The sequence below is a fragment of the Taudactylus pleione genome, unplaced genomic scaffold, assembly GCF_031769625.1.
Source record: "Taudactylus pleione unplaced genomic scaffold, aTauple2 ptg000251l, whole genome shotgun sequence".
Taxonomy (NCBI): Eukaryota; Metazoa; Chordata; class Amphibia; order Anura; family Myobatrachidae; genus Taudactylus; species Taudactylus pleione.
Genome location: NW_028284653.1, coordinates 2,991,577 through 3,135,755, shown reverse-complemented (window position 1 = coordinate 3,135,755; position 144,179 = coordinate 2,991,577). Strand labels below are relative to the sequence as shown.

Below are 144,179 nucleotides of genomic sequence, written 5' to 3'. Positions count from 1 at the left end.
AAGCCACGCACTTTTGAGACTCCGATTGGAATAGGAAACTAGCAATCAAAAATGTAATACTGTAGTTGGCGGAGTTACCTCTTATAGGAACACCACTTGGATACCACGTCAGGCTGACAGATGACCAAGCCACAGGTGGTGAAAGCACGTTCTGTATAGCAAACACCGACTGCCCGTTGCAGGGGGAAGCCGCTGACCGCAGGAAGGATCAGCAGAGAATCAGCACCCGATTCTTTTCATCAGGTATCTTCCTTCTAGTGTGCGGGTGCACCTCCCGGTGGCGCATTTGGCCCCTGCAATGCAGTAGTTATAGGGACCATCTACCGCTGCACACGGGACTGGACACCTTCACACCTCTCTTGCATCTTTTTCAACATTATCTCAGGCCCCCTCTCATTTACAGTCCGGTTTCTGAATACTGTATAAAGCAGAAGGGACCAGGACCACTTATGTTGTACTTTACTTATCTTATATGACCTTATTTGAGATGTTAGGAGTGTATATTGAGTATATTCAATAATCTCAGGCCTATTTATCTTACCTAAACATCTATCCAGGTGGCAATTTATTATTTATATGTTAGTATGTTTTGATATGTGTCAAGTTCTTCCGATTATTGTAATAAATGGCAATTAACTGACAACTGTGGCCAGCTGCTGTATGCTTTACCGCATGTGAACTGCACTGAAATCTACACTGGAAAGATTGTGGTTTCTTTTCACCCATCCAAGGTTGATTGAACGGCAAGTTTTATGTTAATACAGGCAGGTGCATTTTCCAATTTGCACTTTTGAGCATATATACAGTGTGGATATATATACTTGTATATGATAGAGAAGATATATCCTGAGATTTGTTACTCATGTTGAGGTGAGTCTCTATTTATATTGTCACTATATATAAGTTTTTAGTGTGAATATATATGAAAAACGATGAACTGGTCCTCCCTGCCTTTTTTATTCTAAAGAGAGTCTATAACTTGATTCCCGCCATGAAACATTTTGTATCTGCTAATTTTCTACTAACTACATTAAAGTTTTATTAGGGGTTGACTATAATTTATATCTGTATACAAGAGAGTCATGACTCCCCAATTTTAGGGGTGACTATACCATTTATTTATATACTTTTTAGTCCTGATACCCCATTGTTTTTAAGAAAAACTGCATTAACAGTTATGTTTTTATTAAATTATCATTTACCATGATACTATGCAAAATTGTGTCTCAAAAGGAATCATCGGCTTGTTTTTAGCCTAGGCTAAATAAAATAAAACAATTCTGAATACTTTGTATCTGATTCCAGGAAGCACTTCCAGCGGGTTGGGTACTGGATGCCGATGCTCGGGATCCTGGCAGTCAGAATCCCGATGCCAACATCCCGACTAGGTTAGAATCCCGACAAGGAGAGGTGAGTATGATAACCTTACCCCTAACTCTCCCTCCCCAGTGCCTGAACCTAACACCCCCCCCAGTGTCTAATCTTAACCTCCCCCTCCCCGGTGCCTAAACCTAACCCTCCCCCCTTAGTGCCTAACCCTCCCACTAACCCCTCTACTTATCTTCGGGTCCTGGCGCTTGTATTCTGATGTGTCAGGATTCCGTTGTCGTCATTGTGAACTCCGGTATTCTGGCTGTCTGGATCCTGAACGTATCCCCATCCAGCTACCAGTGCGGGCTGGGCCGAGGGGCAGGGTGCCATGTGCCCCCCAGGCCGCAGCGGCCTGCGGGCAGTCTGTGTGACACAGCTGCACCGCGCATGTAGCGCTGACCGGACGGAGTTCGGTCAGCGCTACACAGCCGCCTGCTGCGGCAGCTGTGTGTTTGTTTTGAGTGGCAGCCAATGAGAGTCTGTCAGACTCTCACTGACTGCTGCTGCGCCCACTGCAGGAGCCGCTCCATCTTCCGGCTCCTGCAGTGGGTAATGGGAGAGACGTCATGACGTCTCCCATAATACAGAGCAGCCTGGCCCGTGAGGACATATGGAGGAGCGGATGGCGGGAGTGGGGATTCAGGTAAGTGTTTTTTTTATTATTTATTACGTGTGTGTGTGTGTGTGTGTGTGTGTGTGTGTGTACACTGTGGGAGGGGGGGGACGACTACTACTGGGGACACTCCAAGGGGGGGGACTACTACTGGGGACACTACAAGGGGGAGAACACTACTGGGGGCACTACAAGGGGGGGACTACTACTGGGGACACTACAAGGGGGAGAGCACTACTGGGGGCACTACAAGGGGGATTACTACTGGGGGCACTACAAGGGGAGGATTACTGGGGGCACTACAAGGGAGATTTCTACTGGGGGCACAACAAGGGGGGGCTACTACTGGGGGGTACTACAAGGGGGGGCACTACAAGGGAGATTTCTACTGGGGGCACAACAAGGGGGGGCTACTACTGGGGGCATTACAAGGGGGGGATTACTACTGGGGACATTAAAAGGGGGGAGAGCACTACTGGGGGGACGCTACTAGGGGAACTACAAGGGGGGAGGCTACTACTGGGGGCATTACTACTGGGGACATTACAAGGGGGGACTACTACTGGAGACACTACAAGGGGGAGAACACTACTGGGGGCACTACAAGGGGGAGAGCACTACTGGGGGCACTACAAGGGGGGGGACTACTACTGGGGGGATTACTACTGGGGGCATTACTACTGGGGCACTACAAGGGGGGGGCACTACAAGGGAGATTTCTACTGGGGGCACTACAAGGGAGATTTCTACTGGGGACATTACAAGAGGGAGAGCACTACTGGGGGCACTACAAGGGGGAGGCTGCTACTGGGGGAACTACAAGGGGGGACACTACTACTGGGGGCCCTACAAGGGGGGAGAACACTACTACTGGGGGCCCTACAAGGGGGAGAACACTACTACTGGGGGCCCTACAAGGGGAGAACACTACTACTGGGGGCCCTACAAGGGGGAGAACACTACTACTGGGGGCCCTACAAGGGGGAGAACACTACTACTGGGGGCCCTACGAGGGGGAGAACACTACTACTGGGGGCCCTACGAGGGGGAGAACACTACTACTGGGGGCCCTACAAGGGGGAGAACACTACTACTGGGGGCCCTACGAGGGGGAGAACACTACTACTGGGGGCCCTACGAGGGGGAGAACACTACTACTGGGGGCCCTACGAGGGGGAGAACACTACTACTGGGGGCCCTACGAGGGGGAGAACACTACTACTGGGGGCCCTACGAGGGGGAGAACACTACTACTGGGGGCCCTACGAGGGGGAGAACACTACTACTGGGGGCCCTACGAGGGGGAGAACACTACTACTGGGGGCATTACAAAGGGGGGACTACTACTGGGGACACAACAAGGGGGGTTACTACTGGGGGCATTACAAAGGGGGGACTACTACTGGGGGCACTACAAGGGGGAGAACACTACTACTGGGGCACTACAAGGGGGAGAGCACTACTGGGGGCACTACAAGGGGGAGAGCACTACTGGGGGCACTACAAGGAAGAGAGCACTACTGGGGACACAAGGGGGGCTACTACTGGGGGGATTACTACTGGGGACACAAGGGGGGCTACTACTGGGGGCATTACAAAGGGGGGACTACTACTGGGGACACAACAAGGGGGGCTACTACTGGGGCATTACAAAGGGGGGACTACTACTGGGGGCACTACAAGGAGGAGAGCACTACTGGGGGCACTACAAGGGGGAGACTACTGGGGGCACTACAAGGGGGGAATACTAATGGGGGCACTACAAGGGGGGAATACTACTGGGGACACTGCAAGGGGGGAATACTAATGGGGGCACTACAAGGGGGGAATACTAATGGGGGCACTACAAGGGGGGAATACTACTGGGGGCACTGCAAGGGGGGAATACTACTGGGGGCACTGCAAGGGGGGATTACTACTGGGGGCATTACAAGGGGGGGATTCTGATGGGGCATTACAAGGGGGGGGATTCTGATGGGGCACTACAAGGGGGGGATTCTGATGGGGCACTACAAGGGGGGGATTCTAATGGGGCACTACAAGGGGGAGAGCACTACTGGGGGTTCTACAAGGGGGATTACTACTGGGGACACAACACGGGGGGCTACTACTGGGGGGATTACTACTGGGGACACAACACGGGGGGCTACTACTGGGGGGATTACTACTGGGGACACAAGGGGGGCTACTACTGGGGGCATTACAAAGGGGGGACTACTACTGGGGGCACTACAAGGAGGAGAGCACTACTGGGGGCACTACAAAGGGGGACTACTACTTGGGGCACTACATAGGGGGTACCACTACTGGGGGCACAACGGGCACTGCACAGGGGGGACCACTACTGGGGACACTATATAAGAAGCTTACGACTGGGGGCACAAGGGGTACTGCATTGGGGGGACCACTACTGGGGGCACTATATAAGGGGCACTGCCTAGGAGGATCACTACTGGTGGCCTGTATAAGGGGGTCCTCTCCTGGGACACTGCATATGGGCACCACTACAGGGTGCTGCCCCATATCTTTATTTTTACTTTACATTAATTCCATATGGACCTGCCTCCTCCCTGGAGCACTTGAGGGGGGGGGGGCCCTAAGCACGCACTTGCTCCGGGCACCCTGGCTACACGCTACTCCTCTGCCAGGGCCACCTGCATGCATTTGCCCCCCAGGCTAAAAGTTGCCAGCTAGCCCCTGCCAGCTGCTGTTCTCAACTGCATATAATATTAAAACTTACTAGATTTATACACTGGTTTAGAACTATCCAATACTTGATTGTATTCCTGCATGGGATAGCACACCTGGCTCTTTGAAGTAGTAGCTAATATGAGTTGCTGTTATTTTTAATTATACGGTATATTAATAATCAATTCATGTTAAGTTAATGTGACAAGTCCACTTTAAATTGTAATATTCCCTGCAAGACTTTATTTGCAGTTAACAATACTGTGAGTTATAAATAATTTAGAAAGATAAACACATGCCATCTAGAAGCCAAAAGTGATATTTAGACAAAACATTGCTACATGATTAAGCACAAAATAGTTTGAAGTAAATTTAAGAATGAAGATCAGGAATAGTTACTGCTGCCCACTAATTACCAAGGGCAGGGGTTAAAGTGGGCAGGAAATGGGTGGAACTGAGTTCCGTCACCTCTAATGGTAGGCGGAACTAGTTCCACCTCTTCATGTCCCTGCATAGAAGTCCCACAGACAGAGAGCCACTCTGTCTGGCAGCAGGTGTTTTCAACTCCTCAGTTTCCAGCTCCTTATTCCACCTCCTGCCCCTCCTGTCACTCACTTTGTGGGCCTGCGTCTTGACGGGCTCCTTTTGCGGCACAGCATATGTGACGTTATGCCATCGCCGCCGCTGCATAGAGCACTGAGGATCTGCAAAGATGAGCAAGGACCATGGCAGGCATGAAAGTGAGCTGCTGCTAGAGGGACACAGTGGGGATAAGCGGCAGGTGGGAGAGGAGACACAGGGGCAGGGAACTGCTGCTAAAGGTACACTAGGGGGATAAGCTGGTGAGAGAGGAGATGCGCAGGGAGCTGATGGTGAGGGACACAGGCAGGGAGCTGCTGGAAGGACACAAGGGGATAAGCTGGAGAGTTACGGGGGTGGTGTGGGAGTGAAGACATGGGAATGACTCTGGTGAGGTGCAGGGGGGTCTGATGCTTATGAAACACAGGAAGATGGTGCTGAAGAGATGGTGGGGAGGATTGGATTTTGAGAGACGCAGAGGAGATAAAGCTGGTTAGATGCAAGGTGGATGAAGCTGGTGAGATGCAGGGGAGATGGTGCTGATGAGTAGCAAGGGGGATGGCACTGTAGAGCTGCAGGGGGATGACGCTGGAGAGACGTAGGAGGATGCGGTCTCCAGTGTAAGAGTTACACTGATGATCTAGAACAGTGATTTTCAACCTTTTTTAACTCGCGGCACACTACACAAGATTTTAAAATTGCCAAGGCACACTATCCGGCGATGCGGTGTGCGCGGACTATGAAAAAACACTACATTAGTTCCCACAGGAACAAAACACACTACATTGGCCCCCACAAGAATAAAACAATCCCATTGGCTGGCCTAACAGAAAAAAAAAAACACATTGCTCCCCAGAAAAAAAACAACCATACCACATTGCGCCCCACAGAATTGCTCCCCACAGAAAAAGAAACCTATGGCTGGCCCCACAGAAACAAAAAAAACAAAACACATTGTTCCCCACTAAATAGGCAAATATATGGCTGGTTCTCACTAAAAAAAAATGACATGACTGGTTCCCACGAAAAAATAAACTATGGCTGGTACCCACGAAGAAGAAAAAAATGTCTGGTCCCCACAAAACCCACATTTCTTCCCCCCTTGTCACTCACACTGCAGCAGGATCGCGTGCGGGCGGGCTTCCAGGCAGGCTGCAGAGCCTGCCTGGACAGAGTGCGGGCTGGCTGATTGGCGCATGGCGTTGGCTGGCAGAGCGGGCTGGAGGGTAGTGGACAACGCGGCGTGCGTGACCTGTGATGTCACGCCACCGCATCTTTGCAGGTCACTACCCGGTCGCGCCTGAGTCTCCCAGAGGAGCTCAGCGGCCCGGGATGCTGAAGTACAGTAAAATGTGCCCGGTCGCTCTGACAGCCCCGCGGCACACTTCACAACCGGCCACGGCACACCAGTTGAAAACTGCTGATCTAGAACATATTTTTTTTTCTTTTTACCGAACATTGTAGACTCAGTTGATGTCAGGAGTGCTCAATAAAGCATCAAAAATGTATTTCACACTGTCATAGCCCCCAAACCTTCTATTCCTATACACAACAGTGTATGTGTGTGTAAAGAACATTTTTATCAGTTCTGGCCTCTCGGAGTAGCTCCGCCTAGCGTGGAAGGGCATGGGGAGTAGACTGAGGGGGAGATGGGTTCCACCACCTCACCAGGACCACTTTAAGCCCTGACCAAGGGTAATACCGCGTACACACTAGACCAGAGGTTCCCAAACATGGTCCTCAAGGCTCCTCAACAGTTCAGATTTTAGAGATATCCATGGTTGAGCACAGGTGGTTAAATCAAATTGACTGAGGTACTAATTAAGCCACCTCTGCTTAACCATGGAAATCTCTAAAACCTGAACTGTTGGGGAGCCTTGGGGACCATGTTTGGAAACCTCTGCACTAGACGATAAAATTGAACGATAACTATAACGATGCACGCTCCCACGGGTGGTTAACGACATCCCCAGTCGGCTGTACATGCAGCTCAAACTGGGGATATATTTAACGATACCAGCATCCCCCCCCGCTGTTGGTGCCGGCATCTGCAAGTGTGTATGCACCCCGCCGGGTCTGTCACAGACTAGGTCGGCTCATACACACATAAATCTGGCACTATTTTACCACCGTATAATCTTTAGACAGCACCAGCCGGTTATAGCCTGCATTCACATGGTTGGTTGGGAAAATACTACCAACCCCCCCCCCCCAATACCTCTGCCAATCTTGAAATACCAGTGTATCCCTTTACTCATTATGCTAACTTATGACAATAAATAATAGCCACATCTTAATATTAATGGCACTTTAAATTTTGAGGTCAAATTGAAGTAGTAGCCGCTTTGTAAATATACCCTTTGCTTATTCCAGGTATTGGAATACAGTAGTTCTGTACAATTATAAACCATGTGAGTTGTGTGCACACAATGGGCCTGGTTCAGAGTTGTACGCTACGCCGACGATCATGCAGTTTAGCGATTTTTTTGCTACTGCGCATTTGTAACACACCAAAGTCTCACTACACACGTGCAAACTGTAGTTTTACACGGCAAACGCAATGTTTCCATGACCGCAAGGTACTGAGCAGACCACTGCGATCCATGGGCAGAGTTGGGGAGGTGGCCGAAAGTGTTTGCAAAAGGAAGTTAGTCCGTAGGCATGTTATAGGCGTTCCAAGGGTGTGTCTGCGATCGTGGATGCATTCCCAACCACAGTCTGAGGCCTTTTTTAGAGAGAAAGTTGCCCAGGACTTAGTCAAGGATGTTGCGTCAATGGTGGTATGTTCTCAACTCCTGGAGGGTCTGCCCACAACGCCGATAGGGGAAGTGGATGTAGCAACATTTACTCAATCCGTCGTACACTATTTCAGGCAGGGAGTCTTGTTAGCAGACACCAGTGTATTTTCGCACATACATTGTGAGTGCAATTGCAGCTGTGAATGTAATAGCGTACAACTCTGAATCAGGCACAATGTACAGGTGTAAAAACTCAGCTTTAACAATAGATTAACAAAATAGCTATCATGTACCGTACATGTCTTTCACATAGTATGCATGTAAAAGGCTAGCCAAGACCCAAGGTTGGACAATGGGGACAATTCAATGATGTATTCAGATGAAGCATTCGTGGCTTTGGAGAAATTTCCACGACTATTATTTAGGCACCGATCAATGAAAGCTTCCCTTGAAAATTCACATATAGAGCAAGGTCTCTCAAGCTGGGCCAGTCATGATTTCTGAATATGCAGTTTACTGTACGTTTACAGAAATTATTTATTTTCTGTTCTGCGATTTTTGGGCTAAATTGTATTTTCATATTCCCTATGGTGTAGCAAATGTGACTGCTTGATAAGTTTCTTTAAAGCAATTATCTGATCTGAGTTTTTCTGTGGTCTACAATATCAGTCTGTTTCAGTCACTGGGATGTTCTAGAATGCATTAATTAGATGTCACTACATGACCGTTTGTGATTGGAACGTCTAGTTATGTCAATACTTAATTGTTTAGCTTTTGACTTGACTGTCTCTTTACATCCTGTGGCACTGAATAAACACTGCAAACTGACACTATAATGAAATGAGTGTAATCTACTTTGCGTAATGTGGATTGCTCCAGAAGAGATTAAAGAAGTTTTTTCTTGGGTAACTAGGGCTTTTTATTTTTTTAAATAGCGAAGATAAAAATGCTAAGAGAGATTACCCAGGTCTTTCCCACAAGCAGTTCACGATTTCTAGTGCAGAATATTGAGAAATTGAGGAAAACCTTTGAAAATGTGTTTTGGAGAAAGTGGACATCTTAATAAAACATACATGTCTTTTGGTTTGTCTGTTCAACTACAGCAGTACCTGAGCAAAAATCCCTCTTTGAGGATCCTATCCACAAATAATTGTTTTCCTGCCAGGGGTATGAAGGGCTAACCAGAGGAATGCAATCACAGAGGCCCAGTTCCTGGAAGGGGTGTGGCCATCCGACCAGAGAGAAGAGGCCAGCCATTATAGGAGCACCATAATATAGTGCAATATATAAATAAAATGAACCTTTTAAATAAGGCCAGTTTCACATTAATCATTGATTCCCATCATACTAGCAGGACATAGCATCGTCTTTATCAAGGTATCCCCATGTGCGGCCCTTATGAAGGTTCATGCTCCAGTGGATGCCTGCCATAAACCAGGCAAATACTGTACTAGTGTTTTCTCCTGGCTTCAATCTGGCACATACTGTATACTAATGCTCACTATTCACACAACTGATGCATATGCTGTTACAGAGATGGACGCAGTTCGAAATACACCTAGCTCTGCAAAATACATCTATTCTTCTGGAGCATTTTATGCCTGGATATTTGGTGCATAATTTGTCTAACTTAACATTGGCCTCTCAGTATTTTATGGTACTCACGGCCTGATTCAAAGATGCATGCTCAGGAAAGAATAACACAATTTGGCCTCACAGGAAAAAATAAACACACACATTGTCCCCCACAGGAAAAAAAAAAATTCACTGGCCCCCATAAAAAAACAAGTACATGTAATTATTGCCCCCGGAAAAAGACTAACTTGACCTGTCAGTAGCAGAGAAAATAGAGGAGCTCCTAGTCCAATCTTGGACTGAGATTAGGGGGGGGTCAAGGACCGCAGACTGGGAGCTGGGTACTGGGACTGGAAGAGGTAGGACCAGCAGGATTTGGAGTATGAGGACTGGGAGCAGTGGTGCTGGAAAAGAACAGAAGATTGGTAGGGGAAGGGACAGCAGACTGAAAACATGGGTGTTGGGACTGGGAGCAGAAAGGACAACAGACTGGGAGAATGTGTGTTGGGACTGGGAGCAGAAAGGACAACAGACTGGGAGAATGTGTGCTGGGACTGGGAGCAGAAAGGACAACAGACTGGGAGAATATGTGCTGGGACTGGGAGCAGAAAGGACAACAGACTGGGAGAATGTGTGCTGGGACTGGGAGCAGAAAGGACAACAGACTGGGAGAATGTGTGCTGGGACTGGGAGCAGAAGTGCTGGACCTGGGAAGGGAAGTGACAACAGACTGGGAGAATGTGTGCTGGGACTGGGAGCAGAAGTGCTGGACCTGGGAAGGGAAGTGACAACAGACTGGGAGAATGTGTGCTGGGACTGGGAGCAGAAGTCCTGGACCTGGGAAGGGAAGTGACAACAGACTGGGAGAATGTGTGCTGGGACCGGAAAGGGGATAAACTGGGAGCAGGTATGCTGCAAGTGGGAGGGGAAGTGACAGCAGACTGGACACAGGGATGCTGGTACTAAGTGGGGAAGAGACAACCCATGGATAGGAAAATTCCGTAAATAAAAAAAGAACAAGTCTTGCAGATTATATTTTTTGAAGTTTCAAGAATGAAAACAAAAGACAAATTCTGGGATCCTCACAATGACTATTGCCAGAATCTGCAAACTTCACAAACTGAAAAAAAAAATGTGAGGACTTGTCTTAGGTAAGTGTATCATGGGAACTAGGGTTTGTGTGCCATGTTATTTCTTGTCAAGATATCCTCAATAATGTTTGGCATTATGCTGGTCTTCAGCATAGCTAGTAAGTGAGCACATGTAATACGTTTCTCAGGATTGCATGGTAACCCAGAAAAGTGGTTATCTATTTCCTGCAGTTTATTCTTCTACTGGTTCACTCCACACAAATTGATCCAATGTTTATCACTTTTCTACCTTAGGTTTCCCAATTTTATTGCGCTCTGTATACTATGCTAAATGGGTCATTAAAGCTGATAAATCTTGAATTGTACTTACTAGCTCATGCAGTTGTAAAAAAAAAATGACAAAAAAACTTTATTTGTGAGCAAAAAAAACCTAGTTCTCAGATCAGTACTGAAATATTAATATTTTAAAATAAAAGGTTTTTCAGAACATAACTGGCTTCAAGTTGATATACACAATAGGTTCTCAAACTCGGTCCTCAGGACCCCAAACAGTACACGTTTTCCAGGTCTCCTCACAGAATCACAAGTGAAATACGAATGAAATATGAAATGTGTCAGTGAGTAATGAATACACCTGTGCACCTGCTGGATGACCTAGAAAATGTAAACTGTGTGGGGTCCTGAGGACTGAGTTTGAGAACCACTGATCTATAACAAGGTTTAAGGAAGTAAACATTTCAAGGTCACAGACACAAACATTTAAAAACAGATTTATAAAAAAAAATATTTTTTAATGTTTTCAATAACATTTGGATTTATTTTTTGATGTTTTAAATTTGTCATAAATTTCAAGTTGGGATGATACATTATTTTTCAAAATAGATTTCTTAATCTGAAGCAAAGCAAATTACAATTATACAGAGAATGCAACATAAAAGCACATAGGATTATTAACCCTGATTATAGTTATTAACTGAGAACCAACAATTGGCACAACAAAAAAAGGGTCTCGACGCAAGCCCTATGGTCGCGACAATCGCCAGGCCGCCCGCACAAGCTGTGGGTGGTTACCCACAGCTATGTGAGCGGCCTGGAGGCGGATTTTTTTATTAAAAAATCCGCCCTGATTCTGAGCGAGCGCCTTTGAATCAGGACCGCTGTACGATGTGTATGATATATCATTCCAATCAGTGTCTGAATGCTATATCATATGGTGTGTACCCAGCATTAATTCATACCACTCAGTATTAGAAAAACTTTTGTAAACCTTAAGATTAACAATATGGGGCAACAAATCACTATGGCTTTCCCACATATAATAATTACAAAAAAAATTAAAAATCTATCTTTAATAGGAAAATCATTCTTTATACAAAGCAGTGTCCAACACAGTAGGTAATAATGTAACTATTTCCTGATGCAATTTTATTTCTCTCTTGATTTTTGATGGGATTGTGGCTTCTTATTTAATTCACAAATATAGGGCGTACATACTTATCATTTAAAGAACATGACAAATCAGAAATCCAAAGGCAAAAGCTGCCTAATACTCTAAATCCTGGGGTGTTGATATCTGGCGGAGGATTAGATACTAGATCTGGAAGGCCGATTTTTTTATATTGGATGTGAATGAGTCTGCCATATATATGCTCCAAATGTGTACAACAAATGCTTCTTTCTTACCTAAATCTATAAGCTTTACCCTTTTAAAGACGCCCGTATAATTATGAGTATTTTGTGTGATATCGGCTGGGTTTGACAGCAGCAGAAGGCCTGCACAGGCTAGATGCAAAATGATCAAGTATATATCTAAACAATTAAGTCTTGTTGCTATCTGGAGAACTAGAAACCCTATTGCCAAAACTTACACCCGTCTTTCTGCTGCTTATTCTACACTTTACTGGTTAGATTATCTACTAGTCTCTTTATCATTGTTTGGTAGAGTAGGAGATATGGATAGTGAAACAGTAGCCATGTCTGATCATGCATTGATTTACAAGTTAAAGGGAGAAGGGAGGGGGAAGGTAGTGGAAAAAAAAAATGGGAGGTCACCGCACAGGAAATAAAAGGCAAATAAAATATATATATGTATATGATGGCTCACATTGATTCCTATACAACATTCACCGGACTATGAGGTCCAAAAGAGGGTGCACCCACGGAGCAAAAACCTGTAAAGTAGCACAATGATGCAAGAGCGCAAAAAAGTACTCCTGTTTAGGGGCACACCTCTCAGAAGTAATTTAAAAATAAATCTTTAATTAGTTCTATTAAAACTGGAATCAAAACAAGACAATATGGACGAGCAAAATATCTGGAAAGTTTTGCTCGTCCATATTGTCTTCTTTTGATTCCAGTTTTAATAGAACTAATAAAAGATTTATTTTTAAATTACTTCTGAGAGGTGTGCCCCTAAACAGGAGTACTTTTTTGCGCTCTTGCATCAATGTGCTACTTTACATGCATGGATTTAGTAAACGTTGTAGATTTGTCCCCGTTAAGTTCCCATAGGCAATGAAAATTGACTGCTTATATATATATATATAAATAAAATTATACACAGTGTGTGCGCATATATATATATATTGGTTATATCGGACCTGGTGGTCCTATATATATATATATATATATATATATACCATTACATTTCGGATAGTCTTCCTGAATGAATTATATCCAATACTGCGGATCAATAAAGCAACCAGTTTGTTTTGGCATACCACAAAAACTGTCCATAGGAAGACTCCTCTCTTACACTAGTCAGCATTAACAAGTTACATACCAACACACGCTGAGAAATTATGGAAGTCCACTGTCCCCACTATGCTGAATAAATATCGCATCTCACTATCGTAAATGGCAAATAAACAGATATTTTACCAGACATAAATGTTACAAACTTGGTAGACTCTTATCCAATCTTCTGCAGAAAGACTATGTTTCCACTAATATCTCAACTGCAGATTCAGGGGGTAAATTAATAAGTAATGGGAAAAATATTTATATATTGAAATTAATAAAACACTATTCTGGGGTGATATCCATTTACAACATCTATCCATCATAAGTAGAAACCCTGTTACAATGGAGAGAAAAGATTAAGGGGTCTATTCATAATCAGCGGTGTCACCCGAAAATGGGACATGGCCAGAACCCCTGTGTCTATTACTCGGGGGGGAAAGGGGGGTGCAGGAGGGAGTGCCGGCCAGCTCCCTCGGTGTCAGGACCCGAGTGCTGCTCTTAATGCTACAGTGCAGCACCTGGCTCCTGTCAGTGATGGGGAGTCTGCAACTTGGTTTAACCCCTCGGCGGGCGGCACCTGGGTGCGGACCGCACCCCCCTTGTGATGCCACTGTTCATAATCATATAATTGTCAGAGCTATTCATCAAGTTCCAAAAAAACATTTTTTTTCCATTTTTTTTTTGGGTGTTATTGTATGCCATCCTCAGATGCTGTACAGTCCCCAATAATCTTCACAGGCTGCTGTTTTCATGAGAGCCTGTGAAGATTTACATGGCAGCCACTGCAGCCAGCAGAGGAATCGTTCAGATCCATACCTGCACTGCAGAGCTCAGGGGCACCACAGCATAGCTCACACTGCCTCCTGCTCAGACTCACCTGTACTGTTCTTTTTCCCATTCAGGCTCCATGACGCCGCTCCGGGTAAGAAAAGGAGACAGGTGAGAGGGAGTGGAGGACAGTGCACACTAGAGAATGGATAGGGGGGGGGAGAAAGGGGACAGAGCGCACACCAGGCAAAGGATGTGGGGAACGGGACACAGCTGCAGGGGGAGGAGAGATGGGGGCAGAGCTGACACTGGTGAAAGGATGCAGCCAAAGGAGAGATGATACACAGGGCAGTGGGGTTAGCAGGGTGCCACAGACGTCGACAGCTGTGGGGTGGGGGCTGCAACTGTGGGCAAGGGGGACACAGACACCTATGGAAATCCATAGAGACATGGCCTGTGTAGGGGAAAAAGTATCACTGAAAAAAGAGCAGCTTTTTGGGTGTGATATTTTGTTAATGAGGCATGAAGAATGGTTCCAAACAGTTTTTTAAACTCGCAGCAAGTTTAAACCATAATTATCACAAGTGATAATTATGTAATGATGAATGGACCCTAAATCTTTAAATCTGCTGAAGACCTCAGGTCCAAATGGGCTCAGGATTATAGATCAGGAATTGCCTTCCTCATATAGATTTATAAAGCAGTGAAAAGAGTGGAGAAGTTGCCCATAGCAACCTATCAGATATCATTTTATAGAATATATTTTATGACGGTTACCTCAAAGCTGGTTTCTATGATCCACTTCTTCACTGCTTGATACATCTCCGCCCTTTGTCCCATGTCTTTATTGCATATGAATTAAATCCTGACAAAAATACTGGCATTAAGATTAAAGTTACCTTATCTCGAAATAAAATCTAAATGTTTTTCAGTCACTTTTCCTACCCAAAAAGAATGGCGTAGCCACACTTTGCACATCATCTCACATTTGCTGTCTCTGATTTCTGCCTATGCAACAAAATCTAAAGCCAAATGTATCTTGGAGTGTTCCAATCAACTGCACCTCCTTACTCTGAGACATAAATCCTCAGGCTCCAAATATGACCTGTCCAAATTGTCCATTGCCAAAGCTGAAAATGATGAAAAATGACTCTATCGTTCTTCTCCTAAAAAGACTGATTAAGTGGGAATGTGAGTGGCCTCTAGATCGAGATCTAAGATATTGCCAAAATGTTAAACCGGTTATGGGTCAACTTATACATGATCCAAACATGTTGTGGAAGAATTCTTTAGGTTATATGATAGGTTATATAACTAGTATATGCACACTCTACAACATCCTCACCTTCTACAGAGGTGCTCAGTTTATTTCCCAGTGTTATCTGCCCCAGTTAACTCCTGAAATGTCGGAGGTACTCGGTACGGAGATGTCAGACGAGGAAATTGCAGATGCCATTAAAAATATGAAAGCTAACAAGATATCAGGCGGCTTCACTGCTAGGTACAGTAAGACCTTTCAAAGTCATCTTATTCCTCACCTATCTGCCTTGTTTAATAATATCCTGAAGTAGGCTACCTCCTAAAACCAGGCCCCCCGAAGCCAGGATCATAATGATCCCAAAAGAGGGATATGACTAGACCAACTGCATTAATTACAGCTGTTAAACCCGGACAGTAAATTGTCAAAGTTCTCATGACACGCTTAACATGGTATTGCTCCAGCTTAGCCACAGCGATATGATGAGCTTCATTCTAGGCTGACAGTCATAATAATTTGTTGTCACTTTTATTCACTTCAATTCATACAATACTCCTGCCCCCTTGCTTTCTCTGAATACATAGAAAACACTTTGCAGGATTAGCAGGCCATTCATACTTTAGACCCTTCTTTAGTTTGGACTTGGAGGTGATTTTCTCATGGTGTCCAAGCTTTATACTGCACTACCTCGGGTAGAATTTCAGTGAATGGGATTGCATCTTGCCCTCTACAAATTACCAAAGGCACTAGACATGGCTGTCTCATCCTCATGGATCTTTGCATTGACTATTGAACCTCTCATGGCACTTATATACCTTTCTCCTGACAGAGATCCCCGTGGACTTGTCAGGCTACAAAATATCTTTGTTTGCTGATCATGTCCTCCTCACCCTCTCCTCCTGTTTCCCTGCCTAATTTTAACAAAATTCTGTGCCTATTGTGTACTCTGTTATAAAACTAATTACACCAAGTCTGAGGCCCTCATACTTCTCCTAATGCTTTAGCATGCTAACTATAAAATAACCTAGAGGTCCAGCAGGATACGTCTTCCTCATTAACCACTACAATATTCTCTACCAGGTGAATTACCGTATTCTCTTTTCATCTGTAAAGGCTGACCAATTTAGGTGGCAATCACGGAAAATCTTCTGGCTGGGTGAAAGTCATTATAAAGACAAACTTCCTCCCTCATATTCTATACTTAATACCAGCTTTTCCAATTAAGGTCCATAAGTCCGTGTTAGCTCATCTACATAAATGGTTTCTTCAGTTTGTGTGGCAGAACAACGTGCTGAGAACCAGTTACCCAAACCTATGGAGACCAACAGCTAATGGGGAAAGGGGTCTTCTTGACATATATTACTTAGCCTCACACCTAAGCCAAGCATTTGCTTGTTTTGCCCCCTATTCTATATTTTGGTGGCTAGATTTGGAGAAATGAGTCAGACATCTTTGTTGGCTTCCTTGCTGATAATTTATTGCAACAGAAGACCTCCTTTCCTCAATTCACCTTTGGTGCTTAGCTTTACATCTTGGATTTGGGATTATTGCAGTCATCAGTTTAAACTACTTTCACTTCCCTCCCCTCTTACTCCTCTTTAAGATATCAGTTTCCATCCAGCCCAATCCTCAGCACACTCCTTGCCTTGTATTAGCAGGGCAATTCTGCTGGTGCTAGATGTATTGGTTGACTCTGCATGCTATATCAAGATATTCCAACTACATTATAACTCCAGTTGAGACATTTTGTAATCTCTTTAGCTTGCTCAACATCCCTTCTTAACATAACTTCCCTTAAATCTCTTTGCTACCATTTGCCCCTAATAAATTGAGAGATCTCTATCCTTTATAATGTCCACCTCTCCTTTAAGCAACCTTCTACAGCTAAATTTGAACTCCAATGTGAGTTGATATAGGCCCTCCTCTAGGGGAAAACTGGTGGCACACCATTAGAGAATGAGTATCCAAAGCATCCATTTCCACATAGGTGAAATAATATACCTCCCCAAACTGTTGGTGAGGCTGTGGGAATCTAGGTTCCTTCCTCCAAGTTTAACAGTATTTTGGGATAAAAGTGCATATCTTATCAGTAAATTGGTCAATGTCCCCATACCTAACAACCCTTGGTCTTTTCTCTTGGGATTCCCACTGAAAGCTCTAGAAGGTCCTGCTGATAAACTGGCAGTTCATATTCTCATTGCAGCAAGATGTTGGATAGGCTCCCCCTTGAAACCCCCTGATACTTTTTCCCTACACTTGGTCATTAAAAAAAAATTGTCACTTTGATGCTATGGAAAAAAATACAGCCTGACTTAATAGCACATCCAACTAATTCCTACAAGTTAGGAGGCTATGATACTACTTTCATATTCCTGCCTCCTTCTCTCCCTCATCCTTTGGACTGTTAGAGCTTCTATAATAATTTCATCAGACTCCCTTGTTTCACTGTCTTATATCTGTGTATTCATTGCTACTTCTCCACATTGACCTTTGTGAACAGTGGTACATATTTATATATATATATATATATATATATATATATATATATATATAAATGTGTGGACTCCCCTCGCTCCTACCTCCATGTTATTTCATTATTTTCATCTACTCCAGTTATTTTGATTCTTCTAATGTGCATATCCTCCTGTAACTCTGGCTAATGTATACTATTTAATGCTTCATTAACTTTCTGTAGTCTCTGCTATTCTCTTATTTCTGTATTACTACAGTTTAGTTGCCAATATTATTTTTCTTCATTGCTGTATATTGTGTACAAAATGATAAAGATTTAAAAAAAAACACGCACACCATTATTTGGCCTTCTGTGATCCACAAGAATCAAAAAGGGTTTATATGGGGAAGATATCAATGTCAGTTAAATGATTACCATCCTGGAGCACCTGTGTTTATCTGGGGACCAGAACTCTAATGGCATTTTATCATTAGACACAGAAAAAGCATTGAATGTGGTGACCTAGGACCATCTATATGGGATTCTTTGTAAGTTTAGGTTCCCTGATAGATTTTTCAAGCTGTTGATAACCTTATATACCAATCCCCATACTCAGATTATCTTTAATGGCCTTATCACAGGTACAGGATAGGGATGCCCTGTGTCCCCTCTCCTGGCCATTATGGCATTGGAACTTTTGCTAGTAAAGTTATGAAATAGTGTTGTGTATAAGGGGTATAATAGTCGTACTGTGAAGTGTACACTCACTTTTATTTGCAGATGATCTGCTCCTCATGATTTCCATTCTGGTTACTTAGATTCCATAAATAATTTGCTGGTTTTGGTGACTTTGCTGGTTACAAAATTAATATTTTTAAACCAGAGGATATTTCTCTTAATACATTACAGTTAACTACAAGAAAAGTCAGAAGCTCCATGCTTTAGAGACAGAAAAAAATAACTTAAGATCTATCTTCATATCTTTTGGATCTATACAAGGTTAATTCCATTGTCATCATACATAAGAGTGCGTCTTAAATAATTGGAAACATTTACATCTTTTCTTACTCAGCAGAAATACTGTGATAAAATCTGTGGTCTACTGTAAACTCACCTATCCTATGCACATACTTCCACTGACCAATGCAGACATGATTAAATGTTCAAAACAGTGCTGACTTTATGTGGCAGGGCAGGAAGTCTAGAATTAGACACTGGACATTGCAAATACTGGTGAGGAATATATTTCCCACATAGCTTTTATATAATCTATTTTTTTTTTATATTATATTGTGGGATGGTTTCTAGATCACGACTCTACTCATTTTAGGAAATGGAACTCCTTAACCTTTACTTACCTGTCGCTATACCTCACTGGCCTAAAAGAACCCTCCTCATCACACAAAATATATTATTTAATGACGCATATGAAATCTGGATTGCTGTTAACAAAAAGTTGAAAAGGACCAGAGTGACAAGGCATCTCATTTTGTGGGGAAATCCTGCCTTTGACCCTGGTTTGGAGAACACTAATTGTTATGTTAACTATTGCTAAAAAAGTAATTCTCCACAAATGGATATCCCGGACTCCACCATTTGAAAGTCAAGAATGATTCACTTGAAAATGATTTTTCCCATTGATCCACCTTACTCAATAATGAAAAGGGTGTAGAACATAAGTGGTGGATCTCGTACATTGAGACACTATCTGCCGAAAAGCATGTCAAATAATGAGACTTTTTAAACCAACTAACAGATTTTTATATAGACAACTCAGCAGAGAATAAGATGGGCTAGTTTTATTCTACTATCCTCCATTGTTATGCTGACAGTATTGTTATGATGTGTATCTCCTGCCCTTCTGATAACCCAGTGGTTCTCAACCTCAACCCTCAAATATCCCTAACAGGTCATGTTTTGAGGATTTCTGTCTGTGGAAGCAGGTGGGTTAATTACTGACCCAACAAAACAGATTGACTCACCTACAAAATGAGTAAAGAAATCCACAAAACATGACCTGTTGGTGGTGTTTGAGCATTGCAATTGAGAACCCTTTTTTATTTTATTTGGGATGCCCCCCTTTAGCAGAATCAACATTTTTGTAAATTCATACTAATTTTGTAGGGGAAGGCGGGGCTAGTTAGAGGCAAGTTGTTACAATGAATTTAAAACAACGCCCACGTCGCACCACTGCTCATGCGACTGGGAACAAGTTTGAAAGTGTTACCGTCTGTGCTCAGCGAAATGACGCTAACGCAGACGTATTAATGTAATAGTTACCTAAACAAACTATGTTTTTCTTGTTCCAAAGTAATATTTTTCACCTACATTTGTAGTCGAATCTTGGCTGGACAGTTCAAGGTAAGGGTTTTTAATTCATTTTGTTGGAATCACAGACCATTAGTGTATTTATTATCATTGTTATAATCGTGAATTGAACCACGGAAATCGAACTATGGCCATCTTGGTTATCTGACGTCACTTAGGGGCAAGTTGTTACTAACTGACACTCCCATTAAAGACCAGCTAGAACTAGAGTCAAATATAAGAAATTTAAAAAAAAAAGGCAAAACTACAGAAAATTAATACATTTTTACTCTGGAATGAAGGCAAAAATAAGACTAAGAAGATTACATCAAAATCTTAAAAGAAAAAAAAAGTAGCCAAAACATTGTTGAGTTCTGTAGATGAGTGTTTCTGTATAATGTGTGATAAGAGTTACAATACATCAAAACCTGGCCAGGAGTGGGTCCAGTGTATTGCATGTAAAGGGTGGGCTCGTTGCTCGCGTATGAGGTGATGCAGTGTCATTTACTTGCATTAACTGCAAATAAGAAATCGTCAGTGAAGACAATGAGTGATGTCTGTCACTGTCAACAGACTATGGACCTCATTCAGAGCCACTCGCAAGATGCGATTGCTCGCTGGCAAAAAGGGGCCGGATATTGTAATGAAGTGCTCGCACTGCATCTCGTAAGGACGCCCACTATGTTTTAGCGAGCTACAGCAAAGTGCGCTCGCAAGTGTCTAAAGACACCCCCTGCTTGATTAATCGGGACAATCGAGAGTCATCGGAGCTGCTCGCAGCCCTTGGGGTTGCCTTAGCTTGCCGCAAGCACTGCGATCAGTGCTGGCTGAAATACATTCAGGTGACGTGTACCATGACGCTACTTTGTAAATTATGCACACCCTTTAAATGGCATTTTGGTGGCCTGACACGTCTGCGTTCACACAACCACTCCCCCGTTCACAAGCACCTTACCCTGTTACCACCCACAAACGGCACGATCTGTCACTCAAAGCAGCGACCTGAAAGTGGCTTGCGAGCTACCAAAATCAGATCGCAACGAATGACTTGCGCACGCGCACTGCGAATTATACGCATGCGCAGATGTGCAGAAATTGCTCCCAGCGAGCGAGCGTGCCCTAGCGAGCGGGTCTGAATGAGGTCCACTATACCAAATACTGTATATGCCAAATGTGATTTTGTGAGAAATGTACGAAGTTTTCTAATGAATGCTTTATATATTAAGAATTTGTATAGATATTTACCGGTAACAATCATGTTTTTCATTGCTAATAATAATTATTGGACGTAACTTACACCCAATATAAATAGAAGAAAGAATACTATTTTGTTTGTATATTTTTCTGTTTGGTTGTGATTAAAGGTTTTTGAGATTTGAATTTCTGTATTTTTGTAACAACTAGCCCAGCTTTCCGCTACTTTGTTTATTTTTGTAGATTATCGTTATATTACATTGCTATTACCTTTCAGAACTAAGCTGAACATGTTTTACATCTTTTTATATTGCACTGTCTGGAAATTATTACATATTTTTAAACTTCCAGATTATTGATTGTGTAATCTGAACAATAAAGGAGCACTTGTGAAATGTGTAAAAAAAATATAAAAGAAGAATTGCAATAAATCAGTGTAAATAAAAATAATAAATAGGTAAACAAATAAATGGTAAGAAAAATAAAAAGTAAAAGAGAAAGAAATAAATGAATAAAAGCAATGCTGAAACACTTAAAATAGTAACAAAATAGTGCTAGCTTTGAATATAAATATTTGCACAAATATCTAAAAAAAACAGAGGTGTAGCGCTTAGCCTATTTAGGAATTTGTGTGGTGTTAGTTTATGTGGAGCCGTATATGGAGCAGTTTTGTGAATAGGTGAGATGAAGGGTTTTTTCCCCTTCAGAATCCTTGGATGCAGTATAATGAGACTGTGGATGTATTTGGTATCACAGAAATACAAATAATAGACACATAATGTGAGCATAAACACAATAAGGTAAAAGTGATGTAACAGTCCGTAGCAGAACTAGTTCAAATAGTAGTATTAAAGGGGACTGTACTTGAGGTGAGATACTGTTCTTCAGACCTGGATAATTGGGTCTGAAGGAATGCCAGGTAGTGGAGTGTGACAGAATATGCCACAGAGTTGGAACACTGATTAATCCTGAGAGTTTGCGGCATCCCGCTTGTCTGTTTACAGTGTTCCTTTCAATTTAGAGAGTGGAAATATGTTGCCTCAACATGTTTCAGCCATTAAAGGCCTTCTTCTTGGAGGTGGTGGTGGTTCAAACGAGCCCCAGCCGGAACATCCACTCCCCAGGCTTCTATCAGCCCTCTCCTGTCACGAACCCCGGTGCGTGTATGGTAACAGATACAGCACCGGAGATTCCGTTCGCAGGGCAGGATGGTTAAGCCAGGAGACCATCGCCACTGTCCCAACACCCCAAGCTCCGCTATCCGGAGAAAACCATCCCGGGCATCGTTTGTTAAAGTCTTTTATCCTTTATTGCTCCTTGAACTATTATCCATCTCCGATCCCTCCTGGTTTTTTTTTCACCTACGATTGTAAACATGTGGGAGGTCCAGGGCAGAGAGCCCCGCCTCCCACAAGGACGCCGACCAGAACCGGACCCCGCGTCGCCGGGCGCGTCCACGTGGTGTGGCGCGCCATCACCAAGCGACGCGGAGGGCCAATGAGGACCCGCCGCGTCATCAACCAGAGGATGACGTGCGGCGGGATATTTAAACCCCGGCATGCGGCCCGGGAGGGAGAGTCGTGCGGGAGTTACCAGCGCTGCAGGATCGCCACCGGAGAGGATCTAGGACGCGGTTCAGCGGATCAGGTAAGCCCTCAGTGAGGCCCCTTTTTGCTCATCTATATCTGTGTTAGGTGATTGTGTACCCACTGCACCACCACCGTGTGGCGCTAGGCCGAGACCACTGCATCTGTGTTAGGTTATTGTGTACCCACTGTACCCCCACCGTGCAGCGCTAGGCCGAGACCACTGTATCTGTGTTGGGTTATTGTGTATCCACTGTACCATCACCGTGCGGCGCTAGGCCGCAGATATTGCCCTTGCACGGCGCAAGGCGTCTGTGCTCTCTTACAGGAGCAGCGACCAGGACTACTCGCCCAGCAAAGGGACAAGGGGTATACCCGGTGAGCGCATTCTGTGTTCGTGTGTCGTATCATTGTCGTGTGTCATCCCCTCTTCCCTTTCCCCTTTTTCGGGCGTTTTCGTTCGGGTTGCACCCATGTGCCTGGCACGCGGGTGTAAACCAGTCTGAGGCCAAAAGTGCCAATGATGATCATCCTCTAGTCCCCGTAATGCCTGTCTGTCAGTCAGTCCTGTGGCACCAAGGTCCAGCCCATAGGCTCAGCGTGTCCGACCTATCTTACAGGATAGACTGTACCTGGCTGTGCCGAACCGGAGAGACACAGGACCGTTGGTCAGATTAACCAAGGCGGCCTGAAGGTGAGAGCCACGGGGTGCGAGAGGTAAGTGCTCCGCCACACCTGCATGGCAGCAGGCGCACACACCAGCCCACCCCTTGCCCCTCTTACAAACAGACAAGCGGGACGCTGCAATCTGTCAGGATTAATCAGTGTTCCAACTCTGTGGCATATTCTGTCGCACTCCACTACCTGGCATTCCTTCAGACCCAATTATCCAGGTCTGAAGAACAGTATCTCACCTCAAGTACAGTCCCCTTTAATATTACTAACTATTTGAACTAGTTCTGCAACGGACTGTTACATCACTTTTACCTTATTGTGTTTATGCTCACATTATGTGTCTATTTTTTGTATTTCTGTGATACCCAAGTTAAAGTAAAGTATATATTTTAATGATATCAATACATCCACAGTCTCTTTATACTGCAACCAAGGAGTCTGAAGGGGAAAAAACCCTTCATCTCATCTAATCAAAAAACTGCTCCATATACGGCTCCACATAAACTAACACCACACAAATTCCTAAATAGGCTAAGCGCTACACCTCTGTTTTTTTTAGATATTTGTGCAAATATTTATATTCAAAGCTAGCACTATTTTGTTACTATTTTAAGTGTTTCAGCATTGCTTTTATTCATTTATTTCTTTCTCTTTTACTTTTTATTTTTCTTACCATTTGTTTACCTATTTATTATTTTTATTTACACTGATTTATTGCCATTCTTCTTTTATATTTTTTTTACACATTTCACAAGTGTTCCTTTATTGTTCAGATTACACAATCAATAATCTGGAAGTTTAAAAATATGTAATAATTTCCAGACAGTGCAATATAAAAAGATGTAAAACATGTTCAGCTTAGTTCTGATAGGTAATAGCAATGTAATATAACGATAATCTACAAAAATAAACAAAGTAGCGGAAAGCTGGGCTAGTTGTTACAAAAATACAGAAATTCAAATCTCAATAACCTTTATGCTCACAATATGTGTCTATTTTTTGTATTTCTGTGATACCCAAGTTAAAGTAAAGTATATATTTTAATGATATCGATACATCCACAGTCTTTTTATACTGCAACCAAGGAGTCTGAAGGGGAAAAAAACCCTTCATCCCACCTAATCACAAAACTGCTCCATATACGGCTCTCCATATACTAAAACCACACAAATTCCTAAATGGGCTAAGCGCTACACAATTGTTTTTTGAAGTTCTATATTATATAGGTCAGGGTGCCTATTTTGGTTGTTAGCATCTCGCCATCCCACTAAAATTACAGCTCAGTGCGCAGGATTACCCTATATTTCAATTTGCACAAAGATGTTTAAGCTCTTTTGAGGAGTAAGTGTGGGAGCCAGGTGGCAGGGGTCTGGATGAGAACTCTGGAGAAGTGCCGTATGCACGATGTTATGAAGACACTGGAGCTGGCTAGCTAACTGTCCCTATGCTCACCTTTGGTCGTCTGGCAGCGGTCACATTCCTTCTTTCTCTCCCCTGGGGAGGTGCGGTCCTCCTTCCCCGTCGAAAAGAGATGATGGTCTGTGACTCTTTCTACAGAGCCAAAGCAAAGCAGCATAGACTATTTTGCACTACTGTATACATGGGTCTGTTAGTCTGTAGCTTCACCTGTGCTTAAAGTGTGTGCTATCTGTGGCTCTTCTTCAGTGCTTTGCACACATTTCACAAGCGCTCCTTTATTCACATTATCTGCAAACCTACCAGGAGCTGCTGACAACTTAGCGCGGCACACATACTCTTTCAGATTGATTGTGTAATACTTGTTTGATCTACAAAAGTTCACTCTGGATTTTTTGCTTATTTTCCCCTTTTAATTGTTTGAAAAAAAAACAAAATAGTTATGAAAAAAAGAATGTATGATGACACTAAGATTTACACCAACAGTTAACAAAAAAAAAAAAATCTGTTGGCTTTATTTCAGCTGCATCTATTTGCAGGGCTGTCAAGAGCAGTGATGGGCCTGGGTACTGGAGGGGGCTTGGCCAAATCAGGGAGGCGTGGCCATCCCTCTCCTCCAAAAATGTCAAAAATATGCACGTTGCCATGTGCTGCATAGGGGTCTTCCGCAAGCTGCAAAGGGGGACAATGTCTCCCCTCAGCAACTGACGTGGGTTACTATGTGCGGTACCATATTGCAGAGGTGGAAAATGTCCCCCTCAGCAACTAATCCAGGCCCCTGCCAGACTCACTGCTCTTCTGTAGATGACTGATGGCTAGCAGCAGAGAGAGGCTGCCTGACCCGTCACTCTGGACAGCCAGAAAAAGGTATCCATCCAGCCCCTCCACACACCGCCGGCCTCTATACACACTTCCTCTGTCAAGTTAGACTCTGAAGGGAGATGGTAACAACGTACCTCCTCTGGATGTCAGTTTCCTAATGATTTTGATGTCATTCACATGTCCTCCCTGCAGCAGAAAAGGGGGGCATTGTCCCACACAGCAGCAGACCCGCCCCCCCATCAAGCCTCTCCAACAAGCCCAGGTATTTAGTACCTGTTCCCCTCCCCTCTTGGTTCCTTTATCTGATTGCACTGTTTGGCCTTCACTCTCACATCTTTACCCAGCAAATTTAAAAGAAAGTCAAATCCCTGGTGCACAATGAAGTTCTATATCTACTATACAAACCAATAACACTGGGAATTATAACTTTCATAAACACAAGTACTCCAAGTTCTGTGAACGAAATAGTGATCCCATATCATCTTCCAAAGAAAACAGCATCTTGTAGCACAAGATATTTTCAGGATGAGCTTTGATAATTTTTATCACTTAGTGAGTAAAACATCTTTTTCAGACTTTTTCCTATTCATACACTACAGTGCTGCATTTGACTACTGTACGCCATATAAAAACTTGTTAGTGTTTAAGTTACAGTAATTATACAGAATTGTAGCACGAGGAAAAACCTATAACCTCAGTTATTGATGCGGCTCAGGGTCAGCGCTACCATTAGGCAGCTTTAGACAGCTGCCTATGGGCGCCAGCCACTAGAGGACGGCGCGCCACCCGTTAATAAATGTGAATGGACCCCTACATAAATTACAAGCGGCAGCCGTGGCAATAGTAAAGCAAGCTGAGGCCACCACACTATTTTGCTAACTTCGGCGGCAGGCACAGCCAGGCCACACCTGTAGGTGTCCACTGTGTCTGCCCGGCGGCTGCAGCACTTGTGAAGCCGGCCGTGGCCACCGAGCTATTAGGTAGTAGGGACTGAGACAGTGTAACTGCAGTGTCACAGTGCTGCACACACACTGGACCTCATTCAGAGCCGGTCGCACAGAGCGTGCGGTCGGTCTGAATGAGGGGAGGACGTCTTGAATTTTCAAGACGTCCTCCTTTGCGGTGGTAAGGCTGTGGGTTAACACCCACAGCCTTACGACCGCCTAAGGTGATGGTCGCGATGGTCAAGACCATCGCGTCCATCGGGGCTTACGACGAGACCCTGGGGTAGGGTCTCCCTTGACCTCTGTCTGAGCCGGAAGCTCTACACTGACATCACTAGTGATGTCAGTGGGGCCGCCCCCAAATGGTAGGCGTTCCCATGGGAATGTCCCCGTTTGGGCTACCAGCCCCCCGGCCCGCCTTCCAAACGGGGCGAGCTGTCAATCAACATCGACAGCTCGCCCCCTTTGGATCGAGACCCGCTACGACCGGCGCTGTCGGTCGTAGCGGGTCTCACGCATGCGCGCGCCGGCGCCATCGTGCGCATGCTCTGTGGGGGGCCATCGACCCGGTCCGAGTGCATCGGCGCTAACGACCTGGTCTGAATGACCCCCACTGTCTCCTCACTCCCTGGCCAGTCCCGTCTCCAGCCACAGCGCTACCTGTGGAAAAAAAACAAAAAAAAATTACCCTCAGTTCAGGCCGGTGATCGGTGCTCCGGTGATGTCCTCCACGGCTCCGGTCAGCTGGTGTCCCATCCTGCACTGAGACCCAGGGGTCACAGTGCAGGATGGGAGATCAGCTAACTGGAGCCACGGAGGACATCACCGGAGCACCGATCACCGGATATAAGTAAAATTAAGGGGGTCGGGGAGAGGCAAAGGACACAGGCAAAAGTTTTGCCTAGGGTGCATAGAAGCCTTGCCCCGGCCCTGATGCCACTGTGCTATAAAGCAAGAAAAATGGTCACTTAAGTTAACCAACTTATTTTTTTTTAGTATCTGGCCTTAAGCCCATCTCCCTATTTGTGTATTTAGAAGCTCTCAGTGTTATAAGTGCAGGTACATTACTGTACTGTCCAGTGAATAGATTAATGAAGCAGCACGAAATTTAATCCAAGGTCTAATCAATGACTTTCACAATGTGGGCAGGAGTCCCACCCAGCAGTTAGTACTGAAAACATTTGAACAGAGTGATAAGTTTAAATTTGTATTACATGGACTGTCTTGTTAAAACCATGGCCCCCATTTATCAATGATCGCTTTTGCAACGCGATCAGGACATGCCAGTAACGCCAATGATCACTTTGCAAAACGCAATCATAGCGGCCGTATGTATCATCCGGGACATGCAGGGACACTGGCTCCGAAAGAAGCCCATCCCTGCGTTGTCTCGGGAGAGCTGCTGGCCAGTGCAGGGGCAGCTGCTCATGCGCAGTCCCACGGACTGCACATGCACAGCCGCCATAGTCGGGGAGGGTTCCAGCAGATCCCTCCGTCGGCTAATTATGCGCGTTGTAGCCCATGCGCTACAGCGGCTAACATCATCTTCAGATGGCATTAACTGCAGGGGCCAATATCATAAACGTGTAATAGCTGTTTTCACGGATTATACCTCAAATACACTTTGATAAATGGGCCCCCATATCATCATGGATATCAGGACTTTTCCCTTCTAAGGGCCGTATTCAATTAGAAGTGAAAAGTCAGTATCGCCGATATTTTTTGCCAATGACGTAATTTTCGCCGGTTTCAACTTCTCCCCGTATTCAATTCCAAATACTTTTCGCCTAGGCGGAAAGTCAATGCAATGTACCCGGCTAAAAAGTTTTGCCTTTGAATAGCAGGTGGAAAAAAGTGCAGAATTGGGGTTTTTGGGTGCACACATTGGAAAACCACCCAGCACCCTTTGGACAGCCCCCCAAAGGTAAACTGTGTCAAAAAATTTTGAAAAATAAATGAGAACACCCCAAAAAAGTACTTTTATTTTGGGGGCAAAAAAACCAAAGTTGGGGTACAAAGTTAAAAACTAGCTAAATAGACCCCAGGTGGGTCCCCAAGTATGCGGCAGGTGTTTTTATGATTGCAGGTGGTTGCGGCAGGTGGATTTTTCACGTTTTTTAAAACATCACATTAGCAAATTCAAAATATGCTAGTACCCATTTTCATGTACCCCAAATTTGCTGGAACTAGTTATTTTCTCCAAAAAAAACTCCAAAGTGCTATTCTTCACCACTTTGTAAAACACGCAAAATAGCACATATTGAGACCATTTAAAGTGGCCAAATACCTTCAGCTGGGCTATTCGGGGGTACCCCGAGTGATCCCCCATGTCAGTGCATCTGTTGGAGGGTGTCAGGCTGATTTCCACAAAATAAGTTTTCACCGATTTAAGTTTCGCCGGGTCCCGTTTTCGACGATTTGGAATTGAATATGGGGATAAGTGGGGACGAGCGCAATGCTTTTTCGCACCCAAGATCAGCGATGACAGCGAAAAGTGTGGCAACAGACTTTTCGCTTCTAATTGAATATGGGCCTAAATGTCCATGTTTTTCTTTTTTTAGTGCTATTTGCAGGACAAATTAAACGTTTTAGGCTGCGTGTAGAATGCGAGTCCCACTCACCTTTAGCAATTGAAAAGTTAAATACATGCCTCTTTAAAAAGTTAAGCACATTTTTGCTATTGTTCTGTCTTAATGGACAGCACAGTGGTGCTGTGGTTAGCATTAGTGCCTTAGAACTGAGGTCATAAGTCTGATTCCTGGACAAGGCCCTCTGTGTAGAGTTTCTATGTTCTCCCCAAGTTTTCAGGGGTTTCCCCTGGGTGCTCCAATTTCCTCCCACACCCCAAAAAAATATTGGTAGGGGAAATAGATTTTGACAAAATTACCCCCAATGTTTGTGTGTATGTGGGCTTCATAAATTGAAGATGCTATTTAAATAAACAATAATATTCACTTATATTTATAATATTGTTCAGAAAGATAATTAAACAAACCATTTTTCAGTCAAACAACTTTATTTCCAGTGGTTCCTCATTTTACAAATTACACAGTAAATAAAGTATTCTGCTTTAAATAAGCAACCTGATATACTAAGAATATTGAGTCTCATGTGTTTTGAGTTAGTCATTGAGATTCATAACTTCTAATCACATGTTGGAGCTAGCCTATATTCATCTCTCAAGAGTTCTACTGGCCTCATTCTGCCATACATTTCTGAAGCGGTCACAGGCAGCAAGGACATCATATAAATACATTTTTAAATGTATTATTCTCCTGTTGGCCATGAATGGTCAAGGGTATATCTTGAGTAAGAGCAGGTTATTTATAACAATATTGTTATGGTTATGTTATAAATGCTGTAAATAGTATTATGTCCAGGAATTAAAACATAAGGTTTACACATCCTTTTACATACATGTACTGTATATTTTTTAATAGACCAAAATATCATATCTTGTTTACCTTCCTGGTATGCCTGGCTGACTTGCGGAGTCCAGACTAGGGTCAGGTTGTGGTTATGCTTTGAAAGCATCACTCTGGTCATTGTGAGGAGTCAGAGTAGCAGCTGCCCCGCCCCTTCTCAATTCATTGTTTGAGTCTGCATTTTCTCCAGGGATCAAGGGTGGTTGAGGGGGATTAACCTGGTCAACACGTCTGCAAGGGTTAACTCACAGCCCCACTGTGCTGCTGTGCTCTGGGAAAACAGGGGTTGTATGGGACACACATTTGCATACAGTATAAACCTCAAAGAATGATAGGGGAACAGTTGTCAAATCATTTCCTTTCTAGACATCACCCAGGTTTTCATTAGGCCAAGCATTTTAACACATTTCTGTCTGAGTAGATTCTGCCCCGTGAATCTGCAAAGGGTTATTTTCTGGGACAGACAGATCAACAGTATTTTTTGTCATCAATTAGATTTATACCCATGTTGAACCGGTCAGCAGAATTTACAGGTTAGCTGCCTGATGATCTTATGTCAGAAGCCTTGAGCAATTAGGATACTGATCCTGTCCAGAATGGCACAATTGACTAAAAAATTATCCCACTGCTGCCACCAATTTGTCACGATCCCACGCTGACTCTACGATACAACAATCTGGACCAGCTGGTCGTTATGCTGGTACACCTCGGCTACTTACCATAATTCATGCTTTTACTGCCACTACGAAAGAAGCTAACAGAGTATTTGCGTTCTCCGAACAAATTATTAATAAATCACCTTCAGTAACACACACAGGTATGTAGCATGGGGCTCACAGGATTACAGGTTTAATAAGAATCACAGAGAAATATGCTAAATTGAATGTTTAATCTGAAAAATATTTCCAATTTTCTTCTTCAGGGTCCATAGGGATCCACAGGGATGCCATGGGGAATATTATGGTTGGAGATCAGGCACCAAACAGTTAAAGCTTCATTTGGTGCAGCAGGATCAAGACGCACCATTGTAACAGGGGACTGCTCAGGCAGTCCTAAGCTTTTATTTTATGTTTTATTTTGTGTCTGGATTGGCAGTACTAAGGGTCTGAATTAAGACGCATATACTGTGACTCCATCTACCTCAGCCGGGCCACAACACCAGTAACTGGGTGTTGACCTGGACTGCAACTAGACGCACAGAGATGTCAGGTAAGGTGATTCCTCGCTTACGGGGAATCGAGCGTGGCAGTCCTTGCTTCTGGTGCAAGAGACGCACCAGAAGCCGCTGCTGTCAGGGCCCGTGATTGTCCGCGTCCTCACTACAGCACTTGGGGCCTTATCATCTGACGCTGGGGATCGGCAGCTGATGCTTCTGCTGCCACGAGGCCAGTGTATCCGGCTGTTTAACGCAGCTTGAGGTAGGCGTGCCCCCAACCCAGACGCAGTCCGTACGAAGGGTTTTGCGCATCTTGGTTGCTCCGCCTACCCTTCATGTGTCTCACTCATAGTCCACACACAGTGCACCCTGTAGCTGTTGGTCTCAGGAGGGTTTGAATCAGTCTCCCTGTATACCTCTCCCTTGGTTAAGGTATATAATGCTCTATATCCTACCATTCCTTTGTGTTTGTGTAGTTGATTTAGAGTCGATTGTAATTTTATTACATATGCATTGTATGTGACTTTGCTAGCTGCTGTATTGACACTGGGCTGATTCAGAGCCACTCATAAGTGGCCGCTCGTTCGCTCTGAGCGATGTTCGCACAACTGCGCATGCGCAAACCAGTCATTGCGGTCGGAAATCGTGCGCTCGCAAAACAGCGAGGGGCTGCTAATTTGATTGACAGAATGTACCGTTTGTGGGCGGTAACAGAGGAAGGTGCTTGAAAACGGGGGAGTGGAGATCCGAACGCAGGCGTGCCTAACGGTCAAAAGGGCGTTTAATGGGAGTGCATAATTAGTAAAGGAGCGTCATCGACCACGTCACTTGGTTGTCTTTTAACCTGAACTGCTCGCAGTGATAGCGGTAAGAAAAACCTACCACAAGCACTGTGAGCAGTTCAGATGCCTTTCGATGTACCCGATTAATCTAATAAATACCGGAGATGACGTGTGTTGCGAACGGCAAAGGGGGGTCTTTACAAAATAGCAAGCGCATTTTTTGTTCGCTCGCTCGCTCAGACAGAGGCATCAACAAACCGCAAAGAGCAAGCGCTCAATTTAAATAGCCGGCCCCTTTTTTGGAACGGCCGTCCGCAAATAGCGTCCGGCTCTGAATCAGGCCCACTGTCTTTTAATTCTGTCTGTCAATTATAACTATCACTGTTTTTTATCTCCATCCTCTTGGGGTGGAGGTTTTTCTCTGAATACTTAACATTAATTTAGATTTTGTGAAGGCTGTCACATAATATTGCAACTATTGCCTTTACTGAACATGTCAAAAGATAATGGAATACAGGAGGGGGAGCCCTCTGTGCTGGTTTCATGTAAATCATGTATGGCTTATTTGTCCCCTCAGGACATTACAGGTGGTTTGTGTGTTGTCTGTTATAAAGAGCCACCTAACCAGTCCAGTTTTCCTGGTCCTGGACAAGAGCCTTCGTGGGTAGCCTCTTTGTCTTAGGTAATGATGCAGTTTTGGATCATATGGCTGCTCCCACCATGCCTCCTTGGATGGGGTGTCCACAGAATGCTATGTTTGCACCTCCTTTGCATTTTTCCTTGAAGGATGTTGATGGCCATTCTAGTCAGAGTATGGCACCATCTAATGTTGATAGCAGACCTGTAGTTACTAAGTACCAAGTTAGCTTTTTATCAGTCTGCTCAACATTTGGATTCAGATGCAGTTTCCTGTATCTAAACAGCTCTCTGAGCTTATGGATGAGGCATGGGTTAACCCTGACAAACGGTTTTATGTGAATAAGAGAATAACATTGTTGTATCCTTTCCCGGCTTCTGTATGAAGCGGGAGGTACAGTGCCTCCGGAAAGTTTTCACAACGCTTCAGTTTTTCCACATTTTGTTACGCTACAGCTTTATTCCAAAATCATTTTTGTCTTCAAAATTCTACACACAGGGCCTGATTCAGAGCCGGACGCTCTGACCAGAGTGCTCGCTCTGAATCAGGGCCCTCCTCCCTCAACTTGGAGCGGCCTCATGGACGCTCGCATAGCTGTGGGTCACCATCCACAGCTATAGCGAACGTCCATGATGATGGTCGCGATGGTCAAGACCATCGCGACCATCGTGCTTGCGATGAGACCCTGCGATAGGGTCTCGTTGACCGCAAGCCCTGGAGTGATTTTGGCTCTATCAGAGCCAAAATCACTCCCACTGACATCACTACTGATGGAGAACCCATGGGAACGCCTCCGTCTGGCAGCCACGCCCCTGGCACGCCCACTCAACATCGACAGCACGCCCCCTTTGGTGCGAGACCCATAACGACGGCTTGACCGTCTTTATTCGGGTTCCGCGCATGTGCACGACGGAGCTCCCACCATCGTGCGCATGCGCAATTTGGCACCATCGACCCCCACAATACCCCAAAATGACATGTTAAAGCTGTTTTGCCATTTTTGCAAATTTAATTAAAAAAAACAAAAACTAAGAAATCACATGTACATAAGTATTCACAACCTTTGCTCAATACTTTGTTAATGCACCTTTGGCAGCAATTACAGCCTCAAGTCTTTTTAAATATGATGCCACAAGCTTGGCACACCTATCTTTGGGCACTTTCGCCCATTCCTCCTTGCAGCACCTCTCAAGCTCCATCAGGTTGGATGGGAAGCGTCGGTGCACAGCCATTTTCAGATTTCTCCAGAGATGTTCAAACAGATTCAAGTCTGGACTCTGAATGGGTCACTCAAGGACATTCACAGAGTTGTCCTGAAGCCACTCCTTTGATATCTTGGCTGTGTGCTTAGGGTCGTTGTCCTGCTGAAAGATGAACCGTCGCCTCAGTGTGAGGTCAAGAGCGCTCTGGAGCAGGTTTTCATCCAGGATATCTCTGTACATTGCTGCATTCATCTTACGCTCTATCCTGACTAGTCTCCCAGTTCCTGCCACTGAAAAACATCCCCACAGCATGATGCTGCCACCACCATGCTTCACTGTAGGGATGGTATTGACCTGGTGATGAGCAGTGCCTGGTTTCCTCCAAACATAATGCCTGGCATTCACACCAAAGAGTTCAATCTTTGTCTCTCATGGTCTGAGAGTCCTTTAGGTGCATTTTGGCAAACTCCAGGTGGTCTGCCATGTGCTTTTTACTAAGGAGTGGCTTCCGTCTGGCCACTCTACCATACAGGCCTGATTGGTGGATTGATGCAGAGATGGTTGTCCTTCTGGAAGGTTCTCCTCTCCCCACAGAGGAATGCTGTAGCTCTGATAGAGTGACCATCGGGTTCTTGGTCACCTCCCTGGCTAGGGCCATTCTCCCCCAATCGCTTAGTTTAGATGGCCGGCCAACTCTAGGAAGAGTCCTGGTGGTTCCAAACTTCCATTTACGGATGGTGGAGGCCACTGTGCTCATTGGGACCTTCAAAGCAGCAGATATTTTTCTGTACCCTTCCCCAGATTTGTGCCTCGAGACAATCCTGTCTCGGAGGTCTACAGACAACTGCTTGAACTTCATGCTTGGTTTGTGCTCCGACATGCACTGTCAAGTGTGGGACCTTATATAGACAGGTGTATGCCTTTCAAAATCATGTCCAATCAACTGAATTTACCACAGGTGGACTCAGATTAAGCTGTAGGAACATCTCAAGGATGATCAGTGGAAATAGGATGCACCTGAGCTCAATTTTGAGCTTCATGGCAAAGGCCGTGAATACTTATGTACATGTGATTTCTTAGTGTTTTTTTTTTTTTATTAAATTTGCAAAAATCTCAAAAAAAACTTTACACGTTGTCATTATGGGGTATTGTGTGTAGAATTTTGAGGACAAAAATGAATTTATTCCATTTTGGAATAAGACTGTAACATAACAAAATGTGTAAAAAGTGAAGCGTTGTGAATACTTTCTGGATGCACTGTACCTCCTACTGTGGATGCTCATGTAACGCCTTTAATCAGAAATGCTATATTGCCTATTCTGTTGGCATTTTCCCTGAAGGATTCCATGGATAAAAAGATTGAAGTAGGTCTTAAAACAATCTTTTCATCATCTGGAGCTGTTACTAGTCTAGCTATGGCTGGAGCCTGGGTAGAAAAAGCTGTTGAAGAATGGATGGGAGCATTGGAAAATTCTCTACCAAATGCTACCAGAGAGCAGATGATATATATCTCCCATATTCGGAAAGCAGCATCCTATCTTGAAGGATCTGCTGTATATGCTGAAATTTTAGCTTCTACAGCATCAGCAGCTTCAATAGTGGCACGGAAGGCCCTTTGGTTAAGATCCTGGAAAGCTGATACAGGATCGAAGGCGGCACTGGAACTTAACTTTCTATGGAAAAGTACTTTTTGGAGTAGTAGCTACTTCGGCAGCTTCATAGTCAGCAGGTCTGCCATCTGCAGCGACTAAAGTCTAGGCAGGTTTCTTTTCAGTCCTTCCATTTTCAGGGACGAGCAAGGGAACAGCATACCCTCTACGACGTCTAGTTTTTGCAAAAATATCAAGACGACAAACTAAGAGTTTTGGCCTGGCAAGACGTGCAGCTTTTAAATCAGACGACAACCCCTTTGCCTGTTGGGGCGAGCCTCCTCCTGGGGGATCCCAGGGTGGGAGGCCAACTTCTTCAGTTTGCGGATTGTTGGAGTCAAACAATAACAGATGCCTGGGTCCAAGAAGTGGTCTCTCAGGAGTACGCCCTCACTTTCAGGAGGCATCCTCCCCAGAAGTTTTTTTGCACAGATCCTCCAGCAGAGGCAGTAAAGGCTTTGGCCCTTCAGGAAGCCATTCACTCCCTGCTGCAGGCATAGGTAATAGTCCCGATTCCTATGTCCTATGGGTTATTATTCCAATCTATTTCTGGTTAAAGAAACTGAATGTGTCATATCGCCCTATACTAAATCTAAAAATCCTCAACAGGTTTAACCATGTACCCAAGTTTTGTATGGAAACTCTCCGATCAATTATTTTGCCAGTGGAGCCAGGGGATTACATGGTTTCCTGGACATTCAGGATGCATATCTGCATGTTCCTATTATACCATCCCACCAACAAATTGTACAGTTTGCTGTCCTTCAGCAATATTGCCAATTTCAGGCTCTACCCTTTGGCCTATCTATGGCTCCCCGGGTACTTACCAAAATAATGGCAGTCATGATGGCCTATCTCAGGCATCATGGAGTCAGAATTCTGCCATATCTGGATAACCTTCTGATAATGGCACAGACTCCGGTTGTTTTACAATACAATCTTCATCTGACCATAGCCTGCTTACAAAAGCACGGCTGGATCATCAATTGGAAGAAATCATCACTTTCTGTAACACAGCAGATGGTACATCTGGAAGCTTTTCTGGATTCTCGGGCACAGATGGTGTTTCTGCCAGAGGACAAGATTGCGGCCCTATCATTGCAAATATGAAAGCTGCTTCACAAGAAAAGGGTATCCATTCTGCTAACAATGCAGGTCCTGGGATCAAATAGTATCCACCTTCGACATGGTGGGGTATGCTCCGTTCCATTCCAGGCCTCTGCAAAGATTGATTCTCTTCAATTGGAACTGACAATATCATCAAATAAAGTCCCAGTGGTTTCTTCTTACTTCAGAGGTTCATCACTCCCTCCTGTGGTGGCTGAGACAGGATCATCTGAACAAAGGGCGCCCATTCTGGATTCCAAATTGGGTGCTGCTCACCACAGAAGCCAGTCTTCATGGATGGGGAGCAGTGACAGGTTGTTACACCTTGCAGGGAAGATGGACAATCCAGGAAAGTCATCTGCCAATAAACATTCTGGAACTGCGAGCAGTATACAAAGCACTTGTCATGGCACATGACCTGCTCCAGGGCAAGCCGATCTAGATCCAGTCCAACAATGCGACAACAGTGGCCTACTTCAATCATCAGAGAGTTACGCAGCCATGAAAGAAGTGACAAGGATTCTAATTTGGGCAGAATGTCATCTTCCGGCCATCTCGGCAATATTCATACCGGGAGTACTCAATTTTGAAGCAGACTTCCTAAGTCGCCAGGACATACATGTCGGAGAGTGGTCTCTCCATCCGGGAGTGTTTTCAGCTCCTAGTAAACAAATAGGGTCTACCAGAGAGAGATCTCATGGCGTCACGTCACAACCACAAGGACCCCAGGTACGGGTCCAGAGATTCATCAGCAACCTTCATGGACGCACTGGCAGTAAGATGGGACTTCAAACTAGTGTATCTCTTTCCTCCAATCCCCCTCCCAAGAGTTTTCAGGAAATTCAAGCAGGAAGGTGGAACAGTAATACTAGTGGCTCCAGCTTGGTCCAGATGTCAATGGTTCACCGAAATGCAGAATCTGTCAATAGACAGTCCGTATCCTCTTCCTCTATGGCAGGATCTGCTAACGCAGGGTCTCTGCCGGCACCCGGACTTATTTCATCTGGCTTTGATGGCGTGGCTCTTGAATCTTCCATCCTAAGAGCAAAAGGTTTTTCTGTAATTCAAACGATGCTTAGGGCACGGAAGCCTGCCTCTGCCCACATATATTACAGAGTTTGGCATTCTTTTGGTCAATTGTGTTTTCACGGAAAGTATGATCCTAAGGTGTTTAGGATTTCCAGGATACTGGCTTTTTTCCAGGCAGACTTAGACCGTGCTCTTCATCTGGCTACTTTGAGAGTGCAGATTTCTGCACTGTCAGTCTGGTTCCAGAGGAAGATTGCCTCATTACCAGATGCTAGAATTTTTTTCCAAGGAGTTCTGCGAGTTCAGCCTCCTTTTGTTCCACCAGTAACACCGTGGGATTTGTCTTTGGTAAAGCAACCTGAGACCATTCATGTGTGCGGTTGTTTCTCAGTCAAGGGAGTGGGCTCATTCACAACTTTGCCTAAGAACACAGCCATGAATAAAGAATGGTGCCAAAACATCCTCCAAGAGCAACTTCTCTCAACCATCCAAGGTTTGGTGACGGACAATGCCTTTTCCAGCATGATGGAGCAGCTTGCCATAAGACAAAAGTGATAACTAAGTGGCTCGGGGAACAAAACATCAAAATTTTGGGTCCATGGCCAGGAAACTCCCCAGACCTTAATCCCATCGAGAACTTGTGGTCAATCATCAAGAGGTGGGTGGACAAACAAAAACCCACAAGCATTGATTAGGCAAGAATGGGCGGCCATCAGTCAGTGTGTGGTCCAGAAGTTGACAGCAATTGCAGAGGTCTTGAAAAAGAAGGGTCAACACTGCAAATATTGACTCTGCATAAACTTAATGTAATTGTCAATAAAAGCCTTTGACACTTATGAAATGCTTGTAATTTTATTTCAGTATACCATAGTAACATCATCTGACAAAAAGGTCTAAAAACACTGAAGCAGCAAACTTTGTGAAAACCAATACTTGTGTCATTCTCAAAACTTTTGGCCATGGCTGTATAGTAAGTAATCCAGACAACACCGTATGCATATTTGCAAGCAAAAGCAACTTTTTGTGAATTTGTTGCAGCACAAAAGCAACTGTTTTTGAATTTATTGCAGCAAAGGGTTATGAAATAAAAAAGTATTTTTTTTTCTTTTCTCTGCCTTGTTAGACTTAGGTGTGGTGCAGTTACTTGAGCACAGGATGGCTAGGTAGAAGTTTTTCCTGTGTGTAATCTGTATAACCCCAATTAAAGAGGTTTATTTTTTTGTATGTTGTTCCTCCTCAGGAGGTAATATGCAGCAGCTAAAATTATGACTGTCAGAAACATTGGCTTGTCGTTGTAAATTAAGGTAGGCCAAATTTCTCTACGCCATTGGCTCAGGCAGCAAGATGCAGGAAATCCTCCTTAGCTAATGTTGCCACTGACCAACAGGTTCAGCAGCGCCAAATGCTAGAAGTTGCTGAGGCCCAGGTGAAGAGCAACAAATTGTTGCGGGCAGAGCTCAGTCAGCTCCAATGGGGTGAAGGAAAGATGACACCCTCAGACGATGTTGAGACCTTTCTGTTGTCCTTTGAGAGGACGGCAACTAGGCTTAAATGGCTAATAGAGAAGTGGGTGCCAAAAATATGCTTATTTGACGGGCGAATCACAGCAGGCCTTTGTGGATATGCCTAAAGCCCAGCTAAATGCCACTATTTTGGCGTGAATAGGGGTGACAGGGCCCAACTATTTTAAGACTGGCAAGGGACAACAATGCAAGCTTATCTAGCCAATCTGGCAAAGTTAACAAAAAGCTGGTTAGAACTTGCCCAAAATCCGCCAGTAAGAATATTGGAAGTTCTCGCAATCCACTTAACTCACATGGGGGCCTATTCATCAACACTAAAATAACGTTTTTAAGGCCATTTTCCTTAATTAACGTTATTTTAGTATTCATGAACAACTTAGCATAGGAGATATCACTGATATCTCCTTGCTAAGTCCCCCTGCATTAATTTTCCACACTCCCCATACATTAGTATGGGGATATGGAAATTATGGTATTCATCAAATTCCAAAAATTATGTCTTTTTGGAATTTGATTGAGTTACTATTTGCCACTGTGAGATGGCGAATAGCAGGTAACACTTACCTGTGTCAGCGTGGACAGGTCCCCTGGCGTCTCCCTCCAGCGCTCTGGTTCGTCCTCTGGCTCCGGGGGCTGGTCTGACACGTGTTGTCCCAGCAGAACACAATGGCAGGTCTGACAAGTGTTCTCCCAGCAGAACACAATAAAGTTTATTTGTTTTCTAAACTACTGTGGTCAGCTGGGAGAACACGTGTCAGACCAGCCACCAGAGCCGCTGCAGCGGGCAGGTAAGTGCGGGGACAGAGGGCAGGTGAGCGGGGGGGGGGGGTTGGGGACGACGACACAATTACTGCAGCTGTAGGTAGTGCTGCGCATGCCCTGGTTTTACGAATGTAACAGCGCATGCGCAGCACTGATTCCAGCTGCAGTAAGTTAGTGTAGATAGGGATAACTGTCTATTTCCTGAAAAGCTGTCATAGCCAAAAATGACAGCTTTTCGGAATAGATAGTTATGGGGAGGAGGAATGATGAATTCCTCCGGTAATTAGGTAGAACTCCATGAAAGTTCTAAACCTAATTACCTCCAGAGAAAGTTTAGGTATGATGAATAGGCCCCATAGATACACTTTCAAATCACCTGTTTGTTTATTATTCATGTCATTTTAATTCTTTCTTGCTATATTAACACTTATTGATTATCTTTACACATCTATACTTTACACTTCACTATCACCTTCTTTTCGTGTGATGCCCTGGGGATGGTCCTTGGCTGGATTCTTTTGGGTTGCCCTGCGCCTCAGACGTTAACCCCTGAATGTTACGGACGCCGGTATAGAGGAGCCTTGACGCTGGCCCGGCACTTAATCATATATTTGCAAATGTAAGCAACTAATACCTCTGAATTGCTATTATTATGTAGGGTTCAAGTATTTTTGCTGATATTGTTGCAGTGTGCTGGAGGGAACACCCCTTTTTTTTGTGGTTCAAATTACAGAGTATGGAAGCTGGGTAGATGGCAAATAAAGCAAGTCTATCACGTCAATCAGTTAAAACCATGGGTGGAGGAAGTGTTTCCTTAGCAGGGTCTTCCACCATGAAGGTTCCATCCTGGGTTCTGTAGACCCTTCCATCCTCGACCCCCACCTCAACAGACTACAGAGGGAGGTAAAAGGAAAATCAAAATACACAATGATCAGATTGAGATACAAGGTATCTGCACACTGTTCTGTCCCCAATGGCTGATTTGGTACAGTGCAAAACAATTAATGAGATACAATATACATATGAACTTATTTTTTCTCATTGATACATTATTTGCTGCTATAGAGGGTTTCGGGACATTGTCTTTAATTATATTTTGGAATTTTTTCAGCTACTGGATTTCCTAAACAATTTAATGCATTTGTCATTTGCCACAGTAGATTTCTATCTATTTAGATAAGATTTGTTTATATGTCTTTCCAAGTCTTACATTTGTTTTAAAAAGCATGATGATATAATTACTGCATTTACATCTACATCTATTATCGGCACAATTTTGCTTTTAAGATGTCTAAAATGTCTAATTACTTTACCTAAAGGGATGGGGAACCTGTTTTCTGCCGAGGGCCATTTATATATACATAACATTATTTGTGGGGCCGGCACAGGCCACGCCCCCTTCATGTGACTTCACACGGGCCGAGGCCACAATCATCGATGATTACAGCAATGCCTGGAGCATCCTCAGGATGCTCTGGGGAGCTGTAAGGGCAGTGGTGTGGCCGTCTGAAGCATCCTAAGAACGCTCCAGGCAGCACTGCTGCATAGATTCTGGCTGCAGGGTACCATTCTAGGCTCAGAGGGCCAGACCAAATTATTCCACAGGCCTTATATGGCCCCTGGGCCTGAGGTTCCCCATCCATAATCTAAACCTTCACACTGACCGTACACGTCATACCCAGGAAACTGGGATTGTGGTCTAGAAAAGCCAAAATCCCAGGATTTGTAAATAATTTTGGGACTGGAATCCCTAACTCGGTCTCTAGGTGAAGCATCACTGTTGACTTTACAATCTCACACCAACATCTCGTAGAGAACAGACATGTTTCTCTATTAAGCAGTTTTTATGCACTTGAAGTAATCTTAAATATATTGAAACAAATGTTAAGATTACCAATCTGCTGTTTTCTGATACTAATTAGCTTCTCTATAACATTATTGCTGCTTTAACGCATTGTGTATATGCAAATGGTTAAGAAGAAATCCCCCGGCCTGACTGCTGATCAGGGAAAATGGACACTGGAGTGGCTCCCGCAGTGTGGCTACCCCAGGGCTATTTTCAGGAGCTGTCCCACCCGCACTCTTCCTCTCCCAGTGCCTACTTACATCTGGGCATTCCCCGGGTCCATCTGGGAGTTATCAAGTACTAGGGCACCCCAAACTAGCCCAGCTAAGCTGCCCCAGGGCACCGCCATAGTAAGAAAAGTGCAGTGTGAAAGATAGTTAGGAGCAGCTACTGCTACATATAAAGAATGAAAAAAAAAAAAAAAGTGAGGTACATATATAATAAACAAACAGTGAAGGGTTAAAATGTGTCATAAAAGAAAAATGTGTTATAATGTGGTGCCCTGAAACAGATCAACAAAGGCAATCCAGGGGGCCCCATGCCCCAAAATGAACCAAAGTTGCACTACAGTATATAAAACTTGTAGGACTTACCTAGAATTGTGCCTAATACCAGTGTGCATATTCATTACAAGACTCCATGCTTTTAAACCAATAAGGTAGGGGTGCTAATCCAGACTGAGGGCGTCTCCTTTCCCTCAAGTGTGCAATAAAGCACATTAAATGGAGTATATGGGTTTCTGGACTGCACACCCTGAATATATATAATGGGAGGTGCTACCTGATGAGACTAATTGTAGGCACAAAAACAGACAAATCTCAGGTGCACAACTCCAAATTATTAATAATATATAAATGCAATACAATTTTGCAATCAATAGAGGTTTTTAGCATAATCTTGGCCAAGGTTATGGGCCTACCCACCATATTCAGGTAACCTCTGTAGGGTAGGTCCCTAACATACTATGATTCAAATCCAGAGTGCAGGACACCCCAAACTAGCCCAGCTAAGCTACCCTGAAGTGTCCCAGACTCCAGGCCTAACCTCCGTGCAAGCCGCGGTCTTGATTTCCGGCAACCGGGTCCAGCGAAAACCGGAAGTGCAGAGTCGAGGCTGCACTCCTGATCTCCCGCACAGATGTGAATATAGGGGAGCGGCGGTTCCTAGCCCTGCTCTCAGGCTACTGGCAGGCTACATTTACCCTGGTGACCAGAAAGCACTCTCTGTGCGCAGGACCTGCGGATTGGCCACCATTTTGATTGAGGGAGTCTGGTAGACAGTTAATGCAGATTTCCTGTGGGGCAAATCTGCAGTTCATGTTTTCCTGAAAGTCAGTATCGTGATGGTCTCAAGCTCTGTACACCTCACACCTGTTTCCTGGTGAGTGTTATTGGCTTTCTCAGTAGCTTGTGGAAGTGGGAAATTTCATGTCTGATGTATACCAGAGCCCAGCTACAATGATGTGAATATGCCCGATTAAAGAATGTCTTTCTCTGGATAATACCTTCCCCATCCATGCAGTGACCCCCTTTTCCCTGATTCGCGAGCTGTGTCACGATCTTCCGGTTTAAATTGCTGTTTCTTCTTTTTATCTTCAACTATGCCATCTAAGAAAACAAGACAACGCAAACTACCATATATCCTGCATATGGATCGTCTTCCATGTTCGCTGCACGAGATACGGTCTCTCAGGCCAATTTGGGCCTAGATTTGGATGTAAATGCTCCCCTTACTGCCCAGGCAATGTTTCAAGTGTTTGCGGCATTTCGAGCTGATGTGCTGAAGGGTGTGGATACTTCTATACCAGGGATTCCCAACCACGGTCCTTAAGGCACACTAACAGTTCCGGTTTTAGGGATGGCCATACTTGAGCACAAGTGACTTAATTAGTACCTCAGTTATTTTGATTTAACCATCTGTGCACAATCATGGATATCACTAACACCAGGACTGTTAGTGTGCCTTGAGGACTGAGGTTGGGAATCACTGTTCTCTACAATCTATTCAGGTTGATCTTCTGGGGCTAGGTAGTCGTACAGACCATCTGGAGGGAAAAATGCAGGAATTGGTATCATCACATAACGATCTTCTCACAGTCCACGCTGAAGTATCGTCCATGAGGGATAAAATGGCAGATATGGAGGATAGATCACAAATAATCTGAAGATTCTGTGTCAAATGCGGAGCTGTCGGAATATGTTTCTAAATTGTTTCTCAAGCTGGTGCCCACAGCCTCTCAACAGGACTTGATAATCGATAGGATTCATTGCCTTCCCAAACCGAGAACAGGAGAAGGCAGTTTTCCTCGAGATACCTTAATGCCTGTCCATTTTTTTCACTTCAAAGAGCAAATTCTGTGTTCTGCACGCCAAGCTGAAGGTACTGACTGCCTTGGGGGTCTTTAAATCTTCCCGGACCTGTCTGCTGCTACCCTGTCTAAGAGGCGCTCATTCCACCCCATCACTACAGCTTTACAGGACAATGACATCTCTTATAATTGGGGTTTTCCTGTAAAACTCCTGGTCAGCTATGACGCCTCCTCTTATATTATTTAAAATGTAGAAGCTGGAATTAAGCTATTGGCAGAATGGGACATTACAGTGCCGGCTCGTGTCTCCAGTTCTAGCAGTGAAGTGCCCCAGGACTGTTCAAAAGCCATGTGAGAATGTTCCATATATATATTTATCGTGTTGATTATGCTCGTCTCATCCCAGTGATGACTCCTCTGCGTGCCCAGAGGTTTTGAATAAGATTAATGTCTCTTCTATATGTTTAGTCTTGTTTTCCTGCATCTTATTCTGTTTTTATTGTAATGGGCATACAATGTTTATTTATGTAAATAGTATGTTAGCTTATTGGACTACTCAATTAATAATCAATGGGGAGAGGGATCACATAAGTGTTCTCTCATTACCTTTTCCAGATTTAAGTTGTGGTCCTGCTCTTATGTAATCTTTTGATTAGTTATAATCGATGTTCTATGCTATTAAGATTTTGCAGTTTCATCTAAGACTTATTTTTGTTGCTTTGTGAGTTTAGCGACTCCCTGTTTAATTTATTTCTTTTTTTGTGTTAATTTTTATGGTAGTGGCTGATGTGCGTTTTGAACTATGTATGCGATTTCAGGTGTTTGAAACGCACATTGCCCCAATATGTCTATCAATATTGCCATTTCTATATATGTTTCTATATATATTGTCTTGTTTATATTCGTATTTAATTATTGGTATACTGCATGGGTGGTCTTTGTCACAGGCCACTCTTCACCATGTTTTTGGTTTTGCTGTTTCCCTACCCCAACGGCAAACACTGTAGCCCCAATTTTTTGGGCTATTTTGGTTTTCCCACTATTTTTCAGTTTTTCTATTTTTTCCCTATTGTCTCCTTCTCTTCTACCTAGATACCATCGATCACTCCATTCTTTTTTGTTTGATAAGATGGGTCGCAATTCTGAATGCCATGCCCCTTTCTCTAACTTATGGTTAAATTTTTCTCATTAAATGTCCACGGACTAAATTCTCCTAACAAACGTAGGCTAGCTTTGTCCACTTTTCATAGACACAAAGCTAAAGTTGTTGCCTTACAAAAAAACAATTTTTCATCTTTAGCCCCCCAGTTGCTGAGAAATACGAGGTACAATGTTGTGTACTATGCTAATGGTCCACTTAAAAGAAAATGGTGTGGCGGTTCTGTTTCATAACTCAGTGTCTTTTGTCCTCACTAATAAACTGGAAGACGAGCGACCTCTATTTGATCTTAGTTGGCCAGTCAGATGGTAAAGAGGTCACATTAGTCTCCCTTTATGCCCCCAATACGCACCAAATTCCCTTTCTTAGACAGGTATTTGAGGCAGTCCAACAAATTAGACTCGGACATACGATCATAATGGGTGACTTTAATTTAGTCCCAGACGTTAGATTGGATAAGTCATCACCTCCTGATTCTGGAACAAGTAGTGGTAATACTGATACATCAGCTTTATTGCGGAAACTCATAGCGGAATTTGACTTGTATGATGTGTGGCGTGTTCGTTCCCCATTTGTGAAGGACTATACTTATTTCTCCCATGTAAACACCTATTCACATATTGACTTGATTTTGCTAGATAAACATTCGCTTCAACATACTTGCCAGTCAAAAATTATACCATTTTATGTAATATGGTCTTGGGGTGGTCACACTCTTAAAATCCCAACTAGACCATGGCGTTTCACCGAGCACTTATTGTCATCTCCCAAAGTGGCTCAACCCTTAGTGGACACCTTGGCTTCTTATCAGGCAACTAATGATCCTCAGGACACATCCATTCCAACACATTGGTGTGCTCTCCAAGCTGTCCTTCGTGGTGTGGCCATTCAAATGAGTTCTCAACTTAAGAAGCAATATTTGCTCCAACAATCTGGTTTGGAATTACGCTTAGAACAGGTTGAGTCTTTAAATAGGGCTTGTCCTTCCCGTCTCCTCAGAAGGGAACTTGTTTCTATCCGAAATCAGTTACAAAAGTTGTTTGTAGCCTGAATGAAATCAACTCTAACTAAACTCCAGAAATTCTATAATTTAGGGAATAAGGCAGGCAAGTTCCTAGCACGTAAACTGTGTAAGCTTCAGGCAAGTAATAGAATAGAATATCTCATTACTCCCAATAATAAGAAATTACTCATCCCTGCTGAGATTGCCAATGCCTTTGCTAAATATTATGCTGGGTTATATAATTTACATTCTGATAGTATTACAGTACAACCATCTGATGCTTCTTATATATCTTCTTTTCTCCATGATCTTACTTTTCCTCAATTAGGAGAGAAGTCACTGACTGCTTTAAATAATCCGTAGACAGAGCAAGAAACTCTGGCTGTTATTAAAACGTTGCCTACGGGGAAGTTCCCTGGTCCGGATGGTTTCACTAATTCATTTTATAAATATTTAGCGAAAACTATTTCTCCTGTACTCACATCTTTATTTAATTTTGTTTCGGGTCGGGGCACTTTCCCGGCGGAGGTGCTAGAAGCTCAAATTATTACTTACCTAAACCGGGAAAGCCTCCCACGTCCTGTCCGAATTTCCGTCCAATAGCTTTACTTAATTCTGACATTAAAATTTACGCTAAAATGATAGCCATGCGTTTGTTCCCATTGATCCCTCAGTTGATTCATCCGGACCAGGTGCGCTTTGTCGGTAGCAGACAGGCATCAGATAACACACGCAGAGTTTTTGATCTGGCGGAATTGATGTTGAAGCGACGTAAGGAGTTCATTCTTCTATCTCTAGACGCTGAGAAGGCAGTTTCTCTGGGTCATTGTCGCGCTTTGGTTTTCAGGGATTAATTTTGCAATCTATTAAGTCTATACAGTAACCCTACGGCTAGGGTTTTTAGTTATGGCTTTTTATCGTCCTCGTTTCGCATTAGGAATGGTACTAGACAGGGCTGCTCCCTCTCCCCCTTGATGTACATATTGGCTATTGAACCCCTTGCATTGGCAATTAGAAATTCCTCATCTTTTCCCTGGGGTGGATGTTGGACTGACCTCCCACAAATTATGTCTGTTTGCAGACGATATACTTTTGTTTATTACCAACCCGGTTATCTCATTGCCCATTCTTCACGGATTGCTAGATAGATATAGTGCAGCATCTTTACTACTACTAAGACCGAGGCTTTGCCTTTTAACATATCAGTTTGGTCTCGTCTCCAATCCCAATATAGCTACAAATGGAAATCGGACTACCTCCTCTATCTTGGCATTAATATACCAAATGTCTTGATGATTTTGTGAAAATAAATTTAGATCCGATCCTTAAACATATAGCGGAATTATTGGACAACTGGTTGTGCTTTGAGGTTTCTTGGTTGGGCTGTCTTGCAGCATTTAAAATTATGATATTGCCAAAATGAATGTACATATTCCACACTATTCCTTTCCCAAAACGATACCTATTCCAGACTTGTAAATTGATAGTGTCTTATATTCGAAGGGTAATATACCTAGGTTAGCTTACCAGTCTTTAACCAGACATAAAAATCAAGAGGGGCTGCAAGTTCCAGACTTGGTTGTATATCAGAAGGGGTGCAAAGATATAAAGTAGTGAGAAAACCTTTAGTGCAAAATATAATACAGCCCAGGAGTTAAATATGCAGTGCCCTACACAGCCGCAAAGAAATCTGATAATTAAAAACATTTTTCCACTTAGATGTATATCAGTCAGTATGCTTAGTATCACAAATTAGTGATTGGTCTCTTCCCCCCAATACCATACCATGGGTTGACTTAGAAGGGCATTTTTAGATGACTATCCATTGGTAGATTATGGACTCCCAAGCAAATGCGACCCTTATCAAAAACTACTCCTAGGGCAGTTCTAGATTCTCTCAAGATATGGGATGATATGTTGTTTATGTCTGACTGTATTAAATTGCCAGTTAAAACTTTATCTTTGGTTGCACTTTCCCACCTGATACCAGATATACATGTAGTGGCCTGGCATTCCCGAGGAATTGAGACCATTGCAGATGTTTTAAATTCTGCTTCACTCATTCCGTTCTCTCAAACACAATCCCAATTCCATTTTCCACCTGGTGAACTATTTACCTATCTTCGTATCCAGCATTGGGTGGCTAGTTCTGTTAAAGTGAGCGGCCCTCTGGAGTTGCACTCAGCAGATATTTTGGCTAAAATGACGAGAGGTAACTCAAAGGGGTTTATTAGTTATTGGTATACCCTTTGTCTTGGGGTTGGCTCTCCAGTTAAGTCCAAATCCCAAGTTCAGTGGGAATTAGATCTTCAGGAGTCATATACTCTCCAGCAATGGGAATCTGTTTATATAACTGCCAACAAATTGTCCAAATGTTATAACCATTTGGAGTTACAGTATAAAATTCTCTATAGGTTGTACTTCACTCCAGCCAAATTACACGTAATGTGGCCTGCTCAGTCAAAGTATAGCTGGAGGAGTTGTGGGAATGTTGGAGACATATTTCACAGTTTCTCCAGGCTTTGTGGTGAGAGGTGTTTGATTTGGCTTCCAAGGTTTTGAATGTTGGTTTACAGCCATCCCCTTCCTTGGCACTACTCCATGTTTATCCTTCAAACCTGTCCAGCAGCGACTGCTATATATTGGGTCACATCCTAATAGAAGCTAAAACAGCAATAGCGCAACTATGGAAATCCTTTACCCTGTTTTGTATTTATAAGGTTTGTTCATACGGTACAGTTTGCATTCCTGATGGAAACAGCAGATGAGACTTATTCCACGTCTGCTTCATCACCATTGATGCTATGGTTTAAATGGAATGAATATGTAACTGACGGGGAGGGTGCGGATCTTCTGCTTAGGGATGTCTATCTATACTGTTAGCCCTTTATCCTGGTTCTCTTCTATATAATGCCATATGTTCTGCACTGCTTACTATTGTATTTTCATTTTTATGCTATGATAACTGTATAGTATAATGCTTATTTATGTGGATTGTGGTACCCTCCCTTCCCCATCTTTTTCCTGGTTTTTATTTTGTACCTCCCCCCTTATTTTTATTTTATTATTATTAGTATTATACTGTTATAATATTTTATTTTATTTTGTTACTGTATTGTTTTTTTCTTTTTGAAAAATTCAATAAATATGTATTGGAAAAAGAAAAGAAATCCCCCTTATTAAGGTTTTTTTTTTAATCAATTTGTCTAATCATACTGCAGACAGACTGCATTATGAAATCATAATATATTATATAGGATTTATTTTCAATAATTAAACTTTATTTGTTGGAAATGCATTTTGCCTTTGTGTTTTGGGTCAGTGAAGAATGTGAATATATTTTTCTTTGCAGTAATAGCCTGTTCCTCCACACAGTAATAGGTATAGAACAGTGGCCGGGGAACAGGGTAAATTACCCCACATGGGGTAAAAATGAAATTCCTGGGGGTAATGGACGGATAGTCGGGTATGCATATGAATCATTCTATGCATGCCCGGCTGTCCGTCCATTACCCCCGGCTGTGCCGCAGGGAGTCTCTAAGCCAGACGCCCGCTGAGATGTTATTACCAGTGGGCGCCCAGCAGCGCCGTGTTAGCCGGAGGCTGGAGTTCTCTTCTGAACTCCAGAGCTTCCGCCTCTCTCCATATGCACTATAGTTCCGTGGAGCAGCCAGGCGGACAGGACGGCGGCGAATGCAGGAGCGGGGTTTAAGGTGTTTTTTTTTGTACAAGCGGCACTACAGGGGCGTTATATGGGGGCACTGCTACAGGGGCATTATATGGGGGCACTACTACAGGTGAATTATATGGGGGCACTACTACAGGGGCATTATATGGGGGCACTACTACAGGGGCATTATGTGGGGGCACTACTACAGGGGCATAACTATGGGGGCACTACTACAGGCGCATTATATGGGGGCACTTCTATATGATTTCCTTCCTTTCAAATCAAGGGGGTAATGTCGGCGTATCTAAATATATTTTGGGGTAAAAGGTAAAAAAGTTCCCTGACCCCTGGTATAGAACATGGGGTCTATGGAATCCAGCATCCCGGATAGTTTTGAGTGGCCAAATACCCAAGCATTTTTGGCTCCAAATACCATGTATTGACTGGATTCTCATGGTCACCGATATCACCACTCAGTGACTGTCTACAGTCGCAGTGACCATATCCGCAACAGGCACAGTTCTGGATGCAGCGGCTGTGTATGTGACTCACATGCTGTCCTGCTGCTGTCACTCATTGAAAGGGATGGCCTACAGCTGGTAACAAAGAAGTGACGTGTTTAGTAATACATAAAGCACACCACCTCCTCCGGCTGCAACATCTTAGCTGGCTAGTTACAGATAGAGATGGTCACTGAAGTCTTGCAGTAGACAATAGTAGTAGGGAGAGGAAAGAGACTGAGGGGTATATTTACTAAAGTGCGTTTTTTAGAAGTGGAGAAGTTGCCTATAGCAACCAATCAGATTCCACTTAACATTTATCTAGCACCTTCTAGAAGATAATAGCTAGAATATGACTGGTTGTAAATACAGTATACCCCTGAGAGTAAACAGTAGTAGTTGGGAGAGAGACAGCGAGAGAGAGAGTGGGACTCCTGGGGGTAGTTGTATTTGTATATCTTGCGGCAGCAGGCTTGCAGCAGCACTTTAATCAGAGGGACACATTAGGACAGAAGTCCAAGAGTCAGGACTAAACAAAAAAGAATCACACTGACATTGCCAGGGAGACTGAGGCAAGCATTTTCATTGCCCTGCCTTTGTATTAAGAAAAGAAAAAAGCACCACAAAAGAAATGTATTAAATATATGATGTACTGTCTGAGTGATAAAACATTTAATCAATAAGATATATCTATGAATCTCCAATCTGTATATAATATCAAAGGTGTGTCTAAAAAGATGAAAACACACATTTTTTTCTTGCGGACTGCATTTCAAAGTGCAGCAGTAGTACCATTGTGGAATTCTATTTGTGGACTTGGGGCACTGTTATCTGGTCTTGCTTAATAGCAGTAAATTAATATAAAAAATAAGAACGATATTAAACTGACTCTGGTATCACACAACCTTTTTCTTGAATTTTATTTGCAGACTTGAGGCCTGATTCAGAGATGTACGCAAACCAGATTGTTTGCATGTAAGATTTATATAGAGGGCTGAAATTCTTCTCTTGTAGGCCTCTTAAATAGACTTCAATGTTCCCACGTGGAATTGCTTCACGTGGACAAACTTGTTTAGTTCTCTCAAGTCTAGGATAGTCCTGAAATCCTCTGAGGCTTTTTTTTTTTTTAGCATGCATAGCCGTGAGTAGTACTTTTTTCATCTCTGTGCAGGAGGTACAAGTGTCATTGACTGTACAGTATATTAAGAAATTTTTCTGAACTGTCCTTTAGAGCAGTGATTTCTATTTTTGTTGTAGGGGTACCTGGCACCACATACCTGTTCCTCTTAGGAATCTTGTTGAATTCTATCTGGTACACTCTAAACACATCTAGAGCCCATGTATCTTAAATAGAGTAGCTCAATTTTTCCACAAATTCTTGAAGCCTGACCCCTACTGGTATAGGTGGTAAGGACTGGGCATATTCATTGTGGTTTATATTCTGATGGCCTGGTCTGTAACTTCTGGCTTCTTAAAACTGTTGTTTTAATACAGTCACCAGAAACCTACTCTTTCTATCCAGTGGGAGTCTATTAGATCTTCCACCAATTATTTTCTGTTACATACACTCAAATTTGTTGCTAAACAAAACAGAGCCTTCATATGGTAAGGTAGCCAATATTTTTTTGGAATAAGAGTCTACAGCACTAGAGCACAAGCAAATGTTACTACATTTAGAGGGGCTTCACACAAATACTCCACAGCCTTTTGCATAATTTTTAAATTCCTAAGCAAATATTATCTAGAAATATCCTCTTTCAAATCCGCATGCATAGAAACTCCACAATCTCAGGGCCATGGGAACAGATGCCATTGCCATACCTGATTAATGAATGACACAGCTGTAGAGATATGCAATTTTTTAAAACTACTTTCCATTTTTTTTATCCATCACAATTCTTAAAGAGGCACCATCTTCTAAAGGAAAAGTCGTTCTAGATATTAATTGTGCTTCTGCAGCATCCACTCTAGGTACTGTACACCAGTTTAAAAATTCCTCATCTTCAACCGGATTCAATCCTAGCGAGACTGCCCTTATCCAGACTCTGCCATTCTTTCAATACCATTTCTTTCATAATTTTTTATGTTCTGAAAAAACTTTCCATTAGTTCCACGTTAAATGCCCTTGACTACTCACAAATTTCCAGACTCTTCACTTGAATATTCGTCATAATCTTCTCCCACACTGAGCTGCATCATACTCAAAATCAAGGCCTGTCTGTGACCTAACTCATTTTAACCCTTGCAAAGCCATAAGGTCCTCTTTCAATCAAAATACCTTTTTATTCATTCAAGCTCTTGAAATTGGATAGACTGCTGACTAGCAGCAGTTACAGGTTGTGCAGTCACCCCAAAATACAGCATCCTTATGTTTTATTTTAAGCTGCACATTTTTTTGAATGCTTTTTAGTAAGCTTCTTACTAAAGTTTATTAAAAAGGGGGCTACTAACAAAAATCAGCAAGTCCAGAGGTACCTAAGTGCAGTATATAGCCGTACTTACAGATGCTGTGAGCTTACTCGCAACAAATTGAATTGGCCCCTATACGTTGGATTATTGCCATAAAAAATGTACATCAGTCGCAGCCCTATATATTTAGCACAGATGCAAAAATCATAGAATGGTATGTCGGGGGTTAATCTGTACAGGTTATAAAAGAAAAAATAGATTTGTGATACGTAAACTTCAGATTCTGTTATTTGCCATGTGCATGTAGTAGTGAATGTCAAATGAGTCTACTTGATCATATCTACAAGAAAAAAGAGTTACATATGCACCTGCTGTCAGCTTTTAGGAGAAAAAGTATTCAGCATTGACAGTGAAAGCCTAGTGAATGCTGATGACCGTACATAAAAAAGGAAGAGTAGTAGCATTGATGTTGTGCTGAGGTCGCAGGGGCTGGAGTCGTGTTGCAGAGGGATCCTGATGTGCACACATCAGGAATTACTAAATAGGGCCATCTTAACAGCATTGCAGACCCTGGACAATGCAATGCACCGAGGCCCCTACCCACCCATTCACAGTAATAAAAATGTAAACGGTCAATGAAATTAAACATTTAGATTCATTGGAACTTTCAAAATAATCAATGTTTAAACATAACAATGTATCTAAAGCAAGGATTACGGACTTCACCTTCCTTTTGTCTTCTCCAGCTCGCAGTGCAGTTTCTGGCCCGTGCTGCAGCTGCAATTAAAGTATGGGGGGCCCTGAAAAAGAATGCTGGGGGGGGGTCGTGCCCCCACACCCTTAATCCAGACTTGTGGCTGCAGGCTGGGAGGCAAGTAGTGAATGCTGCATGGTCGCTCTGATTGTGTGTAATTCACAATCACAGCAGCCAAGGAGCATCTTTCTCTGCCTGACTCTCACACATCAGTCCTTTGCACGGAATGAGTGGCCGCACACTCCATGTAGATGCCCCCTGCCTGTCCTTGCTTGAGGGCCCCTAGAATCATGGGTCCCTGGGCAGCTGCACAGTGTGCCTATACATTAAGATGGCCCAGCTCCTATACTCTGGTCACATAACTCCTAATATTCTTTACAACTAATGGGCCGTGTAATGAGAGCTAATGTTGCACAGACATATGCCTAAATATTAAGGTTAAAAATAGAAAATAATCCAGTTTTCTCTGATCCTGATGTTGCTAAAAGGTTTTCTTTTTTTTTTTTACACACTACATAGATGACATTTGTGGACGGGGAATAAACAGTTTGGTGGACATTTTTGAGGACATAAACAAGTCAAACTGGGTTATTAAACTGCTCTATGAAAATAACATATATGTAATACACTATATGGATGTACCGTTTTAAAAAAGAAAGCAATTAACTGACAACTTCTATATACAGATAAATGAAGGTTATGTTTTAAAGATATTGTATACATTATACATTGAGATACAGATGCATGATACAAATAAACTTCAGGAGTGCACCTTTTGATCCTCATTCTTCTTTTTTGATATAAGTACGTTTCAGTGAGGAAGGTAGCAGCGAACCCTGTATGATGATGATGGAAGTTGGAATGACACCATAAAAAGATAATTTTTGAAGGGTAGATCTGAATAGTTTTTGATATAATACTTATTCACTAGTATTTATCTGTGCAGAGTTGCTCTCTACATTTAAACTTCTATATACCACAAAACTTCAAACAGTAATACACTTCTACAAGCAACAATCCATCACCAAACAGACCTCAAATAGTCAGTCTTTCAAAATTTGATACTTTTAAGTTATGTCGGCCATACATCAATGTCGCGACTCCCCGTTTCCTATCTGCCGACTGGCAATCAAATACATTGATCGCTGATCATCAATGTCTGTGCATCTATCAGTGCATTGGAGAAATTTAACATGTAAAAATCCCTGACTTACTGATTCCGACCAAATTATGGTCAAAATCGGGGAATTGATATTGTCCAATATGTTGGCTTTCCCCGATTACCTGACCCCGGCAGAATGGTGAATTGGGGCAATCGATCCCAGATGTATGGGCCCCATTACACACAATTAGGTTTATTGAAAGGGCTACAAAAGCTTTATGATGTATTTTAAATTTAAATGGAGACCTTTCAGCATTGAGGGACACTAGCATTATGCAATGCTATACTTAAGGCAGAACCATAAAAGACAGTAGTCGGCACATACTGTATGTTCTAAACTAAATAAAATTTGCAGTCACAAGGTTTCTACATTTGCAACATTATACAACATGTAGATACTTGGAGAGTGGAAATGTCAAACATTCATATTCGGCTAAAATATTTTCGATTAGACATTCCTTGACCTGTACCTGTAAGCCAGAAACTGATGCAAAACTGGTTCCCTTGAGTATAGATCAGACTTTAGGGAAAAGAAAGAAGTAAAATGGTGCTAGGTTTGGTGAGTAAGGAGGGTGTTCTAGCACTGCAATCTGTTTCTAGGCCAAAATCTGCGTCACAGAGAGAGCAGTGTGGGCTGGTGCTCTGTCCTGATGGAGGATGAAATCATTTTTCCACAGCTCTGGATCTTTCTTCTGATTCTTTCCCGCAAAGTTGCTAGGACATTTTTGTAGTAATGTTGAGTAACTGTTGCGCCTTCTGGCACCCAGTCTTCCAAAATAACACCCTTGATATCAAAGAAAACAATTAACATGGCTTAGAATTTGCTTTGAAGTTTTTTCTTCATTCTTAGTGATGGTGGTGTTTCTAGGGCATGGACTGATGTTTTGTCTCAGGATCGTACTGGAAGATCCATGTTTCATCAGAGGTAATAACTTTATCTAAAAAAATAAGAATCTGCTTGAGTTTGTTCCAAAATATCTGTACAAATTAGCTTTCGATTTTCTTTCTGCTCAGCAGTGACAAGCCTTGGAACCATCTTAGCACAACTTTTGTCAAGTGAAGACCTTGATACAAAGCATGCCGAACATCATCTTTGTTGATGTTTGTTGTTTTTGCTATCATGCGTATGCAGAGTCGACGGTGAATTCAAACAATTATCTACATTTTTTTCCACATTTTCATTTGTTTTTGTTGTGCAAGGCCTTCTGGAACGTTCATCTCCGATATCCTCAAGACCGTCACTAAACCTTTTGTGCCACTCAAACACACGTGCACATGACATAGAGCTAGCCCTTACCAATTTTGTGCCCTAGGCAAGTTAGAAGATAATTGCACCACAAAACTTAATGTTGCATTCAACATTAAGCTTTGTGCACCGTGTCCGGTTCAGAGGGTCCACCCAGAGCTGCACTTTGTGAGGGTGGCTGGCACTGGTAGGCTCTAGGGAGAGGAGTCAGTGCAGGCGCTCTGCCTGCTGGAATCTGCAAAGGCCCATGAAAGGAGGAGCAGCCGCTGCTGGGCATCCACAGCAGCTCTCCTACAGCAGCCATTTTTGTTGTTACCCTCTACCCCCACTGATTGCCTCTGCTTCTCGGCATGTTTGAGCTGCCCAATCAGAGCTGAGAGCTCTGATCATGATAGCCCCCAGTAAGGAAGCCATGCTCACCAGAGCAGAGTCTCTCCCAGCCACCTGCAACCTCAGCGGTGTGCCGCTGCTTATTTTGCCTATGCCTAGGGCCGGCTCTGATGACATACAATCTGCCCCGTAAGCCTCAGTTAGCATACGGAAAGATTTGGTGGGCGTAACTAAAATTTTTAAATTGCTCTACTTTTGATCTAAGCCTTTTTACGATGCAAGGGAAAAACACAACTTCTTCAAATGCTGTGTGACAGCAAACTATCTGTGCAAGAGGGGTGAAACTTGCAAAAATGTTTTGGAATAGTCAGAGATCAATGTTTCCCCACTGTCTTTTAACTCATGCAGTATGGTTTATTTTTTAAGTATAGTCTTGTTGTTTAATATTCACACCTCGTGCTATGAAGTATTTGGCTGTTTATTTACTTACTCATTTTATGCCACTCCATTTTGCTTCTCCATCTTCTTGGTGATTTTCTCATGTTGCATTTATAATGGTGTAATCTGACACCACTGGTTTGAGCATAAAGGGTATAGATAAAATTAAAAATTGAAGTTAGAGGAAGAAACAGATCTATGTTATGAGGTATAATGCATTTGTGGCTGGTCCCAGGGGAGGGAATAGCAATTAGGATGCAGAGCACCATGGCAGATGATCTTTCAACTAATATCAACCTCAATCCCCGTAATGCAGATCAACGGAAGTCGACCAACTGGATTTAATCAGGTTTGAAAGATAAACTGGTGAATAAATTGATTCCTATTGTCACCTCTGTGGTTATCTTTTAACTCACAAATTAATTCCAGGTAGATATGCAAATCTTTATAATTTACTTCTTTAGCCAGCATCTGAACTACTGGAGGAGTGAAATGTCAGAATGTCTGGCCAAATTTGACACTGACATGGTATGAGCAAATTAAATAAAGTCTATTATAAAAAAAAATCAAGTATAGTTACAATTAACAATTGAAACTGTATATATTTATTAAATACACTGACATTTTGAAAAAATAAAATAAAAACGGCATAGTGAAACATCCAGTCACATTTCTAAGGTACACTTTTTAAAAATTAGCCGAACAATTCTTCAGTAGAGTTTTGCCTTCATTTATTATAATACAGATAGTATCTGAAGCCATTCTTTAAAATGTCAAACTAAGATTATAGATTAAATTGATCTTAAAAATAATAAGCATCTCAAACTATGAGAGAACCTCATATTGTAAGATTGACATAGTATATATAATGTTGTCTATCACTCAACACAGTGCACAAAGATACAGCCTTTCTGTGAGCTGTAATGATATTAGTAATATCATACAAATAAATATTTGATTAATTTCTTACTACGTGTTCTACAAATGAATTGCAAAATAATTATCACAAGAGAGTGAAATATAACATGCTAGATAGAATGACACATTGGGCCAAATTTAATAGCGCATAATTTGTGGGAGCCACTTAAATCAAATGACTATCTTTCCGGGAATCCTGACGACTCTCACACATCACTGGTTATTTAATTTGGCCCATAGGAGCAAAAAGGTGGAAGAATAACAAAACATAGAAATGTGGACATTGTGTAAACAAGACCTTGAAAGTAGAAAAATAAAATACTACACCAAGATACATTAATGCATCTCCAAACTTGAAATCAGAACTAACAAAGAGTGTACAGTTAACTGCAGTAATGCAAGTGATTCTCATTAATCCAGATGTTACCACTACTCTCAAACATATGGTGAAAAACATTACTTTTGTGTCATGGTGATAATTTTGGAATCAATTATATTACTTCAAGTGTGTTTAATGCAACACAAAGCTAATCAAGCCTACCTTAAATAACCACAGCTTCATAAATATAACAGTACTTTGCACGTGTGGGGTGAATTTCATTTGAATAGTAAATTTGCTTTATAGTAGCACTGACCATATTAGATGTTCAATATTTCATGTTGTGGTCTGATCTGCCTCCTAGTGGTCTTTGTTTGCAGTATTATTTGCCAATGCATTAGTATAGCAGTCAGAAAAGCATACTGTACATCTGCATTCCCGTGCAATTGTGCACTGAATAGACATGTCACATTTTCCACTATTACATACATCGTTGTTAGTTTGAGACCTATGATCCTGTTTTTCAAACATTCCCATTTTCATTACATGTAATTTACTGGACTGCAAAGAAAACATATTTGCTTTTATTTCCTTGACATGTCCAATGGCTTCTTTTGGTAACATAACATCAGTATCATTTTTACATTTACCATATATATAATATTGTGGTGCAGCTTCCATTTCTGATTCTGCTTGTTTTTTACTGAATTTAGTGTCAAAATCTTTTCTGCTATTCGCTTCACAAGTCATTTCTCCCTTCTCTTCATAGTTTGATTCCTACAACAGATGTGTTGTTCAATAGTAACAATAAGAATCTATTATTTAAAATACAACATTCTTTGAATAAACATTTTTAGATCGTTCACTACATATGTTAAAACTAAGAACATGTAACATATATGTAAAAAAAAAGTTATAAAAAGGTAACATGGCTTATTGCATAATTTATAAAACAACAGTATAGCATCTGTTATGTATTCCACTTGTGCACCAGAATATAAAAGTGTATTGTTGAAAGGTATGGCGATTCGAGTGGAATGGCCACAACATCAGCCTCTAAGCAAAGCAGTGGCATTTAGTCATTGCTACAGTATGTATACAGCAGCCGTATTACAACTGCACTGGATGGACTTATAATAGCGCCTACTGTATTCAAATGAATCCAAGAGATTGTTGCCTCTTGGAAGTCCGATAGAGCTCCAGCAGCAGATGCAGCAGGGAGATTGCTGCCCCAGGATCTGGCCACCTATCCTCTGGGGGAAACTTCAAGTTAGAGAGGGAGAAAAGGTAGAACCTAGAGTAGGTTTCTTTAAAGTATTTTGGCTGGAATATTTAAATACAAAGGGACTGTGGTAGAGTGCTTACTAGGCCAGTTAATTGGCATATACTGCGTGAATTGACACTGTAAGCCGAGAACAGTGGTAACATGTTAAAGCGCCCATGCAGATTTTCATGATTCTGTAACTTAGGCATGCTTATTTAGGGATAAACAAGTAGTAGTTGTTTGAACATAGACCAGGAACATTAAGGGTGTATCCATGCAATTGGAAACAGATGCACACAAGGTTAGAAACTTATTTACACCGAATGAAGACATTGTTTGCAACTGGTCAGGGACAAATAATGGATGACTATGATGGTCGCCAGCACCAGCTAAATGCTTGCAGTTGACTGTTTGCAAGCACTCTGCTACTGAAAGCACAGAGTAGTGTGTAACTGATTTTTATTTCATTTTATCATTTGTACACACAATGAGGAATTATTTCTACTGTATTAGAGGTTTGAAAAGGTATATTGTTTCCTAATATTGAATGTGATTATTACACATAAAATAATAGGAATTAATTTGAGGGACATAGTTGTAGTAATCTCCACCTGTATACCCCTCTGCAGGAAGGACTTCAGTTTAGTACTTCTCATGGTCTTTGTTAGTAACAAACAATTAAACAACCAGACCAAGAAAAACTTGGGGAAGGATCGCAGCCAGCCTTCACCAAATGGATTATTTAGGTAAATCTAAAAATTCTTCGCTACTAAGATGTTGAATATGTAAAGTTCTGTAAAGGTATGGAGGGAAGACCAAACTGCAACTTGGCACACCTATTCCACTAGGATACATGCAGCTCCACCCAAGAAGCGATGACTGACCTAGTGGAATAAGTTGTGACCCAATCCATAACTGAACACATTCAAGAAGTTATGCAAGTGGACATTCCATGGCACTAATCTAACATAAAACCTAGAATGACAATTTTCTGATTGAGACAAAAATCGCAACATATCTGAGGGCTTGGTATGAAGTATGGCCTATCCCGGTGGAATATGAGATAAGGAACCTATAAGTCAAAGCTGTCAAGTCCGACACTCACTTTGCTGATGATATGGCTTACAGAACTGCAACGTTCCATGGGAACGACACCATCTGGCAGCCACACCCCCGGCACGCCCACCAAAGGGGGCGTGCTGTCAATCAACATCGACAGCACGCCCCCCCTTTGGTGCGAGACCTGGAGCGACGGCTTCCCCATCGCTAGCCTGGTCTCGCGCATGTGCACGACGGAGCAGCCTCCGTCGTGCGCATGCGCACTAGGGCACCATCGACTCGCTTGCGAGCACTCAGCGCTCGCGAGCGGGTCTGAATCAGGCCCACAGTTGCATGCAACTCAAGAACATTGATAGGAAGTGACGTTTCTTCTGGAAACAAAAGAGCCAACGTCAAAGAGAAATTTTCTTTACCAGCAGAGAAAACTCTCTTTGGCAGCTAAAGTCAAATAGGAGACCCAAGTATGTCATATGCTAAACTGGAATCAGACAGGCTCGAGTAATTCATCATCCAACCACATAGCTACAGGGTCACTGTTGCAAGGTGCAAGTGAGGATCATTGGTTTGACCAGGATATTATCCAGAGACAAGGGGTAAATTTACTAAAGTGCAGGTTTTTAAAAGTGGCGATTCTACTTAACATTTATCTATCAACTTCAAAAAGATAATAGCTAGAATCTGATTGGCTGCTATGGGCAACATCTCCACTTCTAAAAACCTGCACTTCAGTAAATATACCCCTAATTATCACCCCTTTGGATTGTAAGAGAGATTCCATGACCACCATCACCCTGGTGGAAATTTTAAGGGCTGTGGCCAAGTTAAAAAGGAGTGCTGGATTTGAAATTTAACACTCCCTCTCCCCCAAAGTAAAAGGAAACTTCTGAGGAGGCTGCGATGGGTCTTCCACATGGAAATATGGAAGAGTCTTCAATATCTATATGTAACTTTCTGTTCCATTGAATTTATAACTGAACTAATAGACTCCATCCAGAATTTGTGAATACACAGATGCAGGTTTAGGATTGGTCCAAAAAGACCATCCGGTGTCAGAACAAGGAGCTGGGGACAACTACCCTGTGCTTTGAGAGATTTGAAGGTCCCGAAATATGCTCACACTTTTGACCGGGTCTCTCAGTACCTAGTCGAAACTGCGGGTGTATCTGCATACAAAATGCTACATTACAGTGTCAGTGGCTGTGACACTGTAACGTAGCACTTCGCATGCAGATGCACCCGCATTCGCAAACAGAACATAGGCATGTTGCATATAATTGTAATCAGCAGAAGATGCTTGTGCGTCCTATTCACATCGCTGTGTGAATAAGACACAATCGAAGGTAAAAAGTTGCACGGAAAGACGCTCGGCGCTACCAAGTCACGCCACGGCATGGCGTGACTAGAAGGGCTGTTTAACGCGCAAGGAGGTTAGATGTATGAAGACAAATCTGTAGTTGATACAGAAATTGGCTTTGCAATGCTAACCACCATCTGTAATTTCCCACCTGCTTTTACAGACAGAAATCCTCCAAACATGATATGTTGGGAAAACTTAAGGGTTGAGAACCACTGACTGAGAATGAACCTTATTTGTTTTCAATAAATCTAGAATTGAAGCATAGCACAAAAACCACCAAGAGATACCATAGTGTAGTAGTTAAAGTAAAAAGATACATGATTAAAATCTCTTATATGAATAAAGTACTGTATAACTCCGCATATCACAAATGTTCACTCAATTTCTGAAGGATGGAAACCAACCACATTGAATGACTGTATTCATAAGAGCAGAAGCTCCTGCTAGGAGCAGCAAGGTAACACAAAATATAGTCCCCCACATTCACTTCACTCAGGGCCTGATTCAGACCCGCTCGCAAGCGGGTCAATGTTGGGCCAGTGCGCATGTGCCTGACGGACCCGGCTCAATAGTGCGCATGCGCGAGACCCGGATAGCGACGGGCAAGCCGTCACTATTGATCTCGCTACAAAGGGGGCGTGCTGTCGATGGTGAGTGACAGCACGCCCCCTTTGGTGGGCGTGCCTGGCCAGACGGAGGCATTCCCATGGGAACGCCTACCGTCTGGGGCCGGCCCCCACTGACATCACAAGCGATGTCAGTGGGAGTGCTTTTGGCTCTGATAGAGCCAAAAGCACTCCAGGGATTGCGGCAGATGAGACCCTACCACAAGGGTCTCGTCGCAAGCCAGATGGTTGCGATGGTCTTTTTGGCTGCTCGCTATAGCTGTGGGTGGTCACCCACAGCTATGCGAGCGGCCAGGAGGCCGTTCTAAAAAAAGAGAGGCGGGGCACTGATTCAGAGCGAGCGCTCTGAAAGAGCGTCTGGCTCTGAATCAGGCCCTCAGTCTGCACATACGTATGTGGCAATTAAGTAAAAGGGAAGTTGTGTCCGCTGACTTTGGTCTGGTATGAACATAGTTGGTGAGATACTGAAATTGAGTTAGATTTAATGACTGTGACAAGGGAGTAATGTGTGGAAACTGGGGAATTACTGGGATACTGGAAATAACAAAATACTACAATAGGTGATAAGATGATGGTACACATTGCTAGATAAAAATTGTCTTTGAGATGGGTGCTTTATGAGTGGTGAGTGGTAAATGGAGAGTATGTGCAGAGACTACTGAAAAACTTAGTTGGTAAGAAATGAAATGTGAGGAATAAGGTTGGATCTAAACCGGAATAGGGCACATCCACTAGCAGACTGTGAAACGACTGCATGATTCTGACATTATAATCGTGCAGTCGATTCACAGTTTGTGCTGTGCCTATACTGAACGATCAGTCCTTCAGTGCAGGCACCCTCCCTAATCCCTGAACATGGGCAATCTGTCATTATCAGCAGATTTACCAGCATGTTCAGGCAATGATAGATGTAAAAAATGACCAGCGGGAGCGCGCATCGCTGGTCATTTTCGACATTTTCATGGCCGATCTGTGAACAATTGAACGATAAAGTTATCGTTCAATCGCTCATTTTAATGGGGTAGTGGATACCCGCCTTTAGAATGAGGTGGAGTTGTTAACTGAACAATGGATGGAGTGCAATAGTTTTGGCAATTGAAAAGGATGGTTCTGTCTATTGAGTAGTTCTAGTGGCTCAGTGCGATGAATGTTGGAGTGCAATGTGGGAGTGAGTGGGATGGATACGGAGTGCAATAGATGTGGGGAATGTATGCTAATGCCATCACAGTTGCGAACCCATACGCAGCTGCTGTGCGAAATTAGCAAATGTCACAGATGCTGATGAATGTATTGAGATGCCCACCTGCGGCTTTGCAGATCCAAGCATACAAATACACAGCATTGGTTGCAAATCATTCGAGTATCGCAGCTCTGAGTAGCCCTATGGCAACTCAGAATGGATTTGGGAACTGAGATGCTGGAGCCCCTTTACCTACATACGGGATTGGAGACAGACTGTAGTACTCCCCAAAAATAGTTGACACCCCCTATATTTTTTGCTGCTACTCCCCGTTACCTCCCCTGAACTTTCTGTTATTCACACTGCGATTAAAAAGTTGCTGCAAGCGACTACGGTAATGTACCTTGATGCATGCAGTTTACCAATAATTGCTCAACTGTGTAAATATATCAGCAATTCTGTACATCTCTGAATCAGGCCCTGAGTTCCTACATCCATTCCACTCGGTTCCTACATCGCACTCTGAAATTGTTACAAACATCCCACTTATTTTAAAGAATTTTCTCACTATGGGGCCTATTTATCGGTGAGTTTTATCATTCACAATGAGTGATAAAACTCGTTGCATATGATAAATGGTGCTCCAGCCAATCAGCTCCCAACTGCAATTGTTCAAACAGATGGCAGTTGGGAGCTAATTGGCTGGATCACCATGATCATACGCAACAAGTTTTATTACTTGATGATAAATGAGGCCATCCGTCACCAGAAACGTTCACTAAACTGAAACATCTAAATTGCCACAGCTGTGATACAACTTCAAGTCTCACATCTCAACTCCCTTTCGGCTTTGTAAATTTCTAGTCAGTTCCCATCATTTGTTTTGCATCTCCCAATTATGACTCTTGCTCAGATTAAGCTTCCATCTCTGATTTAGTGCTTACCTCCCAATCTGTACCAACATATCTCAGACATCTAACATTTCCAATTACCATTCAATCATTCATTGCCCATTCATTACTCCCCTATCTCTAAAACCCACAGTCCAATGTCCAACAGATTTTCTTAGAAGACCCTTTGCCCACCAACTTTCCCCTTGTGTGCCATTAACTGCAGGGACTTGAAGAACGCAGACCATTCAAACGTGTTCACTCACAGACCCTATTATACTCCTTAAGGTGGGTACACATTCGATGATATGTTGCCCAATCTGGCGGATCGGGCCGACATACCGTTCACAACAGCAAATGTGTACCCGCTATGGACAACAGATTGGGCTGCATGCATGCTCAAACTGTCAATTTGCTGAAATACCACATGCTACTAGATGTGGCTGTTGAACAACATGTCACTTGGTCGTTCACACTGTGCGGTGTGTACAGACCGCACAATATGTCGTACGTTGCATCATGTTGTCTAATGTGTACCCAGCTTTACTTTGTTCAAGTTATAAATGTGACTTGGACGCATCTTCTGCAGTGCTTTATGGTACAAACTAGCTGGGGAGAAAAGGGACCATAATGCCAGTAAATCCTGTTAACCTTCCAGCCAACTGAGAGAGCAGTGAAGTAGCCAGACCACTCGGCTGAGAGGCCTGTCATGACACTGATGGATACAGAGAGTGCAGTGATTAGGACACTTGAGGATACAGATAGTGCAGGAATTTGGACACTGACGAAAACAGAATGCAGGGATCAAAACACTGGAGGATACAGAAGCAGCTAAGGATTATTGCAAATTATGTACTGCATAGCTGGCAGCCACGGGGTTAATGAGCGCTGATGCTGCTTCCAAGCACTGTCCTTATACTTTAACTAAATAGCAGATGTAGCTGTGTAGTGTTGCTGCTACACAGAGTTTTTTCCAATTGACAGTCTTCGGGCTCTGCAGAGGTCATGCAGCTGACTGACTTTTACACAAGAGGTAAAGCCTTATGTATAACACAATAGAATTGAAGGTGTTTTAATGGATACTCAGTGTTCTTGCCAAGGTTCTTTTTGATGGGCTCTTTTCTTGACCATCCAGCACAGTCGGCAGGGCTTACACAGCACTGCACATAGACGTCCCTGTCAAAAGGAGGATGACGACTGGCAAAGCGTTCACAGCACACTCCCCGTGCGGGGCCCCCTCCTCTCCCCCCGGTGGCCGGCAGCCAACTGACGCGACTGACCAGCCACCGGAGCATTAGTAGACTCCGGGCACTAGAGCGTGCCCAGAGTCTACTGCGCATGCGCAGAAAAAATGGTCACAGCGGCCATTTTCTGGCGTTCTGTAGACTCTGGGCACTAGAGTGTGCCCGGAGTCTACTGCGCATGCGTAGAACACCGGAAAAATGTCCGCGGCGGACATTTTCCTGTGTTCTGAGCAGCGCCGACACCCGACGCGGGACCACATACAGGTAAGTTAAAAAAAAATATGGGTGCAGGGTGTGCGGTACGGGGCCCCACTGGACCCGGGGGCCTGGTTGCCCCGCACACACTGCACCCTTTATAGATACGCCACTGCCTCCACCCCTACCGGCAGAGAGTTCACAGCACATGGACAGACAGTCCCAAAGGCAGGTAGAGGATGAAGATTGAGGTTTGGTAATTACAGACTGCACTCTTTGCACACTTCATCTAGGGTTTTAGTGCATGCACTCGCCAGCTTCCTCATAATGCCGCCTGGAATTAAAAAAGTTCTGAGAACACTGGTATACTAATGGCAGATTAATAATATGGTAATAAACTTCCTATGAAAATATATTTTAAAATGCATAAAAATGTATCTAATGTATGCAAAATACATAAAAATTTATCTAATGTATGCAAATATCCTGACACAGGATAATTGTGGTTTGACTATGTTGAAAAGAAAAAAGGGAGTAAAATATTATATTAATTGGTGCACTCCAAAATAAAATAAAAACTTAGGCCCTCATTCAGACCCGGACGCAAGTGGCCGTCCGTACGTTCTGCGTACGTAAAAAAAATATGTAAATTCAAGCACTCGCTCGTATTTTCTAACGCAGCCAAACATCCTCCCCAAACTCTACCGACCCCTCCTCTAACTAACGAGCGTGCCAAATAGCGAGCGTACATCCCCGAAGTGGCTTGAAGGGAACGCACGCACAAGTACAAACCGGAAGTGGGACTGTCAGATTCCGATTACCTGCTCCTTTTTTCTGCCTACCTCCCTCAATCGTATCATGCCAATCAATATATCAATTAGCTTAATTGTTTTTTTTTTTGTTTGTTTTTTCACAATGCAATAAACTATAATCTTGTCCGTGTTTGTGTTTACTCGCAGAATACGTACGGCTTAAACATTCGCTTTTATTTGTCAAAATACATGTTAGAGCCAATTAAACAATTGTTTTATTTGTTTTTAACCACGCATATTTTCCTGGGTTCATTTATTTTTAAAATTTGCTTATGCATGTCACTGCATCAAGCCTATCAAAACTCTCAAGAGATTTCTGGCCCTGTCGAACACATGACTCATACACTAACCAATAGAATTAGTCCTGTTAATTACCCAAATACATTAGCCAATCAAATTTAATTTCGGGTCTTTATTAAAAATGATTTTTAACAAATACACCATTGCCATCATGAGAGCCTCGGCATTCACCAGGCGCGAGCTGCTGGTGTTAACCGAGGTGATGGATAGGCGGATCACCAGCCAGCCTCCACCCATCACAAATCGCGAGAAGCGTTCCGCATATGCGGAGGTACGTGGCCGCCTGCGTTCCTTCGGCTCACGCCGCCAGATCGGCCAGCTGGAGCGCAGGTGGTCGGACCTGCAACGGCGGACGCCCCGCTTGCTGGCATGCTTTCGCATGCAGATCGCTGAAAGTAAGTTTTTGGGACTGTGGTTTTCATGTTTATCTTTGTGGCCCTAACTGCGTGTGCATGTTTTCATGTATGTCCTATTTATTCATTGTACTCATATAAGCATTGCCATGTTTTCATGTATGTCCTATTTATTCATTGTACTCATATCTGCATGGCCATGTTTTCATGTATGTCCTATTTATTCATTGTACTCATATCTGCATGGCCATGTTTTCATGTATGTCCTATTTATTCATTGTACTCATATCTGCATGGCCATGTTTTCATGTATGTCCTATTTATTCATTGTACTCATATCTGCATGGCCATGTTTTCAGATTTGTGTTGTCATAAATTAGTGTTTTACTCCGTTTTGGTTGAAACTAACCACAATTTGTTTCTCATCTTTTAGGGGCACAACGAAGACTACGTCGTCATCGCCATCCAAGACGGCGCTCTCGCCCACTCTCCCCAACCCCAAGCCAACCCTCCACACCCCCAAATTCCCCTATTTCCCCTTCCTCCCCAGACCCTGTGGAGGATATTTCGGGGCTCCTTCCCCTCCATCCCAATTCCCCCTCTCCTCCAACCACCCCTCTTCTAACTACCCCCTCCCCTGAATCCCAAATCACCCCGCCAAGCTCTTTCGGGAATGGAGGCACCTCCGAGGAGGACGAGGGAGTGGCTTCAGGAGCGGCCGTTATTTTGAGCGGTATGGTGTTTTATTTTTTGGCAAAAACTGTTTGGATGTAATCATGTGTCGTTCCTTTTTTTGTGTTTTTATGCCGAATTTTTGGGAGTTTTCGGGTTGTCTTTACCTGTTACTGCTGATTTCACCATACATATATCACACCTGTCTGAATCTGATTTTTGGACTTGTAATTTTGGGGTAGACCATTTTGGGGGGCTTGGTTTTTTCGGTGTAATTCTGCTTTGGGCCACAATATTTACATTTTTGGGTAGCTTGGTTTGGCTTGTTTTTTAATGTGGTTGGTTTCATTATTGATGTATTAATCCCCACACTTTTCTAACCCACAGAGGAACAGAGGCGTATGGCTGAATTAGCCGGCTGTGTGGGGCGTATGCGGGAACACGTCATCGGCCTGCTTGTGGTCCTTGACCATATGTCGGTCCTCCTTAGGAACCAGTTTTAGTTTTTTTTTTTACAAAAGATAAATAAATTAATATTTTAAACTTAACGTTCTGTCTCATTCCTTGTTTTCAAATCAGAGATTGTTTACACTGACATAAGTAGACTCTTCCAGCAAGGATTTGCAATTATTGTCACTAAGATTGTGTGTTGTATTTTATAGCAAAACAGGCACAAGAAACACCTAACAGTAACAATCTGATTGGCCTTTTTTGGTGTTGTACAAATTATATATTACTACATTTTACATGTTCCTATTTGGGGGGCAAGCTGCTTAGGCCGATATTACGAAGCCAACTGATTGTACAGGATTCCTTTGGGTGTTGGTTTGGACCCAGAAAACATCTTACATTTTAGCTCAACTTGCGTCATTACAGGCTTACCCCTTAGGCAAATGTAACGTGTGTGAACCTGGTTACACTTGCTTGTAATGGGCAAAAAAAGGTACAAAATTACACTCTCAAGACATTTATTCACAACATAACTAAAATAACAGTGTTCACTCACAAACAAAACACACAGTGATAATCATAAATACAACACATACAAAAAACTTTAAAAAATCACACAAAAAATCACGAACTGGTTGACGAAGGACCATGCCAACATGATTCAACAAATGTGGCGTTGCAATATGGGTTCCATAATATATTCCCAAAGTTTCCACATGAAGGTTTTTTTAGGGTAGCAGGAAGTAGTCATCGTTGGAGTCCCAAAGATTATGAAAACAAACAGAAGATGGAGAAAATAAAAAAAATAATTAGATGTTCTCAAACAATCCGTACCACATTGTGTCTAAACACTGTTGTTTTGCCAATAATTACCTAAAATATCTGGCCACCACATTATCGCGTATGGCGCCCCCACATACTGACCTCCGACCAACCTCGGGGGGGCCATCCTCAGGTAAGGCATCCTCTGGCTGCATTGGGACACCACTCCTTATGGCAATGTTGTGAAATATCCCACACAGGACCACAATTTTAGAAACCATATCCGGCAAATACATGAGCTCGCCACCAGAGCGGTGGAGGCATCTGAATCGGCCTTTTAAAAGGCCGATACAGCGCTCCACCACTTGCCTGGTGGCTGTAAGTGCGGCATTAAAATTACTTTGTGGCCCTGGTGTGGGAGCCAAATAAAGAGTGAGCAGCCAGGGCGTGCAAGGGTAGCCACTGTCTCCTGTGAAAAAGAAGTGACAACATCAGGATCACTGTGTATCAAGCTTAACATTGTTATGTACTAAAGGTCTCCACTTACCCAGAAGCCACGCATCACCAGCTTGTAGGTTGTTTAATTTGTGCCATATCCCTGATTGCCGGATGACGAATGAGTCATATGCACTTCCTGGTAATTTTGCATTCAGGGACAGGATCTGGAGGGAGGCATCACATACCACCATTACATTCAGGGAGTGATAGTGTTTACGGTTGCGAAATATGGCCTCCAGCCGTGCTGGAGGCTGAAGTGGTATGTGAGTACCATTCACAACCCCTATGATGTGTGGGAAGCCAGCTATTTGGTAAAAATTGGCCTTGGCCACACTAAGGGCACCCATATCCAAAGGCATTTGAATAAAATCATGGAGATGCTTGAAAAGTGCCCCCATCACTGCCCTCAGGATCCGGGAAAAGGAGGAATGTGAGATGCCCACCACTATTCCCACCGTTGTTTGAAATGATCCTGAGGCACAGAAATGTAACACCGCCATAAATTGCGTAAGTGGTGGTATTGCTGCAGGACTGTCAATTTGCCGCTCAAGATCACTCTCTATTAATGAGAGAGTGTCTATGATGATTTTGGGAGGAAGACGGTAGCGTCTTAAAACCTCATCATCGGGCATTCCAAAAAGGGTGACACGTGTTCGAAATATCTGGGGCCTTGCACGCCTACGATGCCTACGCCTGGGACGAGATTGAGGTTGGTCGGCTTCCGGGAGCATGGCCAGAACAATCCGACCCAGATCAACCTGAAATGGCAAGATTTGAATGTAAGGCTTTTTAACCCCACAAATACATAGATTTTTACTTAGTTTGATGATACCATCCATTGATGCTTACATGCCAGGGTATTGTCATGATACGTGCAAACTGTAAATAATCACAATATAAAAATACAACAATTTATGCTGGGCATTTCTGTTTCAAAATTGGGTGCAAGACAAAACATAAAAGGGGAGAAACACACATTTGCCCAAAGAGCAAAACGACATTGCGCAGACTACCTCAAATTGGGGCCAAATGTAATCAACAAATGCTAAAGGGAAAACACAACCAATTTAACGGGTCTAAATAAGCAGTTAAAAATGCGCTAATTAGTTCGCAAATACCAGTCACAATAGAAACAGTTAAAAATGCGCTAATTAGTTCGCAAATACCAGTCATAATAGAAACAGTTACAAATGCGCTAATTAGTTCGCAAATACCAGTCACAATAGAAACAGTTAAAAATGCGCTAATTAGTTCACAAATACCAGTCACAATAGAAACAGTTAAAAATGCGCTAATTAGTTCGCAAATACAAGTACAAAAATACGCAGATAGAAAAACACGAAATTTTAGAAACATTTCTGACTAATAAAAACAAAGGTTACAAGTGTAAGGTCAAACAAAGTTGCGTAAATACAAACATGAACATTTAATAACCAAGTGAAAAAATAAACTTACCAATAGATAATACATAAGTTTCCGGATCAAAAGGTCGTTGGGGCAGAGCCAAAAAAATACCTAACAAAGATGAAATTACGAAAAATTAACGTTCAAAAAATCAGGAAAAGAAGGAGACACAAATCGAACAAAAGTTAGACTGCCAAAAACTTACCAAATAAAGAAATGCCAAAAACAAAACCACGAGAAAAAATGCGAACGGAAAAAAATTAAACAAATTTAGCAAACAAAAACAACTACCACCAACGCCAACTCCAAAACCCGCCAACAATCAACTCCGACCAACGTAACCTCCAACAATCAACAAACGCCACCTCGACTCGAGACGCCCCAAGCCATAAATAGTGTTTAGTTTCCCGCACAAATTAAGGAGGGATCATAGGAACGCACAATCAATGATGCCACCGAAAAATAAGGACGCATGTATAAATACGTCACGAGCCAAACAAAAAGTTCTGGTGTATTTCTTGTTTTGAGCTAAGACATGGCTACAGACCAGGGAAACAATGGGCAACAGTCTGGCGGTAAGTATTTCAGGCATTTGGAAACAATGATTAATTTGAAACATAATATAGTGCAAGTTGTGAAGTTTACAATTCTCAACATTTAAACAAATAGGTGAGGAGGACGACATGGAAGAGGCTGCTGGGCCCAGTATTCCGGCCAAAGCTGGCAAAAAGAAAAGGCAGCCACAATTCACAAGAAAGGAGATGAAGGGTTTGGTTCAGAAGTGTGTGGACATCCTGCCACAGGCAGACAGGAATATGAGTGCAAGCCAGAAGTGGAGAATGTGGGAGGAGGTAGCCGTTGCGGTCAATAGGGTGGGTGATTTTGTCCGTCTAGCCCGGGATGTCAAACGGCGGTAAGTAAAAACTTGACCACCCAAAAAAACTGGGGGAAAGAATGCATGAATAATGGCTACTTTTTCACCAACAGATGGCAAGACTTCAAATATCGCAGGAAACAAAAAATGGCTGACAGGGCTAGGCATGCAAGGGGGACAGGTGTGGGTCCCACCCCTGTGTCATTGGAGTTGAATGATTTAGAAGAGCTGGCACAGGGGTGTGTGCAGGCTGGGGAGGTGTTTGGCGTGTCCAACATGGATACGGACATGCCAGACTTTGCGGCTCCTCATGTTGTCCAAGGTAAATATTGTGATGTCACCAACTCTGAAATGTTAATGTGCCAATATGTAGATTCTAATGTGACTCTTTTCTCATTTTACCAACAGAGACACAGGCGGATGAGTCTGCTCCAGAGGGGAGCCTTGGCCGCAGAATTTCTGCAGGCTCTGCAGGGGAGGAACCAGTACATCCGGCTGAGGACCCTGCAGAAGCCAGTCCTGGGTAATCCCCCTCGCAGGCAGTGTCCCTCCTCACAGAACTCAATTTTAAATCGGATTTCCATACGGAGATTCTGCAGAGGATGGACGCCAGTCTGGTACGGGTGGCTGAGGCCCTGGAGCAAAATGCTGCCCTGGCGGAAAATACCAGGGCCAACATCCGCATCGCCAATGCCCTGGAGCAGCTCGTTCGCCAGCACATGGTGGAGCCGACCTCCCTTCCTGCCGGAACATCAGGATCCTCCACCTCTGGCACAACATCAGCCAATCCTCCAAATGTGCCTAGCCCTGTGCCTAGTCTGCCTCTGGACAGGCCAGCCCGATGACATCGGGGACCCGGTCTGGCGCCCACCCTCCCCCTGCCAAACGGGGGAAAAAACGTTGACAGCACTGGCTACTTTTCCCACACTCCTTCTGTGCTTGCCCCATATTCCTTTCTGGCCAAAACTTCCCTCTCCTTTCTTGTGAATTGTTTTTAATTTTTAACTTTACGTTTCCATTACTTTTATGTTTGCACAATTATTACATTTTTAGGAATTAACACTGCAAAAAATGTATGTGTAAAAAATGTGCATGAAATTGATTTTTTAGAGCAATAAATTTGCCAAAAATGTACGACTTTGTATTCTGACATTATTGTAAAAATGGTTTACATTTAATACTGGCCCACAAGGCAAAAACGCAAACCACCAACATTTTACATGAGAAAAAAAAAGGGCTCTTTAAGGAACGTTTTAAAATTTACATAAGGATGCAAATTCACCAGGCAAAAGCAAAATGGCCAAAAAAACACAAACATGATGTCATTATTGTTACAATAGGCCAAAAACCAAATATTAACCCCAAAATAAACCCCCACAAATGTACGCAAATTGATTGTGTAATCCTGACATTAGCAGCTATGATTTCCACCTGCGTACAGTTTGTGCTAACCCAAAAAACTGATTTCAAAACACATACCAAGCCGGTTCTCAATACAACACTAATTGATTTTCTGACAAGCCGTGATTAATCGATGCAACATCGTGGAGTGCCGGGACGGAGGAGAAGGCCATCGCCAATGTGGTCGAGTAATCCAGACCCTAAGCTGTGCGAGCATTTTGAAGGGAAAGAGGATCATCCAGTGACGTATGAGTTGGTACGAACACATTTGATGTTCGCATCTGATAATGTATGTACGCCCCAAAAACGCCTCGCCACGCCTGCGTTTTTCCATCTCAACGCCCAAAAACGCCCTGTTCTGTCAATCACATTTGACATGTCACTTCCTGTACGCAATTTGACGAACGAGACAAAAAAAGCTCGCAATCTGCCGTACGCACATGCGCAGTGTTACACCGACGCATGCGCGGTTACTCAACATCGGAACGCAACGAACGTACTGCTGTTAACGAACGGCTCTGAATGAGGGCCTTAGTTGCTATCTAAAATCATTTGAGGGAAACCGACAGGAATATAACGGTTTTCTGCATACACATGGTCAGATTTTGTTTCAGATATGAACAATAACGATTGTAAAAATCATTCATATCTTTGACATGTAGGGCATGCATCGACGAATGATGCGTGTTCCCGCATGCCAGATAACGATCTCGGACATCGACTCTGTTTGCAGTCAGATTTTGACGATTTCATTAATTTTAATACTGTCAGAAATCGTTCAATCATTCATCGTTGATGAAATCGTTGTAAAAATCGTTCAATCGTTCAACGATCATCAAATAATGATTGTGTGTATGCACCATAAGACCTATTTTTACCAATCTTTATTGGTATATTTGAAAAAAACAATACTAACATTTATATATATTAAGTTAAAACCTAATATCACTCAAAACAGTATATCTGTGTTCCAATTGTGGGGTATATTTGCATTGCCAATAATGTGGGTTGAAGTGGTCAATAATACCCCTTTTACACCGGAGCTAAAACCCGGGTTATTGCAAGGTTAACCCGGGCAGCTCCTTGGTGTAAAAGGGGTGAGGGTTGGATCACCAGGTCGAGTGACCCGGCAATCAAATCCAGGTAAATAGCAGGGTTTAACACGGGCGTAGCCCGTGAAACCCTGCTGTGTGTACGGCGCACTCCGGGTCTTGATGACCTGCAGTGCGCCGCAAGCCGGCCGATTGGTCCGGCTTCAGTGGTGCTTGGAGATGACGTCAACTCCAAGCGTCCACTTTCCACGCCAGAAGAGCCGGGTCTATGCAGACCCGACTGTGGTGTGAGCGGCGCCAACTCGGGAATATCCCGAGTCGGCGCCGGCTAAATTCCGGGTCTGATCCGGATAGGAACCCTGTTCCAACTCCGGGTCAGACCCGGAATTTTGGTGGAAAAGGAGTATAACTATATGTATCACAGTCTCTTTATACTTAAATACTTTGTTCTAATTATTAAATTCAAAATTCTTATTTGTGTACAGGCAATTATTGATATATAAACAAATAGACAAAATAAATGTATTTATATTTTCTAGTATATGGAGGCATGAATTATTTTATTCCTTTAAATTACTATCTTATTATTACAATATTATGATTAGTTATATAATTTAAATATTATAATTGCTTACTGTATCATTATCACTAATATAGTTTCAATATGTTTAATTTAATTAAACATATTCTCCTTAGTCCATAACATTGTAATTGGTATTGCCTCTTTTGAAGATGTTGTTCAGTGAAGAGTCATTTATGGCCTAGTGTTTATTTAACACAGGGTAATTCAATTCCTTTGATTAGATGGTCATGTGGCTTCAGCTGTAGCCTTTCTTAATCAGATGTACTATATCTTTGCATTCAGTTAAGGGGCAGTTGTCTGAGTTTAGAAATATACTAAGTGAGGAAATTACAAAGTCTTAAAATTTTTAAATAGAAGTAAAAAAACTGTTTAAAAAACACTGAACAACATCTGAGAACAGGTAATTCCAAAATTCATCTTAAACATTATAATTTTCTAATATACTGTCTAAACATGTCTAGAAATAAAATATGCACAAGCAAAAATCTTAGAGCTATGTGTGCAAATGCCAGGAGCATAGCTGATAAAATCTCTGAACTAAGGAGCTGATTCAGACCCGCTCACTAAGAAGCGTTCGCTCGTAGCTGCCGACGGTTCGCATTGTGCGCATGCATATGCATCGCAGTGCGCGAACCACTGCGAAAGATCGGGAAGCATTCGCTCACCCAGTATAGACAGCCCATCTGAATGAGTGACAGGAGAAGGCTGTTTGTGGGTGGTGACTGGCAGGCCACTAGAAAAGAGGGAGTGGAGGTGCGAATGCAGGCATGCCTGAGCGTCTCAACGCCGTTTCAGAGGCGTGCATAATTAACAGGCAGCATCATAGTATACATCACCTGGTTGAATTTCACACTGAAGTGATCGCAGTGCTTGCGGCAGGGAATAGTCAACCTCAAGCACTGCGATCGCATCCGATGGTGCTCGATGTACCAATGGTTTCAAGCATTTCCAGGAGATGACGTGCGCAAGTGGGCATCTTATGAATGGCTGGTGGGCGTCTGCATACACAAAGTGATCGCACGCAAAGACATAGTGGGCGTGCTAATGCCTTGTCGTGCGATCGCCTGCCTTGCTGGGCGTGCGCTGGATTTGCATACGCTGGGTGCGAGCAAATGCATCTAGCGAGCGGATCTGACTGAGCAAAGTGCAATAATGACAAGGGATGAACTAGATATTGTAGCAATTACAAAGTCATGGTGTAATGATGTCGGGATGCCTCCTGTCACAATACCAACAGCGGCATCCTGTTGGTTGGTATCCTGACACGGGTCGGGTAAGAACCCTTACCCTCCGTTCTTGTAGCATAACCCTAACCCTCCCCATTAGTTCCTAAACTTAAGTAATATGTTACTAGTCGCCGGCACGACTTGCTACCCTCCAGCACTTCAATGGTTTCTCCTCCTTCCGCCTACCGTACGAGAACTGCACCATCTGTTGCTAGGCAATCTGGAAGCCGGATGACATCACGTGTTACTGGGACACAGAACGATCTTCCATTACTTTGATTGGTTCTTCGTCTGTTAAAATATCCGGCATCTTCATGGCCTTGCCGGCTATAGCGTCTCAGTATGTGCCCTTCTGGTTCCTGTCTCTGGACTTTGTTCCTGCACCTCTCTAAGCCGTACCTCGGTTCCCAGGCCACATCACATCCTCCGACTCTAGTCGCAACACGGCTCACCTAGCCACACCTCAGTCCTCAGGCCGAATCATATGCTCCGGCTCTAGTAGCCGCACATCAGCATCCAGCCACATCAATCTTACCAACTACTTGCTGCACCAATTCATCAGGCTATCCCAGACACATCAATTGTTCCTTCTACTTGCTGCATCAATTCAACAGGCTATACCAGCCACATCAATTCATCCAGCTTCTTGCTGCATCAATACCACAGGCTACACCAGCCACATCAATTCTTCTAGCTACTAGCTGCATCAATTTAAGAGGCTATACCAGCCACATCAATTCTCCCAGCTACTAGCAGCATCAATTCAAGAGACTATACCAGCCACATCAATTCTCCCAGCTGCATCAATTCAACAGGCTATACCAGCCACATCAATCCCAGCTACTAGTTGCATCGATGGCACAGACTGTACCAGCTGCATTACTTCACCAGCGGCAATTGCCGCATCTGTACCACCAGTGCTACATTAGCTGCATCTTTACCACCAGTGCTGCACTAGCCGCATCTCAGCTACCGGCTCTCATTGGTGTCATATTTTATTCTGGTACTCCTGGGAGATCTGTGTAAACCCCTACTACTCCAAGCTTAAGTCCAGTCAGCTGCCTAAGTACCGTGAACGTTTCTAGTTCTAAGGGCACAACGGGATTTATGCAGAGTATCCTTGGAAAACCGTAACATTATAGCCGGCCAACATTGTAGTTGCATGCATGGAGCCATCGCAGAATCCAGCTCAAGTTCTGGCAGGCCAGATTCAAACCTAGATACAAAAATCAAATGACTTCGGCGCTAATCTAGCTTTAAAAAAATTCTGTATAGTTGTTCTATTGTTTAACTATATCCACAGGAAAAATTATGTAATTATCATACCAGCTGCTAGTCCACAATATCAAGGTGTGTGTACACCCAAAAGCAAATAAACTATAAACTAGAGATGGGACTGCGCTTATTTAATAGAACCAAGTTGCGAGATGGCAGAAAATTTAAATTAAAATAGCAGTCAGGTTTCCCAATAGTATTAATTTAATCGCAAAATACAAATTAAAATATATATATATAATATATATACTTTCAACATTCAATATATTAAATAAAAATAGTCCCAATAAATATTCATAAATGTATTTATTTGTCTAAATATTAGATTTATTGATTTAGATAATTTAAGTCTTTTCTTAGCAGTCAGAGGTTTCCTGATTTTTATGTATATCATTTTTTATATTATTGTTTGTATTTCGAATGTTTATTTAAACAAATATTTGCTGAGTATGTTGTTTTTCAGGAATAGGAATATTGTGAAGCTATATGGATAAAACATTTTTAGTGGGACTGTCCCATGTGTTTTGGATATACACATTGATGAGGAACAACAGGTGTTATTCACCTGAGAGAACCAATGATTTTGGATGATTGCTCCAATTTGTTCCAGTTAGTTCCTTTTTGGTGTTGGTATAAAAGAACAACAAGTTCCAACTATTATCACTCTTTGATAAAGCCCTTTTATGTTGCGTAAAATTCGCAATGCGCATGCGCAAACTAGCTATTATGATCAGAAATTACTCTCTCCTTCAACTTGGCCAGGTCGTTAGTTTGAGTGACAGGATGAGGCGTTTGTGGGTGGTAACAGGGGAAGGTGCTTGTGAACGGGGGAGTGGAGATCCGAACGCAGGCGTGCCTGACTATGCAAACGGCGTTTTATGGGAGTGCATAATTAACTAAATAGTGTCATGGCACATGTGACATGGGAGGTTTTTACACTGACTTGATCGTAGTGCTTAAGAGAGGGTATGGTCAACCTTAAGGTCTACGACCAGCTCCGATGGTTCCCGATGGTCTCGATTAATCCTTATATACCCGGTGATGACGTGTAATGGGAACGAGAAGGGGGCGTTTTTTTAGTCTTACGGCCGCATCCTCCCCTCGCTCGTCCAGCTAACGATCCCATCTTAACGACGCAACTTGCAAGCACTTCATTTGCATATCCGGCCCCTTATACCTTACGACCGTGCGGCCGCAACGACCGACTCTGAATGAGGTCCAAAGTGCTGCACTTAGCCTATGTATGTCTAGAGTCAGTTTTATTAATTAAAACACAGCTTAATGAATTTACATGAATATGAATAAATCTGGACCAGAAATTAATCATATATCACTTTACTTGTTGTCAAATAAAAATGTTATATACATGAATGAAACATATACTGATGGGTTATAATTATGAAGAGCAAAACTAGCCATACACAAAACATATATAAAACATATATAAAAATATAGAATCTAACCACTAAATTGTGATGCTGTGACTAGCTGTCACTAACACTGTATATCCAAATGTCAATCACGGAAGATGGCGAACTTGTGAAAAGTCTTGTATTGCCTTTCCTCCTTAATAAAGGTAATTCCTTAATATAGGACTCAATGTTGTTTCCAATTGAGTTTATTTGGTGATGTATTTTACAAATAGGTAAACGTAGGTTTAAGGGAGCTGATGGTGGTAAAAGTTGATCCTACATCAATTGAAAGTGAAACTGATAGTTCAAGCGGTTTCCCGCCAGTAAATATGTAGGGAACAGGAATGAGTTGGTGCACTTAGCAGTAACGGAGGGGGTCAGATATCATGCTGGTGATGAGGGTCTGTGGAATTAGTGAACTCAGGGACTCTGTCCTTAGGCCGCATCATATCCTCCGGCTCTGGTAGTCGCAACATGGCTCACCTAGCCGCACCTCGGTCCTTAGGCCGCATCATATTCAAGCTGCACCTCAGCATCCAGCCACATCAATCCTACCAGCTACTTGATGCATCAATTCAACAGGCTAAATCAGCCTCATCAATCATACCAGCTACTTGCTGCATCAATTCAACAGGCTAAATCAGCCACATCAATTCTACCAGCTACTTGCTGCATCAATTCAACAGGTAATACCAGCCACATCAATTCCAGCTACTAGCTGCATTTATTCCACAGACTAGACTATACCAGCTGCATTACTTCACCAGCGGCAATTGCCGCATCTGTACCACCAGTGCAACATTAGCTGCATCTATACCACCAGTGCTGCACTAGCCGCATCTCAGCTACTAGCTCTCGTTTGTGTCATATTTTATTCTGGTACTCCTGGGAGATCTGTGTAAACCCCTACTACTCCGAGCTAAAGTCCAGGCGGCCACCTAAGTATCGGTGAACATTTCTAGTTCTAAAGGAACAACGAGTGGTTGTTAGTGGCAGAAGATCTCGTCCATTGAGTTCTAGGGGTTTACGCAGGGTATCCTTGAAAAACCGTAACAGTATCCCTCCTACGTGCCTAACCCTCCCCCCTTAGTGCCTAAACCTAACCCCCCCCAGTGGTGCCTGACCCTAACCCTCCCCCCTCGGAGTGGCTAGGCCTAACCTCCCCCCCTCCAAAATCTAAGGCTAACTGACCTAAACCTAACCCTCCCCCCTGCGGCTAACACTAAGGGCGCCCAGCTTACCTTTGTTCAGATTCCAGCGTCTGGATTAAGATAGGGGGCAGTATTTCAATGCCTACCTTACCTCCCTTGTCGTGATTCCAGCATCGGGATAAAGACTGGCAACCGCTACATCCCACTGGGACATAGCTATAGTATACCAGGCTATACTCTATTTTGAAAGGGCAGAATGGGGATGATTGGATGAGTAGGCATGTATGTGAAAATCACCATAAATGCTACTATAATACAAAATATTGAAGAAAAAACTGAGGCCCTTTGGGTGACCATAGAAACAGGGGACAAGTACTGGGGTGATATATAGACCATCTAGACAGGGACTGGAATCAGACAGGTACCTATTGTAAGACATTACTAGAATGGCTTTAAAAGGAGAGGTCATACTCATGGGAGACTTTAATTTACCTGATGTAAACTAGGAGGTGTTTGCTGCAAGTTCCTCTAGAAGTGGCGACTTTCTAAATTCCCTTCAGGGAGCATCTCTCAAACAATTGGTGAGGGAGCCCACTCGCAAAAATGCTATTCTGGACTTCATACTCACAAATTGTGACAGAATATCAGATGTAAATCTGGGTGAGAACCTAGGATCCAGTGATCACCAAGCAGTATGGTTTAGTATAAAGACGGGGTCCAATTCATGCCATACAAAAACAAAAGTGTTAGATTTTAAGAAGGCTGACTTTGCAGAGATGGAGAGATGTGTTACTGTGTCAGTGGCAAATTGGAGGAACTTGGAAGGAGTGCAGGAAAGGTGGGGAAAAAAATAAAAAAAATGCAAAACTAAAGGCAACAGACCTTTGTAGTAAAAGGGTTAGGAAAAGCACCAGGAAAAGGAAGCTAGTGTGAATTACAAAGGAGATATCAACTAGTGTGAAAGCAAAAAAGATTACTTTTAGGAAATATAAGCAGACTCAAAATAATAACAAAGAGGTACTGTATATCTTTCCAAAAGGAGGGAGGCTAAGAAGGTGATTAGGCATTCAAAGGTAGAAGCTGAGAAAAAAATATTTGCCCCCTTTATCAATTGACTGGGCCATTTTCTCAAGTATATAAGTGAAAGGAGGAAGTCAAATGGAGGAATAATAAGACTTAAGGCATAGAGTGAGTACCTGATCGAGTGAGACAAAGAAATAGCAGATAATCTAAATAATTATTTTTGTTCAGTATTCACTACAGAAGGAGAGGGGAAGGTGCCACAGTTAAGTTGCAGAGGCATTCATAAAAATGAGGTACATAAAAGTACATTTACATAGGAGAGGGTCCTAACAGTACTCTCAAAACCGAAAGATAAATCAAGGGGACCAAATGGGATACATCCAAGGATACTAAAAGAGCTTAAAGGGGTTCACTCCTGATACTAGCGAATACGAGAATTATTCGCTACTATCAGGAGTGATTCCATAGGACTGGAAATGAGCAAATGTAATACCACTGTAAAATAGTGGTAGCAAAGAAGAAGCAAGTAACTACAGACCAGTGAGCCTTACATCAGTAGTGGGAAAAATAATGGAAACACTATTAAAAGAAAGAGTTGTGGAATGTCTCAAATCCAACAATTTGCAGGATTCCAAAAAGCATGGATTTACTCTGGGTAGATCATCCCAAACAAATCTTACTTACTTTCTTGACTGGGTGACAAAAGTAATATATCAAGGGGGTGCCATAGATGTAGCTTATCTAGACTTTAGTAAGGCTTTTGACACGGTCCCGCATTGCAGAATAATAAACAAACTGGAAAGCTTGGGATTGGATTCTATGACTGTTGAATGAATAAGATCTTGGTTGCAGGATAGGTAACAGAAAGTTGTAGTAAATGGAGTGTATTCACGGGAAGGAAATGTTACCAATGGAGTACCCCACGGATCTGTCCTTGGGCCAGTGCTTTTCAATATCTATGTTTGCGATGGGTGTGATATGATTTACCGTCGGACGTGAGCCCAGTGGTTGAAATCCCGACACCAGCATGCTGAAGAGCGCAGATCCCAACGGAGGTAAGTAACCTATCAAACCCTCCTCTCTCCCCCCCTAACCCTCCCATGGAGGTGCCTAACCCTAAACTCCCCCCCCCCAGTGCCTAACTCTAACCTCCCCCCAGGGGTGCCTAAACCTAAGCCCCCATCCCCGCAGCCTAAACCTAACACTGATGGGGGGGTGCCTAAACCTAACCGCCCCCCGGGATTGCCTAACACTAACCCCCCCTTCCCCTAGCTTAACCCTAACCCCCCCGGGAGCCCCTAAACCTGACCTCCCCCAAGGCTGTCCACTGGAGACGCCCGGCTTACCTTCGTTCAGTATACCGGGCATCGGGATTTCGGCGTGTGGATGATGATAGGCGTCTGGATTTCAATGGCTATCACTAGTCCCTTGCCAGGATTTCCAAGTCAGGAAACCGGCGGTCGGCATTTCGACCATCGACTTCTTGACTACCTCCCGTTGGTGATATTGCAAATTGTTTTGAAACTAAAGTATGCCTTTTTTGCAGATGACACAAAAGTACGCAAAAGGGCAGACACACCAGGAGGGGTAAAACAAATAACTGATGATCTGGGTAGATTAGAGGAATGGGCAAGAACATTACAACTACAGTTTAATGTAAAAAAATGCTAAATCATGCAATTAGGTCTCAATACCTCAAAGGCTAAATATACAGCCATGGCCAAAAGTTTTGAGAATGACACAAGTATTGGTTTTCACAAAGTTTGCTGCTTCAGTGTTTTTAGACCTTTTTGTCAGACGTTACTATGATATACTGAAGTAAAATTACAATAATTTCTTAAGTGTCAATGGCTTTTATTGACAATGACATTAAGTTTATGCAAAGAGTCAATATTTGCAGTGTTGACCCTTCTTTTTCAAGACCTCTGCAATTCGCCCTGGCATGCTGTCAATCAACTTCTGGGCCACATACTGACGGCCGCCCATTCTTGCCTAATCAATGCTTGGGGGTAAATTTACTAAAGTGAGTTATTAGAAGTGAGTTTTAGAAGAGATGTTGCCCATAGCAACCATACAGATTCTAGCTATTATCTTCTAGAAGGTGCTAGTTAAATAAGTAGAATCTCATTGGTTGCTATGGGCAACATCTCTTCTAAAACTCACTTCTAAAAACTCTCACTTTAGTAAATTTACCCCTTGGGAGTTTGTCAGAATTTGTGGGTTTTTGTTTGTCCATCCACCTCTTGAGGATTGACCACAAGTTCTCAATGGGATTAAGGTCTGGTGAGTTTCCTGGCCATGGACCCAAAATGTCAATGTTTTGTTCCCCGAGCCACTTAGTTATCACTTTTGCTTTATGGCAAGGTGCTGCATCATGCTTGAAAAGGCATTGTTAGTCACCAAACTTTTCTTTGATGGTTGGGAGACGTTGCTCTTGAGGATGTTTTGGTACCATTCTTTATTCATGGCTGTGTTCTTAGGCAAAATTGTGAGTGATCCCACTCGCACGGCTGAGAAGCTACCCTACACATGATTGGTCTCAGGATGCTTTACTGTTGGCAAGACACAGGACTGATAGTAGCTGTGAGGAAATGAAATGTATGTTAAAAAAATTTTTGCAGCATCTCATTCTCTGCATCAATTAAAGATCTTTTTAGCCCATTTGTTCCCCTATCCATCTGTTAGTGTAAATGTCCCGATATGTGTGTTCAATCATCACCGGACTTAAAACTTTTGCATTAGCAGGTATATTCTACACTGCAATAATGTGAGGAAATGTAATGTTTAATACTTTTAAGCTTTTATGTTTAGCCCTTGTCCATATGCCTGTTTTATCCATTTGTCATTCTGACCTATCCACACAGGAAGAAACCAGTAGATCAATGTAACATCTCACAAAAAAGGACCTCGGGGGTTCATTTTCTCCTCCGCAGGGAACACTCAGGCCTTAAACCAATTACCTGGTCTTTGTTCCTTCTAGTTGCTCCCCTTTGTTCCTCTCTGGACTTTGGCAGTCGGCACGGAGCCAAGCCAGCATGTGCTCACCGGGTATATGACATCAGAGGAAGGTGGGAGTGATGGACAGGATAAGGGACTCACACCAATCAGAGAACTTTGCAAATCCTCTAGGTGGGCACAAGCACCATGGGAAATTGGAAGGTTTTAAAAGAGGTCACTGAGGGCAGCTCCTCATGTTAGTCACTGACTTTGGCTAAGAGGTTACGCTCTCCCAAGGTGCTTAGCAGAATGCATCACCAGTCCTGTGTGGACTTATACGCTATCACTGCTGTGTGAACTGTGATAGTTTCGACTGTGTGGTATCCCAGAAATGCTTGGGTGGACTCATACGCTATCACTGCTGTGTGGACTGTGATAGTTTTTCCTGTATGAAACTGTGTGTCGTTAGCTCTTCTGTGGACTTGTCCTGGAACTTTACCCTCTCAAGGAGCTGGCTCTATCTGACTGCTACCTACATATTGCCCTTTTGCTTGATTTACCTCTATCCATTGTATATTACCTATTTCTGTGTGCAGTGAAAAATAAACCATCATTTTGGTTTCAACTGCTTGTTGTCTGGGTGATTGAGAGAACCCCGTATCCTCACATTTGGGGGCAGCGACAGTGGGATCATTCAGACATCAATGAGCAGAGAAAGCGTGAAAAGAGGATCAGGCCATGTGTAAGGATAGAGAAATTGCAGTAAGTTGGACCCAGCAAGTGAGTGGGCGTCAGTCCTGTAAAAGGTAAAATGTTCCTAAGTAAGGAAAGTCCATGCCTCAAGTCACCCTGGGCAGTAAAGCTTGTGGATGGAGGTACGTCTGCATGTCGGCAGGCTGGGAAGCCAGATGTTATTTATTATTACAAAGATGCAGTACATGTGTGAGTACTGGAATGAACCTCAGAGGATGATCAGCGGGTGGAGAGTATCCAGCTTTACCAGACAAATTGTTTTAACTTGGGGACGCTTTCCTGCACTGCAGAAGTGAAGCAGCCTCATGGAATCTGCTGCGTGAGACAGAGTTTGCAGTATTCACGGAGGAAGTGATTGATACAGTGGCCCAAATGACACAAAGAAGCCAATATCCAGAGACAGTAGGGCAAGTCCAGGAGAAGTTATCCTCCTGGATAGATCCAGAGGAAAGATCTAAAATAGGACTACTGCAACCTGGCCAGACAAACGTGGGGTCCACCCTGCAATTATCTGTGACCAGTGAAGAATCATTATCAGTGGGGCCCCTAATCCCTCTGGAAGAAATGAGCATGGAGGAGTTGATAGCATAATGCCAGCTGCAGGGCATCCCTTTCCAATTCGGCACTCGCAGGGACATCCGCCAGTGTATCCTCCAGGACCAGGGGGACCCAACCAAAGCGTTCACTGATTATCAGGTGTGGATCCTACATCCCGGTACATGTATGAGTGAGTGGGAACAGCTGGAGTATCTGGAGGAGTGCTTTTTTGTGGCAGAGGACGAGGCCAGTGTTGCAGGGTGGATGCTGAAAGGTAGCATCTACAACAGATTCTCCTACACCGAAAGGACACAGACGGAACCTCTAACGCCTACACTCCTGAGGAAGCTGGGAGCTAACACACCAGCGAAACGCGTTGAGAGGGCTCTCTCTGCAAATTTCCCATTACACTGGATGTTCTGTGGACATTATACATAACCCCCCTGGCGAGGAATGCGGCGCCTAAAGAAACCTGGGTGTTTCCATATTATTAAACCTATGAATGGCACAAAGGATGCTAAAAGGAACTTTTGGAACACATTCCACAGACTGGTAATATCTTGCGCTGCTCATTATTATCCTTTGGACACTAAGGAGGGAGTCCTAATCCCAGTATTTACCATTTGGGAATTGCTAACAGTTGCAAAATCTGCATTTCAACTGGTGATTTTGTATTGATATTTAAATGTGAATTCACTGAAGCACTATGGGGGTCATTCAGACTCGGTCGTTAGCGCCGATGCGCTCGGACCGGGTCGATGGCCCCCCACAGAGCATGCCCATGCGCACGATGGCGCCGCCGTGCGCATGCGTGAGATCCGCTACGACCGACAGTGCCGATGTTGATTGACAGCTCGCCCCGTTTGGAAGGCGGGCCGGGGGGGTGGCAGGGGAACGTCTACCGTTTGGGGGCGGCCCCACTGACATCACTAGTGATGTCAGTGGAGAGCTTCCGGCTCAGACAGAGCCGAAAGCTCTCCGGGGCTTAAGACAAGGGAGACCCTACTCTAGGGTCTCGTCGTAAGCCCCGATCACCTTAGGCGGTCGTAAGGCTGTGGGTGTTAACCCACAGCCTTACCACCGCAAAGGAGGACGTCTTGAAAATTCAAGACGTCCTCCCCTCATTCAGACCGACCACACGCTCTGTGCGACCGGCTCTGAATGAGGTCCTATGTGCAATGTTTTTAGTGTATTATTTTTATTCCTTATTTAAATGTATTTTGTTATCTAAATGTATTTAATTATTGTGAGCATTTAGCGCTGGTTCCTATACCACTATATATACTATACTGGAAGAGGCTAGCGCCCAAGGAAGCAGTGTCACAATATGGGCACCCCAGGAGGAGCCGCTCTACACCTTCCCTTTTGCTGAGGTGGAAGATGGAAACCTATTAACCAGCTGCCAGAGGATATATGAGGACGGTGTCCGAGAGATAACCGAGGTTGGGGGAGTGCTGTCTCACTTCCTGACCACAAGCATACCAGTCTCAGATGACATTGTCACGACCAGAGTTTTGCGGCTTGGAGGTTTGCGGTACTTACCGGTGAGGGCGCTGTGGCGTGGTCCTTCTGGCAGGGGAGCTGGCGTGTGGAAACTGGCATTGCGTATCGCACTGGGGCTCTCAATCTGAAGACCAATGCCTTGTCACGGTCACTGTCCACTGATAGTGGTCCAGAAACACTGCAGAATACTCCCGTGCTGGAGTCAAAGGTTTTCACCACTATACAACTGCAACCACCTTTTGGAAACACTTTTGTGGCCCGGAGTTAGGGAAACAGTTGCTGACATGGGCCCACTCTTCTCGTTTTGCAGGTCATTCAGGCATTCGTAAGACCTTGGAGTTCTTGAAGAGATCCTACTGGTGGCCATTGATTAAAACTGGGGCAACCGAGTATCTCATCTTGTACCAAGTGTGCCCAGCATAAATCTCCTCGACAGTCTCCAGCCGGTGAATTGGTGCCTCTTCCTCTACCATCTCGTCCATGGACACATCTGTCCATGGATTTTGAGACAGACCTGCCAAATTCTAATGGATATACCACCATTTGGATTGTAGCAGATTGTTTATCAAAGATGGTCCATTAAATTCCGCTAGAGAAGTTACCCTCGCACCCGATTTGGCTCACCTGTTGGTTCACCATATATTTCTTCTTCATGGACTTCATTCAGAAATTGTCTCAGACCGGGGTGTCCAATTCATGGCAAAATTCTGGAGAGCCCTCTGCTCTGTTCTGCAAGTGAAACTTAAATTTTCCATGGCCTATCACCCTCAAAGTAATGGGTCCACCGAGAGGATGAACCAGGACCTCAAGACCTTCATGAGAATCTGTATGTCCTCATCCCAGGACAACTGGTCTGAGTCCCTTCCCTGGGCCAAATTTGCGCACAACGCATCATACCACTCTTCTCCTAACCAAACTCCTTTCTACATCATGTATGCTCTTCACCCTAGGGTCGCTGAGTTCCGAAGTTTACCCGCCTTTGATGTACCAGCTGTAGATACCACTGTACAGAACTATGCTACGATTTGGGCTCGTGTGGGCTGCTCTTGTTTAACCTCCCTGAGGTACAAGTATCAGGCTGATAGGAAGCAAAGTTCCTCACATGCGGGTCGGGGATCAAGTATGGCTTTCTACCTGCAATCTTTCACCTCAGGGTACCGTCTTTGAGGTTCGCTCCCCGGCTTATTGGACCATACTCTATTACAGAGATAATCAATCCAGTTTCCTATCATCTTCAGCCACCGTCTTATTTATTCCTAATTCATTTCATATATCTCTGCTCAAGCCATTAGTTCTCAATAAATTCCTCAGTGGTCTCCCTGTTCCCCCAGGATCCAAACTGAAAAGGGGGTGGAATTTGAGGTGTCTCAGATTCTGGATTCTCGTATCAGTCATGGTCATTTGCAGTACCTGCTTGATTGGAGGCTATGGTCCGGAAGAGCAGTGTTGGACCAGAGCTGAGGATGTCCATGCTCCCAAACTCATCAGCAAATTCCACTTGGCTCATCCCGAAAAGCCTAGAAGGTGTCCTGAGGCCACCTGTAAGGAGGGGGGTACTGTCATGACCAGGGTTTCATGGCATGGAGGTTTGTGGTCCTTAACGGTGAGGGCGCTGTGGCGCGGTCCTTCTGGAGGGGAAGCGGCCGTGTAGAGACTGGCATTGCATGTATGCATTGCAATATGTAACTGTATTCGTAAAACAAGCGTATCAGACTTGAAAAAAATCACTTGAGTTACTGTTATTTTTGTGCTGTAAATGTGAAGGGTATGAAATGATTTAAGAAACAATCGATACCACATAGCAAAGATTTACCTGTACCATCATTCAGTTCTTTGTGCAAAGTTGAATGTGATGATGTGGAAATGTTAATTTCATCCAGTGCAAGTGACAATATAGCTAAAAGTGAGTTTGAAGAGTGTTCCTCTACTCCAATCAAATTTTCTCAAAAGGAAATGAACGATTTAATTTGTGACTTGAATTTATCGAAAAAAGGAGCTGAGGGTCTCATTCAGACCCGCTCGCGAGCGCAGGACGCTCGCAAGCGGGTCGATGGTACCCAAATGCGCATGCGTACGACGGAGGGAGCTCCGTCGTGCGCATGCGCGAGACCCGGATAGCGACAGCCAAGCTGTCGCTCCGGGTCTCGCACCAAAGGCGGCGTGCTGTCGATGGTGAGTGACAGCACGCCCCCTTTGGTGTGCGTGCCAGGGCGTGGCTGCCCAGACAGAGGCGTTCCCATGGGAACGCCTACCATCTGGGTCCGGCCCCACTGACATCACTAGTGATGTCAGTGGGAGTGATTTTGGCTCTGATAGAGCCAAAATCACTCCAGGGCTTGCGGCAGCGAGACCCTACCGCAGGGTCTCGTCGCAAGCCCGATGGTCGCGATGGTCTTGACCATCACGACCATCATCATGGACGCTCGCATAAGCTGTGGGTGGTAACCCACAGCTATGCGAGCGTCCAGGATGACGCTCCAAAAAAACCCAAAACGCCCTGATTCAGAGCGGGCGCTCGTTCAGAGCGTCCGGCTCTGAATCAGGCCCTCAGCTTTTAGCATCCAGACTTCAAGAAAAGCACTGTCTTGAGCCGGATGTTGCTATAACGTCGTAATTGTAACACAGTAATTGGTAAGAGAATGACATGTTCATAGAGGAAAATATCCAATTACGATCAAACAATAAGTTACTTCAAATATATAGTAAATTATTAAGTAATTATGTCAGAAAATAATACAGAAGGCAAAAATAATTGTATTTTCTGATGTATCACCACAATAATACGCAGTGAATGCAGTAACTGATACACAAGTTTGTCAATAGGACGGAAAAGAGAAGTCCGTATAAATCAGGACTGGTCAGTACTCAAATGTATAGACAATGATCAAATTCATATATTCTTAGGTATCAAAGGACAGTCCTAACTAGCAAAAAAATTGGGATAGAGACTTGAGTAAAAGAGCTGACGGATAGATGATACAATGGACCATAGAAGGAAGTGAGACCTGGGATACAATTGCGCACGCTCACTTCTGCTTTCGCCTGTCTATAATCAAACAGGGGTTGAGACAGTGATTGATACGTTAGTCCCAGGAGAAAGAAAGCAATGCTTCTGCTTCCTGGGATGTCAGCTGTGTCTCCCCTGTGACCTTAGGCATAGCAGGGGGGATTTACAGATAAGAGAGTGTATTTGCAGACTGCATGCTACCCTATACACAGCACCGCAGAAATTAGCTCTATGGACCACGGACCTCAGGTACTCTCCTATTGCTCTTATTGCGCTGCTGTCTGAGTCCCCCAGCATGCAACTCCCCCTGCAATGCCGTCTGGTAACAGGGGAGAGCTACAGCTGATATCTCAAAAAGCGGCAGCGCTGCCTTTTCTCTTCCCCTGGTAACACACACACTCTCACCTTCTTATGCCCCGTTTGATATAGACAGGGGATATTAGAGTGGACCCCGCGTTCTTGTATCCCAGGTCTTGCTTCCTTCATTACATACCTATACCTAGTCTCCTTACATACATGTCCTAGGTACATCAATATTAATTAAGATTCCTTGCCTACTAAGGGATACTATTCCTCTATTTCCCTATCAGGCAGAACTATACTGCTATTTTTATGCAACAGATATATTTCTGTTGTCTACATTGATTGCCCCCTGGTGTGTAACCACAGGTCTTCGCTGTGATTCATCTAGCACACTCTTATCTTTTCTTTCACTCTATCAAGCTCTCTCATCTTGGCTCACTTATCTGTAAATAAGTTTTACCATAGGCATAGCAGGGGGGCTGCTATGCCTATGGTAACAGGGGAGAGACACAGCTGACATCCCAGAAAGCAGAGGCATTGCTTTCTTTCCCCTGGGACTAACGTATCAATCACTCTCGCTTATCCAGTTTGATACAGACAGGCGAAAGCAGAAGTGAACGTGCGCAATTGTATCCCAGGTCTCACTTCCTTCTGTGGTCCACTGTATCATCTATCATCAGCACTTTTACTCAAGTCTCTGTCCCCATTTTTTTACTAGTTAGGACTGTCCTTTGATACCTAAGAATATATGAATTCGATTATTGTCTATACATTTGAGTACTGACCAGTCCTGATTTATACGGACTTCTCTTTTTCGTCCTTGTGACAAACTTGTGTATCAGTTACTGCATTCACTGCGTATTATTGTGCTTTTTGAGTTTCCCTAATGAATTATGATCATTCAGTGTATGATTTAGGGATAGAGGTGATACATCAGAATATACAATTATTTCCGCCTTCTGTATTTTGTGACATAATTACTTAATTATTTACTATATATTTGAAGTGACTTATTGTTTGATTGTAACTGGATATTTTTCTTTATGAACATGTAATTCTCTCACCAATTACTGTGATTGATCTTCATTTTTTGTTTTGCGATCACCTGATTGATTAATTTTATCCCAAGTGGGTGGATGGATATATATATATATATATATATATATATATATACACACACACACACATACATACACCTTTTTGATTTTATTGTATTTTATTTTTGCACATTCTACCTACAAGGTAGAATTCTTTTTATTACATGCTAAGTTTTATGTTTACTCATCATATCAATTCCTTATTTAGTATTTTCCTAAAGAGTGCCCGAAAATAGGCATAATTTGTCTTTCGTTTTTGCTCTGAGCAAGAATACCTTTGAATGGAAGAAAGCTATCAAGGAAGGTGGGATCGTCACATGATGGCCGATTACTGTTGGAGTCTGTAGAGGGACTGTCCGCAACAAGACTACAAAAGAAAATCCTACAAAAAACGGTTCTCATAGCTTCGTAACACTTATGTATGTAATTATCCTGTCTTTTTATAACATTTTACAAATCAAATTTTATCAGAATAAAAAAAATCTTAACTTTTTTTCCCTCAATAAATTTTTATTGAATTTTCAACATAGAAAAAATTATAATTGGGTACAGAAATAAAAGAAGGGAAAACACATAAAAGGAGGGAATGGGTGTACAAATGTATAAGACAAAGGCCCTCATTCAGAGCCGTACACTCTGAGCAGAGCGCACGCTCTGAATGAGGGCCGGCCTCCATAACTATGGAGCGTCCTCCTGGACGCTCGTATAGCTGTGGGTCACCACCCACAGCCTATACGAGCGTGCAGTTTGATGGCCGCGATGGTCTTGACCATCGCGACCATCGAAACTGCGAGCCGGAGCCTGCGGTTGAGGTTTTCAACCACAAGGCCCGGAGTGATTTTGGCTCTATCAGAGCCAAAATCACTCCCACTGACATCACTAGTGATGTCAGTGGGCCGGCTTCTGACGGGAGGCGTTCCCTTAGGGAGGCACGCCCACCAAAGGGGGCGTGCTGTCAATCAACATCGACAGCACGCCCCCTTTGATCAGACACAACGAGCGAAGGAAAGTCCTTCGCTCGTCGCGTCTGGCGCATGCGCACGACGGAGCTCCCTCCGTCTTGCGCATGCTCAGTGCAGAACATCGACCCACTTGCGAGCGGACAGCCGCTCGCGAGTGGGTCTGAATCAGGGCCAAAATCCTATAATGCAATACACTTCTAAAGCAGTAATACAACCTATTGCAGCAAATAGGTAAGCTTACACTATACAGACAGAAAATTAAACATCAGAAAGAGGTGACTGAGGAAGAAGGAGGTCGAGATTAGTATTCCTGCTCTGCGTGGGAGTGCGATTCTGCATTTTCCTATATTCATTCAACCTAAACCACATCATATGGGGAAATGAAGCAGAATTGTAGTATTTACTATCTGCAGTCTCAAAATTGCAGTGCTTCTGGACCTTATGCTCAATAGCAGTTAAACTAGGCACTGAGGGGGATCTCCAATGCTGTGCAATAGCAGCCTTAGATGCAATTAGGATATGACCAATAATATATCTATCTCCTAGTGTTATATATCCAGGGTAAAAATTAAACCGAGCAAGTAAGGGGTCCGCAGGTATTTTCACACCCGTGACTCTACCAATCAAAGCAAAAACTTCAGACTACACTGATTGCAATAGAGGGAAAGAGCAAAAAACTTGAACAATACTTCCCACACAACCACAATTCCGCCAACATTGTCTAGAAATAGAGGGCCAGATTTTATAATGTTGTTTTGGGGGTAAAGTATACTCTGTGTATTAACTTAAAAAAAACATTTCCGAGTGACTAATGCAGCGGGACATTTTAAAACAAGTACAGAAAATAATCTCCCAGTCTTCCTCCTCAAGTGTACTAGAGAGATCCTCCTCCCACTTCTTTTGGCACGTCAATTTACCCTGCTTGCCTTCCTTAATTTGAGAGAGGTACCACCAAGTAATTCCCCCCTTATGATTAGAAGACTGAAAACGTGCTGATATATATATTCAGGCAGAGTTGGACTAATTGCGGAGGGAGGAAGGAAGGAAGGAAGGAAGCTCTGAATCCAGTGATGCACCTGTAAATACTTATAAAAATCCTTTCTGGGGACATTGTATTTACCTTGAAGGTCAGAAAAGGGGACAACTCCCGTTTCAGACACAAGATCCCCCAAAGAGCAGATACCACTTGTCGTCCAAGATCTTAACTGCAAATCCCCAATTAAATTGGCTAAACAAGATAGCGATAGAGCTGGTGCCGGTAAAATAATATCTTATATAAATAAGTGTTGCACCCAGATGACGTACAGAAACAGGTAACCATAGTAGATCAGGGAGAGAAAACTGTTTTACCATGTCTTTCTCCCAAATTACCCACGGCTTGGGGTTCTCCTTCTCAAACCAATTTCTTGCCTGGCTCAAAAGACATGAGTATTGATATTTCTCCAAATTAGGAAAGGCTTCTCCACCAACTAATTTGGGAAGTGACAAAGTAACCCTCACAATCCTTGGTTTGCCTCCCTTCCAAACATACAGAACAACAATCTCATAAAATCTGTTGCAAAAAGACTTGGTTATCAGCCTAGGAACTGTACGGAATAAATATAAAAGTTTTGGCAATAATACCATTTTGAAGGCAGCTTATCCTTCCCAGCCAAGAAACTTCATGTGATATCCAGTCCTTCGTAAAACTTTTGAATGCTTTGAGAGGGCTGTAATTGCATTCAATTAAATATTTTTCCCTTGCTAAGTGAACCCCTAAATATTTACGCAAACAAGATTGCCAAGAGTATTTGTAGGACCTCTTAAGTAACTCCAATATATCACTAGAAATGTTTAATGAAAGGGCTTCAGTTTTATGAGTTTTAAGTTTATAGAAAGAAAACTTGGAATAGTAATCTAAAATACGATGAAAAGCAGGGAGAGAATCCTGCGGTTAAAGCAGACACAGCAGAATATCATCGGCGAACAAACAAATCTTATGAGTAGTAACACCCACTTTAGGACCCCGTATAGTCTCCTCGGCCCTAATCTTCCCAGCCAGAGGCTCAACAGCCAATGCAAAAATAAAAGGGGAGAGTGGACACCCCTGTCTGGTACCGTTGCAAATATTGAAACCTGGAGAACAAGCATCCAATAATGAATAATCTAGCAGATGGAACTGAATATAAAGCCAAAATGGAATTCAAAATCCTGCCACCAAACCCAAAGCAACTAAGAACGGCCTGAAGGTAGCACCCCAATGCAGCCTGTCGTAGGCCTTCTCGGCGCCTAAGGAAAGGATCAGCAAGGGATCCCTAGAGCGCTCACAGCACTCGATAATGTTAATAACTCTACGGGTGTTGTCTGGTGCCAGACGCCCCAAGACAAACCCCACCTGATCCGAGTTTATCAAAGAAGGTAACAAGAGGCAGAGTCTAACGGCAATTAACTTAGCAATCAGCTTGACGTCAGTGTTCAGCAAAGCAATTGGCCAGTAATTCTGGACCTCAACAGGGGACTTGCCTGGTTTAGGGAGGGCAATAATCTCCATCTCCAACATCTCCTTAGGAAATAGCCCCCTTTCTGTAGCCTCACTGAACATCGATGCCAAAACTGGCGCAAGATCATACTTAAAAGTTTTATAGAAGATAGAAGGGTAGCCGTCAGGCCCAGGGCCTTATCCATAAGCATAGTGTCAATAGCTTTTTCAACCTCTTCAACTGACCAAGGAGCTCCCAGGGCCAAACAAGTATCCCAGTTCAGGGCAGGTAATTTAATATCCTTCAAAAATTCATCAATCCCCTATCTGTAGGTTGAGAGGTATGTGGGTCCTCTCCCAAATTATAGAGTCTGGAATAATAATCTGTGAATGTATTTCCTATTTCAAATGGGTCCGAAGTCTTAACCCCCCTGGAATTAGTAATATTCTGAACTCGTTCTCGTGCCCTCCTCCCTCTCAATTTACAAGCTAACAATCTAGATGTTAGATTTCCATAAACGTAAACTTTTGATTGAGACGGGCTATATTTTGGTGGACTTCCTGCTAAGAAAGAACATTAACCTTTTCGCAAGCTAAAAGTAATTCTTTATATAAATCCTTAGTATTGGGATCGGATTTATGAGCTGCTTCCAGTGTGTTCAGTGTCTTCCAATTCCGCCCACCTAAGACTATATGCCTTTTGAGCCTGGCAGCCACCTGTATGGCTGAACCGTGGACCACGGCTTTCAGAGAGCACCAACAATTAAATACCGAAGTCTCCTCGCTTATTATCCCTTAAAAAACAAAAATAGACTGTTGTATATGCTGCTGAGCCTCTAGCTGAGAAAACATATATTTACCAAGTCTCCATGGGCCAGGAGGTACACATCTATTTGTGATATTCCAAGTAACAAAAGTAGGGGAGTGATCCAACGAGGACATAGTCAAATTTATATTTTGCCTAATGGACGATAGAGTAAACTTATCGGATAGAATTAGATCAATTCTGGAATACGAATTATGCACATGCGAGAAAAATGAATAATCTCTATCCTTCGAATGCTTAACTCTCCAAACATCATAAAGTTCATGTTGCACTAGTAGTTGGCAAAAAACCTCTAGTGAACTCAGCAGGCTGATGTACACGAGGTGGTGCAACTCTAGACCTGTCAATTAGTGGGTCAAGGACCATATTGAAATTGCCTATAATTATCACTGTACCTTTACTATGTTTCTGGAGAGATTAATAACATTTCTACAAAAAAACAGTTGTCGAGCATTGGGGGCATATAAAGAAACCAACATTACTACAACCACTTCCAAATGATACACTAAAATCAAATACCTACGGCTCGCATCTGAAAATTGCTCTAAAAGTACAAAATTACACTACTACAGCTTTTTTAGCAGGGCCACTGGCAGTATATCAGAAAAACAGAGGAAGAAAGTGACATGTCCACAGCGGTGCACTGAAAAATAATTAAAATTTAACTTTTATTATTATATTAATAACACAGTAAGAAGCGAAAAAATATTTAAAACAAAGTGTAAATAGATAGAAAGGTGTAATAAAAATATATTGTTATTGGAAGCGCCCCTATAAATTCCGCCAAAATAAATATGAGTTATAATGTATATGTTCCTATATTAAATATATAAGCAAAATAGGATTCACTATGACCTCTCGGTAACAATATCCTCTTTATTACTTGATTCTAATTAAAAATTATCAATTGTTTATATATATATATATATGTCTGCTATCATCAGGCAGTGAATTTAGTTGACAGTTTCATTCAAATAGCTAAATCAAATGTGCAATCATAATTTAGCATGGGGACTAATGCTCAATGTATGGAGCAGTTCCTTACATTCATTAGCAATCTCTATATTATTTGTACTCTACAGTCTCAGACTCTCAATAATGGGAATCAATCTACTCCACATACTTATGTCTTTAAGACTGATTGAGAAGAAGGGAGTTTCCTACATGTAATTAGTCTCCTCTATCTTTGCACATTGAGTCTATGTCCCTTCTAAATAGGTTGTTCTTTAAGGTTGCTTTTATAATTCTAGCAACCTAATTTACACACAGGACTGTATATGGCTCCCCAGGTAGTCTCCGTGTAAATGTTTGTAAGTACAGTAGGAAAATTATTTGTAATCCCAATACTGATTCACAGAGATTATGTCCACATATTCAATATTTTTACATGAATGTCCCTGTCAAGGGTGCTCATGGGATTGTGATATGCAGATTAAATAGCTCGTTTTTTATGTTCACATGCGTCACATGTGATATCAATTTTATCTGAGCTCCCACCGATCAGAGCTGTTTGATAATACAGTATCACATTCGTGTTCGTATAGAGCACATGCAGTCAACTAAATATATAACGTATAACTCAATTATATAACATCAGGCATTAGGGCGCGCTGCTAACCGACGCAGCGTTTCGCTTTACAGCTTTGTCAAGGTAAGCCGAGTTACACTTAGGATCCGGCTTTTAAGTCCATGGACTAGATGATTAACCAATCATCTTCAGGTCTGTTAGTTTGAGCCAATCAGGCTATGCCACGCACCTACGTTCCAGTGCAATCAATTGTCGATATTGTTTTGTGATTTCTATTACCATGTAGAATTTATATTATACTCTGTATAACCATTCGTTAATATTACCTTCATACTCATATATAGATCATATAGACATTATTTCTGATATCTCTATATGTAGAAATTGAAGTCAATATCAGTCGTCGGTATGGTCACGTGACCTCCCGATAATGGTAAATATATGGTATATTCATGTTATCGAAATGGATGCTTAACCCAAGGATTCCACTCTCCAAAGTCAAATTAATCAATTGCCTATGTCAAATACATCACATAGGTCCATATTATATAATAAATACTTTTAAATGGTGTAATATAGTATAAGAAATACATATGAATTATTAATCAAAGCATACAATATAAATTTTTTTTATATAAAAATATATACAAATATATATATATATATATATATATATTGCTACTATCAGATTAAATAATTGTACCAAAATCATTAATTGGTGTAATGTAAAAAAAAAGAAAAATGAAGAAAAATGTGTGATTTAAGAGAGAAGAAAACCAAATAAAATAATAAATATATCTTCTCATAAATTATGTGATGTGAAATGTCAACAATTGAAAGTGTTAATAAAATGTGAAAAATATGAATTTATCATATTAAATAATTCATAAGTACTACCTACCAGGTAGTCTAAAATTAAATTATGTGAAAGATTAATATAAGTTAGTGATCCCTCATAATAGTGCACTCTAAACACTATATAACATATGAATAAATATAACTATAAATATCTCCACTCATAATTTACATCTAAATTAAAAAAGAATAGTGATACTAATTTATAAGTCAGTATAAATTTATAAACCAACTAATCCCCACATATAGATCTACTCATGTGTAGAAATATATGCATTTATATATTTACATCCATATAAAAGAGGAATAAAATTTATCTAGATTCTAAAAGATTTTTGGATATTCAAAAAAAGATTTTATGTGATGTAACGTACTTGATATAATTATATTAAAAGATGATAATAATGATATCCAGGATTATCCCTCCAAATATATATTTTTGCTATATTATATATATATATGGAGAAAGTGAAACTGATAAAAGAGCGACCAATGTGCTAATAAATACTTTGATAAAGTGCTAGATGAATCAATAAATAATGTGCAAATATGCAAGACTGAAATATGTGCAAATAAACACAAATAAATGTGATATCAAAATGTTATAAAGTGCATATAGTATTATATAAATGACAAATATAAATATGATTATAAAAAAGGGTAATTTATTACAAATAACAGCTGACCCTAATATATAGGGCAGTACAATAATAATTAAAACTTAAAAAATAGAGAAATGCATATAAAAATTAAAAGGGTAGGGATAAGGAATAGAGGGCTTATCTGGATCGCAATTAGGTAAGTTCATGTAAGGCTGGAACCAGGAGTCTCCAACGCGTTTCGTCCTTATGGTGGACTTCTTCAAGGGATGTACCTCTCCTATCTGGGACCTGATATATATACCCTTTCAATAAGGATGATGGGAGGTGCTTAGAATTATGACCACTTCCGTTTTTTTACTAAAAAAGTTATTCAAACATCGTGGCTGATACATAGCCAAGGTGAAGTTAATTTGTATAAGTAGATCGCTTTCACAGTATGTGTTTTTAGATCCTAAACCTGATCGTCACGTGGTGTCTGCTTTGTCACTTCCGCCCTGTTTGATGCAGCCTCTTCAGTCACTTCCGCCCATTCACTCGTGTTTCACAGCTCGTGTATGTATTTATTAGCACATTGGTCGCTCTTTTATCAGTTTCACTTTCTCCATTTCAATTTTTTAACAAATCACCATTGTTATCACATTACTGTAGAGCTGACACCTATACCATTAGGGAGTGCTTTTATCTTTGGTGCCTTATATTTATCTCCCTGTGATTTTATATGAATTTTGAATATTGATTGTATAAATATAATTTTTAAGAAAGAGTAAAGTGTGCTTTTAGTTCACTTGGCGCTGTAGTCTACCATATTTACTTATTTTATATATATATATATACACACACACAATTTATTAGCGGAAAGCCAAATAATTATTTTCCTCATGTAGACCCTTAGGAGTCAGTGAGTCCATAAGGAAAATAAGTGTGGTTTCTTGTTTTAGGAGTTCAGTGTCTATATCTCCACCTCTGATATTGATGCTTACTTTTTTCATTCCGAAGGCTTTACGTTCCCTCGGAATTCTCTCATGATACCTCAAGAAATGTCTGGCTATTGGCGTCAAAGATCTAAAATTCTCTTGATCTCGTTTTGCATTTCTAATGTTTCCTATATGTTCAAGGATTCTCTTTTGAGAGGTCTTTTAGTTTTCCCTATATACACTTTATTACAAGGATACTATAATTGTATATTACTCCTATGTAGTCACAATTGATATGTTCTTTTATAGTCGAGATCTTATTGTATCTATCACAGAAGGTGTTGGTAGTAACCATATTCGGACATGCTTTGCATGTGCCACATTTTCTGGAACCTTTCTTAAAAAAAAAGAGTGATTTTTTGGGGGATTTCAAAATGGCTTCGAACCAGCTCATCTTTATCCTGTCACCCACAATTTTTGATAGCTCTTGAGCTGTTCGTACTGCCTCCATATGTTTATACAAGATTTGTTGTATGCTTTTCCATTCATGACAGAAGGTTCCCACGAATCTTACACATTCTTTGTTTTTGTTTCTTTTTGGGTATCAGAAGTTGATCTCTAGTGTAAGTTTCCGTACTTTTATATGCTTCTTTAATCATTCTTTTGCACTATCCACGAGATTTTAGTTTTGTGCAAAGTTGTTCTGCTCTCTTTCTAAATGTGTGTTCTTCTGAGCAATTGTGTTTCATACGCAGGAGCTCTCCTTTTCTTAATCCTTTCAGCACTGGAGGAAAGTGAGAACTTTCTTTATGTAAAATGCTGTTAGTGGATGTATTCTCCAGGAACAGGTCTGATGAGATGTGTCCATACTCTTCCACTGTGAGTGAAATATCTAGAAAATTCACTCCTTTTTTGCTGGCTTTATGAGTTAGATTGAGATTATTTGTATTCAGTTCAGATAGAAATTCCTCAAAGATTCTCATCTCCCCTTCCCAAATAAACAGAAGATCATCGATGTATCTAAGCCATAATAAAATATGATCTGTGTACGATTCATATTTTTCATTAAAGGCACACTCCCTCTCCCACCACCCCAGGCAGAGGTTTGCATAAGTGTGGGCACATGTGGTCCCCAAAGCAGTATCTCGTACCTGGAGATAGTAGTTATTATTACAGATGAAGTAATTCTTAGTCAATACAAATCTTAGTAGTGAGATGAGGTAGTTGTTGGATACGTTGCTTTGATCTTTGCTTAGGAAGTACTCTACTGCCTTTACTCCATACCCATGACTGATACTCGTATACAAGCTTTCCACATCACATGTGATAAGCCAGGTGTTACCACTGAGAAATATATCTTGAATTTTACTTAGAACATCAGGGGTATCTCTTACAAATGATGGTAGTTCCCAAATATATTTTCTCAAATGTGAATCCAAATATTTGCTCGCATTCTCAGTTAGGCTACCCATTCCTGAGACAATTGGCCTTCCAGGTGGGTTGATCTCATCCTTATGGATCTTCGGAAGCAAATATAGAGTAGGAGTTTTTGGATTATCAGTTTTTATATATATTAAATATAGGAACATATACTTTATAACTCATATTCTTTTTGGTGGAATTTATAGGAGCACGGCCAATAACAATATATTTTTATTACACCTTTCTATCTATTTACACTTTCTTTATTTTAAATATTTTTTCGCTTCTTACTGTGTTATTAATATAATAATAAAAGTTACATTTTAATTTATTTCCAGTGCACCGCTTTGGACAGTTCATTTTCTTCCTCTGTCTTTCTGATGTTCAACAATGTGTGTCCGTGGTAGCACCCCCATTGAAGCACTGAGGGGGCAATACTGTCCTTGACAGTTGAAGTACAATAGGATTTCTTGTGCGACTAGATAACCTTATTTTCTTGTCCACTGGCAGTATAACAATGGGGAAATTTATTATATGAAAAGGTAAGGGAAGCAGAGCATTGAAAGTGAGTTTCTTGTACTGCAACAATATGGGCTTTTAGTTTATGAAAATACCTCAGTGCAATTCTCCTCTTATGAGGGACGTGACCCATGGCAGTTATGGAGACAATATTCACCATGGTGCAATAAATAGGACATGCATTCTTCTACCTAAGAAATGCTCCTCATTTAATCCGATAAAGAGAACGCTGTAGCAGTGTAGACATTGCACCCAAGCTTCCAAAATAATAAAGAAAAAAGTCTGAGGGAAAATGAAGAGACCAAAAACAACTGAAATGACTTCACTTGAAGCCACAAGAGGCTGCCGAACTATGGCAGCACAGTGGGGGTATGCGGGAAGGAGCAATGTCACCAGCCATCATATACTAAATATAAAATATATATAATAAAGATAACATTTACCTTTGTATATCACATGAATATTAGAACCAAACTTTGGCCCAAAAAGTTAAATGAAAGGGACTTAACTATCAATCTGTTCTACCCTTGAACTTATTAAGAGACACACTTATGTAATAGCTATACATTGGCATAAGAAAATAATTTTTTTCTTATAAACGTGGGAGTAATGGCCCTCATTCAGAGCCGTACGCTCTGAGCAGAGCGCACGCTCTGAATGAGGGCCGCCCTCCATAATTATGGAGCGTCCTCCTGGACGCTCGTATAGCTGTGGGTCACCACCCACAGCCTATATGAGCGTGCAGTTTGATGGCCGCGATGGTCTTGACCATCGCGACCATCGCCACTGCGAGCCAGAGCCTGCGGTTGAGTTTTTCAACCGCAAGGCCCGGAGTGATTTTGGCTCTATCAGAGCCAAAATCACTCCCACTGACATCACTAGTGATGTCAGTGGGCCGGCTTCTGACGGTAGGCGTTCCCTTGGGAACGCCCCCGTCTGGGAGGCACGCCCCCGGCACGCCCACCAAAGGGGGCGTGCTGTCAATGAACATCGACAGCACGCCCCCTTTGATCAGACACAACGAGCGAAGGAAAGTCCTTCGCTCGTTGCGCCTGGCGCATGCGCACGACGGAGCTCCCGCCGTCGTGCGCATGCGCAGTGCACAACATCGACCCACTTGCGAGCGGACAGCCGCTTGCGAGTGGGTCTGAATCAGGCCCAATGTCCAGAAAGGGCCTCAACATTCTATACAGAACCATTAGTACTAATGCATCTATATTACCAAGCTCATACTAAAAAGATGAATGGAGTAGATGCATGTGAACCTGCTCTCTAGAGAGATGAGGACAAAGGCAACTATGGCAAAATGAGTACACATTAACCAATCGTGGACCAGTCCTGCTGAATTCCACGATCAGGTGAAGATCTCGGAAAATTCCCAATAACATTCCAGGGAGGACCTTCTCACCCTCCTCCAAAGTGGTGATAAGTCATGGAGCCATTGTGTGATATCAGTAGCTTCATAGGGAAGCCCCAGCGATGTAATATGCCAGCTTTCCTCAATGAAGAAGTGATGGGTTGAAGGGAACGCCTCTTAGTTAAGGTAGCCTGAGAGAGATCACTGAACAGCTGAAGATTACCTAATAGCTCCGCAGACCCTTCATTCAGGCAGGCTGCTTTTAATAAGGCTTCCTTTACGTGAAAATAGTGCATCCTCATTAACACATCTCTAGGTATGCCCTCCAGGGCCCTTTTTGCTTTCGGGAGTCAGTGAATGCGATCAATGATGAGGTCCAAAGACTGAACTACAGGTAGGAGTTTCTTAAATAGATCAACTGCAAAGTCATTGAGACTACTGTTTGAAACGTTTCAGGTACACCGTGTAATTTAAGGTTGTTTCGGCAGGAGCTATCCTCCAGATCACTGATTTTATCCCTAAGAACTGTCACCTCATACTGCAAGGCATCATGCTTGTTTATCAGATCATTGTGAGAGTTCACCACCTCGCCCATCTTCGTCTCAAGGTGATCCGTCGGTCCTCCAAGGTAATTTATGGATTGCTGACAAGCCTGAAGGGTGGAACGGAACTCAGCTGTCACCTCGTCCTTGAACTGAGACAGAAGCGCTTTCATAGTGCCCACCGTTAGGGCCTCATTATTAACAAGCAGCTGTGAAGATTCAAAAGGGGGAGATGTAGTAGCAGCATTAGTATTATGAGATATAAGCGAGCTCGTCTGAGTGACTGAGACGCTAGCACTCCCAGATTTGACAGACTGCGGTGATGGTTTGAAAAAGGCCACTCTGGATGCAGGCTTAGTTATTTTCGGCCGTTTAGGAGCCATGATGCACAATGCATTATGTTACGGCTGGAGTAATAGGGTGAAACACAATGATCACACAAGGCTCCAATTCCTATCTGTCATTTAGGCCATTTGTCTGACAGCTGGAGACATATATAGAACAATCAGCTACATATCCCTAAGCAGGAGACAGCACTGATTATTGAAATAAAACTCTTGGATAGTAACACAGTCACTAATGACATAGGCCTTTCTGTATGGCCCCAATAAGGCTTTCAGAAACAGTAATGTCCAGACAGTGCTCGGGCATAAACTGCTATCAGGCACGATATTCTGTGAAACTATGTAGTATTATGTAGTAGTGAGCTCCCAAGATGGCCGCCACTACAACACTCCAGAGGAGCAAGCTTAATCCTTCTCCGCTCTCCTCTCTCTCCATGCAGTCTCTGTCTGCACAACACCTGCCCCTCAAGCCTCAGCCAGGTAAGGGTAATAATGGGGCACCTCTCCTTTATGACACAGGCTGTTCCGCTTCTGTGTACAGGACCCGGCAGTTCCCGAGCGGCTCCCGCCACCAAATCGAAACCCCGGCTCCAGCTATGTCACTAGACCCCGACCGCAAGTGCCGGATTCCGGGTACCGCCGAGGAATGGGAGGGTTTGGTGTAGGGAGTCTTCCCCACCTGGTACAGCAACATGGGGACTCGCTGGGCTCGTTTTAAGCCAACTAAACGGCGATAAATTTGCCGGAGCTCACTCGCAGCACATCTGCTGCTCCAGACCTCTAGGCCACGCCCCCTTTTAACTATTTTTAACATTGTTTCATTTAATTTTTCATAAATATTAAAGACATATGCATATCTCAAAACTAGAGCCAATTGAAAAATAAGCAAGGCATATTCATGATCAGGACCACAAAATTAATCAAAAACGACGCTTAAATCCCTGGCAACAGATTGACTGTTCCGCAGTGTAATCATTGCAGCCAGCAAACTAATTGCCTGGTCGGGCAAACACTTAAGAATGTCAAAAGGCGGTCATTTTTAACTGGTTTGGTTTCCAACATGTTTAATTTTACCAATCTCCAACCAGCAGATATCATTTAAGTATATGGTAAAATAAAAAATTCTCTCTCCAACTAAACTATTTTGACATCACAGAAGTAGGCGGACATTGTCAGTCTACTTCTATTGAAAATTTTTTTTAAAGAAAAAAAATCAGTGGGGATCACGCTCCCAATTCTTAGCACTTTCAGCTTAGTGCTTTTAACCCCAAAATCAAGTAAAAAACAGACATGCCCCCTCTGCTTTTAGGATAACTACAAAATTGTCCACATACCTGTACATCTTACTTCATTGACTGTAAACAGCCCTTCATGTCGCACCATGCCATGGTGTGACTCGGTACCATCGAGCATCTTATTATGTGCAACTTTTTACCTTCAAATGAGTCTTATTCGCAAAGCGATGCGAAAAAACAGCTTCTGCTGATTAAAATTATATAAACCTCATATATGCACCTGGACACATCTTAAAGCGGAGAGTCTCCTCTTTCAGATGATGCAGCTCCTTATCAGCTATGTCTGATAATCACCAAATATGTCCCCGTGCTACAGAAAAATTAAGTTTTTCATAGATTGGGGGAGGGCACATTGTGCTTTCTCTCTCCCGTACTGGCTTGAATGGTGACCCCTCTTTCAATTGAGGTAAGCTCTTAGTAGTTATTGCTGGCTGACCACCAGATACCACATATATAAGAACCAACAACAGCCAGTAACAAGGTCCGTGGCGTGGCGACACTGCCGCTCTGTGTGGCAGCACCGGCCACCCATATCTAGTTATGGCCCTGATATGTTCCACTATTAAATATATGTTCAAAAACAAAGATCATTACATGGTTATATGAATTGTAAGGTTCTAGGAAAACTCAAACAGGTAAGTATCAATTTTAAAGGCTGCACACAGCAGGTACACCCAAACCTAAATGTAAAGCAGACATTCTCTTTTACTTGGGCATGATACAGAATGTTCACATTAAATGCAGTACCAACTTTACTTGATTTCCTACTGCAAGTTTTTCTATATTTTTGTTTACATTTTTTTTCACAGTAATTAATTACCGTATATACTCGAGTATAAGTCGACCCGAATATAAGCCGAGGTACCTACTTTTACAGAAAAAAACTGGGAAAACTTACTGACTCGAGTATAAGCCTAGTGTGGGAAATGGCAACAGCTGGTAGTGCCCCCAGTAGTAATTCCCCCTGGTTGTGCCCCCAGTAGTAATCCCCCCCTGGTAGTGCCCCCAGTGGTAATCCCCCCTTTCAGTGCCTCCAGTAGTAATCCCCCCCTGGTAGTACCCCCAGTAGTAATCCCGCCTTTTAGTGCCCCCTGTAGTAATCCCCCCTTTTAGTGCCCCCTGTAATAATCCCCCCTGGTAGTGCCCCCTGTAGTAATCCCCCCTTTTAGTGCCCCCTGTAGTAATCCCCCCCTGGTAGTTCCCCCAGTGGTATTCCCCCCTTTTAGTGCCCCCTGATAATGCCCCCTGGTAGTGCCCCCTGTAGTCATCGCCCCCTGGTAGTGCCCCCTGTAGTCATCGCCCCCTGGTAGTGCCCCCTGCAGTCATCGCCCCCTGTAGTCCCCCCCCCCCCCTAGTAGAGAGAGACGTGATAACAATAAAAAAAAAAAAAAACACTTACCTGAAACTCCCGCTCCTGGTCCCGCCGCTGTCCACTCCTGGTCCCGCCGCTGTCCGCTCCTCCGGCCGCTTTGCATGGGAGAGACGTCGTCATGACGACGTGTCTCCCATCACCCACTGCGGGAGCCGGAAGATGGCTCCCGCAGTGGGAGCAGCAGCAGCCGCTGAGAGTCTGACAGACTCTCAGCGGCTGCTGATTACAGCAAACACATAGCTGCCGGCTCCGGCGGCTATGTGTTTGGCAGTGTGTAGCGCTGACCGAACTCCGTCCGGTCAGCGCTGCACTTGACTCGAGTATAAGCCGAGGGGGACTTTTTCAGCACATTTTTTGTGCTGAAAAACTCGGCTTATACTCGAGTATATACGGTAGGTTGTCCACATTTGGCAAATCCTAGTCTCTCTGGGCCTGATTCAGAGCCGCTCGTAAGCGGCCGCTCGTTCGCTCCGAGCGATGTTCGCACATCTGCGCATGCGTATGGGTCGTAATGCGCATGCGCCAACCAGTCATTGCGGTCGGAAATCGAGCGCTCGCAAAATAGCGAGTGCCTGATAATTTGAGTGACAGGATGAGGCGTTTGTGGGTGGTAACAGGGGAAGGTGCTTGAAAACGGGGAGTGGTGATCCGAACGCAGGCGTGCCAAACGGTCAAAACGGGCGTTTTAAGGGTGTGCATAATTAACAAAGCAGCGTCATCGACCACGTCACTTGGTTGTTTCTTAGCCACAAGCACTGCGAGCAGTTCAGACGCCTTTCGATGTACTCGATTAATCAAATAAATAGCGGAGATGACGTAGGATGCGAGCGGCCAGGGGGCGTCTTTACAAAATAGCGAGTGCATGTTTCGTTCGCTCGCACAGACATAGAGGCGTCAACAGACCGCAAAGAGCAAGAGCTCAATTTAAATAGCCAGCCCCTTTTTCTGAACGAGCGAGCGCAAATAGCGTCTGGCTCTGAATCAGGCCCTCTGTCCTGATCTAGAATATAGCATCTTAAGAGTTGTGCAAAAGTGGTAATTCTTTTAAGTTATTTCTGCATGTATGAGATTGGTTGCTCAATTTCACAACTGAAATAAATGGACCTTGAAAAGGTGAATCTGAACAAAGCTGTGTACACACCTAAAGATTTATCTGTCCAATATGTCTGGTGGGAAGGAAAATCTGATAATGTATGGGAGCAAATGGCAATCAACCATTTGCTCCCAAATGCCAGAAAATGGATAGAAATGATTGTTCAGATAAATTGGTTAAATCAAACTGATTCAGCCAATTTTTTGTCCATTTTCTAGTGTTTGGGAGCAAATTTTCGATCGCTCCCATTATTACCAGATTTTCCTTCCTACCAGACAGATTAGACAGATAAATCTTTAGGTGTGTACCCAGCCTTATTAAATGATGTATATGTATCCATTGTAAACAAAAATAAATAACATCTGGCTACATTTACACCCAGAATGGCAGACTTTGACAAGTGAAAAACAAATAATAAAATACCTGGCTGGATGGACAATTCAGTGTATTGGAATTAATTGTGCACTCTATATTTGGCATCTGTGATGATCTAAACAAGGAAAGTGCAATTAAAAAAAGTCAGTTTTTTATTTAAATAAAATAATTAAAAAAAAAACATAATTTTTATTGGTTTTAATATTTCTACCTTAAATAATTATTAATTCCTTGGGACTTTTAGAATTGAGACACTCAAGTACAAAAAAAATCTAAACAACCCATCCTGAGGATGGGACAAAGAGCTTAACTGTGCTCCTGGAGTGAATCATGGAACTGGGGACCAAGCATACATTGGTGGAACCCCATGCCATCACAGAGGAAATTTAGGCCCATCTGAAGACATGTTGAGTGATCTTATCAGGGAGTCAGAACTGAAAGAACAGTGGCATATGTTCTCCAGTATTGGGGAGAGAAGTCATTTTACCATCTACTTGGAGTTATGAACTGGCTCCCAGTTGATCATAGTGAAGCATAAATGACATGCTCTTCCTCAGCCAACATCCTGCTCAATTCCTTCCCTTCATTTGACCCAACACATGAAGATGAAGTATATTTACAAAAGGTTGATTTTAATCAATTTAAATGTCATGAAAATCGATTAACATCGATATTGTAGTTCTGGGCCTAAATCACACATTTACTAATGCTTAAAAAAGAAAATCAAACATTGGGGGAATTCAATTACGCAATAAAGGAAAAACTTAACGTCTGAGAAGTTTTTGCTCACTTTGCGCATTTTGGTGCAATATTTTCAACAATAGGATTGCACGATACGCATTTTTGTGCAAAACATTCGCTTGTGCGCAAACTTTTTGTGTAACCAAGTCTAATTGAATCTGGCCCATTGTCTGTTAGTAAATGTGTGATTAGACTGAAACACAACATTGATGTTGATCGATTTTCATTGATTTTCAAACGATCAAAATCGATTAAAATGGATCTTCAGTAAATATACCCTAAAGGATGTACTTTGTTCTTATGTTTGTACTCTATTACCTCTCCTCTTGATCCTATAGCCCCACAAATCAGTAGAGCTCTATCTCCAGTGTTCATCCCAACCTTAACTAAAATCTGTAATCTCCCTCTACTGGTGTCTAAACAACCCCTAACTTGCTTTTAAATTACCGTCTTACTTCTCCGCTACCTTGCCCCTCCAAAATATTTAGAAGACTTGCCAACACCTGCCTCACACACTTTCTTAAATTGCACAACTTACTGGACTTACTTCAGTCAGGCTTTTGGGCTCGATTCAGACCCGCTCGCTAGATGCATACGCTCGCTCCCAGCGAATGCAAATTCGGCTAAGTGACGGCAAGGCAGGCGATCGCACGGCAAGCCATAAGCACGCCCACTATGTCTTGGCGTGCGATCACCTTGTGTATGCAGACGCCCACCAGCCTGTCTTAATAAGCCCACTAGCGCATGTCATCTCCAGGAAGTGTATGCAACCATCGGTACATCGGGTACCATCGGAGGCGAACGCCGCACTTGAGGTAGACTATACTCTCCCGCAAGCACTTCAGTGTAAATTTCAGCAAGGTGACACGTACTATGACGCTGCCTGTTAATTATACACACCTCTGAACTGGCGTTAAGAATCTCAGGCATCCCTGCGTTTGCACCTCCATTCCCCCAATTCTAGTGGCCTGCCCGTTACCACCCACATACGGCTTCACTTGTCACTCATTCAGCCGGGCTGTCTATGCTGGGCGAGCGTACGCTTTACGATCGCTCGGACCTGTTCGCGCACTGTGATGCATGCGCACATTGCAAAATATCGCCAGCTACGAACGAACGGGTCTGAATCGGGCCCTTTGTTCTCAACACTCCAAAGAGACTGCATAAACTAAGTTAGCAAGTGATTTGTTCACTGCCAAGTCTAAAATCCATTGCTCACTTCTGATTATCTCTACTGCATTTGACACTGTTGACCATTCTCTTCTCATACAAATACTAAAATCTATAGGTCATCAAGGCACAGTCCTTTTCTGGTTCTCATCCTACTTAATGTCAGGACTGCGACTACTTCAGTACATAAAGAGATTACTTTTTCCAAAGTTCTTTTGTGGTCGTTGGAGGAGCTATCTATCCTGCTTGCTGGCGTTCTTCACATACAGGGAATAGAGTTAAAGTGATCATGTTTCCAACGTGTTGTCAGGTTGTGGGTTTCCTAGATTGCTCATTATTTCAAATCTGATTCCATTTGGGTCACATGCTCTGAACTTCCTATGGATCACAGGCCCTCATTCAGAGCCGGACGCTATTTGCGGTCGTTCGTTTAAAAACAAGGGGTGGCTATTTAAATGATCCGTACGCACATTGCAGTGTGTTCACACCTCTAAGTCTGAACGAACGAGCAAAACATACGCTCGTTTATTTGTTAAAAACGCCCCCTGGCCGCACGCATCCTACGTCATGTCCGCTATTTATTAGATTAATCGAGTACATCGACCAGCGTATGAACTGCTCGCTATTCTTGTGGTTGGTGTTTGCTACCACAAATTTGCGTGCAGTTCTGGCTCTAAAATAACCCAGTGACGTGGTCAATGACGCTGCTGTTTTAAATATACACACCCATAAAACGCCCGTTTTGACCTTTAAGCACGCCTGCGTTCGGATCTCCACTCCCCATTTTCAAGCACCTTCCCCTGTTACCACCCACATACGCCTCATTCTGTCACTCAAAATAGCAGGCACTCGCTATATAGCGTACAAAGGATTTTCGGCCGCACTGACTGGTTCGCGCATGCGTACTAAAAAGCGTACGCATGCGCAGATGTGCAAACATCGCTCGGAACGAGCGTACTGCCGCTAACGAGCGGCTCTGAATGAGGGCCACAGACCTCTAGTATAAAGCCTGTTACTAACTGTGTCTCAGTGTCTGTGCAACGTTACTTTCAGGTCTTTCTTGGACTCCTGCCAGATCCCTGCTGTGCCTGTGGGTTGCTGTGGACTTTGCATATCTCCGCTCATGTTCCAGCTAAACTTCTGATGCCAGTTACCAGCCGCACTACAGAACTCAGCATAGCCATTGCCTAAGTATTGCTTTTTGCTCCACTGCCGTGGTTTCACCTTTTCCTGCACTGTTTACTTTGCTTGTTGCCTCTCACTCCTGTGGACATCGAACCCATCTTCATTACAGTTGTCAACTGCACCATTACAGTTATCATCACCGCATCGCGGGGCTTAACCCCGTTCCGGATTCTATTCACACTGCAGGGCTCAACCCCGTTCTGGAACCACACCGCTTCACAGGGCTCAACCCTGCTTCAACCATCATTGCATCGCGGGACTCAACCCCGCTCCGGATTCTAGTTACACCGCAGGGCTCAACCCCATTCCGGAACTACCCCGCTTCACAGGGCTCAACCCTGCTTCAACCTCATCGCATCACAGGGCTCAATCCTGCTCCGATCTCACCGCATCACAGGGCTCAACCCTGCTCCGACCTCACCGCATCACAGGGCTCAACCCTGCTCCAACCTCATCGCATCACAGGGCTCAACCCTGCTCCGACTTCACCGCATCACAGGGCTCAACCCTGCTTCAACCTCATAGCATCACATGGCACAACCCTGATCCGTCTTTCACTGCATCTCATGGCTCACTCTGCCCCGGATCTCCATCACTACAGAGGGCCTGATTCAGAGCCGCTCGTAAGCGGCCGCTCGTTCGCTCCGAGCGATGTTTGCACAACTGCGCATGGGTTGTAATACGCATGCGCGAACCATTCATTGCGGTCGGAAATTGTGTGCTCGCAAAATAGCGAATGCCTGCTAATTTGAGTGACAGGATGAGGCGTTTGAGAGTGGTAACAGGGGAAGGTGCTTGAAAACGGGGAGTGGAGATCCGAACGCAGGCGTGCCAAAAGGTAAAAACGGGCATTTTAAGGGTGTGCATAATTAACAAAGCAGCGTCATCGACCACGTCACTTGGTTGTTTCTAAGCCTGACCTGTTCGCATGATTGCGGTAGGAAAATCCTACCACAAGCACTGCGAGCAATTCAGACGCCTTTCGATGTACTCGATTAATCAAAAAATAGCGGAGATGACGTAGGATGCGAGCGGCCAGGGGGCGTTTTTTACAAAATAGCGAGCGCATGTTTCGTTCGCTCGTTTAGACATAGAGGCGTCAACAGACCGCTCAATTTAAATAGCCGGCCCCTTTTTCTGAACGAGCGAGCGCAAATAGCGTCCGGCTCTGAATCAGTCCCAGAGTTCCACCCAGGTGAAGCTCCTCTATACCATCCTGAGGTGTTAGCCTCATACTGGACTCGGGGTTCCCTACCATATTAGCTTTTCTGTGTTAAAGACTATATGGGGGGTTTTCTCCTATTCTCATTATTGCTTATGTGAACCTCAGTGTTGTTGAGACTTTATGTGAGACGTTGCTATTATATTTCTCCTGTTAATAAATTCTATTTACTTTTATTCCGTGCTATCGAGATTTCATGAAAAGGTCATTTCTAAAGCCACCCCAGTTTATTGTGCCTAGTCCCAGGTGTCTCAAGTGTCGGCAGCCATGACACTTATCAAATCGCTCTATCAGTGTTGGTTTCTATGCTCCTGCTCGCTTCCTTTATCCATTGGAGTACAGCAAAGCTGTAGGTCCTCTGTTTTTCTCAATCTATACCACATCTTGTGACAGATATGAAGGAACTAAGGGCGAACAACCATGAGGTTGAATCGTGCACCCTGATCACAAACCTGGAACTGGCATCAGAATCCAGAACTCAGAAACAAAGCGGATGTGTGATACCCTGCGACCCCAGCTGACCAAGCCGGCAACCCCAGAGAAGCAGCCCTTCAGTCCTGGAACCGGACGTTGACACTCAGGAACAGAATCTTATTGCTGGGCTTTTGCAGTGTGCTGTAGGGAACATTTTTACTTTTTTTCTAGAGTAAAAACCTCTCTTTCGAGCACCTGTGAAAGACTATTAAGTTGATCTGAGCAACAACTATTTTGTATGCCTGTTCTGAGAGGTATGGATGGGACTAGCATTTGGAGGGTGTGCTGGTTCCTGTAGTGCTATTTAGAGTTCTCTGGAGTACTTCCAGGTGATTTGGTTCTCAACTTAGATATATTAATGGGATGTACATTAAATTCCGGCTGAAGGGATGCCGGCGCTCAGAATGCAGGTGCCGGAATCCCAATACCAATCCCAAACGATGATATCCCGATAGTAAGCAGTGGGGTTAGGGGCAGAGTAAGGCACTAGACGGAAGGTTAAGTTTAGGCTGCGGGCACGGAGGGTTAGGTTTAGGGGTAGGATACTTACCAACAAGTGTCAGTATCCTAACTCGGTCAGGATGCTGGCGGTCGGGATTCCGAGCACCAGCATCCCATACCCAACCCGTATTAATGTATGTGTCATAACAGTAAACAATTATAGGACCAAAAGTGGGTGCTGTTATCATGTAGCATTAGGGACACCGGTGCAAAGAGGCCTTGACGTGGCCCGATGCTCAAACATATCTTTGCAGATATATGCAACAAATATCTCTGGATTTCTATTATCATGTAGTATTCAAAGCTTATTGCTGGCCTTTTGCAGTGTGCTGGGAGGGAAATTTTTTTCTTTTTTTATCTAGTTTAAGCACCTGTGAAAGAGTATTCAGTTGATCTGAGAAACCACTATTTTATATTACTCATGAACAGTAGTGAAGTAATTCGACCTACGGATAATAGCCATGGAAACATGGGCAGCACAGACGGTGTAATGGTTAGCATTACTGCCTCACACCACTGAGGTCGTGGGTTCAATTCCCACCACGGCCCTAATTGTGTGGAGTTTGTATATTCTCCCTGTGCTTGCGTGGGTTTCCTCCGGGTACTCCGGTTTCCTCCCACACTCCAAAAATATACTGGTAGGTTAATTGGCTCCCAACAAAAAATTGACCCTAGTGTGTATGTGTGTGTGCATGTGATAGGGAACATAGATTGTAAGCTCCACTGGGGCGGGGACTGATGTGAATGGACAAATATTCTCTGTAAAGCGCTGCGGAATATGTGTGCGCTATATAAATAACTGGTAATAATAAATAATGGAAACAGAGCAGTAGTCCAGAAATATGCTTCATGCAGAAGGTCTCCTGAGATGGTAATAGCGGGTGCAGACAAGGGAGGCAGGATAATAGCAAATAGCTGACACAGGATCGCTGGTAGATAACAGTAGTCCACTCAGCAGTATACAGATGGTAATGTATAGATGTCCAGACACTAAGGCACAAAAGTAACAACAGGAACAGTACCGGAATGACTCCAAGAACTACCTCAGGAAGACATTGCTCTGACAAAGTGCTGTACTCATGAAGGAATTTAAATAAACAGTAGTGCGAGTCCAAAGGCTGCCCGGATCATGTGAGCATGGCTGCAGCACATGTAAAATTCAACATGGCCGTGTCCATGCAGCCGGCTTGTTTGTTTACACATGTACTATGGAGAGCAGGGTTTGCTGCTGAGACATTGGAGATGAGCGGCATGTAATGATCTAGCAGCGCCGTGTACGGTAAGTGAGGCTTAAACCCTGATTGGTGTCAGTTTATTAGTAAGAGCCATCTTAGAGGGTGGAGTTAGTGTTTTTCAAATTTGTGGCAATGATCTCAGCATTATTGAGTTTGTCTGGGATTACATTAAAAGACAAAAGGATTTGAGCAAGCCTACATATATATTTACACTATATACTATACGTACACATATCTATCTATATAGACATCTATCTATCTATCTATCTATCTATCTATCTATCTATATCTGGTAAATGTGACTGAGAGGAATGCATATGCCAAAGCTAGTCTTAAGATCAGAGGAAGCCATGGTAAGGATCAAACTTCTTAACCATGTACCAATAAGCTTTCAATGTCAACCTATTTTTTCTTCCCATAACCTATTTGCCACATGAGGACGTGACATGACTCAGCTGACTGGCACAGTAGTTCCTCTCAAAAGACAGGAAGTCCCAGAATACCATTCATGGAGGACTTTGTGAAACATGACCTCTTTATTTCTTTCTCTGAGAGACAAACTTACCACAAAGAGTTTGAATAAAGCGAAGAAAAGGAACAGGCACCCAAGTTGGTAGAGCTTGAGAAAAGATAAATAATTTTTATAGAATTCATCGTATCCAAGAGATACAGAGGTAATCAAACTTGGCTATATATTCCCTAATTGCTTTAAGCAAAAGGTATGTACTTATCTTGAAAAAGCTGGTTCAACTTTTTAATGATGGAGACTCCTAAGTATTGTATAGCCAATGGCCTCCAGAGGCAATCAAAATTGATCTCCAAAAGCTTATGGGTGTGTGAAGGCAAATTAAGGACAAGGTCCTCTGATTTTGTACCGTTAACATTGCACTCCAAATAGTCTCCATATATATTAAGTTTCCAGAAAAGATCTGAGAGAGAAGTGTGCAGGAAGGAAATAATCAACAGTGTAATATCAATGAAAAGTAAGTTTTTAAATTGGTTATTAATTAAGAGACCTTTGATATCCTAGTTGAGTCGAATTATAGCTGCAAGTGGCTAAAAACTCAAAGCATAAATTAACGGAGACAGGAGACATCAATGTCAAAGCAAATGTAGAGGAACTGGAGCTGGCGCCGGTGCCACAGAGGACACTGGGAGGGATCAGATTGAATCTCTCTTAGAAGGAAATGTGTAAAGAAGCCCAAAGGCTTCTATTGGAAAAAGCAGTCTACGTAATTTTCTGAGTTTTGGCTGCATTTTCAGCTTTAGTATATCCCACCCTTAGGGGTAAATTTACTAAAGTTAGAGTTTTTAGAAATGAGTTTTAGAAGAGATGTTGCCCATGGCAACATCTGCCCCCCCCCCCCCCCCCGGTGGCTGCAGCCGCATGCTCCATCACATGCCCGGCGGCCAGGAGACAGAGAGAAGATACTCCCCGACAGGGGCAGATTGGGCCACCAACAAATAGGGACATTTCCCGCTGGGCCTGTCCCAATATCCCCTCCGCTGGGCTGGCTTACAATGTGTCAGACTGCCCGCTTGAGACAAATTGCTGGCAGCTGCGCTTTCAGGATTTGCATTCCACTGTGGAACGCAAACCGTAAGCATTCATCTGCTCTGGCTAGCGGCGCAGTAGAAGGCTTCACAAGCTCTCCTCCCTGGGCCACTTAGAGAACCACCTCCTCCGCGCCGGCATGTGCCTCTTTACTGCCTGACCAGGGTCCCGGCTCCCCGACAGCATATTACTGCAACATTTCTACTCCCTGCAAGGTTGCTGTGGTGACGCTGCTGCCGCCTGTCAGAGGAGCTCTGAAGAGGAGAGAAAACAACTGCTTAAGGTAAGTTACATATGCATGCTGCAAGACCACATATGGGGGATGGGTGATAAAGCACTCATTCAAGAACAAATTGTGTGGGGGGGGGGGGTGATTAGGTGTGCAAATACAGTCAGAGGGCACAATAAAGAACATATAGACAATGTGAGCAGATAATAGAACATACAGATGGGGGGCGAGAAGCACATTGAAGAACCTACAGATTGGGCGGCAATCTGAATAGAACTTACAGATGCAGGGGTTCGTAGCACTATAAGGAAATACAGTTACAGGTAGCTTTATTGTGCTACAGGTAGCACAATAAAGAACATGTACATGGGGGAGCACAGTACAGAACTTAAGGTGCATATCCACTACACAACTAATGAATGACTGTACGATCACGTCATAGTTATTGTACAATCGTGTATTATACTGTGCAGTGGTTGTTCCCACACTGAATGATATGTCATTCAGTGCAGGCACCCACCGTCATCCCCGAACATGCACAACCTATCGATATTGGCAGGTTGGGCAGTATGTTCAGGCGATGACAGATGCCAACAACGACCAGCGGGAGCGCACATCGCTGGTTGCTGCCGGCATATTCACTGCACGATTAATGAGCAATTGAACGATAACGATGTCGTAATCGTTCAATTGTCCATTTATATCGTGTAGTGGATATGCGCCTTTAGAGGGCACATACAGATATAGAGGGCCTTAGTAACACATTATGCCGATATCGGACACAGGTGAGTGATTTTTTTTTTACTGTACATATGTTTAAGAAGCACCGTGCATGCGTCCCGATTGCAGAGTCATAGGAGCTATTTCAGACAAACGCAAGTGCATTGAAAATGTATTGAGTGTTCCTGGGTTGTGTCTGTATCTGACTACAGGTTGAGTCTCCCATATCCAAATATTCCGAAATACGGAATATTCCGAAAAACTGAATAATTTTTGCATGATTGAGATAATAAAACCTTTGATTTTTGGTGGTTCAATGTACACAAACTTTGTCTAAGGCACAAATTATTAAAAATAGTGTATAAAGTTACGTTCAGGTTGTGTGTATAAGGTGTACATGAAACATAAATTAATTTCATTTCTGTGCACAGACTTTGTTTGAACCACAAAATTATTGAATATATTGTATAAAATGACCTGCAGGCTGTGTGTATAAGGTGTATATAACACATAAATGCATTCTATGTGTATATTCAGGTACTATTCCCAAGATATTTCATTATGGTATGCACTTATTCCAAAATACGGAATATTCTGTTATCCAAAATACCCCTGGTCCCAAGCATTTTGGATATGGGAGACTCAACCTGTACTTAAATTCATCATAGAGATGGTCTGTCTTATGCGTGTTTTTTGGGAGTATCGCAGTTATGTCGCTGTAGTGGTTGTGTACACTTACTCATGTTGAAGGTCATACTCAGATGAAAAATCTGCACCTAGCATAGGGCTGGTGAATGTTTTTATGGTGCGACCTGTGGTGGCATCTGCATACACATGAATGCTTCTGCATCCAACTCAGTGGGGCACATACAGACATATGGAGAAAAAAAGACACTTCTGTAAAATGGGAAGAATAATCTAAACAAAATATATATTATAGAATATAGAGACCAGCAGCTGCTGACAGGTGGCTGCTACCACCTTAAGATCAGTGAAACCAAAAAATAAATAATTACAGCAGCGCAATAATAGAATATAGAGTATATATAAACAACATAAATCTATAGTAAAAAAAATAATGTATCAATATACCTATAAGAAAAAAAATATAATATACATATATATATATATACACACACACACACACACACACACACACACACACACACACACACACACACACACACACACACACACACACCCATAGAAAAAGGAGATATCTTGACTTTGTTGTTTTTCATATGTATATCAAAACAGAAACATAAAAAAGGGAGAGAGAGGGGGGAGGAAATAATAAAAAATAGATATTAGTATTGTTAGTATAAAGGCTATCTATTTAAATATATAAATCTCATACAGGTAACATGTTATGGAGAAGGTAAACGGGGTCTGTATGCAGAATAGAAAATTGGCTAAAGATCATATACAGTCGCACAAGAAATCATATGTCACTTCTCTATAATGGAAACTAAATGTCAGGATTCTGCCTGGGATCGGCTGTTACTTCCCGCAGCGCCGGCTGCCTCTCACTAGTGAGAGCAGTGAGACGTCAGGTGCAGCGGTAGGTGACTTGCTGAGTATTCTCCCCGGGGCCCAGGTGACTGTCACACTTTTATTTATTTATTAACAGTTTCTTATATAGCGCAGCATATTCCGTTGCGCTTTACAGTTGGAAACATTTATAGAACAAAACAGGGTAATAACAGACAGACAGAGGTAAGAGGGCCCTGCTTGCAAGCTTACAATCTATAGGGAAATATGCATTGATACACAAGGATAGGTGCTATATATTGCAATTTGGTCCGGCCAGAATGCAGAGTTTCTTTGTGGGCTGCATGATCCAGTCACACAGGAATGTCGGCCAAATGTCAGGAGTATGTAAAAGAAAGACAATATGTGAGGTTATGTGTGGACTGTGAGAGGGGATGTAATAAGACATGGAAGCTATGAAGGTTATGTGGTCAGTTCTGGAATCTGATAAGCTTGTCTGAAGAGGTGAGTTTTCAGGGAACGCTTGAAGGATTGAAGACTAGAGGTAAGTCTTATTGTGCGTGGCGAGGCATTCCTTAGCGTGAGTGCAGCCCGAAGAAAGTCCTGTAACCGTAAATGGAAGCAAGTAATGCGCGGGGATGAGAGACGCAGATCTTGTGCTGAGCGGAGAGGTCACGTTGGGAGATATTTTGAGATGAGTGAAGAGATGTATGTTGGTGTAATTCGGTTAATGGCCTTATGTGTAAGTAACAGTATTTTGTATTGAATACGGTAGAAAACCGGCAACCAATGGAGGGACTGACAGAGCGGGGCAGCAGACGATGAACGTTTGGCAAGGAAGATAAGCCCAGCAGCTGCATTCATAATGGATTGTAATGGCGATAGCCTGTTTTTGGGAAGACCAGTAAGGAGACTATTGCAATAGTCAATGCGGGAAATAATGAGTGCATGGATTAAAGTTTTTGCAGTGTCTTGTGTGAGATATGGTCGAATTTTGTGTATGTTTTTTATATGTATGTAATATGATTTTGAGACAAATTGAATGTGGGGAACAAAGGACAGTTCAGAATCAAGGATGACACCAAGGCAGCGAGCTTGTGGGGCGGGGTGACTTGTTGAGTTATCAACAGTGATAAAGAGATCAGATTGGTAACTGTTATTGGCCGGTGGAAATATAATTAATTCTGTTTTAGAAATATTAAGTTTCAGGTGGCGAGATGACATCCAAGCTGAAATGGCAGAAATACATTCAGTGACACGGACCAATACAGATGGTGATAAATCTGGAGAGGATAGGTAGATTTGAGTATCATCCGCATACAGATGGTACTGAAATCCAAAAGAGCGGATTAGTTTGCCAAGAGAGGTGGTATAGATTGAGAACAGCAAAGAACCTAAGACAGAGCCTTGCGGTACTCCAACTGAAAGAGGTAGCGAAGAGGAGGCAGAATCAGAAAAACGAACAGAAAAAGAGCGATCAGATAGGTAGGAAGAGAACCAAGAAAGAGCTGTGTCCTTAAGACCTAGGGATTGTAATGTTTGTACGAGAAGAGAGTGGTCAACAGTGTCAAAAGCAGCAGAGAGATCTAGAAGAACTAGGAGTGAGTAATGGCCTTTAGCCTTGGCAGTGACCAGATCATTTACTACATTAGTCAGTGCTGTCTCTGTGGAGTGCTGGGAACGAAAGCCAGACTGAAGTGGGTCCAATAAGTTGTGGGTGTTAAGAAAGGCGGGTGTAGACAAGTCACACAATCCTCCATATCGTACTTTCTGCGGCAATGGTCATGGACGTAGCCATCTTGGCTGAATCACCTGATAGATCCTTATCCAGTGGTAGCTGTGTCAGTTCTCAGCTGATCTGCTCATCCAATGGACAGCTACCTGGGGGTATAAACAGGACTCCAGCTGAACAGGAAATTGCCTGATCAACTTCGTTATTCCCAGATGGTTGCTGTTTGCTTCGTCCAGGCTTCACATGCAATCTTCCAGAGGCACTTCCCAGTGATATTTCCAGTATATGCTCTATACATCTCCTATTTATTGAGTCCTATTGATTATTTACAAGTGCCATATCCTTGTGCAGCAGTGTGATAGAACACCTTTTTCCTGTTTGCTATTTACAAGAGCCATATCCTTGGAACTGCAGTGCTACAGAACACCTTTACCTGCGTGTGCTATTTCAAGTGCCTTTGCCTGAGTAATATTTACAAGTGCCATATCCTTGTCTTTGTCTGTGTACAACTCTAAGTGCCACCTTTTGGTGCAGCAGTGCACCAGAATACCTTTTGCCTGTGTACTCGGTATGCACAGTGGTGTACAAGTACAGCTCCTCCTTCTCCTCGAGTCAGCAGCATATCCTCATTCTCCAGTGTTAGCTGCAGAACGTACTATTCAGTGGATTTCCTTTCTCTGGTCTGCCACACCACCTCTTCGGAAACCTTGCCGGGTGCAGCTGAAACCCATATCCCGCTTGGAGGGGTCACTGGTGAACACCTCCCGGCAGGTTAGACTCCGCACCCTAGGTCAGGTCTCGCCAACATCCGATGCTTGTGGACGAGGAGAATGAACATCCAGGCCCCTCGCTCCTGACTCCTTCATGCAGAATTGCTCACATTAGAAGACATACTCAGATTAAAGTTTGAATAGTGCAGCAGATGGCGGTGACACACAAAGCATTATTGCAGCTTCTGTAGACACTGAAAGTGGGTGTCTCAGTCCTTGCCTATTCAGATGCATGGAGGGATCCCATCCCTCTCTATAGATCTCGCCCCCTCATCATACCCCACCCCAATTAGGGCTGCTTCCATAAATTTTCCGTGCTGGTTTTCCATCCCAATCCACCCCTGCTCCCCGACCGCTCCATTTACGTTATTCATATAGTCAGAGCAGCCGGGGTAATCTTCTCTGAGGCCCTGATTCAGATCCGGTCGCTCTGACAGAGCGCTCGCTCTGAATCAGGGCCGGTCTTTTTTTTTTTTTTAGAACGGCCTCCTGGCCGCTCGCATAGCTGTGGGTGACCACCCACAGCTATAGCGAGCGGCCAGGAAGATGGTCGCGATGGTCAAGACCATCGCGACCATAGGGCTTGTGTCGAGACCCTTGTAGTAGGATCTCGTTGCTGCAAGCCCCAGAGAGCTTTCGGCTCAAACAGAGCCGAAAGCTCTCCCACTGACATCACTTGTGATGTCAGTGGGGTTGCCCCCAGACGGTAGGCGATCTCATGGGAACGCCTGTCTGGGTAGCCACCCCCCGGCCCGCCCACCAAAGGGGGTGTGCTGTCACTCAACATCGACAGCACGCCCCCTTTGGTGCGAGACCCGGAGCAACGGCTTAATCACTAGTGATGTTAGTGGGAGTGATTTTGGCTCTGATAGAGCCAAAACCACTCCAGGGCTTGCGGTCACCGAGACCCTACCGCAGGGTCTCGTCGCAAGCCCGATGGTCGTGATGGTCTCGACCATCGCGGCCATCTTTTTGGCCGCTCGCATATGCTGTGGGTGGTCACCCACAGCTATGCGAGCGGCCAGGAAGCCGCTCCATTTTTAGGTAGGAGGGCACAGATTCAGAGCGAGCACTCTGGTCAGAGCGTCCGGCTCTGAATCAAGCCCTATATGAGGGAGGGAGGAGAATAGATTTGGTCCATAAGTTTTAATAAAAAGGGCAGGCATATTTTTGGTAAAATGCTTAATGAGAGGGTATCTGTGGCATGCTTTTAAATTATGGAGTTGTGTGTGTGTTTAGTCTAGTGCATTATTTAAAATGATGGAAGTGTGTGTGTGCAATTCTGTGGTTTGATATTTCATGAGGGAGAAAGGGAGTTATCGAATTTGAGGTACAGCTATTAATCAGGAGTGTGTGGGGGGTCACATCTGGGGTAGGAATTTTAATAATGGATGTTTGCGTCAGTGAAATCTGGGGTTTAATTTAAAAAGGAGGGGCAGATTTTTAATTAGCAAGGAGAGGCGGCCAGATTGTGGATCTGGTTTTATGTCTAATTATTCTATAGAGGTCACTGTTATGGTCTCTGTATTGAAGAGAGGACACTAGTATACTTTCTGCTTTGTCAGATGAGGCTGGTAGATTATGTAATTGTTTATAGCTCTTTGATATAATAAGTATTTTATATGGCTATTTAAACCACTCTCACATTAAATACACCACACCTCTGAGAAATGTATTATGCTATTTTTTCTGTCGCAGTTATTTGGTAGAAAATCGAGGGCCACATGCTTGTGTTTGCACCCCAGGTTTAAAGTTGCCAGCCAGCCCCTGCTTCTAGTTCATTATTTTCAACATTATAAAAACACTTGATAGTAATGTATAGTACCACAGACAGACAAAACAGCACATGGATTTATCTAGGGAAACGTGTGTGTAATACTTACATAATTTCAGATTCCTCCAAATATATTTTGGATGGAACAGTGATGGGTGACATTGGCAATTCTGCATTATTTCTCCCACTTACAAATTTTGTTTTGCAGATATCAACATATTGTGGTTTCTTATCTAAAAAGTAAAAACGAAAAGGAACATTAAACAAAGATTAGCTCACACCCCCCACCTAACTGATAAAATAGGAGTAAAGTATAGGACCCAATTCAGACCCAGACGCTAGGAAGCATTTGCTCGTAGCTGCCGATAGTTCGCACTGTGCGCATGCTTATGCATCGCAGTGCGCAAACTAGTCCGAGCGATCGGGAAGTGTACGCTTGCGGAGCATAGACAGTCCAGCTGAATGAATGACAGGACAAGCCATTTGTGGGTGGTGACGGGCAGGCCACTAGAGACGGGGGAGTGGAGGTGCAAATGCAGGCATGCCTGAGCGTCTTAACGCCGTTTCAGAGGCGTGCATAATTAACATGCAGCGTCATAGTACACGTCTCCTGGTTGTATTTCACACTGAAGTTTTCGCAGTGCTTGTGGTAAGGTATAGTCAACCTCAAGCACTGCGAATGCATCCGATGGTACCCAATATACCGATGGTTGCATACACTTCCTGGAGATAACGTGCCCAAGTGGGCATCTTAAGACAGGCTGGTGGGCGTCTGCATACACAATGCTATCACACGCCAGGACATAGTAGGCGTGCTTATGCCTTGTCGTGCGATCGCCTGCCTTGCCGTCACTTAGCCGAATTTGCATACGCTAGGAACGTATCTAGCGGGTCTGAATCGAGCCCATAGCTCCTTCTGCTTCGTATGGGTTACATGATTACTTAATGATGCAGACAATAATGTATATTATAAATCTATATCTATCTATGAAGAATAGTATACTGTGTGTTTATAGCCTTAACGGAAATACTGTAGAAGAATGTTTTGATTATAAATTTATTTCGCACAAATATTTGTGTGTGCGGTCTTCTCTGAAACAAGTCAACTGTATTTATTGTAAAGTAGGAAAGCAGAGTATAAAGTGAATGTCATAAAAACAGTTAGTACAGATAGTTGATAAGCACAAATTCATTGCAACATATGTGGTTGTAAAATGTACACATGGTAGCATACAGATGCAACAAACGTCAAACTGTCTTTGGTGATTGCGAGCAACTCTGAATCAGCCATCACATACACATAATAAAACGCTAGAAAGGTTGTCAAGGGGGGAAATACATTAGAGTGGGTCGAAAAAAGTAAATTGCGAGTTCGAAATTACGATAGTACGGAAAAGTTGTGGATCCAGAACAGTTGATTTTAAGCCATCAAAGTTTGAAAGCTCCTCATCGCAAATGCGTAGTAGTCTTCCAAATACTACTCTCGTTAGTGATCGATATGCTATGTCAAATAGGGAAACTGCTGCCATATCAACTGCGGATTTGCAATACTTAGGTCTCTTCACTCCCAATGACACGTCATCAGTCATTGATCCCTCCAAAGTAACGGTCTCTTCACTCCCAATGACACGTCATCAGTCATTGATCCCTCCAAAGTAAAGAAAACATCAATACTGTCTCAGAGAGCCAATCAGAGCGCATCCCTCACCCAGCAGCAGTCACTCACATGGCACAGAGACACACTCTCACATTGTCAGTGTCAGCTGTGTCTCTGGCTCCTCACTGCCTGGCTGTACCATACTAGACTCACTTCAGTGGCCTCCCCACTAGGTAGGCCAATACTGGGATCGGAGGGATCCTGGGATTTGAGGCCAAAATTGCCAGGATTTGAATCCCAGGTTTGGAGGCTCCAATTAAGATCTGCATAGTAGTATTGTATTTTCTTACTTCCTTTCCAGCCCGGGGATTAAGATTTTCATAGTAGTATTGCATTTTTTTGGCGAGGTCACGCTGCGCACAACCCAGGCCGGGCAGCGTCTGAGGCTGAGCCGAGCGTTAGCGCTCAGCAGCGCTGCCCGGCCTAAAAAGATGCAATACTACTATTAAAATCTTAATCCCCGGGCCGGAAAGTAAGTAAAAAAATAAAATACTACTATGCAGATCTTAATCCCCGAGGCTGGACAGGGAGTGTTTGCTTTTGTTTTATTTCTAAATATTGAACAGGGGAGGGGCGGTTTCAATTTTAATAAAATTCAATCCCGGGATTGACATTTTTTCAACCCCAAATCCCGAGATTGAAAAAATGGGCCTGGATTGGCCTCCCTACTCCCCACCAATGCCGGGTTTGATGGACTCTGAAGCCGGACTGTATATGTAAACATAGGGCCTGATTCAGAGCTGCTCCCACGATGTGTATGCAAATTGCGTAGGCAGTGCTATCGAACAGCACTGCATTAGCACCCCCAGTATTTCTTAGAGAGCGATCACATAGTGTATGTAGACACCCACCAGCCTGTCTTAAGACGCCTACTTGTGCACGTAATGTGCAGGAAGTGTATACAACCATCGGTACATCGGATGCTATCGTAGCGCTTGAAGTTGACCAAAAAAATGCCAGGTGATGTGTACTATGATGCTGTCTTTTAATTATATACACCTCTAAAACGCTGTTGAGATGCTAAGGCACGCCTGCGGTTGCACCTCCACTCCCCATTTTTAATGGCCAGCCCATTACCACCTACAAACGGTTTCCCCTGTCATTCGCTGTGCTGGGCAGTCTATGTGCAGCGGGCGAATGAATTGTGAACATTCGCTAAGGTATGCACATGCGCACTGCGATGCATACGCATGTGCTCAATGCACACACACTGCATATCATTGACAGCAGCGAGAATATGCATTTTAGCGAGCGGGTCTGAATCAGGCCCATAGTGCACCCTCCAGTCCCCACAGCACAACAGCGCTGCTAGCTACACTAGAGAGGACACAGTATGAATGTTGCTCCGTGCCCAAGCCCTAGCCACTCCCCGATCCCAACCCCTGCCAACTGTGTTGCATGTTTTTTTGCCCATGAGCAAATCATAAATAGTTTTCACCATCGCATCCAGCCAGCATTTGATGGTGGGTTTCCAATGTCCATCCCTACTCCCTACCTCCTAGAAAATAATAAAAGTCAGAATACCTTAAAATAGTGAAAGTCAATCTCTGGAGCACACGCGGCAAAGATGGCATTTCATGGTAAAATTGCACATTTTTAATCTTTTTTTCGAGGGGGGCACGGACCCTCTCTTAAACGTCTACTCCGAAGGTTTGTCTCGAACAGAGTTCAACTGAAGCGTTTTCACCTAAAAACAACTTCATTGCCAAAATATGTGCCCCAAAACCGTGACTTCATGATTACAAAATATCCTAATTTGTGTCAAACTTTCTAAACTTCAAGCGCCTGCTGTGGACAATAAAAATTATCCGACTGAGCTGAAATTTTGCCCACGGGTTACGAACTCGCAATTATGTTTTTTTCGTTCCATCCTAATATATATGCTTTAGGTTTATATCGTCTGTCTGGCAGACAGAGGGCCTGATTCACTACGGATCGCTATTCTGGTTTATACGCACGCAACTGCGTTGCTAATATCAGCGGTGATATTTAAATGTTTGCATTCGCATTGCGAACGCAGCCTGACAGGAGGACACCTACTTCCCCTTATTCACATCTGTATACCTGACCAACATAGTGAAACAATTGGTAACATCGAGTAACATCGGACAGTTAGAGAATTCCAGTCCTTACTCAGGAATTGCTTACTTATACACACGCTATGAGGGTTCAGACGGCATCTGGTAACGCAGTGGATAAGTTCTGCACACCTCTGTAATGGCGTTAAAACGCAGTGGCACGCCTGTGTTTGCCCAACCATTTTCCCGTTACCACCCACAAATGGCACTTCCTGTCAATCACTCTGCCATGGGTTTGCGTAGTCACTGCGCACGCCAATTCCTAATGCAGCACCAAGCTCGTGCATTACGACCGGTTGCATGCGTATAAGTAACTGCGTTCCTTGCTGTATCAGGCACAGAAGATGATTAGCAGTCTTGATTGCCAGACCACCTGTGAGAATCTTTTTAGTCATTCTCTCGCTGCCTGGGGAACATGTCAGCGGCCTCTTGAGAGACAATGATTACTCAATGTAAATGCTGTGCTAAACTATTGTTTTGTGAGAGGGACGTTAGGTCCCTCCACTCTAAAAGAGGGAATACTTTTGCTTAGTTAGAGCCGCTCAGGATTTACTTTTGTTTTGTTTATTTTTGTGCTGCTAATAAAGCTAGCTGCGTATACTTAAACCAAGGCCCTGGACTTGTGTACTACTGCTTGGTTGCTGCATGACAAGTGCAACTGTTTACCCCAAAAGATGGCACCCTTACCCTTATCTTGACACATATGGTGGAGAATGTGAGCAATGCACCTAAATTATAGCCCAAAACTTTTTTATGTGAAAACCACCCAATTTATTTTTGCTGTTGGGAAAAAGGCATATGTTGGTAAATTCCTGGTGGTGTCATTGTCAAATGCTTAGGTGTGCCAGGTTCTACTTCCCACCTCGAGATACCAGAAATAGTCAAAGCACTGCTACAGGGGTTCAGCAGGAAGCTCAGTCCGATCCCGCAGAAGAACTACTGTAGCACAAATTTCTGAAAAATTAATGCTGGTTATTATAGAAAGGTGTCAGAATACAGGGCCTGATTCAGAGCCGCTCGCTGGTAGCGAGCGCTCGCTCTGAATCAGGGCGTGTTTTTTATTTTTTCTTCAGGCAGTCGCAATTATCACGACCATCGTGCTTGCAACGAGACACTATGGTAGGGTCTCGGCTCCCGCAAGCCCGACTGGACTTGCTGCTCTAATAGAAGTCACTAGTGATGTCAGTAGGGCCGCCCACAAATGGCAGGCGTTCCTAAGGGAATGCCTGCGTTTGTGCAGCCACCTCCCCCCCGCCTACAAAACGGGGCGAGCTGTCGCTCACCATCGACAGCCGACCTATCTTATAGCAAGAACCGTAGCGACGGAGCTGCCGTCGCTGGACGGGTCTCATGCATGCGCACGCCGGACGCGGCCCATGCGCAGTGGGGGACCATCGACCCGCTTGCGAGCGCTGTGCGCTTGCGAACGGGTCTGAATCGGGTCGTGCATTGTAGCTTGCTGCATAGCCGAAGACTGTTAATAGTGACCATGCTGACCCTTCTCCCCTGCCGAAAGTGCCTAAAATGGGCATATGAGCATCAATGGAAGAAGGTGACGTGGTCTGATAAATCACGATTTCTTTTAAAAACTTCAGGCCTAATTCCAGACCCACAAGTAGGGGTCACAAGTGGAAACGCCTCCAATGCCAACTTCAAAAAAGTAAACCTAGTGTTCAATCTCTTCAGTAACAAACTGTCCCAGTGGAACATCATGTACTTTAGAGAGGTGTCTCTTTTGAACTCACAAGCAAGTTCTTTAATGGTGGCTATGACACTAAAATTTACAGAATGCATCGCAATCTCCTTAATGACTAAAGCGGGAAGTTTCATGGCCAAAAAGCTCAACCAACCAGTGTGAGACACAAAATCAAATCTCTTTTCTTACACAAAACTGGATCATGATAACATGTCGGAATTCAATTATCCCATTATTCAAACCTGACCGGAGAAAAAACATATTATACAAAAACAAGCTGACTTCACAATTGTTTATCATTCCAAGAGACCTTACATCTATACTCTTCCAAAAATTCATAAACCTCTTCATAAACCAGCTGGACATCCAATAATTTCAGCAATATGATGCCTTAATGAGCCCTGGCCTAATTTATAGATTTGTTCATTTAACCATGCATTAAGTTATTTGGATTTCTTAAAGACACCACCAAATACCATAATGCCCTGCAAGACATACTGTACCTAACACCCACTAGAAGTATCCTTGCAACTGTAGATGTCACGAGTGTATATACTTGCATCTCCCATACCTGGGGTGTCTTCTCAGTCCAAAACTTCCTAACAATGACAACAATAAAGGCCTTGAAGTGCAGTTTGTAACCACATTGTTCCAAAGTGTTTTGTCTTCAAGGGAGAATATTACCTCCAACATATAGGGACTTCTCTTGGTGCGGCCAAGGCACCATCATTTACAAATATTGTCATGCGCCATTTCAAATCCAGTAATCTCCTTTTTACTCCATTTGGCTCCCAAATAGCTATCTACAGAAGATATATAGATAACATCTTTCTAATCTGATTAGAATTGAAAGACATTTTAGCAACATTCAACAACTTCAAGTCCAATTAAGTGGACCATAAACTACAGTTCCAGTTCCTGGATGTCAAAGTCAAATGACACCATCAACCTATTCATACTGTGGGACTTGCCACCCAAATACTTGCTTCGGGAACATTACCTTGCCGCTTGTCAAATTGCGTTATTCACCTACACCGTATTATCATATAAGTTACCAGATGTCATTGGAAAATTGAAATAAAATCTTACTATACCGCTACCATGGTCGATCTATGTGATCTAAAGGAGCCCATACCTTTACATATGATGGCAGATACAGTGAGATCACTCCCCTGAATAAGCAACATGAAGATGGAATGAACAGACAAAGCAGGAAGAGGTTTACAAGGACAACCCAAGATCACACTTCAGTCTTCAGCCAATCAACCCAGGTGGAGAACATCCACCTACAGAAATAATTACACCACCCGGCAGTATCAGCAGGAACCAAAAGGCACTACCCTCCGCATCACAGCCACCTCCACAACATTCTTTAGCCATGTCAACTGCATCTACTAGGCAGCGAGGACCTACGTTTTCTAATAGTATAGACACCACAACATAAATCAGAAGGGCACATAAATCAGAAGTTTCCAAGAGGATGGGGGCAGTTTTGAGGCACATAGCAGCCCACCACCCAGGATGTTGTTGATAGAAAGAGGCAGGATATGGGGGAGAGTACTACTATCCTGATGTGCCAGAGGCAGAGGAATTAGTCTACTAGGTGGAAGTGGTAGAGGCAGTTGGAAAGACTACAACACAGAATATGAAGGGTCACCTCCAGGCTTTCAAGTTGAATGGCCAAGAAAGTCAGGGCCTCAGATGTTTTTGTTTTTTTTAGTTGGTTCACCATGACTTTGGTCCCAGCTACAGATGTATCCTCATATATCTAGCCTCAATACCCCACGCAGTGCGAATTGCCTGGCGCAAGTGAGCTGCCAGGTCCCGTGTTAATCTGCTAGCATCAGGTGTCTTTTTTACCTCAAAAGTAAGGACGCACCAGCTGACAGTGCTGATTATTTTGATATGTGACATTTGTATATCTGTGTGCACCAGAGTCTGTATATAAAGCACAACGGAGCTTGGAATAAAAAAAGCTGCTGCCTCTGCATTGTAGCGCTTTGTATACAGATTCAGAGACTAAGTCGCACACAGATATACAGAGAGTCACATATGAAATTAATCAGCACGGTCTGATGGTGCATCCTAGTTGTATCGCATAGCAACTTAGATGCATTTTCAGCAAAAAGAGACTCAAAAAAGATGCTCGGCACTTTCAGAGTATCACGGGACCTGGCAATACGAGAGGGCTTTTTATCTCGACTGCAAAAAAGACATATGACACATCTGTATTAAATAACCATCGGAGGACATGACCTGTGTGCACCTGGATTAGGGGTGCGGGATGGGGAAGTGGAAATCAGACTGTATGCTGTAATCAATACATTTGTATTTTTGGGAAATTACATGTGGGAGGGGCCAAGCTCATCCATCTGCCTAGCAACCAACTAAATCAGGTCCTGTAACTGCAGCTTCCCAAGGTTCCATTTCCACAACCCCTGACCCAGTGCTGATGCCCATGCCTATAATTGAAAAACTCTTTCAGAATGACATCATAGGGTGACCATGGACATTGTAGGGCCTCTAATGAAGCAGAAGAGGACATGTAAGCGGTTCTTCCTCACTGTGGTAGACTATGGGCCCGATTCATGTTTGTATGCAAATGCAATTGCAGTTGTGATCTCTTACGGATTGCAATTACGAAAATATGCTAATGACTTCCCATGCCGTCCAGTGCATACAGACGCCTACTGAAGGCATCTCACATCCTTCACACACATAACCGGAAACATCGAATGCAGATCAAACAGCCACCAGCAGGCTGAGTAGGTCTAACCTGTTACAGACACAGCATGTCTCCAGACACCCAGAGGGCTCTACTGCTGCAATCAAGGACGCAGTATCTAATTTATGCACACCCAGAAAACAGTGTTTAAATGGTCCTGACACGCCTGCATTTCTCCAGCCACCCCCCATTACCTCCCCCAAATGCTGACTACCTGTCACTCACTTAGCAAATGAATCCTCTGTGCGAATGTAATCGCAAATCAATGTGCATGGACAGCACGGCTTATACGCATGCGACATGTCTAATAATCACTCAATCTGCATAAACATATTAGAAATCTTCAGTGGTGTTGGCATTTATAGATGCCGAACATGTTGTCAAAGCTTTATCGAATATTTTTAGTCACCTAGGTTTCAGACAGGAGGTGGTCACAGATCAGGGCATGCACTTCCAGGGGAAACTCTTCCAAACCATGTGGGATTGGAAAAGTCTGGAAAACGGCACTTATGCACCACTCCATATCACCCCCAGACTATCGGGCTTTGTGAAGGGTTCAATGGGACCTCAAGCAACTGCTGCATATGTAGACTCAGAAGAGGGAGACTGGGAGGACATTGCAGCAACTATTACTGACAAAGTTGTGCAAGACTCTACTGGTTTCACTCCCTTCAAGCTATTATATGACCAGAGGATCCATGGACCTCTAGATTTAGTCTGTGAAAGCTGAGAAGGGACATTTCTCGAACACGAGGTTCAGGTGTTGGAGTATGTTTATCAATTAAGGAATAGGATGCAACATTTGATGCACTCAGTTGGTGAACATCACCATGGTGAAAAAGACAGGCAACAGCAGTATAATGACCAGCAAGGTGGAACAGCAGGGTTTTATTGCTGGTACTGGTGCAGAAGCACAAACTTCAGGCCACCTGGGCTGGACCATACAAAGTGGTAGAATGCAGAGGCAGCATAAATTATGTGGTAGCTTTGGACAGCACATTTAGGAGGGTATACACTTACCACATTAACCAGCTCAAGTTCTATGTGAATACAGAGGTAGGGGCGGTAGCCATTTGCTGTCTGCCCATGGACAAACCTGGAACAGACCCTATACCTGATTTGTTGGCAGGTTCTAAAAAGAACAAAGGGGTAGAAACGGCGATCATTGGCAGTTAGACAGGCAGTGACAAACGATGAGGAGGTACTGGATGTACAAAGCGCTTACTTCAACAGCAAGCCAGGGCACACCACAGTAATAGCCCATCATGACAACCTCATGTGCTAAGTCAAACACCTATTAGATAGGCTTTGGAGCCTTGGATCTTAGTAAGGGATATTGGCAGATACCCCTTGCAAAGGAAGCCCAAAATCAACTAGCCTTCACATCTAAACTTCACAGCACAGGGCTGTCTTGTGGACTCGTGCCCTTCCTTACTTTAATTTGCACAGCTGGCCTAGAGGTGTGAAGTCTAAAAAGAAATCTAATCTTAACCAAGAACTGCTGCAAAGCAGGATGGTCTTTGCTGCAGAGAACTTGTGAAATGGTTCAAATCTAATTAAGCAGCAACTTAAAGGAGCAGTTAAATCAGGAACATGTGGAATGCTGCAAACCGATTAGGCAGCAACTGGAGATTTACTGCAGGAGCAATTATTGGAGAAAGGATGCAGTCTAAAGGGGAGGTATATCCAGCCTTATTGAGAAATATAGTGAAGCAATTGCCCAAAGCAAATAATCAGTTGCTGTTATTTCAAATACTGTGCTAAATAAATGACAGAAGCTGATTGGTTTGTTTGCACAACTGCTCCACTTTACCTCTCTCCAAAGCTTGATACATCTCCCAGGTAAGCAGCAACATGAGATTTAATGCAGAAGCTTTGACTGGAGGAACTTTAGGATTCTAGCAGAATCACTAGGAGCCTTCACCAGAACAGGGAGAGATGAAGATCAGCTAATGCTGCAGAGACCAGTAATAGTCTAATTAGGGTGCCCATTCATAGGTGTAACCTTACTGGTCAGTGACACCCATGTAATGAGGAATCCTGGCTCTGGATTGGCTGACCAGAGATGGATGGAGACTCAGAGGTGGCTCTCATGAAGCGCTGCTGCTGCATGGAAGGCTGAGACTGTTGCGGCTGCCTGGTCCTGGCCAGTGGAAGCCGCAGCCCAGTAAAATCTGCAGGAAAGAATGGGAAAGCCAAACACCTTCCAGACCAAGTGAGGACCGCAGTTCGGCGGATTGTGACACATGCCCTTCAGAATGTAGAATGCTCCAGCCACATTTCAGTGCACGTTAGCTCACCTATTGAACGGGTGCCAGGACAGAGCTCAAGCTAATCTTGATAATATAGCTATCTGCAGCGAGACATGGGAAGAGCACCAAATAAATGTCACAGATTCTTGCAAGAATCAGCAGGGCAGAACAGACAAGCCGAACAAAGGTCAGATGGGTATGGCGGAGGTGCTGTACCCGATTGGTGGTGGAAGTATCCGGCCTGAGGCAGCCAAATTTGAGGCCATAGCAAAATGACCTAGACCCACCAACCAGAGGCAAGTATGAGTCTTCTTAGGATCTGCTCAGTACTATAGGAAATGTATGCCCAATTAATGTACCATCACCAAAACACTGACTGACCTTACCACTAAAAAATTTAGTAATCAGATTCAATGGTTGGTTAACTGTGAAAGGGCTTTTCAGCAGTTAAAAAAGGGACTGTCTGGTCAGCCAGTGTTAGCAGCCCCGGACTTCAGACGATTCATAGTGCATTGGTGTGTGGCCTCGGAGCTGTGATAATTCAGGTGGGGGAGGATAGTAACGAGCACCCCTGGCCTGTCTTTCTCGTTATACAAATACAGGGGAGATTCATTATAAGTCCCCTAGAGTCACTCTGGGGAGGGCTTCTGCCTATAACAACAGCCAGTTCCCATAGAGAACGATGCACTCACCGGAGCTTAGGATGCAGCCAGGTTTTACCCTACGGACAGTAGGGGCTTATGCAAACAGCAGGAGTTTGCAAGGTAAAACTGGTCTAGTAGTACAAAGGTAATATAAACCACGGAACAGCCTGCAGCGTGGACACAGGCAAGATAGAATAATAGGTAGCGTTAATATCAGAAATTTTAAATAAGTAATAATATTGCAGGGTAATTACCACAAAGTAGCGTGCACTGTGGACAATAGCTGAATACGATTGCATATAAATACTACTGCATAAAATAGTGGCAATCACAAACAGGTATATTGCAAGATGGTATAGGAATAAACTCAGATACACATTCAGCTGGCAGTATGGAATTGCAGCATAACGTATAATGCAGAATGGAATAGCAGTATATTAACCAGTGTGTGTTTTGCAGAGTATAATAGCTGCAAGAGATATGTACATATATTGCAGGATGGAATAGCAACAGTACACAACACAGATGGCTTGCAAAGTGGATTTGCGGCACAATGAATGTTCCAGGTAAACTTGCAACAGGTACAGGTAACGCAAGGCAGAGCCAGAACAGTTACCAGGAATACCAAACAGTAGATACCGGAACAGGGACCGGATAGCACGACTTCCCCAAGAAACTATCTTCAGCAGGCAAGAATGGGCTGGACGCCCTATAACAGAAGTCAGAGCCAATCCTGCGTGAGCAAACGAGACTAGCCTCTGGCAATTACCACTATGAGCAGCTGAGTGCTGCATGTTCACAGAGGCTTCCCAGTTGAGAGCAAGCAGCCTGGACCAAACCTCACAGTGGCTCTTTGCCTGTTAACCCTCTTAACTCTGGCTGGAACCTGCAGCAGATATGAGCTGTCACAACGGCTCATAACACTCGTCAGCTGTTAGCCCGAGAGCTAGATAGATAAAGTGTTCAGCAATTTTTTGTCTCTAAAGAAATTGCAACCATACTTGTATGGGTGCTAATTCTCAGTGGTGATGGATAATCCCCTAAATTGCCTGCAGAGAACGGCAGGGGACAATGGAAGGTTGTTGCACTGGAGATTAGCACTGCAACATTATACATTTAAATTTTTCCCATAAAAAGGGATAGGCCCATGGCAATACTGATGGGTTATCACAACAGGAAGAGGCCAATCCCAAATCTTGCAACCCACCTGGTCCAGTTCATGATATGTGCCAAGCCACTGGCCAAAGTCTCACTGTCTGGATTTACAAAAGAGAAGGGACTGGCCTTGGATGGGGTGCTTAATTGAAGATATGAACTATGGGCCTAATTCAGACCCGCTTGCGAGCGTAGGATGCTCGCAAGCGGGTCGATGGTGCCCTAATGCGCACGACGGAGGGAGCTCCGTCGAGCGCATGCGCGAGACCCGCATAGCGACAGCCAAGCTGTCGCTCCGGGTCTCGCACCAAAGGGGGTGTGCTGTTGATGGTGACTGACAGCACGCCCCCTTTGGTGGGTGTGCCAGGGGCGAGGCTGCCAGACGGAGGCGTTCCCATGGGAACGCCTACCGTCTGGATCCGGCCCCACTGACATCACTAGTGATGTCAGTGGGAGTGATTTTGGCTCTGATAGAGCCAAAATCACTTCAGGGCTTGCGGCCACGAGACCCTACCGCAGGCATCATCATGGACGCTCGCATAAGCTGTGGGTGGTAACCCACAGCTATGCGAGCGTCCAAGAGGCCGCTCCATTTTTAGGTAGGAGGGCCCTGATTCAGAGCGAGTGCTCTGGTCAGAGCGTCCCCATGTCCATGAGACTCTGATGGTGGACTCAAAAATTGATACCCACCAGTCCAAAAGGAAAGCTCTTGTGGACCAGATCATAGCATGTGCTGCATGCTTTCAAGCCATGAGTGGAAGTAGAACTAAACCCCTCTACCTCACAAATCAATGAATTAAACAACACATTCAGATACTTTTATAGCCCTGGTCTGTTTACAGACTCTGCCATTTTGGCTTACATTAAACTGTTGCATCTCACATGCAGGACTTTTTGACCTACAGTAGTTGTAATTGTTATTAATGTTAAGTATATTCTGCTTGTCATAGGAAATGCTATGTTATTACGTTATTTAATATTACAACATGTTTAATTGTAATATATTAAATGGTTATACTGTTAGGAGATACTATTCAGACAATTTGGTTATCTGCTGCTTTCAGGATTTTGGTTTAGAATGGTTGTGCATTGATAATTAGATTATCTAGCCAAGTCAAATCATTCTATTGTAGAATCAAAAGATATTGTAGATCTTGTTTACATCTCCACCTGAGATCATTCTAGTCTCAACATAAATTCCAATCAGTCAGTCAACACTGTCCTCAGTTCAGTTAAAAACAAGGTAACTAAGTTAATTCACTTACTGTACAGATGTGTCCTCATACATTATTGTTGCAGTCGCGCCAAACAGCACTCCCCGGCATGCTAGGTACCATGCGACTTGGCTTTCATTGAACATCTTGTAAATGTGTCTTATTCGCAATCAGATGCAACAAACCGCTTCAAGATACTGCACTGATTAATTTGATATGCAACACTTGTATATCTGTGTAGCACTTTGTATACAGATTCTGACTCAATCACACAGATATACAATTGTCGCTTATGAAATTAACCAATGCAGTCTCCTGAAGCAGTTTGTCACATCTGATTGCTACTAAGCAGCATTTTTCGGGCAAAAAGAAACTTGGCGCAAGCTCATGTCAAGCATCTTGCACCGCATTGCGTATTGAGGTCATCTGTACTCATGTAGCCAGACCATTGTGTATTATAGTCTATGCCACTTGAGATGCTCTGAAAGCAGATGATCCCACCCTGCAGCCTAATGCTGGGTACACACTGACAGATATATTGGGCGATCAATTGATGCGTGAGTGCATCGGCCAGTGTGTACCAGCAATATGTCTGTGAAGGTAGTCGTTCACAGAAGTATCACGTCGGCTTTGCTGCACAGCCGATGGCATATATAGCTGCAGCCAGCAACCCGTACACTTGTTGCAGATGACAGATGATGGTTGTTCAGTGTGTATCAGTCGATCTGCAGATATATCTTTTAGGTATGTACCCAGCTTAAATCTATTCTGGATGTATATCTTTTGATCTAGAACAGGGATGTGGGAACCTCAGGCCCGGGGGCCGTATAAGGCCCCCGGAATCATTTGGTCTGGCCCTCTGAGCTTTTTCTGCTAGCCTCATCTGGCTAGCAGGGGGCCTAGAATGGCACCCTGCAGCCAGAATCTATGCAGCAGTGCTGCCTGGGGCGTCCTTAGGACCCTTCAGATGCTCCCCGGAGCATTGCTGTAATCACAAGCGTTGTGGCCCCGCCCCCGTGTGACATCACACGGAGGGGTGTGGCTGCACTAGGCCCGCGAATACTGTTATATAAATCAAAATGGCCCTCGGCAGAAAAAAGGTTCCCCACCCCTGATCTAGGAGAGACCGATATTAGAAAAATACTATCATTAGGATTCTAGTAAAAAAAAAAATTGTATGGTTTTGGATAATATGAATGCTGTACTTTGAGAACTGTCACAACGATACTTGCTTCAGGAACATTACTTTGCCATTTGCCGGATTGTGTTACTCACCTGGACAGTATTGTCATACCTGTTACTGGACGTTCCTGTGGAAATTGCAATAAAATCTCATACCATTATTGTGGTTGTTATGGGTGATCTAAAGGAACGCACATCCTCACACTGTACTTTCATAATGACAAACCTTTTGCAAAGCCTTCATATGAAAACGGTTGCATCTGAGAGACTTAACTTTTATAGTATGAAATTTAGTTCCAACCCAAGAAATTTATGTTTTCCATACTCTACAGTAGGCTTCTGACGGTATGTTCTTTCTTTACACTTTACATTTATGCTTCAGCAGTGCCCACTTAATCTCTGTGCCATTAAATTCAGTCTTGCCAAGTCTGAAGTTCACTACATGATATAACATCTTTCACAAATCAGGGTCTTAGCATGCCATACGGAATCAGACATTCCTTAATTTCTGCTTACAAAGCACCTCTGAGACATTCCACAGCCATCACCTGATTGACCTGTGTAGTCATCTGGTCTGCCAGACCAATAACTTTGAACCACTCCCTATTTAAACCTGCATCTGGAGTCAGCACTCCAGAACTTCATTACTTCCAGGATAATTCTAGGTTCCAGGTCTCAGTACTCCTGTCTCCTGTGTTCTCCGTGAACTATATTCTACCTCTCCGTGGAGTGCATTATTGCCGCATTGTTACTCTTTGGTTTCCAGGTGTCTATGCTTCATACACTATTTCAAGTGGACTCCGTGACCTGCACTCCAGTCACCATACAGCTCCATCCAAGTGCATTGTTATACTCGTCTCCGTCTTCCACAGAGCCGGTGTTACCATCGGCAACTTACTACTACCTGCCACTGTGTTTCACCGCCAAGTCTCCATCGCTTTGGTGGTTTGCCTGGCGTCCATGTCATCCAGTTGCTGTACTATAGTGACATTACCTGCAAGCCTTATTCAGTACCCTGTTATTACACTCAGCTTTCGGCTGTCTCAGTTTAGCAGTTACATTATTGTGCTGACTGAATATTGGTTTCCCTATGCTGTGTGTTGTTGTCTGGGGCTGGCGCTGAGGAAGGTGTGCAGGTTCCAGGGCTGTGGGCAGTATGCAGAATACAGTATTTATGCCAGGGTGATCAGCAGATCTGTATTTCTTATCCTGACTCTTCAGTATGTGAGTTCCTAACCGGGTTCCAATTCCAGGTCTTGCGTCAGAGCAGTGTCAGAGTTCTTGCTACCTCAAGCTTGGCTCTGCATACATAAGACTTTCGATTCCTAGCTTGAGTTCTGAGTTCCACTCTGCTGGAACTATATTGGTTTGATCTCCCAGGTGGTCACCTTTTGTGCCTGGAGTGTGTCCTTAGCTCTACTGGCCGTTCTGGTCAATGGACTAAGGGCCCATGCACTGTCCATGTATGATCAGTTACCTAACTATAAACAAAATCTTCTGAATAATATTCCAGAGGTTTTTTTCCCAAGAAAATAGATTAATCTAAACTAGTAAAAATAATTAAAAGGTAACAACCTGCATTCTACTTTGACTAAAACAGATATTTGAATGGCATTTAAGTATCCAGAATACTGAAACAACTGTTACAGAAGAAGCTGCCAATGCCTTTGTAGTGACTACAAATTGCACATAACTGCGGTGGATGGCAGACACAGCCATTTGACTGTCCTCACAGGGAAAGAAAAAGGGTCTATTTTTTTTCATGCTGTCCAACTGACTCACATTCTTTCTAAGCATGTTGGCACAGTATGAAAAAATGAGTAGACATAGGCGATGTCCTTATTCATGAAGATGCCATAAATTCAATACATGGGGTCCCTAGAGAACCAGGCTCAACATAATCTGTGCCCATCATTAGATACACGCTAGATCTCATGGATCACCAAGTGACGTTACACAATGTCACCACATATTCCTCATACCCCAATTTAGAGACACCACTTTTATGCACAGTCAACATTCTCTTCACCATGCATTTCAGTGGGGATAATCATGTATATTTCAAGTAAAATTTTCTGCTTACTCCCTTTGAAAGGAAATGTATGTACTCTGATAATAGGTGTAGGCAGGGGTCTATTTCATTACCAAACCATACATACAATGAAAAATAACCCAAAGAGGTATATGAATCAGCTTGGATGGTGACCTGGGTATCATCTGGACCAGAGTGGCACAGCACATGCGACTTGATTGCCTGCACACAGAGATGCAGAACTGGATTGGAGTGAAATTGGCCCACTCTGATGCAAATTCCTATTTTTTCATCCCTGCCTATCACTGAGATAGCAGAAACCACCTCTAAAGGTTCTTATTGTATACATTATTATTTATTGTAATGTTTTGTTGTTTTGCATATGCCTTGATTAAATATATATAAAAAAAGATTGAAATACCTGCACATCTATATGATGGTCTGGTTTCTCTGGCCTGCATATAATAATATATATTATGTATATAATATAAATACTTTGATATTAGTAGAGTTATTTATTTGCTTAAATAATCACATATCATATATAATTTGCCTTTTTGTTTTTTGTTTAATGTTATATTTTGTACCTTTGTGTGTCTAGAATACCATGTTACATTGTAATACATATCAATAAATGTTATGTTTAACAAAATAGTAGGGTGCGTGCCCCAACAAGAGAGTACTTTTCTGTTTAGTTCTTAGGTATTGCACAGCCACTTCCCTGCAGCTGTGCAACACCGTACAAATCGGAATCAGTTCCAAAGTGCAACAGGAAAATTTAGCATATGCGCATATAGGAATACATAAAATATAGAAACCAGCGCTTAAACTGTATATAGTCATAATAAGTAGTAAATACTAACCAGAGAAACGGATGTAGCTATAAAATTTATGCCAATTTATTAATAAATACATAAAATCACCAATATGAAGAAGTTGTTATATATTCAGCGTTAGACCTGTATACGGTTAGTGACCCTTTTATGGGACAGATGTTGCAATTAGGACTTGCTGCAGAAGACAAAATTCATATGCACAAATATTTACCAAATGATTTGAACCAAGGAAAAGTGTCACAGTCCTCTTAGCGTGAAATCCGCATGTGATGGGACTGTGATTGAGTTCCACTTGTAACTGCAACTCAAAGTCCATATAGAGCTTTAAAAGTCCAAAGTTCGCATTGGTCCACACAGCCGAGGGTCACAAATCCGTTTATCTGGTTAGCATTTACTACTTATTATAACTATATACAGTTTAAGCGCTGGTTTCTATATTTTATATATTCGTTATTTGCATAGGGACTGACAATCCCTTAAAAAGGCTGCTACGTGATAGCGCACTTAACCCCCTTTTTTCCTTGCATATCTGAATACAGCATTTTGCCCATTAGGCAAACAAGCAACCAAAAAAAGTAAAAAAATAAATAATTACGGGGGGTAAATTTACTAATAATCGAGTCTGATCGAGATGACAATCTCTGGTGAGTTTAGGCATGATTTTCAACTGGCAAACTGACTAAAGGCAAAGTCGGATGAGTTAGGAAACTTGAATCTTATCACCATCAGGCAAACTCGGAAGTACTTTTCACCTAAAAGATACAGCTCACAAATTTACCAAGAATCGAGATGACAATCTCGAGTAAGATGACTTTGGCAATTTGGCAAACTCTCTGCCAAATTGAAGTTTTAAACACTCACCTCCGAAGCTGCGAGTTTGCCGGAAACATACACAGATCAGTGTGATTTGTGTATGTTTCTGCCTGTAAATATTAAAAAGTGTTTTTTGTTTTTAAATATGTAGGGTCCCCCCCCAAAAGCAATAACCAGCACCGGACTTGTCAGCCAGTCCTAGTCACGAAAATTACCGGGAACAAAACGAGTAGGGTTCCATCGTAATTTAGGAACCAGCACCAGGCTGTAGGGCCAGGGCTGGTTTTAAATATAGGGGCTAAAAAATGGCGTAGGGGTCCCCCTATATTTAAAACCAGCACCGGACCCAAACCGGCCGGGTTGTAATGCCACAGCCTGGAGACCCTATTACTGTGGCTCCATGGCCAAAGCATTCTCACCCCAAACCAGTCAGGCCAAGCCGGGCATCTCAGGGGGAGGTAGGGTCCCTATCTCCCGAAACCCCAGGCTTGGTCTGAAGCCCGGGGCTCTTCCCCACACCCCTGGAGCGGTAGGTAAGGGGTTAATAAAGTGTTAAATAGAAGAAAGTATTGTATTTTACAGTGGACCTACAGGTGCCCGGATGCCTGTCCTTTGGCACTTGTGGAACTACAAGTGCCAGCAGGCGACCGGCACCCGTACCCCCGCTGTAAAATAAATAGTTAAATAAAGTCAGTACACACACACAGTATACAGTACAAGTTTATTACATACACCTATTCATTTTTTAGAAAACATTTAACCCCTTTTTTACAGGTACAACACACAAGCAACCTTCACATATCTCACCAATATGTGCAGGCTGCTAGCTCGGGAGAGATTTGCAGAGAGAAACACTGCAATATTAGGTGAGTAATGTCATCTGCGCTTGCAACTCGGGGGAGATATCTCGATCTGCGTCACCATCGGAAAACTCACTTTCAGCTAACCTCATTTCTTAGTAGATTTGAGAGATGAAAAAAACGGAAAAATCACCTGAGATTCGGCGATGCATATCGAGATTAAAAAAAAACAAAAAACTCGACCAATCTTGAATCGTAGTAAATTTACCCCATGGTGTGCCTTAACAAGTTGTGCAACAGTTAACTTACTCATTTCTTTCTTTGTGGACATTTGATTCACAACATATAAGCTAAGTAGATCTAAGCTGAGTGATGCTTTTTTAGGAGATGACAGTTCTAACAGCTTCAATTTGGATTTCAGCTTCTTTTTTTCAAAGAAATCCTGTATAGATAAATTGTTCATTGTATTTACAGTTCTTGAAACATCTGTATTTGGCAGTGACCATACAAACAGGCTTTCCTATTTCTTTTCACTAGAACCAATATATTTTCTATTACAATTTGTCAAGATTTTTATTCAAGTAACAATAATGCAGGATCCCATGTGTCTCTGTTGCTACAAATTTGCAAATCTGAATCTTACCAGAATTTTAAGTTTAGTAAAATACATCTGGATTCACAGTATTAGTTAGTAAAAAATCGCAACATTTCCACTGCATTTGTATTACAAAAGAAACTACAAAACATTATGTAATGAGTGTCCTGGTTTTCTGTTAAAATTATAGAGCCTTAGATGCAGAAATATCACAAAGATGTGACTCACATAATTTTGGCAGGCATAATACAGATGTGTCCTCATACAACTAACCTATACGACAAGTGGTGCAAGACACCTGGCGTTAGAGAGCCAGCAGGTCTTGTGTGCGACTGTCACCGCCGAAAGTTTATTTTGCCCGAAAATGCGTCTTAGTCGAAATGTGATGCAACTAAAAGCACCAGGGCATTGCGCTGATTAATTTCATATGCAACATTTATATATCTCTGAGCAACTAAGGGCCATATCCAATTAGCCAAGATATTTTCTCCACCGACGGCGGAATCTAGTTTCCGCCTACATCGCGTGTTTTGGATGCGGAAACTTATCGGGCACGCCCCCGCTATTCGCCCTAATTCCAAAGGACGCAAAAATGCGTCCCGGCGATTCTCAAGCAGGCGAAAAGTGCTGTCAAAAATGGGAAAATCAGCCCGACACCCCCCAAAAGATGCACTAACATTGGGGACCAATATAGATGTCCCCGAATAGCCCTACTGAAGCTATTTTGGGTACTTAACTGCTGTCAATTGCCTCTAATTAGAGTCTTTGCACAAGTGGGAAAGAATAGCATTAAGCAGTTTTTTTTGGCAAAAATAAGTAGTCCTGTCAAATCTGGGGTACTTGAAAATGGGTGCAAGAATGGTTTAAAATCACAAAAGTGAAGTTTTAAAAAACGCACCTTCAGCAAGCACCTGCAATCCAAAAAAACACCTCCCCAAGGAGTCTATTTCGCTAGTTTTTACGTTTGTCCCCCCAACTTTGCACTTTTTTGCCCCCAAAATGAGAGTACTTTTTTTGGGTTTTCGAAAGCCTTTTTTTAATTTTTTTTCTTATCTTTGGGGGACTGTCCCAAGGGTGCAGGGGGGGGTTTCCCAAAGTCTGCACCCCAAAACCGCAATTCTGCACTTTTTTCCACCTGCTATTCATAGGCGAATCTTTTTCGTCTATTACATTGCATTGACTTTCCGCAAACACGAAAGGTCTTTGCAATTGAATACGGCGATACTTTTCCACCTGGCGAAATGACGTCATACGCAATACTTTTCCGCGGAATCAGACTTTTTGCAGCTAACTGAATACGGCCCTTAGTCTTTAAAAGAAGTATAACGGAACTTGGCGTGGAAAAAGTCACGGCTGCTGCATCATAGCAGATTCAGGCTCAGGGCCTGATTCAGCATGGATTGCAAACGCATACGCAGATTAGCTGATTTTTGAGTATTGCGCATAAACCGCACATGCACGCCGATCGCACTGCAATTACACGTGCAGACAGGAATCCATCACAGTGTGAGTGACAGGCCGTGAGCGTTTGGGGGTGGTGACGGGGGAGTTGCTGCAGACACGCAGGCATGCCTGTCGCTTGAACGCCGTTGCATGGGCGTGCATAAATTAGCCAGTGTGATGGCCTACACAGCTTGTGTACTCACTGCATGCGACGAGGCTTACAATTTCTGCAACGGGTCAGACCTGCTGTAATTGTGTGTGACGGGCCGATGTGCTTCAATGTTACCGATGTATACGCAGGACTGCGCGGTAGTACGGATGTGAGAAAGCAGTAGTGGGCGTCTCTATGCTGGCTGAGCTGTGGCAGACAGTATATTTTCGCAGCTACATAGCGTGCGATTACATGATCACAATTGCTATCCATGCTGAATCAGGCCTTTA

General features: G+C 43.2%; 1 protein-coding gene across 1 annotated transcript; it reads right to left on the bottom strand.

The window, feature by feature from the left end:
• Window positions 1-57,843: 57,843 nt before the first annotated feature.
• Window positions 57,844-142,163, bottom strand: REDIC1 (regulator of DNA class I crossover intermediates 1). The gene is given in 4 exon segments (XM_088480248.1): window positions 57,844-58,930; window positions 107,866-107,932; window positions 122,726-122,849; window positions 142,010-142,163. Coding segments are annotated over 4 exon segments (786 nt in total). The 3' UTR covers window positions 57,844-58,489.
• Window positions 142,164-144,179: the final 2,016 nt, after the last annotated feature.